This window comes from Mustela erminea, chromosome 1 (assembly GCF_009829155.1).
Source record: "Mustela erminea isolate mMusErm1 chromosome 1, mMusErm1.Pri, whole genome shotgun sequence".
NCBI classification, from domain to species: Eukaryota; Metazoa; Chordata; class Mammalia; order Carnivora; family Mustelidae; genus Mustela; species Mustela erminea.
Window position 1 is genome coordinate 113,655,921 of NC_045614.1, and position 101,620 is coordinate 113,757,540.

Sequence of the window (101,620 nt, forward strand, 5' to 3'; positions counted from 1 at the left end):
CCCTTCTCTCCCAGCTCAGCGCCGGTCCGCACACCCCCAAGGCGACACCGCTCCCAGCTCTCTGCAAGCCTTGTCCGGAACCACAGGGGTTCTAGCACCGGAGATTGCCTTTGTACCTTCGCCCCAGAGCCGCGGGACCCTCAGGAGGTTCCGAGATCAGCCACTAGGGGGCAGCGGCGCGCTTCCCAGAGGGGAGAGTCCCGGGAGTGTCAGGTTGTCACTCAGCGCCGCACAGTCGCACGACCGCTTCGACGGGTTCTGAGCCAGATGCTGGAGATGCAGCGTGGCGGACCCCACTCCGCACGAGGATGAGAGTGGAGTGCAGGCACGCCCCCCGATATCCACACCCCCAGCTGCAGTCCCGAGGGTCTGGGGGAGGCGGGCAGGCGCCGGGCGGGGCCCGAGCCCCGGAAGCTTTGCTGTTAGAGACGCGAGCCAGAGCGTGCTGCGTGATGGGCCCCGGGGATTTCCGGTTCGGTTCGAGACCCAGAACTCCCCCACCCCAGCCTGGAGCAGTTATCTCAACGCTGCCCCCGTGCCTGAATCTCTAGCGTTAGAATCACTCCATTTATTAAGGAAGACATGTCAAGGGCACATGTGTTAACCACATGTTACCCAGGGACAGCTCATTAACCCTTCGGGACGCAGTGACGCGTAAGCACGGAGTAATTTTGCACCAAGGTAGGATTGGGCTGGAGAGACCTTTGGTCGTAGGTCTTGGGGGTGTTGCTATTATTACCTCAAGGACTAAAATAATAATCATTGTTTATTTGTCCCATCATCTCTTTTGATAAAGAAGCATTTTGAGATCACTTTGTTAAGGTGAGGTCTGCTGCTTTTGTTCAGCGTGAGGTTACTATTTTTCTCCTTTGTAATTAATAAATATCCGGTGAAGATACTTTGAGACCGTGACATATTGCTTCCCTTCATGTGTGCCCCCTGCTTCTCAGTGTCCTAGGTCGGCCTCTGGAATCACTCCTTGCTGTCGTTGAGGTCTTGGGCACTTGGTTCATAGCTGCCCTGTCACCCCAAATCCTGCCATCTGCCAGAGTAAGTCAAGGTTTTAGCTTCCCCTTGTCCCTCAACTCCTCTTCTCTGCTTACTGCTTCTCACTCTGTACCTGGCTTGACACTCCCCTGACTCAGCCTACTCCGCTTGCATTTGATTCCTGTCCTTTCCCTACCTCCCCGCAGAGGGCTCTTCTTGGCAGTTACTTCGCTGCTGACTTCCCACACCCTTCAAACTCTGCAAATAATATCCCTTATCCCTTCCCTGGGAACAGCCAAGCCTTAAAGTGAACTGCTTCAGCTCCCTAATCCTTTCTCCATATTCTCCAAACATCTCCACCTCTACAGTCATCCTCCTTCTAGCCAATCTCAGACCAAGGAAAGGCCTTTTTTGAGGCCAGCTGGAGCTCTTCGAGCAGCCTGGTAGAGTAGAAAGGACAAGGACTTTTGGGTAAGTCAAGATCTGGTGTGGATCTTGGTGCCCCAATTTACTAGCCACACTTGACAACCAAGTTGTTTTGTTTTATTTTGTTTTTCCTTTGAATTTCCTGAGCATCAATTAACATGTCAGTGATGTCTGAATAGAAATACTAATTATTAAGGATTTTAAGAATTAATATTAATGTGTGACAACTCCCTGAATCAGATTCTGTCACGTAATGCTCAATAAAGGATAGCTATTGTAGATAATATAATTATTCACAGAATGGGTCTGTTCCTCTGAAAACTGCAGGCATTAAATCTCCTCTCCTGTGTTTTCAGCCTGTCACTCTCAACTAGTTTCCTCTCTCAGCTTATAAACAAGGTCAAATCTCTACCATCTTCAAAAACAAACAACAAGAACACCTCTGTAAAGAAATTCAGGTCACTCAAGTACTCTCACACTTTGTCGTGGAAGGAGAACCTCCCAAGCGGGAATTCTTGGCTTAACCAATGCCTTTGAGATTTCTGTTTCCTGGGCGAATCTCTCCTTTGGCTTTTTGAATCAGAGATTAGCTTATTTCATCAATTCCAGAAAATTCTCAACTTTTATCTTCTCAAATATTGCCTCTCCAATCTCTCTCCCCTCCTTCCAGAACTCCAAAGAAACATGTGTCAGGTTCTGTACCTTCTCTTATTTATTATCTCTTCTGTGTTTTTGATCTTTGTGGCTCAATGGGCTTCATTCTGGATGATTTCTTCTGACTTATCTTTCTCTCCGTTGACTATCTATTATTAACCCTCTTATTGGGCTTTAATTGGATCATTGCACTTTTTAGTTCTACAGCGTCTAATTGCTTTTTAAAGGATTTTATTTATTATTTATTTATTTGTGAGAGAGAGAGAGAAAGAAAGCAGGAGCAGGGAGCAGAGGGAGAAGGACAAGCATCCTCTTCACTGAGAGTGCAGCCACTCATGGGGCTCGATCCCATCACCCTGAGATCGTGATCTGAGCTGAAATCAAGAGTCAGTTGCTTAACGAACAGAGCCACCCAGGTGTCCCTCCAATTTTTTTTTTTAAACCTCTTTTTTTTTTTTAAAGATTTTATTTATTTATTTGTCATAGAGAGAGAAGCGAGAGCAAGCACAGGCAGACAGAGTGGCAGGCAGAGGTAGAGGGAGAAGCAGGCTCCCTGCCAAGCAAGGAGCCGGATGTGGGACTCGATCCCAGGACGCTGGGATCATGACCTGAGCCGAAGGCAGCCGCTTAGCCAACTGAGCCACCCAGGCGTCCCCAATTTTTTTTTTTTAATCTACATTGTTGCTCTCAAAATTTCCATGTCTTTATATGAAACTTTAAATTCTGTTTTTATCTCCTTGACACAGTATGCATTGCTTTATTAAAGGTTGTACTCAGGAACTCTAACATCAGAGATCCTGGCGGGTCTGTTTCTGTGGTTTATGGCTTCTGTTGATTCTGCGATGTATTGTTTTGTCTCATGTATCTTGTGTGCCTGTGTTCTTTCTGGACATGTTTATGAAATGACTATTTTGAAAATTAAGTTAAGACCGAGGATCTTCTTCCAGAGAGGATCCACCCTGATCTGTCAGCACCTGATGACACTCAGTCCAGGAACAGGGCTTGAGAGTATTCTAGAGGATGGGCTTATACTAAGTTTCCACCTTTGTAGACATTGACCAGTGACCGTGGACCACCAACTGTGTCCCTCCAGCTCTACATTCTAGATTCTGAGGAATCTGCATGTCTTTAGGACACTGTGGAATGTAATATCGCCACTCCCAGAATCTTGGCCTATTAGCTGCCTTCTCCCAGACAAGGAGACAAGGAGCAAAGTCTCACCCATTTAGGCTCTTACCCCTTCAAGTTCCCATCTATTAATTCCTTTTTTTTTTTTTTTTTAAGATTTTATTTATTTATTTGACAGAGATCACAGTAGGCAGAGAGGCAGGCAGAGAGAGGGGGGGAGGCAGGCTCCCTGCTGAGCAGAGAGCCCGATGCGGGGCTCAATCCCAGGACCCTGGGATCATGACCTGAGCTGAAGGCAGAGTCTTTAGCCCACTGAGCCACCCAGGTGCCCCCCCCTTTTTTTTTTTGGTTAGGCCTTCAGTGTTACAAAGAAGATGGTTTGAGGTCTCCTCTAACTTCTGTCGTTTCTTTAGAGGGAGAATGGCTTGTCAGGGAAGCCGACCTTAGTCAGGGAAAGCAGTCACCAGGAAATTGCTAATACCCTTCATACCACTTTCTTGGCTGAAATTAGGTCCTTCCTTTTATTCATCCACAGTTGAACTTTATATGGGAAGGCATTATAATATGGACAGCAACTTATTACTAGCCACTGGAGATGGCCTAGCACATGCCCTTAGGTCCTCTAGAGGGCTCTGTGTCCTGCCAGGAGGCCATCTTCCTATCTCCCTGACTAGCCATCACGATATATGAGCATCACTGGACTGAGTACTGGGCTTCTGGTGTGCTAGTCTGATATAGATTTGATCCCAAGTTCCATATAAATTAGTGGACAGGCTCCTCTATGTGAGCAGACCTCTTTGAAAGGAGCCACCTGGGAAAGAGGCCTGTTCTTAAGTAGGTAACATATACTCAGACATGATGCCTTCTCCATGAAGACTGCTCTGACTCCCCTAACATGGACAGAGTCTCTCCCTGTCTTGTCTCAAATGGCCCATTCTCAGTGCCTGCTATGGAGCCCACATCATCCTCTACCTTGTGTAATCAAGATTTTATGTATACATCTTGCTTTCTCTTGCGTGGTGGTGGTTGTTTTTGATGTTTCATTTTGTCTGCCTCATTTGAAGAGGTTTGAATTACTCCTATTGTTCAGTCCATGCCATATACCCAAATTGATTTTGGGTATTTTATTTTATTGATTAATGTGTCTTCTTTTGCTCCTCTTCCCTACTCTTGATTTCCCTCTCTCTACAGGTCATCTTTTTTTTTTTTTCTTTTAGAAGGAAAGATTTATTTTTTTAAAAGATTTTTATTTATTTATTCGACACACAGAGATCACAAGTAGGCAGAGAGGCAGGCAGAGAGAGAGGGGGATGCAGGCTCCCCGCTGAGCAGAGAGCCCGATGTGGGGCTCGATCCCAGGACCCTGGGATTATGACCTGAGCCCAAGGCAGAGGATTAACCCACTGAGCCAACCAGGCGCCCCTCTACAGGTCATTCTTTTACTGTATTTTTTAAAACATTTTATGTATGTATGTGTGTGTGTATTTATATGAGAGACAGAGAGAGAGAGAATGAGCAGGGAGGGGGAAGAGGGAGAGGGACAAGCAGACTCCCTACTGAGGAGGGAGCCCTATGCAGGGTTTGATCCCAGGACTCCAGGATCATGACCTGAACTGAAGACAGATGACCAACCAACTGAGCCACCCAGGTGCCCCCATTCTTTTACTATATTAATGTTCATCTTTGTTTTTCTGGACTTTATTTTTTTTTTTCTTTTGAAAGAGAGAAAGAGAAATAGAAAAAGTGAGCAGGGAAGAGCAGAGGGAGAAAGGGAATCCTAAGCAGGCTCCAAACCTAACATAGAACCCGACATGGGGCTTGTCTCATGAGCCTGAGATCATGATCTGAACTGAAATCAAGAGTTAGACGCTTAACCAGTTGAGTCACCGAAGTGCCCCAATGGTCATCTTTATTTGAATGTGTTCTTGTAAAATGTGCTGTTATACAATATATCTTCTTATGTCTCCTCCTGTCAATGCTTGTACCATTCAGCCCTATTCCCATGTGACACCTAACTCAAGGCATCTAAACTCTCTGTAACTCCCCATTGTGTGCCCTGTCTCCACTCTCCCAGCAGTGGACACTCAGTTTACCTCTAACCACTCTAGGTAACCTCTAGCTACTATAGAAACATGCTATAAGGAATTTCTTTATAAGTGTTCCCTTATGTGTTTGTATGATGATTTCCTTGGGTTGTATATCCAGAAGCAGGATTGCTAGGGCATAGGGTGTGCCAATGTAGGACTTAACTTAACCAAGCAGAACCAGACTCCTTGGTCTGGTTGGCCATACCCATACTTCCATCAGTGATACATGATTGATTTCTTTGTCACCAAATCTCCACCTCAGCATTACCCAGCTTTTGAATTGTTACCAGCCAAACAGATGCCAAACGATAACTCACAAACCTTTGAATTTGTGTTTCTCTGATTATCAGGGATTTTGAGCATCTGGTTGTATCCTTAGTCGCTTCTTGTGTTTCTCTTTTGTTTGCCTGTCCATATCCGTTGTCCATCTTTCTATTGAAGTTGCTGGGATTTTTTCCCTTACTGATGGGCAGATAAGGAGGGGAAAGGAAAGGAGGACGAGAGACAACCAAACACATCTTTATCTGACCCCAGTGGAGCTGGGGTCACGTAAAGAAGAACCCTTCACCTTAGACAGAGTTCTTAGACTGAAATCATAGAAATGATCTCTGGTGGATTTCAGCAGAAAGGAGGGTTATTAAAGCAATGATTTAGAGGACTAAGGACCAGGGCAAAATCTAGGGCAGGTGGTTAGGGTCTGTGCCTACTTCAAGGGAGGCCACTAAGGACCAACCTGGCATTTCCAGCTCCATATGGGGGGAATCTGATACCCTAGGGGTCCCTGACATGAGCCATTGTAGGAAGGAATAATATGACACCACAGATAATGCTTGCCACAAAGGAGGATGTCATCTCTTATGCAAAACCCACTCATCTCCAAACTCTGGGAGCCCAAGGGATTTAGTGGTTTTGGAATAACAGGGAGGCTGGTCCTCAACCTTACCTGAACCCAGACTACTAAAGCCACAGGTATGTACTTTGAGAAGAGAGGGTGGTGGAGGACCTAAGGGAGGGGCCTCACAGAATGTTAGAGACTTGCAGAGCTCAAAGAATCTTCCTGTGAGGCCCCTCTCGCTGGTAGAAAAATAGCTGTTTCTGTCTCACTTCACCGTGGAGAACTGGCAGAGATCTAGACCAGGCAAGACCAGAGCCCTCCCAGCTGTCACGGCCCTTCTCTGTGGAACCCCAGCCTCAGAGATCCAGCAGGGCTAGCAGCAAGAGTGGACCCCCACAGTGCTGGCGACTCCACAGGCCAGCACAGGCCACAGCGACAGCACAGGCCAGAGGGCAGGAAGGCGGTGGTCCAGGGGCTGCAGCTTTTCAGGGGGCTACCTAAGACAGCAGCTGGAGAGTCAGGGCCCAGCAAGCAGCGTGGACAGTTGGTCTGCATGTGGCCAGCAACATGCCGGCAAACTAAGCGGAATTGACTCCTGGGGCAGGGAGACTCCATAACCATCCTTAATGCAGGAGCTGAAGGGAAATTCTGCAAGATTCTAAGACCCTCTGAGAAAAAGTGGAGACTAAAAGCCATTAAAACGTAGATGCTCATGTTAATCGGACTGGACTTAGAGCCCCAGGCTGGCGAGACATGGTGTATTGGTACCTCGGCCATAATAGCGAACATAATGGTCATGCCGTGTACCTTTCTCATGTATTATTAGCTCAATGCCTGGGCAGAACAGTGAAAGCAAACGGAGCAAAGGGGCTCGACGCGCTTTCTTCTGTCTCCTGTGAGCACATGCCTGAGAGGTGAGCCCACCTGATCAGCCATTGTTGGGCCGTCCCCGAGCTCCTGGCAGCCTGGGAGGTGCAGGCATTCTCTGTGAATGCCTGGTCACTGCTGGGACCATGTCCTACCAAGAGACATGAAGACAGAGGTGGTGGCAGCAGGTACCTGTGGAGGAGGTGGAGGAAGCTGCTGCCTTCTTAATAACCTCCTTACTAAATTCTTCTGTCCTCCAAGGATAAGCTGATGGTGACGGTGGGCTGGGAAGAGCCTGAGGAACTTGTCCCCCTCCACATGCTGGGGCAAGCAGATCACTGGGTTTAGCCTTCTTCCTGCTGTAATGAAACATGCATGGCTAGCACAGCAGCACAGTGAAGCCGGGCTGGGCAGCCAAGACCATAGCCTTTAACATAGCCTGTTGATCCACACCTTCGTCACTGCAGCCATGTGTAATGAAGTGTCTTCCAGCCACTGGAGCCCCTGGGCATCTCCCCACCTTCTCCTGACCCCTGACCTTAAAGGAAAGGCGTCCATGCTGGCACTGTCTACAGCCTCTCGCACCATGTTCTCCTCCTAGCAAAGGACAAGTACCGAGTACCACCATGTCCCCTGGGTCCCAGTGGAGAGGTCGAGAAGCTCAAGGCAGAGGTCATGCTGCATGGTGGTGTGCCCGGGTGCAAAGCTGTCCTTTGAGGATGCCCACTGGTGGGCAGACTGACGTGTCTCAAGGGCCAGTTTCACTTCCTATCTGTCCCATGAGCCATGTTCTCATTTACCTGGGGCTTTTAGCTTCTGGATGGCTTCAGGATCTTTCAGTCTATCTGTCTCATTGCACAAAGGGGGTTTCTGGGCCTCTCTGGAAGGGTGGAAGCAAACACAATGTGTCTCTCCTGACAGGTTTGAGGGTTCTAGAGAATGGGCTGATATGGAAGGGAGGACGAAATAAGGGAAAGCCCACGGAGAGTGAGCACCTGGACAAGTCTTTCCAGTTCTCGCTGGCGTGATTTCTCTGAGGAGGGTTAGGAAGACGAGGGTGAGAGTCGCCATATTCGCCCAAGCTCCTCACCGACAATAGGCCCCTGTGTCTACGTGCTTTTTGGTCCTCTTTGAAAATAATGTTAACAGATCAAAATCCAGAATTGCCCTCTGGGGTGGAGAGAATAGATAGGTGAAAGAAGTCTCTATACGGATCTGAAGATAGTCTAGGTGGAGAGAGTCAAGCAACATGCTTGGGCATGAAGTTGTTGGTGGGTTTCTTCACTCTTCTTTTTTTTTTTTTAAAGATTTCATTTATTTATTTGACAGAGAGAGAGATCACAAATAGGCAGAGAGACAGACAGAGAGAGAGATGAGGAGAAGCAGGCTCCCTGCTGAGCAGAGAGCCCCATGCGGGACTCGATCCCAAGCCCCCGGGTTCATGACCCGAGCCGAAGGCAGAGGCCCAACCCACCGAGCCACCCAGGCGCCCCACTCTTCTTTATTTTTAATGTGAATTTTTTTTTTATTGAAACATAATATAAATACAGGACGGTACCCAAATCACAAGTATACAGCTCTGTAGCTTTTCCCCAAGTCACCTTTGTAAACTGCACCTAATCTATAAAGAATTTCCCCAGAATTCCCGAAGTGCCCTCAGGAGTCCTCCTGGTTCCTTCCCGTCATGCTCACCACCATCATGACTTCTAACACCGTGGGTTAGTTTTACCAGTTTGGGAAATTTATATGAATAGAATCATATATCAGTGAAGGGCTTTTAAGAACAAAAATATCTAATAGCCAATATCAAGGATTTTTGCTCTGGGTTGCTGTAATACCCAGTCACCATCCTCACACAGACAATAAAGCCTGCTGTGCAAATAAATGCGTTGTGTAAGCATTTTTGTTTTGTTTTGTTTTGTTTTGTTTTCCAAAGGGTAGAGGTGGAAATCAATGAAAAGGGGCTGAGTCTCCCCTCTGGGTCAGAGCAAAGGGCACTGCTGCAGAGCGTGTCTACAAGTGTGAACACAGCCAGAGCCGAAAGCAGACTCCCAGAGTCCGACAGGAGCAAAACCCCAGCCCTGAAGCCTTGGAGAACCTTGGACAGATCATTGGACTTCCTCCCTGCCCAGAGTGCTGGATGGGGCTTGAGTAAATTCACCTACATTTCAAAAGACAGAGTGGCTTGGCTAACATCTGGCTAACAAAGTAGATACGCATTTCATCAGAGAATATACGAAGAATTCACTTGTCATCCCCATGGACACATGGTCATCCCTATTTGATGTTTATTGGCTGGTTATTCCTGTGTGACATATACCTGCATGAGTCAGATGACAGCGCTGAGTCAAATCTAGCATGCCTAAGTCTGGAAGACAGGACAGGGAAACTCAGGCACAGACATGAGAAGGGACCAAAGAATAACCCCCTGCTGATAGAGGTTGCCATTCAGCAACCTACACAGAAATGTTGCTGCTCGGTACAGAAGGCAGGGAGAGGGTTTCCAGGACCCGTCTTGGGCAGGAGACAGACCAAATCTTAAAGGAAAAGTAAAAAAGGGAAACTTCACTGCCCCTAGTAGCAGCAACAGTTGAACCATGATCAGCTGGGTTGGGGAGACAGGAAGCCCACTCAGCTGAGAGGGCAGGACCCACCTGCCAACAGTAACCCCAGACAGCACAAGGTGGTCCTCAACCTGACTGCAAATTGCAATCACAGGAAAGGAGTTTGTTTTTCGCCTTTTTTTTTACTGTACATAATATAACATAAAATTTATCATTTTAATCACTTCTAGGGTGGCGTTAAGTACATTCACATTGTTGGGCGGTCATCACCACCATCCATCCCCCTCTAGAACTTTTTATCTTCCCAGAGAGAGGCTCTATATCAGTTAAACAGTAACCCCCCCACCCCACCCCTAGCTCCTGGCAACCACCTTTCTATTTTCTGTCTCTAGGAATTTGACCGTTCTAGATACCTCATATGAGTGGAGTCATACAGTATTTGTCCTTTTGTGTCTGCAGGGGAGATTTTAAATCCTGAACCCCAGACTAATTAAATCAGGACTTCCAGGGTAGGGCCCAAGCTCCCTGGTGATTCCAATGGGCAGCCCTGAAAACCACTGCGTTAGAAGGTCTAAATCAAATTTACTTTCAGGAACCGCTTCGAATACCAAACACCTGCTGGTTGATGCCAAAAATTCCTTTAGTCGTGAGCAAAGTTAAGGATTTTTTTTCTTCAGGTGGAGATGAGGGGCTTGAAATGACTGACTGAGATATCACAGTGACTGAAACTCATCCACTAAAGATGAATGTATCTTTAGTGTAAGTATTATCAGACACCGCCTCCTTTTGAAAGCCAGGATGACTCTGAGGGTAGCAGATGATAAATAACTGTCCACTTGGAAGATGGGGAGAGACAAACACACCAGGGACTCATGGTCACTTTGTGTGTGTGTTGGAAGGGGGTGATAAAAGTTAGCCCTGCTTGGGCATCTGGGGTTAGTGAGATCGGGATCGGGTCCCGCGTCAGCGCGGAGGCTGCTTCTCCCTCTTACACTCTCCCCTCTCGTGCTCTCTCTCACTCTCTCTCAAATAAATAAATTAAGTCTTACAAAAGAAAAAAGTTGGGGCACCTGGGTGGTTCAGTGGGTTAAGCTTCTGCCTTTGGCTCAGGTCATGATCTCAGGGTCCTGGGATCGAGCCCGACATCAGGTTCTCTGCTCAGCAGGGAGCCTGCTCCCCCACCCCCCTTGGCTGCCTCTCTGCCTAGGTGTGATCTCTCTCTCTTTCAAATAAATCAATAAATTAAAAAAAAAAAAGTTAGCTTTGCTTACCTTCAGTTACCTTAGCATCAACACTTCAATACTTGCCCAGTTTACTGGAATGGCGCCACTGTGACATATGGTTCCCATCAGCTGTATTTTTGCACGATTTTTGAGTCCCTCCTCCCTTTTTAATTTAACCACACTGACTTCATTACAAAGGAACTCTACTTACATGGATTCTAACTGAGGCGTGAGCAGTGTCTTGTTCAGGGAAGACCTCCTTCTATTGCTTGTTTTCTCAGAATTAGAAATACATAGAAAATGATCAGGTAGATCAAAGAGACAAAGAGACAAGACACAGAAAGATGCAAACATATATAAAATGACAGAATGACAGGGAAGATCCACACCAAAAAGATATGGTTTTCCATTCTGAAGGGAGGGAGCCATGGGATTGAGACAGGAAAGATCTGAATATTTATGTCTCTAAACCCTGGAAGCAAACATGACAAAATGTTAACACTTGTTCATTCTGCATTGGCATTTATTATATTACTTTTCAAACCTGTCTGTGCATTTTTCGGTCTTTAAAATATGTTAGTATACATATTATATCTTTATAAATAATTGTACACGCAAATATACATGTATAAAGAAATGTTTTTAGTGACAGGAGAGCTTTTACAAAATTTTTCAAGTTGGTAATTTTGTCATGAAATTAAATTACTAAAGCCTCATAGAACAATTGAAAGATACAAAAAAAAAATAAAGACACAAATGAATATTCCCCATAAAACTACCATGTAGAAATTGCCACATTTCGATGTCTTCATATTGAAGATTTTTCTCCATGCATTAAACAATCGCGTCATTGATTTCAAATTTTCGGTTAGTTTCTGATGACAAAAACACTCGCTCATTGTAATATGCAGCAAAAGATAGTTCAGGAAAGACAAATTACTTAAGTTCTTACTACCTGGCATGCCCCTAACCAGGCTCTCAATGGCAAAAACCAAGATTTGATGATGCCAGTTAGGAAGAGAAAGACACAGCTGGAAAGACTGGAAACAGCATACAGTGTCACTAAGGAGTGTTATTACCAGGGTCTTCGTCTTCCTTCATCTCCTCCTCTAGGTCTTCATATGATAAAGCTATCCAATCATTCACTCAGATATTGCAGGGCTGGACCCTAATGCTAATTTGATCTTGGCTTAAATGTTATTTCTTTTATGATTTGATCTGAAGGATTCACTCACTATTGCAATTGCCTTAATTTTTTTTTTTTTTTGAGGGAAGAAGGCTTATTATTTAACACCCTCTACCATTTTTTCATTGTTTACTTGTATATTTATTTGTTTCTTGTCTCTCTTCATTGTTGGCTCCTCAGGGCCTAGAAGTATCTGACATTAGTAGTACTATTCTTGAATGGAAAAAGTGAATCAAAGAGCCTTTGGTGGTCCTGCCTACATAGGATCGTGAAAGTATCTTCCTTTAATGACCATTAGATACGCAGCCTAAGAAGGCCACTTGGTGAGGCACCTGTCTTGCATCCACACCTCTTCCTCCCCACCTCCTTATATGGCTGCAATTCTATGTCCCTGTTTTAATCAGAACCACTTGCCTCAGTCAATACCAATATCCTTCTTTTTTGCCTGTTTGCCTCATGACTGAGGAGCCAGAAATATACATGTGATTGCCTCGGCTTCCGGTTCAATGAAATCATCAATGTGTCCTTTGGTGGGCATATCTTCCCTTGGATATTAAAATTTTGAATTCTCAAGATCCAGTGTTCTTAGAATAAGAAAAAAATATTTTAAGGGATGCCTGGGTGGCTCAGTTGGTTAAACGTCTGCTTTCAGCTTGGGTCAGGATCTCAGGGTCCTGGGACCAGGCCCCATGTGGGACTCTCTGCTCAGCAGGGAGTTTCCTTCTCCCTCTGCCTGCCATTCTGCCTGCTTGTGCACTCTTTCTCTCTCTCTTAAATAAATAAATACATGAATAAAATCTTTTTTAAAAAAAGAAAGACAATTTTTAAAAAATTTGGATAACCATTTACTATTGTAGTAGCCTTAACATTTTTAGCTTATCACTTATCACTTTTTAAAAAGATGTTACTCATTTATTTGAGAGTGACAGAGTGAGTGAGTGGGGGAGGGAGAGGGATAAGTAGACTCCACACTGAGGGTGGAGCCCAATATGGGGTTCAGGGCTTGATCTCACAACCCGGAGGTCATGACCTGAGCTGAAACCAAGTGTCAGAAGCTTAACCAATGAGCCACCCGGATGCCCTCATTTCTCATTCTTCACCACTTTTCCCACTTGGCATGGAGGAGTGAAAGAACTACCTTATCCTCCATGAAGAGAAGTCTGTGTTGTTAAGGCTACAGATAGGCTCCCACTTTTGTAGATTTATTGGCTCCTTACAGTTTTCTTTGAATGACTAGCCACTTTATGCCCTCTGCTCATTTTTCTACTGAGGCATTCATTTTTAACTTTTTGATTTGTAAGAGCTATTTATATTGTTAGGAGACCTATACTTTGTCAAATATGGAGTAAAATTTTATAATTTATGTTTCCCTTGAAATTAATTTTTTTAAAGATTCATGAACACTTATTTTTATTTTTTAAGATTTTATTTATTTATTTGAGAGGGAGAAAGCACATGAGCAGGGGCAGAGGGAGAGGAAGAGGGAGAAGCAGATTCCCATCTGAGCAGGGAGCCCAACATGGGGCTTGATCCCAGGACCCCAGGATCACAACCTGAGCTGAAGGCAGGCGCTTAATTGACTGAGCCACCCACGTGCCCCTATTTTATTTTTAAAGATTATATTTATTTATTGGGAGGGGAAGAGAGATAGCACATGTAGAGGGGGGCCAGGGGTAGAGAGAAAGCAGACTTCCTGCTGAACAGGGAGCCTGACATGGGGCTCAATCCCAGGACCCTGAGATCATGACCTGAGCCAAAAGCAACTGTTTAACAAACTGAGCCACCCAGATGCTCCTTGAAATTCATTTTAATTGTAATTTTAATAAATGATAAATTATTCATTGTAATGCTTAGTTTCTGTTAATAAAAAAGTTTTACATTTTTAAATATAATTAGGTTCCTCCCTTTTTTTTAAAATGGTTTCTGCTTTGGTAATATTCATAGGAATACTTGAACAACTTTAACATCATAGGAATTCTGCAAGGAACATTAGTAATAACATAGAAAAATTACTAATAATCACTACATCATTTTTAATGTATCAGACACTCACATACCTTATTCTATTTAGTACAGGAAACCTCTGAAGTAATTATTATCCCCATTCTACTGGTCAGGAGACTGAGGCTCAAGAAGACACAGTAACTTGCCCGTTGTCATGTGACTTACAAGTGTTGGAACTGAAAGTCATTTAGTCACGTACAAACTCTGGACTTTATCAGCAGATGAGTAGATCTGGGTCGCCATCCTGGCTCTGCTGTGCTCCCGGCTAGATGTGACACCTGTTCGTGTGGTTTCACCGCTCAGAGCCTTAATGTCACCTATACCTTTTGTTCCACTCTCTCATAGAGTTGTTGAGGGATTAACTGAGGGAAAAAAGATGTCATACGACTGGCACAAAGAGACAGTCAACAGTAAGAAAATCAGCCACCACCCCTTAATCACCTCTTTCCGTCCCCTCTCTTTGTGGGGGGTGGGGCAAAGGGGATGGAGGAGAAAGGGTCAACCATGTGAGGTGCAGAGGTTGGCATCCCAAGTTTGGCTGACCTAAGGAAGGAACGGAGTGAGGCAAAGTGCCACATGGCTGAAAGATCCCACCCAGGGAGTGGCTCGGATGCTTCCAGCACAGACGTGTGTCCTTTCATGTGTGGGAGGTAGGGGTGGAGCTGGAGCAGGAAGATATCACCACAGCTTAGAAGCCGCCACTCTTGCTTGTGAGGAGAGCCCCGGGAGGTTGCCGCTCACCTGCCGGCTCTCGCTCTGCTGGCTCCAGCACACACAGCGAGACCATGGGTACCTTCCAAGGACACCTGCTGGCAGGAGTATTCTTCCTCGTCTTCTCTCTGTACTATGCAGTGATGATGTCCTTGGCCCTGCTGCGGGGACAGAGGTTACTCAGACCCCCTTTGCCCCCAAGGGAGAAGCGAGGACACAGGTGGTGGCAGCGGGTACCTGTGCAAGGGGTGATGAAGGTGGTCATTGCCCTGGGCGGCATCATTCCCGAGTTCTTCTACCCCCCAGGAGTAAACCGGATGAAGATAGTAGATTGGGAGAACCCTCAGCGGCCGTTCCTATTTTACAACAACTGGGGTCACGTCACCATGTATGGGTTCTTCATGCTCAGTGGCGTGGTGGACATCGTGAGCCAGGCATGTCAAGCATGGCAGAACGTCAAGCTGGAGCGAGCAGCTGAGGCCCTGGCCTTCTGTGTGCTGGTGCTGCTGATGGTCGCCCACCTGGAGAACAAGGGCACCCTGGAGATCCGCGTGCATGTGCTGTTTGTGGTGCCCACCTTCCTGGTGAGCCTGGTGCTCATCATCGAGGTCTGGGTCCCTGACCAGCCCACGCTGTGGGTGCTCAAGAGCTGGCTGGGACTGGTGCTGAGCTGCTGGATGTTACAGCTCTCTGTGCTGATGTACGTTCCCCTCTCGGGGCAGCCCTGGAAGGCAGAGAACCCGGGGGACCTCACCTTCCTCACCATCTTCTTTTGTTGGTACCTGGCCTTGGGTGCCGCCCTACTGGCTGCCGTCTACGGTCTCTGCAGCCTCTGGCACCATCGCTTCTCCTCCTGGAGGGAGACCCCAGGGGCCAAGTACCAGCCGTGTCCCAGAGGCTACAGCAACGAGGAGCTGGAGAAGCTGGGGACAGAGGCCATGCTACAGGATGGGGGCGTCTAGGTACAGAATCTGTCTCTGCGCGGTGCCTGTTGTCCCTAGAGTCTGAAGGGTGCCCATGGTGCGTGCAGCCCGGAAAGGTCCTGGGATCTACCATGTGGCTGCCTGTCCCAGGAGTCATCTTCCTTGTTCCTAAATAAACCTTTCAGCTCCTCGGGTTACTTCAATCTGTCCCTCTGTTTTCTCCAGGTCAGCCTCTTTCCTGCCTCACTACCTCACTGCCCCATAGCGCTCCCGACCGTGGACTTCCGTGACGTGAGAACAAGGAGTAGGGCTTTTCTCTGACAGCTTTTGGGATCCAAGAGGAGACAATGAAATGAGGAAATAGAGGAAACCAGAGAGTCACTGGGACTCTGTGGGAGGGTTCTATCAGCTTGAGGCAGAACTGGCTGAGTATGTGCGGCTCCGATGTTTAAAGGTGTGAAAGAGAGGGTGTCCGTTTTTGCATCGTGGTGAGGACTTCTGTTTTCTTCACTTCTCTCTCTGTCTTATTTACGCTGAGTGTAGCAGGATGAAGAACCGGTTCTAGAACTCTTGCTACAGTTGCTTTTAGTCTAAACTGAATGAGACTACTTCTGCCCTCTGCAGGAGCCAGGGATGAGGGGAAGAGGGTAACAGTCAATTGAGCAGGGGTTCAAGTCTGAGAGAATGGGAGCAAAAGGGAAGGGCGGCCTGAAGGCGGATGCAGGAAATAAGGATGCTGAAATGTGATTTTCAGTTGCTCGGATTTTGCGGTGATACAAAACTCCGTTGTCCCAACTCTTTCAGTAAAGTCTATGTTATAAGTCTGTGTGTGTCTAGGTGTGAGTGATTCTGGGCCCAGATTTCAGTAGGTGGGGGCAGACAGGGAAGAACTGCTCTGAAACTTGGGCTGAACATGAGCCCAGGAGTTCTGAAGAGGCAGGAACTCGGAGCTGAGAGAAAACAGAAAACGCCAGCCGCTGGGATTTGCAGAACTGTTCAGCCGGTCATTGAGCTGCTCCCAGAATGAGGACAGAAGGTGCCAGTATATTCCTATACTCCATGAAATACTGAAAGCCAATTCTATAAAAATACTTATCCCTGGGTAGAGCCAGAAAGCCACTGCTTCTGATAGCATGAGTCTGCATATGTGAGACAGATAAATCCAGCCCTTGGAGATGGGAAGAAGCAGGAAGAAGGGTCATCAGGGTGCTGGCCACGGATGTAGAGAAAGGACCACAGAGCAAGGCTCCTTCTCGCGAGGCAGCCAAAGTGCTGCTGCTTCTCATGCAGTTAGAAATGCTGTCCTCAGAGACCAAAGAGCTGTAGGAAGCACAGAGAGGTGTTTGCATTTGCAAGGTAGGAGACAGGCTGCATGCTGTCATCTGAAATGTCATCAAAACCAGCCCCCACCCCCCCACACAAACACAGGGTACAGGTGCATGGCAAATGGGCTCTGGAAACTCCAGGATGAGAGCTGAAGGCAGAGAAGGGAGCAGGGAAAGGGATGGAGTGGGGCAGGGGTCTGGCAGCTCACACCAGCAGGGCTTGGAGGCGGGGAACAGTGTGGATCTAGAGGAAGAGAAATGTATCTTCCTGCAGCAGCTGGTAATGAGGCCAGCCCAGCTTCCTTCCCAGCAGAACAGGAACCAACCTAAGGAGAGGCCAACACCTTTCTTTCTGTCCCCATCCTAAAAAGCCCAGAAACAGAGCCAGATTTACCCTGAAGCTAATAAAGCTTAAGCTTCAGGGCTCCTCACTTTCCCTCTCCAAATGTAAAGCCCCAGGAGGGCTCATATGATCATATGATTCATACTATCACTTACACTGATAAACTGCCAAAGTAAGATATTTGTGTATTCTTTTTTCTAAAGAGGGACCTCCTACTTTAGGTATAACTTTAGGCTCCACAAAACCTGGCTTTGCCTCCACCCTGAAGGAGTAACACCGGTTTACTTTCAGGATGCCTTGTGATCAATGCATCTCTTAGCCTGTTACTAGAACATTCCTTATTTGAGGATAATGATAAGACACTTTCTCCTTCAACTTGGAAATAAGCAGCTTAAAATTCTAATGACAGCACCAACCTGACTGAAAAACACCTGCTAGAGTATAATCCATCAGTTAACAAGTCCCTCAGTGACCTGTTGTTATCAGATGCTGGGCCTGATTCAATAAAGAGGAATCTGACAGGTTGAGGACTGGTGGCTAGGGGGAAAGGTGGGGAGTGATTTATGGAGGTGGGTCCTGTTTATCTTCCTCTATGCTATGTCGGGGAGTTTCTGTCCTGTATATCTGGCCTTTGCCCAGTGTATTAGTCAGGGCTCTCCAGAGAAACAGAACCAATAGGATGTGGATAGATAGAAATTTTTTAAAGGAATTGGCTTATAAGACTGAGACAGCTAACAAGTCCAAAATAGGCAGGGCAGGCCAGCAGCCCAGAGACCCAGGAAAGAGTTAATGTTGCCATCTTGAGTCTGAAGGTAGCCTAAAGGCAGAATTCCTTCCTGCTTAGAACACCTCAGTCTGGCCTTTTAGTGCCTTCAACTGATTAGATGAGGCCCACGGATATTGTGGAGGGTAATTTGTTTACTCAAAATCTAGGGATTAAATGTTAATCACATCTAAAAAACACTAGCACGGGGCACCTGGGTGGCTCAGTGGGTTAAAGCCTCTGCCTTCGGCTCAGGTCATGATCCCAGGGTCCTGGGATTGAGCCCCAGCTCTGCGGCGAGCCTGCTTCCTCCTCTCTCTCTCTCTCTACCTGCCTCTCTGCCTACTTGTGATCTCTGTCTGTCAAATAAATAAATAAAATCTTAAAAATAAATAAATAAATAAAAATAAAAAACACTGGCACGAGGCAACATCTAAACCAGTGTTTGGCCAAACAGCTGAGTTCCATGGTCTAGCCAAACTGACACATGAAATTAACCATTATACTCAGCATATGGGATCATGGTCACTCAAACATAATTTGTCCACTGTGTTTGTCGTGACTTTTGAGACTTTCCCAAATAAACTTCATTTTAAAAGAACTTCTTTGGGGGGGCACCTGGGTGGCTCAGTCGTTGAGTGCCTGCCTTCAGCTCAGATCATGATCCTGGGGGTCCTGGGATCGAGCCCCGCATTGGGCTCCTGCTTGGTGGGAAGACTGCTTCTCCCTCTCCCATTCCCCCTGCTTGTGCTCCCTCTCTTGCTGTCTCTTTCTCTGTCAAATAAATAAGTAAAATATTTTTTTAAATAAATTTTTAAAAAATAAAAGAACTTCTTCGGGGTGCCTGGGTAGCTCAGTCAGCTGAGCATCTGACTCTTGATTTCAGCTCAGGTCATGATCTCAGGGTTGTAAGATCAGAGCCTCATGTCAGGCTCCACACTGGGCATGGAGCCTGCTTAAGATTCTCTATCTCACCCTCTACCTCTCCCCACTTGCTGTCTCTAAATAAATAAATAAATAAATAAATAGGGGATGGGGGATGGGATAACTGGGTGATGGGTGTTAAGGAGGGCACGGGATGTAATGAGCACTGCGTGTTATATGCAACTGATGAATCACTGAACTCTGCCTCCGAAACTACAATAATACACTATATATTAATTGAATTTAAATAAAATAGATAAATAAAAAACAAGTAAATAAATAAGAGAACTTCATCGTTCTAAGTTCTGATTGCAGTGTGATCGTGACCATATAGGGCTATCTGGCCTTCCTCCCTTCCCTGTTCCCTCAAAGAAAGAAAGTGGTGGGTATACAAGTCAGTGACATTTATTTTAAAAGATTAAAATCATGTTTAGAGAGGTTTTTTTTTTAATTATTCATAGTATATATTTTAGACGTATTACAATATAGCAAAAAATATTTTTAAGTGTTTTGAAATCTACCATTCTGCCCCCACCCAGAATTAATCACTGCCTGGGAGGGCTAAAAGAGGAGGAAGTAATTTCGATCAGAGTGGGTGATAGGGTTTCTATATCAGAGATGAGCCCTTTCTTGGTGATGACGAGGGATGTGCCTGATGACTAAGGTGTGGATGAGTAAAGAGGCTTGGAGGTCAAGGTCACTAGAAGATGAAGAAATCCACAGCTGGGAATCTAGAATTGTGGGAAGGAATGGAGGAAGGATCATGACAGGGCTGGGAAGATAGCAGCATTGGGCTGGAGGGCCCCAGAGCCTAGTCTCCAGTGAATCTGGGGTGTGTGCATGGGGGGAGACCTAAGGCATCAAAGAGGGCAGAAGACAGAAAGTGTGGCTACCATGAGCTTCAAGAAGGAAGTGATTGGGGTTAAGCAGAAATGGTAACACCTACCCCACAAAGGTATTGCGAGAAATAAATGAGGTGTTGCATGTGTAACACTTAATTCAGAGCTTGAGGTATGGTAGATGTTCAATCGATATTAGTTCGAGAGACTCAGTATACAAATGGGCAATTGCCAGACTATATATATGAAAATAAAAATCTGACCTATAATCTGCAGCATCCAGTCCAGGTAACCAACCCCCTATCCACAGTAATCTGGCCAGGAAGCCAGCCTGCTACCTGTAAGTCAGACCATAGAAAGTCAACTAGCTATCACTAGTAGTAGGTCAGGAAGCCCAACAATAATCCCTATAACAACTAACCCCAATGGGCAGGACCGGATGAATAACCAACAGTTTCCCTCATTTTTGCCCTATTTCCAACTTAGGACCAACCAGAGAAAGCCAAAGATGCACACCTAACCAATCATGTGGGTTTCCCACTTCTAGTTAGCCTGCCTGCGGCTACCCGCTACCAACAGCCTCCAATCGGGACATAGCTGAAGCCTCCCTTTTCTCCCACTGTAAAGCTTTCCAACTCTCTGCCTGGCAGAAAGCAACTGACAGAGGCTGATTCCCTTGCTATAGCAAACGGAATAGATAGCCTCTGTTTGGTCTTCATTTCTTTCCACAAGTTCAATTCTTTCATTTATTCATGCAAGCAGTTACTCAATATTTAATGAGCATCTACTATTTACCGACCTCCATGCTAGGTCCTGAGAATAATGAAAAGACCCAGATGCCAGGGTCCCTGATTCTAAGCTGATTATGGCTCAGTGGGAAGAAAAGGGGGAAAAAAAAAAAAAAAGACAAAACAAGTGCAGTCTGAAAGAGGCTGTCCCTGAAAGGCAGGTAAGGCAGACTTGGCAAACAGGGAATGCTTCCAAGAAAAGTGACGTCTCCACAGAAACCTGAAGAATGAGTGTGGTCAGGGGAAGGGGGTTTGGGGAAATATTCAGAAGAGGAGGGAAGGGCCAAGGGGAAGTCCCCAGGTCCAAGCATAAACACTGAAGGAAGGGAGCGCAAGTGGGATGTGTCTGAGCCTGCAGTGGCAAGCCATGAAGGTGGAAATGTAGACAGGGGTCAGATTCCTTCTGGACCCCATGAAGGAATTAGGTGTGTATCCTGAAGCCAGTGGTCGTGATCAAATTTCCATTTTGAAAAACGTCGCTCAGGCTTGACGCAGAGTGAGGCGTGGTGGGGAGCTACGGTTGGGGAGCAGACCCGGAAGCAGGGAGACCAGCCAGGACACTGACAGGCCATGATGCTGGAGGAGAAAAGAGCTCATTTAGATGGTTCCTGACCTGCAGGGCCTGCAGATTGGGAAGGTGAGGGAGAGGGAAACCTAAGCTTGGACCACTGAGGAGGAAGGTAAACTCAGTCACTGAGAAAATGAATATCAGGACCTGGAAATATTCAGGGGCTGGAGCCGAAGAGAGGAATTCTGATCGAAGATATGCAGTTGAAGTGTTGTTCTAGAAGTAGATGTATGAGTCTGGATCTCAAGAGAAGGGGACAGGTGGAGAGATTTGGGAGTCATAAATGGTCGTTAAAGGCATTTCTGATCACCCAGGGATGGAGCTGCTCTTCGGGGAGAAGGTAAAGGGAAGAGGGCTTGGAACACAGCTCTGGGAGGCCCCGTGTGTCACTGGGAAAAAGAAGAGAGATACTTGTAAAGCAGATCGAGAAAGAGCAGAAGGAAAGAGCAGGGAGGCAGGAGGCAAACAATGGGCTTGTTGGAACACAGAAACTAAATACTGATATTGTTCCAAAAAAGGGAGTAGCCAACAAAACCTTGTTTCTTACTCCCAGTTCCTCCTTCCTTTCCTCCCCCTCCCAGAGAAGGATGGCCCGCAGGACACTGGGAGGGAACTCACTCTTCTAAGACTAGTGGAACTGGTCCTGCGTTGCCCCACAGTGTTGCCCAAGCCGCATCCACAAAATGCAGGTGTCGGTAGCCGTCATATAGGAAACCGATGATGAAAGAATAAGCAGTGAACATGCTCAGGACAGAGATTTGCCCCTAAGTTATGCCAGCGAAGGACTGTGCCAGGCTCTTGGTAAGGCAGGCCTGGAAGTTCATTCTAGGACCACGGTGAGCACTGTTCTCCTCTGCTGAGCGTGCATTACCTAGTCAACTATTTGGTTCATTAGCCCTGGTTATTGAGTGCCTACCATACAGTAGGTGGGAACAGAAATCGAATTTCCTCTCTTCTCAGCAGTGTATGCTTGCAAATGGGATCACCAAAAGGATAATCCAGATTTCAAGGACCTCCAACCCTTAAAGTCTCACCCACATATCCCTACAGACCTCTTTCTATCCTTTCCTCTGTGTCCCTCTCAATATCTCTTTTCCTCTCTCATTATCTCCCTGACCCTCTCCCTTTCTCCCCACTGCCCACCTTGTCTCTCTCCCTCTCTCACCCTCCCCACTACCTACACCTCCCAGCAGTCTTCTGGCTGCTGGGCTGAACCAGAGATTACCCCTCCACCTGTCTCACTGCCCATGGTGTCCTTGATGATCAGGAGACTTACTCCTCTACTTCACAATTCTTTGAAAACACAGTACAGAGCCCACACTGAACCTGGAGAACATCTTCTCTCTGCTCTGTGCACCCACTCCCATGGCCCTCCGAAAACAGTTCCTTAACGTCTCTTGGCAGCCTCCCTCTCCCAGCATGCAATTCCCAAGAAATTGTCTCCAAGAGACACAGAGTGCGATCTCCATGTGACAGCATCATCCTGGTCTTGCAAATCAGCTAGACCTGGTGTCCTAGGACAGAATCTAGGATTTTTTTTTTTTTTTTTGTAGTTCTGATTGTGTTACCATGTGCAAAAGAAAAAATATGAGTGATATGCTTGATTTTTTTTATCCTTTTACTATTTTAAAAAAGATTTTATTTATTTATTTCAGAGAGAGAGAGAGAATGAGAGAGAGAGAGAAAGAGCATGAGCTGGGGCAGTCGCAGAGGGAGCGGAAAAGCAGACTCCCCGCAGAGCAGGGAACCCACGCAGGGCTCAGCCCCAGGACCCCGGGATCATGAGCTGAGAAAAACGCAAACGCTTAAAGGAAGAAGCCACTCCCGCGCCCCAACGCTTGATTTTTTAAATGATATAGAAATTTTAAAAGTTTGCCAAGGGCACAGTACTAGCTGGTAAACTGGGACAAATGCAAAGAGCCAGTTTGGCCAGGTGGTCCGCCCCCACCCCCCCCCGACACGCTGCATCGCCACCCTCTCGTTAAACTGCTTCTGGCCTGAGATTAGCCGGGGGGCCTGGGCCACGGAGCCCAGCGCGCGTTGCCCGCCCCCGCCCCCCGCCGCTCCTTAGGGGGCTGAGCCGGACCCCCAGCTCCGCCCAGGCCAAGGGCTGCGGGAGTCCGAACCTGGGGAGCGGATTTCCCAACACGCCCTCCCCAGGGAGGAGCGCGCCGCCCCCGCTCTGTGGCCGCGGCCGCACCTTCTGTTCCGGCCCCAGGCCTGGGAGAGGGCGGGGAGGATGTGATGGAGCCGCCCCTCCCAGGTCATCCGCGGCACCAGACTGGGGACGACGCATAGGCTGTGCCGGGAAGGTGTCCCGCGGTCCGCGTAGGTACGCAGGGTGAGGCCCCAGCGCTCCGCAGTGTCCTTCTCCCACGACCCCCGAAGGCGAGGGCCGACTGGCCCCTGGTCCTCACAGCAACCCCCACCCCGGAAATGAGGGAGATGGATGAATCATCGATTGACTGACTGATTGATTGATTGATTGATTCACCCAGTCTCTCGCGCACGCCAAAAGGGTTTCTCTAGCGCCTTCTATGCACTTGGAAGGAATCAGTGAACAGAACAAAGATTTCTGGGCTGCAAACCCTGGACGAGAAGTGGTTGTTTAGAAAATAAGCAATGACCTTGTAAGAGCGTGTACTGAGATTTAGTCCTAAGTCACCGAAACCACGTCCTCCTACACACTATCAAAAGGAAAATCCCCGTGACAAATTTCTGGTGGAAGGTAACAGCCAGTTCCTTGCAGAGTGGCTGAGATGCCGGATGTGGTGACAGTCAGTCAGAAGGAAAAGCTCATAATAGGCAAATAATAGGGATCCACGAAGGTCCCAGATGGGAACAATAAGGCTTGCTGCCCCCAACAATACCACCCAGTATGTCCAATTAACAGGGAAGCCTCAGACAATGACAGTAGTTTGCCCTGTATTTAGTGAGAGAACAATTTTTTTTTTTTTTTTAGTAATTTGACACTGGGAACACATTTAAGCAGCATTCCACACAAGCCTACGTTTACACATGGGATCTATATGCAGGCAAAACTACACACCATTTCCTGCAGGCAGTCAAGTTCAGAAATTTCTATCAGTGGTCCTACCAAACTCAGTGCTCTCTTTGTATAATGTACTTTGTAAAGCCCCTTTACGATCTTGAAATCCATAGACAATACAATCTACCTACAGACATAACTGCAAAAGCTATGTATAAATATATAGATATAGATCACTAATGTCTGGTGGTGTTTCCCAGCCAAAGACCCTCAGGAACACAGCTGTAGTTGAACATTGCAAGGAGGGAGAATTTGCACCACCTTTCACGTGGTAGAAAGGACCGGTAGGGTTAGGGTTTGTGTCCCGTGTATTCACTTAGGTTTGTGTTCACTTGTATTAGCCAAGACCATGAGATGTTTAGTTACTTCTATGGCTTGGACCCTGTTCACATTCTGTCTGTGCTCAGACACCATTACAGAGTGCTCTTATTTTTATCTAGGTCCATGAAGGTCACAGAGTGGCTTGTCAAATACTGGTTTCTGAGAAATTGCTTATATGCCACTGGAGAATATAGTGAGTGTTCTTCATGAGTGCTAGGCTAGACTGCTTTTCTCCTTCCCATATCCTAACTGAAATAAAAAGAAGGGAGAAAAGTGATCCATAATAAAACAATATACATCTCCATATAGAAACACTGTAGCATAACTATACTAGATACATAATTTTAATTTTCTTAAAGTAAGAATATTAGAAGGTTTCCTTACAGTAAGTACAGAAGAATGAAAGAGATGTTCCAATTAAAATCAGAATTAAAGTTAGAATTAAGATAAATAAGGGGCACCTGGGTGGCTCAGTCAGTTAGTAACCGACTCCTGAGGTCATGATCTCAGGATCGTGAGATTGAGCCCCATGTGGGTCTCTTTGTTGACCGTGAAGCCTGCTTAAAATTCTCTCTCCCTCTCCCTCTGCCCCCAACCCCCACTTGTGTGCACACAGTCTCTCAAAATGAATAAAATCTTTTTTTAAAAAAAGAAGATAAAGAATAACATGCCACATTCATGTGTATGTGATAACAGAAAGAAGGGATTAAACTTAATGGAAACAGGAATAACGTGTTAAGTAAATTATAGGCTGACAAAAATGATAATAGAAGGAAGAACAGTAGTGTCATAATAGTGTTGACTTTATTTATATGAGCAGCGATGAAAAAATTCTTTGTACGTGATGTGGAACAAAGTAGTGATGAACTATCTCAGAGATCATATCTCCTGTCTTGAAATTTCAATATTCATTCAAGGCATGCCTTCTAGTCCTTAAAAAGACCTTGATGAGCATATTCAATTAGCCCTAAGATGATGCCTATTTTAATATAATGGGATTCTTGCTCCGGGCCCCTGACCAGTACTGGTTCCCAAACCTCCATGGCAAACTGAGGCAAACTAAAAAGATAATGACACTTCCCCTACAGGCTGGGTGTTAAGATTAGAGATAATGTTTGAGACGTGCATGGGTCACAGTGCTCTAAAAGATAGCATCATCATCTTTTCAGTCTATGCATGTACGCGTGCGGGCACCCACATACACACTGAGAAACCAGATGGAGAGAGAGGATGTGTACTGGTTTGGGTCTCTGTGACTGCAAGGACTGCCCTTCTGTGTGGTCATGTTTGCGGGAGAGTCCCGGGCAAGGCTGTTGCTGGGCAGTGTGAGCCAGTACTGGGGGGGATGGGGAGCTGGAGAGGACAAGTTGAACATAACTGAACTGGGTCTCACTACGGAGGGATATAGAGAGAGCTGTGCACAACACACTTTCATATATTTACCTCTGTGCCTTTTTTGAGATAGTACAGACCTCCTGGAAAATAGTTTCTTTGTTAACATCACAAAGATGCAACCCTACATTTTACATGAGTGAGTTTTGTACCCCATTTATTTCTTGTGTCCTGGAGTTATTTTGTGTATCAGGTGGTGGGGAATAGAAGCTGGGTTGGAAAAGAATACAAAATGCCCTCAAACATGGACCACTTGGGACCATACCAGCGGAACCAATAAAAAAATACACAGTTTTCACAAAATATTTTCCTTTGCATTGCGCTACGCATCTGGTGCTAATTTTTATTTTTAAAAGCCTACAAACCACTGCCAACAAATTGTAGCCAAGGCTCGATCTGTGGCACATACAATGACAGTGGGAAAGGGAATTGTTTTTCTACAGAATTATTTTTAAGGGTTTCGAACATTGTCAACGCCTTTGTAAGCCATTGTCAGTAACTTCGAAAATAAGCTTCCACTGTGGTCGTTTTCATTCCTTAAGCTTCTCCATGTGAGCAGAGAGCTTCCCTATTCTACTGGGGCTCTCATCCACCAATAACAAAAATGAACTTGCCTGATTTTCTTCCCAGATGATAGTCAACAGCTTTCACCATCCCATTGGTTTTTCTTAGAACAGGATCATCGGAATTAGTGGAATAAAAAAATCATGTCAACTGGAGTTTTTCCTGTTATTATTCTAAGAACCTATCATTTGCTGATAGCTTGAGTTTTTTCTACTATGGGCTGCCTATTCCACTTCACAAACATTTTTATTATTTTGCAAGAAAACGGCAACAACTTTACCTTCTACTCAAAGATGTTTTTTAACATTCGGTGAAAATACTAGTTTTCAAAATTTTTCTTTAAATCTCAGATGAATGATATCCCGCCAGCATAATAAATGTATTTCTTTATAACACCTTCACTGTATCTTGAAAAGTCACTATTGACTTCAAAAGACCTGCAGAGCTGGCACACTGGCAACCGCTTGCATGCAGGTGGATATAAAACCCAGATTTTCAGTATTCGATGGAATGTTGTTGACTGCTTTCCCTTAGAGTTGACATTTTGTCACACAGGTTAAGTCAACATATTACTATGTAAGTGCGGAATCACCATGAAGAAGACAGCTAACACACAGGTTTGGGGGTTCCAGTAATAAAGGAAGTTTGTTGTCAACAACTTTTCAAAATGGTGAGCTCAGTATAGTTTTAAATATAACATAGTACAACAGTCTTTCCTGGACATATTCAGTTCTTGCTTCCTATAGGAAACTTGGTACTTACTAAACCTTGCTTTAAAAAAAAAAAAAAAAGCAAAAACAAAAACAAAAGACAACAACAAACACTTTGTATTCATTTGTAAAAATGGAATTCATTCTGGGCTCAAATAATTATAAGCAAATGTTTCATTTACATAATTCCAGGTTCTATTAGATTCTAGGATTGGATCATTGCAAACCGGTTTTTCACTTACATTTGCAAGTCCTGAGAGAGGCAGGAGAAATCTTTGTCAGGCTAATCTGGCCCCACTAAATGCCAGCGGTAACCCCTATTCATTAAGACCAAAAACAAATAAAATTTTTTCAAAGTACACCTGGGAGCAGTATTGTCCTGCGGAGAACCACTAATTTTTATTAAGATAAAATCACATGTCTGTGGTTTACAATTTAAGTTACACATGATTTATATAAACATATAATCACATAAACATGATCAGGGCTGTTTTAAGAGCTTTAAGAGGCTCAGGCCCTTAGTTTGGAGGGCCCTAGTTTCCTTATATTAAGCCTTTTAAAATGCACACTCATCCAACGATTAATACCAATAGCCAGACCTGCTATGTGCCAGGCATCATTCCAAATATTTACCAACAACCCGCTGAAGTCGGTGTTATTTCCGTTTTACAGATGAGTAACAGAGAGGTTCAGTGACTTGCCCAAAACCACACAACATATTGTGGCCTATATAGCTCTTAAATGTATTCTTTTTTTTTTTTAATATTTTATTTATTTATTTGACAGAGAGAGATCACAGTAGGAGAGAGGAAGGGAAGAGATCACAGAGAGAGAGGAAGGGAAGCAGGCCCCCTGCTGAGCAGAGAGCCCGATGTGGGACTCGATCCCAGGACCCTGAGATCATGACCTGAGCCGAAGGCAGCGGCTTAACCCACTGAGCCACCCAGGCGCCCCTCTTAAATGTATTCTTAAATGTCATCCTGTTCCAGTGCCCCATTAAGTCCTCAGACTCCTGTTGGGGTGGAGCCACCTGCAGAGATTTTTCTGGTTGGGGGACCCCAGAGAAAGATATTCTGAGCACCAGATCTTACCTGCTCTTTTTTTCCTGGACACTAAAATCACCTATCCCTTCTCCTGACCATGCTCTCTTCTCAGAGACCCCAAACCCCACTACCCCAAAGTCCATGACTGTTCCAAGTGGCCCCCCATCCTGGCTGCCTGGACACTCAAAGATCCAAAGCTTGGAGTAGGGAGGGGCAGATGTTACTGAGTGGTTCCCCTCTCTTGAGAAGGACAGTCTCCATGGGCCCGTTACCTGGAGGTCTCAGAGAATGAGGCCGAAAGAGCCACATCTTTCTGGGCCTGTGGTAGAGAAAGCTCAAAGAAGGGAGTGCAAAAGCCAGCAGAGATAAACCGACAGGAGAGAACTTGCAGAGCCAGAGAGAGGGAGCAGGTGACGAGAGAAATTTGGTCCCCACCATTCCAGTCCCCAAAGTTTCCTGAGCTCTCCTACCCTTCCTATCTTCAGACTTCATGGGAGCTGCCCATATCCTTCCAGCAAATGCCTTTCGTGCAACCAAAGTTGCCGGCATCGCCTACCTGAGTCCCACAGCAGCCCTATGGTGCTGCCCCCCCAGGAGGAGCACAGAGGACCCGCTCCTTGGTCCAGGTGCCACCCCCACCTCCGCCTCCTTCTGGTAGGTTGTGCCCCTAAAGTCACTTTTCTGAGAGTCTATCACCTATTGACCTCTGAGTCACAAGCATTTACCCCCAGGGCCTTACCTAGAGTGCTAGGCTCTGCCTCATAGCCCCCACCCCCACCCCCACCCTGGGATGCCCCAAGTCTAGCCCACTGTAGACCCACTTCACTTTCCTCTAAGGAAGTTCTGGCCATTAAATGGTTAGACGTGCTCCCTGAGCCCCTTCTTCACATGCTAACTTCGCCAATTCCAGACTCTGAAGACTCAGGGGCGACACCAATGACTCAAGGCCTGCCTGGCCCACCCACTGGCTGGTCCCTCTCAGTAAGTTCTTTACCGGAGCTTGCTGGGCCCACACGATGGAGCATCACACAGCTGGTTAGTGATGGTTGCCTGATGATCTGGAAATAATTCACAGATCTACATCACAGAGAGAAGTTATGTAGATAACTGCTGTAGATATGCTTATAGCCACGTATGTCTTCACAGGAAACAGCCTAGTAAGTATCATGACTGATTGGTCGGTCTTTCTTTCCTTCTTTCTTTCTTTCTTTTTTAAAGAGGAGAGTTTCTAGAAGCAGAAGGAGAGGAAGAGAGAATCTTAAGCAGGCCCCACGGTCAGCACAGAGGCCCATGAGGCGCTCAGTCTCACGACCCTGAGATCCTGACCTGAGCCAGAATCGAGAGTCAGACACAACTGACTAGGCCACCCAAGTGTCCCTGATTTTTGTTTGCTTGTTTCTTTCTTTCTTTTCTTTTTTTTTTTTTTTTGTTTTAACATTGTTTTGCTTTCACTATTCACCACAACATGGGCAAATCTCCTAGACAATGGTAAAAGGAAGCAGACACCACCAGAGAGCAGATACTATATAACTCTATGCACATGAAGTTCAAAATCGCAGAACCAATCTATAAGGACAGGAGTCAGAATAGTGGAAATTTCTGTGTTGACCTGTTGGGGGCGGGGAGGGGATCCTCTGGGGTACCAGCCACGTTCTCTTGATCTGCGGCATGGCCACATGGGTCTACTATACAGATGTAAAAATCTGTCAAGCAGTACCCTTATAGTACACTCAGTTGCATGTAAATTATACCTCAATTAAAATACAAAAACATTTATCACGGGTTCCTCTCTTCCCCAAGAGTATTCCCTGGTTGGGTATCCTCCTCATCCTGCTGATATGTATTCCTGGATTCTCAGGTTCCTTTTCTTTCTTTCAGTGCCTGGCAATTTCCCTTTCCAGAAGTATGGTTTGGAGCTGAGAGCTACCAAATGGAATTAAGATACTCTGAATTGAGGGACCCCAGGTTCTATGTTCCATGCACCAGTCATCAAGTTATTCCCTCTCAGCTTCAAGTCGATTGCTCTGTGATAATGGAGCTGGACCCTAAAATATTCTCTGCCAGCTGCCAGGTGCTAAGCTCTCACAGTAGTAGGCACTGGAAGGAGGCTGGAGGTGGAAGGGGCCAGCCTTCCAGGTTCCAGCGTTCTCCCCTGGGCAGCCCCTCGCACACCTGCACGCATGGCCACGGCAGCAGCCAGCAGCCAGCACCTCTGCATGGCGAACTCCACGCCTCCCTAGCCCCACACCCCAGGGAACCATTTCCCAGTGAGTCCTGCTAGCCCAGCACCTCAGCGGACCTGACCTCCAGCGAATCCTGGCTGCGCCCATCCTTCTGAGGTCTGGGTCTCAGTCCTGCAGAGGAAGGTCCTCTTGCTGATCTGCTCTGCCCCAGCTCGGGGATTGAGGCTGCTCAAGAGAAAACTGGTGGTTTTCCCCACCAGTTAAGAGCCAGTCTTCCTTTATCCCAATCCCATTATAGCCAATCATTCCTCATAGTGAGCTTCCCCATTCAAGTCTCGGTGCAGTTACCATCTTCTGCTTGGACCCTGACTGAGTCATTTCCCTTGTGGGGCTTGGAGTTGGCAAACAGAAGTTGCAATTGTCTGAGTAGCAACGCATGGAGGTAAAGGGTTCTGCTGTCAAGTTGCTGTGTGATTTCGGTGTCTCAGTCTATTTGGCTGCTGCAACAAAATACCTTAGACCAGGTAGCTTGAGCAGCAAACAACTATTTCTCGCAGTCCCCGGGGCGGAGGGGCTGCAAGTTTGTGATTGGGGTACCAGCAGGGTCAGGTTCTTGGTGAACACCTTCTTCCTGGTTTGCAGACGGCCTCCCGCATTGTGTCCTCACATGGCAGAGAAAGAGATCGTCTCTCTGTGTCCCCTCCTACAAGGACACTAATCCCATTCATGAGGTCCATCCTCTTCACTCATCACCTCCCAAAGGCTCTATCTCCAAATACCTTCATCCTGGGAGTTAGAATTTCCACACGTGAATCTTAGAGGGGGACACATTTAGTCCATAACACCGAGAAGTCATTTTTTCCTCTCTGACCTCAGTTTCTCCTCGGGTAAAATGGGGAATGCGTCCACTAACCTCTCCTAACTTTGCAGAGATATTATGAGAAAAAAAGTGAAAGTGCTGGGATGTCCTCAGTGGAAAGGTGCTGCTCAAAGTTCTGGAGCTGTTTGCAGTCACCATAACCATAAAAACAGCTTTATTTTAAACACCCACCAGCCTGGTATCACTACCTACCGAAGTGGCTTTTAAAACCAACTGTCCCGTCAACCAAGGTCTCTGCATTCATGCCACCTGTCCCACTAGAGAGGGAGGAAATGGGTGGAGGAATGCAAGAGGCCTACAGGTTTGCGGAGGCAGCAGGACCTCTGGGAGATTCAAGGCAAGGACAGATTTTAAGACCCACTCTCCAGGGGTGCCTGGGTGGCTCAGGTGGTTAAGCATCTGCCTTCGGCTCAGGTCATGATCTCTGGGTCCTGGGATCGAGCCCCATGTTGGGCTCCCAGTTCAGTGGGGAGTCTATTGCTCCCTCTGCTTGTGCTCTCTCTCTCTCTCTCTCTCAAATGAATAAATAAAATCTTAAAAAAAAAAAAAAAAGACCCACACTCTATCAACATCCTCAGACTCAGCTGATCGTAGGGGTTCACTTGGCATCAGATTTGTGACCCTGTTCCCCAGTGCTGAAATATGGTGCTTGTTTGTAGGAGGTGTGCTCTGTACAACTGCAGGTGGCGTCATGCAGCTCATAGTCCCCGGTGTTGTGCAGTGTGCAGCCTGTGCAGCCAGATACAGTAGCCCTGTTCAGCTGAATGAACCTGAGGCCCAAGACATAAGTCCCTGGTGAGCCATCTTCTCCAAGGTGCTGAAGGGAAGGCCTTTCACACTAATTTATGACAACTTGTGAGAATTCAGGCCCAGACTCTAGGGGCCACTTAACAGTCATACTGACTTCTACTTGACTCTCCACGGCCACCTAAAGAGCAGCATACCTTCCCTGTTTCTTTTTCCTACATGTAATTCTTCCACTAGGCCCACCATCTTCATGCTCACAAAATTCCTTATCTGTTAGTGCAATATATCACACACCCTGACTGCAGAACAGGAACCCAACTTATGCCAAAGGAAGCATGAAATGGACATACGGTCAGAGGGTCTACTGATCAAGCAGCCCCAGAGGACATGGGAATGGCCTGTGAAACCTTGCTTCTGGCACCAGCTTAAAGACAACACCCTGTAGGGTTGAGGTGAAGCCTCCGAGGTGATGGAGAGGCCCTGGCCAATGGGTGTTAGCTAGTGTTGTTCCATTAGCTGTTCGACATGGGTCCGGGAACCGAGAGGTAGAAGGAAGATTGGCCCTTCCACTGCCTGTCCCAGACTTTGTGTTTCCTGCACCTACAGCCTTATGTCTGTTGTGTTAGAAGCCTGGCTCCTATGTGGGGAAGGGGGAGAAAACTCCTGATGGGTCTCCTGAACTTGAAGCCACACCTACTTCCTGGACCATCTAAAATCCTATGCCCGAGGACCAGTAAGCAGGGGTGGCACGGGTGACCATTGACTCTGACTGCCACGAAGAGATAGCGTTGCTATCTGATGGGAGCAGGAAGGACTGCGACTGAAACTCAGAGCTTCTATGTCCCGTGATGGTAAGCAGGCAAGGATTGCAAGGGCAGCCCAACAAGGGCAAGGTTGCTAAGGCTCAGATCCCTTGGGGTGAAGGACTAAGTCTCCCCCATCAGGCAGTCAACCCACACCTATCAAAGTGCTAGCTAATGAACAGGGGATTCTGTGATGGTGACGGGAGAAGGAGACAATAAATGAATGGTACATTGGTGGGGACCATAGCTTGTTCTACTGACATTCTTGTGGTACGCTCTTGGCAGAGTGCAGCTGACCTTCTTCTTCCTGGGGACACTGCACTGGACTGGACTTCATGGAGGGCGAAAGCAGATCTGAGTGATACAAGGAGCTCTCCTGTGCACCACTTCAAATCCTCTTGGTCATGCCTCTCACTCCAGCCACAGCTGTGCAACCAGTTTTGCACAGACTTCAACCAGTTCTTTGTGCAAACTGACAGTGCCTTGCCTTGGGCCCAGTGCCACATACAACAAGTTCTGTGCTCAATGCTATTGGCACTATATATGTGCAGCCCAAAATGCAGAAGAATTTAAGGCTTATGGGTCTATTCTTAGAGCCTAGGACTTAGATCAATGGAGGATGGAAGCCAAGGATAAATTCTTCCCCTTTCAACCCCCAAGCAGACAGCCCTGCGTTGCATTTATGAGGCTTATCAGAAAGTGTTCTAGTTTGAGCACCAGTCACGCATAGCAACCGGCAACTCACAAACACATCTTCCTTCCTGCTTTACTTCCTTACTCTTCCCTCTTGTTCCCTGAGATCTCTGAGATCGCACTCCAGGTAAACGGCCCACGTGAAAGCCTTTATCTCAATATTGGCTGTGCGGGGGAAACCAAGATAAGCGCATGGCCACACCCCATAACTGCAAAGGAGGTTGCACCAATGGCGCAGCCTCACTGGGCAGCCGTGTGTTCATCTCTGTCACCCTGGAAGGAGGGAGCAGGGTTTGGTGACCGGCTAGCAGACTCAGCAGGGAAGCATGGACACATCTGACAGGTACTCCCTCCAAAGAAATAAAAAATAGTAAGAGTACTGACACTTAAAGGAATAGGTAGTAAAACCTCCCTCATCCTAAGACAAGAGGACATTCCCTTGGCCAGCGCAGTGGAGAGAGAAGAGGGACATTCCAAGAGTCAGATGGCTGGAATGTGACCACACCTTGTGGACAGGAAGGAAAGGAGGAGCCATTAAAGAGGGAAAACAGGAGAAGCTTGGGTAAGGGGGAGGGAGGGTGAGCAAACCGGGGGAGGGGGAGTGGGGAGTGGGGGGCGGTGAGGGGGTGGGGGGGTGGGGGGGGGAAGGCTGCTACTCACAAAGCATTCGTGGCCACAGGTAAACTATGCATTTGGTCATAAACACCATCAATATGAGAGTCCTAACTTGTTTCACCATCTTTGCTTTCTTTTTTGTCTCCGAAGGAGCGGATTCTTCTTGCTTACGTTCCCCGCCCCCCACCCCCAGCCCCCACTCCGTAGCCTCCCCTTCTCCCCAGGGGTCTCAGACTCTCACTTTTCCGGAACCTGCTTCAAATATCCCTGCCCTCCTTCCTCTCTTCATTTTCAGACGTTCTTCCTCCTTGTCAGGATTTCCCTCATTCCCCTTCTTTTTCCCTTTCCCCCAAACTGCCAGACAACAGGCCGTTAGCCTTGTCTCCACCTTCCCAGCATTCATCCTTGGCTCCTTCCAGCCCAGCTCCAGTCCCTGTCCCTCAGTGGAGACTGTTCCAAGGTCAGCAATGACTCCCAGTCTGTCTTACTTCTACTGGGCTGTCCGCACTACGTGTCAGTCTTAACCATTCCTGTACTCTGAAAACTTCTCTCTTCCTGACCCTTCTCCTACTTTTCTGCCCTCTCCTTCTCATTAGCCCTCTGGTTCCTCCTGCCTTGTAAATATGTGTTCTCTCAAAGTCCAACCTTCTTGCTGTATATACTCTCTCAAGACAATCTTGTCTACTCACATTGCTTCAACTTTTCTTTTTTATTAAGATATTCCCCCAGGGGTGCCTTGGTGGCTCAGTTGGTTAAGCATCTGCCTTTGGCACAGGTCACAATCACAGGGTCCTGGGATCAAGCCCCACATCAGGCTCCTTGCTCCATGAGGAGCCTTCTTCTCCCTCTCCCTTTGCTCACCACTCCCCTGCTTGTGCTAACTCATTCTCTCTCTCTCTCTCTCTGTCAAATAAATAAATAAAATCTTTAAAAACGGAAAAAAGAAGCATTGAAAAAGATTCACCAGATATCCCTCTCTACTACCGTATTTCAGACCCACATTCTCAACAGCTGTTGAGGCACTTGCACCCAGAAAACCAACCAATATTTCAAACTCAAGGAGTTCTTGCAAAAGAATGACTTTTTTTTTAATGCTATATGAGATTTGTAAATTATACATATTTATTTTATATTTTTACTATAGTGATAAGAAAAGGAAGGTTCAACACACACATACAAGCGCACGCACATTGGCATCCTGAACAAGAGTTTTCAAGCAACACTCTGGATTCCCAGGACCTGGCTTTGTTCCCCACCCTTCTTCCACCACATATTTCTTGACCTTTCTATAGATTTGCACTCACCAATAACTCAAGCCACAAGGCCAGTCATGCATCCCACTTTCTGCCTTCATCTTCTATCTTTCTAGCTCACTCCCTCATTACCCAAACTGCTGCAGTGCCTTGCCCCACAAAGACCTCAGATCCACTGATCCTACCCCATTTTCCAGTCCCTTGACTCCCAGATGTCCCCCTTCCCTCCTTGCCAAATTTCAATTCCTCATCCAATTATTCATTGTTCCACTTATCATGATCTTAGTTCCTTTGCCCCTCTTTCACTTCACTTTCTTGGAAAAACTACAAACCAGGTTAAATCTAGCCCTCAACCTATGCCACATGTGCCCTCATACATCTCTGAATATGGCTGGAGAAAAAGACACAAAACTTCCTTCTGTTTTCACTCTAAACCCCAATCACATGTCTACGGTAACCAGGCAATCATTCTGTATATCCTAACTCTTTCTTTCACCCTCCTGTAGTCCTAAATGCTGATTTGCCACCTATTTTCCCCTCAGATCCTCAACACCTTGCCTTCACGCTCACCTGTGGTCTTGCTTCCTACTTCCCTGAGGGAATTAAATCTGTCAGGAGAGACACGCCATCCCATTACTCCATCTGTGCCAGCATATCCTGTATTACCACTTTTGATGATGAATAAACCATCTGTGGACCTATCAAAAGCCAACCTCTTCCCAAATCAAGGACCTCTCTCCAGTCATCTGCCTTCTCTCTCTCACATGATCAGATTTTCTCTCTCTGCTGAGTCCTTCCCCTAAGCATGTAACCATATATTATTTCTCCCATCTTCAAAGGAAAACTCTTTCTTGACCCTCCAACTACCATCTCACTGCTCTGCTCCCCTTCACAGAAAAGCCATTTGAAGCATCACTTGTGCTTATGGTCTCCAACCTTCTCCAGTCCTCTGTTGAATCCACGGCCATCAGGCACACTACCAGCACATGACTAAAATGTCTCTGAACAAGGTCACCAGAGACTTCCATGTTACAAAATCCAATGATCAGTCCTCAGTCCTCATTTTACTTGACGTATCAATAGCATCTGGCACAGGTGATCACCCTTCCTCCCAAAAATACTCTCTACTGAGACACCACACTCAGGGGTTTCCCCTTCCTCATTACTGTCCCTTCTCAGCCTCCTTTCTAGTTCTTCAACTTCCTCTTCATGTTGTGGCATTCCAGGGGACTTCTCTATTTCTTTGTCTATACTAACTCCTTTAGCAGTTTCATCCAGTGTCAAGATCGTGTTATGATTTTAAATATGCTAAAATTTCCCAAAATCACTTCTAGTCTTAAACTCTTCCTTGAATTCCAAATATGTATATTCAACTGTCCAAAAGAGGATTCCTGATTTTACCCCTCCCCCAAATCTGTGCAACCTGCAGTCTTCATGTTACAGTAATTCTATTTTTCCATTGCTTATGCCCAAAACCTTGGCCCTTGAAGCTTCTTTTTCTTTTACATCCAAATCCAATCCATGCTTTTGCTCTACAGTCAGAATATGTTTAGAATCTTATCACCAAAACTAGTACCACCCTGATACAAACCACTATCATTTCTCACCTAGATTAATACATCAACCTCCTAACTGGTCTTTCTGCTTTCAGGAAGCAGTCCCTTGTCCCTCCACCCCCATCAACCAAAACACAAGTCAAATAAAATTACTCCTCTGCTCCAAATCTTCCAGTGGTTCCTCAAATCACTCAGAGTGAAAACCAAAGTCAGGTGTTGAGGAGAATAGCAACCGTGGCTCCCATGGTGAAACCTCATACGTGGGGTCTTTTAGCCAGGTGTCTGTGACTTTGTATCGTTGGAGCATTTGTTTTATCCCAAAGGTTATCGCACTCTTCAAGTTTGCTGTCACTGAACCAAGAAAGAAGGCAGACATACATTTCTACAGAAATTATAATTCATTGAAAGGTTTTGAGGAGATGAGAAAGGCTGATATCCTTCAGAGCATGAAGGGATTAGAAATAGAAAGACTTTCTTTGGATTGAGTTCTATGGACATTTGTCACTGACCTATGTTCCTGAATTGCATCACATGAATATGGAGGCTAAGGAATAGTGGATCTTGACAAACACACAATAAACAACCATAATAACAACAACAAAAACCAAAGTGCTGTTGGTGGCTTACCAGGCTTTCCATCCTCCGGCCTATCTCCTGCTACTCCCCACTCCTGCTCACTTTGTTTCAGCCACTTGACCTCTTTCCTGTTTCTCAAACACTCCAGACTTGCTCATGACCTCATGGCTTTTGCATAGCAGTATCTTCTCCAGATGACCTCATGGATCACCCTCTCGGGCCCTTCTAGCCTTGGGTCTAAAGCCACCATCCCAGTGAGGCCTCTCCTGCTCACTGACTGGGATGACCACCCTCGTTAAAGTGGCAAACCCTCTCCTAACGATCCCAGTCTTCATACTTAACAGCTTCTAAAGTACTATGTGATTTATTTATTATGTTCATAGTCTGTCACTCTCACTAGACTATAATCTCCCTGAGAGTATGTTTTCTTTGTTGATGCATTATTCATCCCTAAAACAAGGGCCTGAAACACAGTAGACCTAAGTTAATATTTACCCAATGGAGGAATAAAGTGGATGGGTCTCAAAGATTTATCTGTCTCAGATGTCTCAGTCATTTGGGTGTTACCATTGGGTGTTACCTCAGAAAACAGAACCACCCAGAAACCCACCAGCGAGGACGTATTTTTTGGTAACAACCAGTGCCAATGCAGGACCACTAATAAAATATCACCTATGTTGATTTTATCCTCCTAACCTTGTGAAGCATGTATTATGCTTATCATCATATTTTATAGATGGGAAACTAAGGTGCAGAAATGTCAAGTAACTTCTGAAAGGTGACATAGCTAATAAATGGCAGAATTGGGATTCAAACCTGGGGTTTTTTTTTTTTATTGCATATCATTTCCTTACACTGACCAAATTTTAGCAATGGAGGAAATGATTTTCCATTATTTGGATGAAGGGGAAGGAAGGCTGAAGTCAACAAAAATGGAGAAGGCCCAGGAATATGGTATATGCCCAGGAACCCACATGGACCCTTGGGAGATGAGAACCAGGTACTCTATGGTAAGACAAGTAGGCAAGAATTTTGGCTTCGTATAAAGAAGATGCGTCCTTGCAGTCAGCTAAAGAGCATGCTTCAGATGTGCCCCCCAAAAGCCAAACAGAGATAGGCCAGGGGCAAGGTAGGCCAGAGCCAAGGAGACCACTAGCATGACTGAACACAAGTCCATCTGCCCCGCGTACAGCAAGCCGGTCCCTGAAACATCAAGTTTGCTGCCAGGAAAGGGTTTATTCGAGAGGCAGCCAAATGAAGAGACAGGAAGATGAGCCTCAAATCCACCTCCCCAAAGGGGGAGAGAACAAGTTTTTTATAATCATAGGGGTTGAGATTACATACATATTGATGAAAAAGGCAGGGAAACTTATGACTATTCATCAGGAAAAACGGAGCACGCGTACTGAGCAGACATATATGTAACATACACTCTGTATTCACTTTGGGGCAGAGACTTAACACCAGAACAAGGCAAGATTCAGCCCCTGATGACAGGAGGTCATTTTAGGTCAAGGGAAAGGGACTATGAGCATGCTCTGAGAGCCAGGATAAACTGAATGGGGTTCTGGGCTTACCTTGGGTGGGAAATGTAGGGCCTTGCTTGTTCCTGGGCTGGAAACACATCAGTTAACCTTGAGTCCAGGCATCTGCAGAAACAGCCAGTGTGTTTGTTAGTGAGGGTCTAAAAAGACACAATAGTGGATTAGGGGGAAACAGTTCTTTGAAGACCAAGCTTTAAACATTCTGCTAGTTTCAACCTCATTAGCCCTATGGAGCACAGTTTCACTAGCTCAGTGGGGAAAGGGATGTTCAAGTCTTATGATGTACCAAGAACCTCATGTTTATTATTACATTGAAGTCCCACAGCCAGTGAGGCACAGTAGGAACATGTTACCCCATCTGGGTTCAGAGAGAGAGAAGATGACCTGCCAAGGTCACACAGTGGGCTCCGCCAGTCATGTACCATCTGTGAGATTAGTGCACATTGGCCTAGCACCCAAAGGAAGGATTTGTGGGACCATGTCAAGTATGTTTTCCTCAGTCAAAAGTCCAGATTCCAGGGTGACTCCAGACCAGCGTGCATCATCTGTGCCGAGCAGGGTCACCGGAGAGCTTTGACCTTGGTTTTTGAGAAAGGCCCACGACACAGATTCTTTCAGCTCAAAAGAGGGATCCAGGAGGTCTCACTTCCCTGGCCTAACATCCAAGCCAAACCCTGTGAAGAAAGGGATCGATCGGCTCAGCCAAGACTATAACTGCGGGTAGAGGGAGCTCTGTTCTGGGATCCCAGCCATGCCTCTGCCTTGGTGTTTTCTCAGTTTGCTTGGGCCTCCTTTTCTCAATAATTCTGCAAGCTCATGAGCAAAGCATGCTGGGACTTAAGCAGGTAGTCCCCAAGGAAAGGGAAGAAGCTAGAACCACCCACATGGGGCGGGGGTGGAGGGGGCGGGTACGTGCTTCTGAGGAAGATAAGGGTGCATGTACCATCTGTGAGGTTTGGTTTGCTATCGGAGCAAGTCCAGTCTCGAGGGCAGCTCCAACGGAAGGGACTGGTTAAGTGAAGTAGTTTTCAGGATGGGGTAGAAGTAACTTTAAACACCAGATAGCACACAATTATCTAATGACAGGGGAAATATACTTGATATAACACATAAGTACATTTTTTGTTAAGTTAAAGCCATTTTTCAGCCATGCCTAGACTGTGAAACGTCTAATCCAAGGGCAAGGGCAAGGGCTTTGGCACCAGCCACCACCATGGGTTCTGCTGTGAGCCATGGGCTCTTTCTGTTCTCAGGCACAACCACATGGAGTGCCTTCTGTCCTGGGAGCAGTGGTCAGGACCACATCTGGCTTCTGGAGGCTCACAGAACCACAGAACTACCATCTTCTTCACCTTTCTAATGGGCCCACTTTTCTTTTAAACTCTCAAAACTCTAATGGAAGGTGGCAGATTAAATATCTCTGTTTATTTCCATTCCCTCCCACATCCTCAATAAAACTAAAAGTGAAGGTTTAAAAAGCTAATAAACCCAGAGCCAGCCACAAGAGAATGAGACAGCCCGTCAACAGATGGGAGATTTTGACAAAATTCTGGAAGATGGGAAGCAGAAGGAGTTGACAATTCAAGCAGCTGGGTGAAGGAAGCTACAGTCTAGAATGCTGGCACAGCGGAAAAATACCGAAAAGAGCTAGTTAGCCTTGTAGAATGTCAGAGAAGCACGGCTGCCTCAGAAATCAGGTACGGGGCACCGGGGAGGACATGGATGATATGGGGCTAAGTGAACGTCTGTGTAGAATATAAACGATCCCCCACTCCATTCTCCCCTTCCTCCAGTTCCCTTGTGATCAAAAACAGACATCCGCCCTTCAGGGAAGAGAAGAGAAGAGAAGAGAAGAGAAGTTCCTTCCCGAGAGGTGAGTAGGTTCTCAGGAAATGACCGCACATTGTACATTAGAGGACCCCACCCCCAGCAGCCTGGCCAGCTCCCACCCAATCACAATACACACAGGGCCCTCAGAAGCTTTACTGGACCACCCTCTGAAGCACGAGCAGTCAATCAAGCATCACTAGAAATCTGAGGAACTCTTCCAAAATGAATAAAACCAGTATTTTTTTTTTAAGTGACTGTGAGTTCCCATGGGATAATGACAGTTTCCTACATCCAAATCTCTTCACACCCTCCAAAATCCCTACAAATTAACAGGAGAGCAACACAAATCACATAGAAGTCATACCTATGCCATAACTACAAGGCAGAGATATCACAGACTTTAATTTACATGGAAGAGAAAACAAAACCCCTGAGGGCCACAAAGCTGGCTCCAGAGCCCACTCCAGAGTGGCAAGCCAGGAGAAGGTTGTATGGCAGGAGGAATTGGGCAGGGGGGCCCTGGACGTGGACAGACATGAAGAAAAGCCACTGCTTCCAAAAGGAGAGGGTCTCATCTTGAGTGGAGAAATACTGAGGACAGGTCTGCATGGTGGCTGCTCAGAGCACAGGCTACTGAGGAATCTTACAGAGGCTCAGAGATGCACAGGACTGGAAGTAGGAGTCTTGGAAAAGCCCTACTTCCACGGAGAGGAAGGCAGCTTGGGAGGGGGCTTTGGGGCACCTGGGTGGCTCTGTTGGTGAAGCATCCAGCTCTTGGTTTTTGTGTGTTTTTTTTATTTTTTAAATTTTTTTATAAACATATAATGAATTATTAGCCCCAGGGGTACAGGTCTGTGAATCGCCAGGTTTACACACTTCACAGCACTCACCATAGCACAGACCCTCCCCAATATCCATAACCCAACCACCCTCTCCCTACCCCCCTCCCCCAGCAACCCTCAGTTTGTTTTGTGAGATTAAGACTCTCTTATGGTTTGTCTCCCTCCCGATCCCATCTTGTTTCATTTATTCTTTTCCTACCCCCCCAAACCCCCCACGGCGCACCTCCACTTCCTCATGTCAGGGAGATCATATGATAATTGTCTTTCTCCGATTGACTTATTTCGCTAAGCATAATACCCTCTAGTTCCATCCATGTCGTTGCAAATGGCAAGATTTCATTTCTTTTGATGGCTGCATAGTATTCCATTGTGTATATATACCACATCTTCTTTATCCACTCATCTGTTGATGGACATCTAGGTTCTTTCCATAGTTTGGCTATTGTGAACATTGCTGCTATAAACATTCGGGTGTACATGCCCCTTCGGATCACTACGTTTGTATCTTTAGGGTAAATACCCAGTAGTGCAATTGCTGGGTCGTAGGGTCCAGCTCTTGGTTTTGGTTCAGGTGGTAATCTCAGGGTCCTGAGATCCAGCCTGTATCCATTGGGTTCGCACTTGTCAGGGAGTCTGTTTCTTGTTTCTTTCTCCCTCTGCCCCTTCCCCTCACCCCACCAACCCCCCCTCATGCATTCTCTCTCTCTCATAAATAAATAAATCTCATTTTAAAAAAAATGAAGGGGAAACATTACTTGGACAGTGGGAGGTGAAGAAAGGAAAGGAGGAACATGGTGGAAAGTAAGAGTCCTGCAGAATCGGAATCAGGAGACACACCAGCCCCTCCCTCACAAATCACCATCTGTTAAGGAAATCGCATTTCACTTATCAATACAACAGGGGACTCTGGAACTAAGAATCTCAGGAAGCCACCCTTTACCTGTTTTTGACAGGCCAAACAAACTGACACACTTTAAAATAGACAAATGAGGGGTTCTTGGGTGGCTCAGTGGGTTAAGCCTCTGCCTTCAACTGAGATCATGATCTCAGGGTCCTGGGATCGAGCCCTGCATCTGGCTCTCTGCTCAGCAGGGAGCCTGCTTCCCCCTCTCTCTCTGTCGGCCTCTCTTCTTGTGATCTCTGTCAAATAAATAAATAAAATCTTTTTTTAAAAAAGTGTTAGTGGGGCACCTGGGTGGCTCAGTGGGTTAAAAAAAAAGTGCTAGTTTCATTGCATGGTTTTGTTTTGCTTTTCTCAGCAATTCCAATTATATGTTATATGGATCTTTTTTTGCCTATTTTCTACAGCTATCACCCCCGTCCAGTCATTTTTACCACTTTGTTTTTGTTCTCTTGGCTGTATCCCTTATCATATGTCCCACTGACATTGAACTCATTCTTTGTTGGGCATTCTGCGATTTAATCTTTACTTCCGAAATGATTCTTTTTTTAAAGATTTAAAAAAATTGGGACACCTGCGTGACTCAGTGGGTTAAAGCCTCTGCCTTCGGCTCAGGTTGTGATCCCAGGGTCCTGGGATCGAGCCCCACATGGGGCTCACTGCTCGTCGGGGAGCCTGCTTCCTCCTCTCTCTGCCTGCCTCTCTGCCTACTTGTGATCTCTCTCTGTCAAATAAATAAATAAAATCTTTTTAAAAAGATTAAAATAAATTATCTTAGAGAGACAGCATGAGCAGGGCAAGGGGCAGAGGGAGAAGGAGAGGGAGAAAGAATCTCAAGCAGACTCCAGGCTGAGCGCGGAGCTGGAGGCCAGGCTGGATCCCACAACCGTGAGATCATGATCTGAGCCCAAATCGAGAGTTGGATGCTTAACCTACTGTGCCACCCAGGCACTCTTGTTTCTGAAATGATTTAATTAAAAATTTTTAAAAATTTGTTGAGGCACTGCCTTCAGCTCGAGCCCCGCATCAGACTCTGCTCCACGGGGAGCCTGCTTCCTCCTCTCTCTATGCCTGCCTCTCTGCCTACTTGTGATCTCTGTGTGTCAAATAAATAAATAAAATCTTTAAAAAATATTAAAAAAATTTGTTGAGGCATAATTGACATATTAGTTCCAGGTGTAGAATAACTTAAGATATAATAGTTAATAAATTATAGTAACTTAAGAATAATAGTTATAGAAAAGCTATAATCTAATAATGTTTGTAGAAATGATTATTATAGGGTGCCTGGGTGGCTCAGAGGGTTAAAGCCTCTGTCTTCGGCTCAGGTCATGATCCTAGGGTTCTGGGATCAAGCCCTGCATTAGGCTCTCTGCCCAGTGGGGAGCCTGCTTCCTCCTCTCTCTCTCTGCCTGCCTCTCTGCCTACTGGTGATCTCTGTCTGTCAAATAAATAAATAAAAACTTAAAAAAAAAAAAAAAGATTGGTGAGCTTTATTCTATGACCACCATAAAGTCAATTTAAAAATCAAACAAATATAAAGTGTTTAATCCAAAAATTATGATCTCAGCAAATTTTCTGAAAATAAATATGGTCTAAATGTACATGCTGAATGCACCTATATACCCTGGAAAATTGACCAGAATGGTCAACTCAGACATGTGAGAGTGAGACCATTGTAAAGGTAAAGAAGAAAAAATCCTCTAGGCAAAATTTTCAAATCACCTACGTTATAAAGAAAATCAAGCTGTCATCATATAGAATAATCAATCTCTAAGGCAAAACTAAAAAAAAAAAAAAGAAAAGAACATATAACTATGAATTTAATAAAAGGAAAAGGAATTGTAGAAAATATTTTATTAGGGGTGCCTGGGTGGCTCAGTGGGTTAAAGCCTCGGCCTTCAGCTCAGGTCATGATCCCAGGGTCCTGGGATCAAGCCCCGCATCGGGCTCTCTGCTCAGCGGGGAGCCTGCTTCCTCCTCTCTCTCTCTCTGCCTGCCTCTCCACCTATGTGATCTCTCTCTCTCAAATAAATAAATAAAATATTTTTTTAAAAATCTTTAACAAAAAAAAGAAATTATTTTATTAATCTAAAAGAACTAAGAAAGGAAGAAAAAAGGGTAGATAAACAGGTGGGTCAAATAAAATAAAAATAGAAGGTAGTTATAAACCCAGTTCATTTGTAATAGCATTAAATTTAAATGGATTAAATAGTAAAAGATTGTCAAACTGTTTAAAAAATGCTGCTTATATTGGGGTGCCTGGGTGGCTCAGCAGGTTAAAGCCTCTGCCTTTGGCTCAGGTCATGGTCCCAGGGTTCTAGGATCAAGCCCTGCATTGGGCTCTCTGCTCGGCAGGGAGCCTGCTTCCCCTTCTCTCTCTGCCTGCCTGTCTGCCTGCTTGTGATCTCTCGCTGTCAAATAAATAAGTAAGATCTTTTTAAAAATACTTCTTATAAGAGGGACACCTAGGTGGCTCAGTCGGTTAAGCATCTGCCTTGTTATCAGGTCATGATCTCAGGGTCCTGGGATCCAGGACCCAGCATCCAGCTTCTTGTTCAGCAGGGAAGCCTGCTTCTCCCTCTGCCTGCTGTGCCTCCTGCTTGTGCTCTCTCTTTATCTCTCTCTCTGACAAATAAATAAAATCTTTTTCTTAAAGATTTTATTTATTTATTTATTTGACAGACAGAGATCACAAGTAGGCAAAGAGGCAGGCAGAGAGAGAGGGGGAAGCAGGCTCCCTGCTGAGCAGAGAGCCCGATGCGGGGCTTGATCCCAGGACCCTGGGACCATGACCTGAGCCAAAGGCAGAGGCTTTAACCCACTGAGCCACCCAGGCACCCCTAAATAAAATCTTTTTTTTTTTTAAATGCACAGGTACTTATTTTTTAAAAAGACATAGAAAAAAATTTTTAAGACATTTATTTTAAAAAAAATTTTTTTTAAGACATTTATTAAAAAAAAAAAAAAAGACACTTCCATCCATCATCATGGAACTACAAGATGCTGGGGATGCGGAGATTGCTAAAAGATTCCAGAGTAATAAACAAACTAACATGTCACCTACAAGAGACCAAGGGTCAAGTCAGGTTGTGCACGTCTTTCACCAGGCAGCTTGCTGTTGGGCACCCCTGGGGAACACACCTCCCAGCTGGGAGGCCTCCACAGACAGAGGCTGGGCTTCCCCAGGAAAAGCCTTTCTACTTGGCCCCATACCATAGTTACTGGCCACGTCTCTCTTTTTCACAAGAAAGTGAGTTAGAGAGCAGGAATACCAACTTATCTACCTTTATATCCCATCTCGGCTTTATTTCTCAAGCCCAGCAGAGAGCAAAGTTCTGTTGAATAAGCCGCAGTCTCCAGCTCATGATTTCCATCCCCCCCATTTTCTGTCCCCTTCTTTCTCTGCTCGCTTGTGCATGCCAGGAAGGGTGTGTGAGGTCAGGGCTTATCAGATGAACAAAACCCAGTCCTGGGCTCCAGGAGCTCACAGCTGTGAGGAGAGAGACTACTGGCAGGGCCAAGACGCTCCTGGGAGCCTGACCGTTTTCCTCTCCAAATCATAGCATAGAATCCAGATGTACCTACACAATTATTTGATGCTCTCTATTCTTAAAATTGAGTTAAACGTGAATTTAATTTTCTAGTTTAAACATTTAGCTCGTTTTTACTACTGGAATGTTCTAAAGAATCAGTGGCTCCTGAAGGAAGACAAATGTCCTCAGTATAATCCAGGTAAAATCTACAGGTTCCCTCCAACTGCTGTATCCCCACCCCTGTGGGTGATTCCTTGAAAGCCAGGATGCAGGCAAGGCCTCATCCGCGGAACTGAGCGGGAGGATAACAGAAGGGAGTGGTCCAGGGACAGTGGGTGCCACGGAGGGAGCCTGGGAGCACGGGCTCGTCACAGTTGCCGGAGGAGCAGCCCCCCCTTGTGGCCATAAGTGGAAACCGCAGGGCTCGCTGCCAAGGAAATGCCGACAAGGGAGTGTAAGGTTTTCCACATAAGCACACCCTCCGCCCCCACACACCCTGGACACTCCTCAGAGCCTGGCCTCTGGAAGAGGCACAGGCCACCTGGAGCCTGTGTGTTTACAATCTCCCTGGGTCTCGGGTGGAACTTGCTAGCGTGCTGGACTCTGGTTTGCTGTGCCAGGTCGGAGCACCCTGCTGAGCCTGCTCTGTGAAGGCAGCTGCTTCCTGCCCAGCCCCTGGGGCATCAGAACCCGGATAATGAAGCTTAAGCTTCAGCACCCGTCCCTTGCACAAGTCCCTTCTGAAGCCAGGGCAGAGGCCTTAGCAAATGCTCCTATGGACTACGCTGTTTTTACAAAATCTGTAAAAGGGTTCCCACCCTAAAAAGGGCCATAAGCTGTATCAACTTTAGACCATACAAACTCTATATCTGACCTTGATGATCGCATAGGGGCCACTCGGTCCAGAGCTCTCTGAAGTCCTTTAACTCAAATGTCCAGTCCCCTGGACTGGTGTGGGGGTGGGGGCAGGACATTAGTGTAGAAGTCAGTTAGGGGTGCCTGGGTGGCTCAGTCAGCTAATCGCCTGCCTTTGGCTCAGGTCATGATCTCAGGGTCCTAGAATCGAGCCCCACATCAGGCTCTCTGCTCAGTGGGGCGTCTGCTTTCCCTCTACTCTCCCTCTGTGCCCTCTCTTTCTCAAATAAATAAAATATTTAAAATTTTAAAAAAGAACATGGGTTTGTAGGTCAGACTGACTTAAGTCTGTCCCTAGACATGATACTTGATTTTGGCTCTCTTTCTTCATCTGAAAAAGAGAGAGAATAATTTTACTTTCCCTTTGGGACACCGTGAGAATAGAATCAGAGAAAGCATGGTAGGACTTCTGTTCGAGGATTGGTCTGTAGGGGGCGCTCGGGGAATACTGGCTGTGGGAAGGTCCCTAAATAGCTACCCTTGCCTGGGAATACATATACCCCTAACCTAAACTCAGCTCTCTATATTAAGTCGATCTAAATAAAATTACCAGTATTTCACTGTTTCCTGACCTACAAAAATGGCAGTTTCACATGATTCCCTCTAACAGAACAAATGACAATAATTATAAAGAGCAGCTGGGGACAGTTATCCACAGGGCCCCTCATAGGGCCCCCTCTCCCATTGCATCTATGCCTTGCCTAGAGAGGCAGAGGGAGGTCGTTTAATTCCTTGATCTCTCCTCCCTCTGGAGTCCTGCTGTGTGACCATAAAGACATCTGATACAAAATAAATAAGTCCGGAGATGTAATCCAAAGCAGGGCACCTATAGTTAATAATAGTGAATTTGCACACTTGGAAGTGGCTAAGAGAGTAGATCCTAAAGATTCCCCACACAAGCTAAAAAACCTGTAACTATGTGTGGTGACAGAGGTTAACTAGACTTACTGTGGTGATTGTTTCACACTATATATAAATACTGAATCACTGTTGTGCACCTGAAACTAATACCTTGTATGTCAGTTGTTTTTTTTTAAGTCCTCTGATAAAATGACCCCTCCCTGCCCTGATGCTTTTAGTTTTAATGGCCAAGTCAGTGCACAGAGATGGTTTCAGCAACTGGCTGTTCTTAACAGCCAGACCACAGAGTGTCCCTCTGCCCTGACACTCTGAAATGCTGTCCCCTGCTTCCTGTCTCTCAACGGCACCAGCTGCTCTCTGGAAGGCAGCTGCTGTCCGGGAGGTGCTGGGGATCTTGTGGCCTCGTCCCACCCCAGTCCTTGGCACCTAATCCGAAAGTCTCTCCTTCATCCAGCCCTCAGGGAGGCAGGGGAGGGTCTGCCAGGAAAGGAGCCAGGCCCGGATGGAGTCCACATGACAGAGGCCCCACCTGGCAGCCCAAGTCCTCCATCCTGAAGCTGTCCTTGAGAACCGCAAATTCATCAACATAACCGCGGGCTGCTGCTGCCTGAGCTTCTCCTGTTGAACTCCTTCCCCCTCCTCCCTCCCAGCTGAGCATCCCGCTGATGCTGATCTGTCAGTGAGACCGCAATCGAGTACAAAGCCCCTGCTGGAAAAAACCGTGCTCTTAGAGATCAGAGGGGACATACCCAGCCAACTGCACCAGTGGAGGTCTCTGAGAGTTGGAAGAGCACAAGGTTCATCTGCAAGTAATGTCATGAAAGAAAGGAGATGAAAATGGTTTGGGGGTCCACAGCCAGCACAATGCTGACATGACAACGTTTCTGCCTCCCTAGGGGACCACTGGAAAAAAATGTTCACAGTTTCCTATTAGAAGAGTCCCTCACTGGGTGGAAACAACCAGGTTCTATCCTATCATTATGTTCAGTCATTGGCCGAGCCCCTGCCCCCTCCCCTGCAAGAGCATGACCTCAGTTCAAAAGCCGAAGCTGACCTTGACAGGGAGCCCAGTGCTGAGGCTGTCTGCTCACTTGGCTGCTCTCGGTTTGTTGAAGGAGAAGCAAGCAGTGTGGCTCCGAGTCTGTCTCAGAGCCCAGCTCCTGCACAGACCCACCTCTCCACACGCAAGAGGGGAGCAGCTCCCCTGGGGCCCTGCAGGCCCTCTTCTTTAGGGAAACCTACAAGAGGGAAGTCAGGCGGATGCCACAGAGACCCCATTCACCACAGTGGATCTTGGGGCCACAGCGGGTACCCATTGTCTCCCTCCCCTGCTATTCGTTCTAAAGCCCCTCACCCTCAGCCACCGCCTGTGCTGTCCCAGTGGTTCCCCTTGGTGAGACCCACGTCCTGGGCGTTGAGGAGTCTGAGCCCCCTGGTCACCAGGAAGATGCACTGTTCTGATCCTCCTTCAAGAAAAGATGTGCTGCTAAGTGCAAGGAGGCGGGTGATCTGACAGCCCCCAGCTGTCTGCAGCATGGGGGCTCTGTAGCACCCCAAGCACTATTTTCTGCTGCAGACGGCCTGGCCTTGCTCCAGAATCCTAGAGCCCCAACTTGCTATATTCTCCCACTGGGGCTGGCAAAAACTTCCTTTGGCAGCTCTTCCCACCACCCATACCTCCAACACCATTGGATCTGCCCGGTCATGTGGCCCAAGCGGCAGGGCACACGCGCTGCAGCCCGCACCTGCTACAGACTTGTTGACCACTCTGGGGTCCATTCGAAACTGGCATCCTTTCGTGTTGCCCAGTATATGGGCTAGAATAGTATATGCCAGGAATGGAGTCTGTTGCCTCCAGAACCCAAAGAAACCCACCCACTAGGTGCTGTGTTTTTTTCTCCGTGGTATGCGGGACAAGATATAATCATTTGTCTTTACTTCGGAGGAACTCTCTCGGCGCACCACTGATCACTGGCCCTCTAGCATTTTTAGTGATGAGGCAGGTTCTTAAATCTCTGGGGAGTTTATTCTCCCCCACCCAGTAGGTCACAAGAATCTCACCAAGAGCCCTAGTTATCTCCTGCTCATCTGGCTTGATCAGTATAATATCATGCACACTGGGGATCAATGTGATGTTTTGTTAAATATCTAGACAGTCCAGATCTCTTCAGACTACGTGAAGACAAAAAGTGAAGGGATGAACAGACGGACCAACTGTAAATGAACATTATTGCCCATTCTGCACGCATGCACATTACTGCTGACCTTTTCCGACAGCAATAGCTAAAAATCGATTTGCTAAATTGGCGGCTGCATCCGTTGTGCCCGAGACCTTAGTAATCTGCTCCAGCAAATACACCAGCTCTGACAGGAGAGCTGTGACTGGGGTTACCATTTGCCTGAGTTTGCAGTAGGCTGTATACGCTGCATACCTTCTCCAGAATCCATCTCATTTCCATAGAGACCAGACTGCCGATTTAAGGAGAACTAAGACAAGGACCACCTTCTCTGACTCCTTCCGATTTTTAAGCATGGCACTAATTTCTGCCTTTTCCTTCAGGATGTGATAGACGTTGCTTTTGACTTACTATTCTGGCTGAAGGATAGGGAGCAGTTTCAGAGACTTGCATTTGACCTTCACCATTCTCTTATGCCACAGGGCAGGGCTCCAGTGCCAAGCTTACTCCAGCTGCCAAGAATGCCAATCTCAATTACATAGATCACCAGATGGGTCTGTGGACACAATAAAGCCACTGTAAGTTGGGTCTTTGGCAAGGATTCCATGTGCCCTTATGCTAACATGGGACCATGATAACATTTCAGGTCTCTGAATCAGCATTAATTCAGACCCTATATCCAACAGTCCTTGAAATGTCTGAATATTATCCTTTCCCCAGGGGGTAATTACCATAATAAATGTAGATTCCTTTGGGGAAGGACCAGGCATGGTTAAAGTTCACACTTGCCATGATACTGTGGGACTCTCCCAGGTGTTCCAGCCACCTCTTTGGTCAAGAGGTTCTCAGTCTGAAAACTGGCTTAGGTCCAGTAACCCAGCAAGACATCATGACTTTTTATTGGGGTAACCACTGTTAGTCTCCCACTCATTCATTTTAAGTCTCCTTTGATGACACACGCATATATATGTACAAAACACTTTTGGGTGCCCACCTATTTTCTACTAAGGACACGGTGTTCTTTTGACCCTCGTATAACTCTCCAAAGATCAGACCTCCATGACTGTCACACTAAACTTTCCATCGTTACAGCCATAACTTCAGTGATCCAGGTTCTCTGCCTGCCTCTTTTGGCATCAGTCCTGGCCCCAGTGAGTAACTGAGTCATGGCCTTGGTGAATGGTGTGCTCTTCAGTCTCCCTTGAGAATACAATCCTCTTGCCTAACATACTACATCCATTCTTTTTTTTTTTTTTTAAAGATTTATTTATTTATTTATTTGACAGAGAGAGAGTAGGCAGAGAGGCAGGCAGAGAGAGAGAGGAAGGGAAGCGGGCTCTCAGCAGAGAGCCCGACGTGGGACTCGATTCCAGGACCCTGAGATCATGACCTGAGCCGAAGGCAGCGGTTTAACCCACTGAGCCACCCAGGCGCCCCTACTACATCCATTCCTGAGTGCCTGCTCATTTCTCTGAGCCTTTCGGCCCCTTCCTCTACTATCTTTCCTGGCAATTCAAACATTTCAACCTCCCTCAGCCTGAGCTACGGCCTTTACCTGACCTCGAGAAGTCATCCTAGCAATGAACTTACACCTTCTCCTGGGGTCTGCCAGGGGGTGAAGTCCTGTGTCTCGTAGCTCCCTCACCCAGTCCAGCAACTCTCCACAAATTCAGGCCCACAAGCACTCCCAGCCCCGCCGGTATATGTGAACCACATCTCCCGACTCCTTTGGGCTCTAGTCCCCTTCCTCCTCCATCAGGCCAGCATGTCCCCAGTCAAATTATGCCATGACTTAATGCCGGCTGGCAGTCAGGAAAGGAGTTAGAGGTGGAAAAAAATTGGGGATCCCTGTTGCCTTATGTGAGGGGGAAGACCTTGGTATTGTCTACCCACATAGGGCTGGGGACTCACAGTTCTGATGTAACCGGTGAGCCACCTCTCTAGGCTCTGAGGGCCAGAGAATTTCAGGGATTCAGAATCTTCCAGAATATCCACCTGGAAGTCCCCATCCCATATGTCAGGGTCCTACAGATCTTCATTGGCTGAGCATTCAAGCATCTTTGGTGCTCAGCCACTCTGCCTTTTAACTCCTGGGCTTCGTTTTCAGCTTTTTCCTTTACCAACCATGTGAGATGAAGGATTCTTTGTAAGATGTCAAAGACACCTTCTGGCTCTTCCACTTGGTTTTCAATTGTTAACTGTTCTCAGATTTTCATTATGTACCTGTAAGTCACCAATGCAACTATCTCTTTCCACTTATCCACATGTGTGTATACGCTTATAAATATTTTACCTATAACCTATATCTATCAGTTACATATATATGATTTTCCTCTGCATACCCTCCAAGTGCCTGGATCACCCCAATAAAGGGATCATTCTTCCCATCCACGCATCTCACCTGTGAAATGTTAAACACGGACCACCAGCTCGTGCTGGCCTGTCCATACTCACCTAACATCTGGGATGTGGTCCTCACTGCCAGCTGGGTGTTGGGGTGATTGGTCCCCAAACTCCATCTTATTTACTCATCTCTCAGCCCCTCCCTGGAAACAGATGCTGAGTTGGAACTAGGAGTGCCAGCGTCTCACTGGGGCAGAGGACTTATGAGAAGAAGGCAGCAGATGCCAGAGAGGGTGGGGAGAACTCCCAGCTACAGCGCAGACCTGCTCGGGCCTCAGCCTGCCTGGCAGGAAGCTCTGGAGCCCAGGCTTGCCCATTCGAGAAGGCTAGCCTTAGCGCCCAAACGGCCGGCCTTATAACACCACCGGAAAAGAATGTGGTCTCAGCTGAAGCCCGAGCTTGATTCTGAAGGAGGCTACAGCTGAAGCTGTCAGCTCACTACCAGCTCACCACCAGCTCTTGGCAGCGGGGCAGTGAGTGTTTTCTCGAAGAGCTGACAGGAACATCTCCAGGCAGCCACACAGACGGTGGTGAGACCATCTGAGAGCTGTTTCTGTGCAAGCCTGTGCAGGGTGCCATCAAAGCATGGAGCCATCTCTCCTGTTCATAAAGTGGTGTTGGGTGGGAGTTTACCAAGATGGTAAGGTGGGAGAGGATTTTGCGGATGGAAGGAACCAAGTGTTCACAGACCGGTACAATGCAAAGCATGGGAATGTTCTCAAAAACTACAGAGAATCCAGTGGAGCTGAAGCTGCACTATCTTGTTGGCAAGAGGTAGAAATGACTGGAAGAATGACTGACAGATTGGGGGATGAAAGAAGGGAGTAGCTTAGGGCGATGCCCTGCTTTCCAGGATGGTCATCCCTTTTAGGTGCTCACCTTCTCCCAAAAGATACTGGCCCATGTGCTTTGTCTTGCTCCACCAATTCCCTCTTCCCCACAACCTAAGGTCTCTTCTCCCGCTCCGGCCCAGGTCCCTCACACCGTTAGACATCCCTCGTCCTCCTCTGACCACCTAATGCATAAATTCAAGAGACAACACAGGAAATAGGCCCTAACAGAGACTGCTGGGCATTGCCTGGGGTGGGGTGAGGGGGCCAGCTCAGTTGTTTAGCCCCTGTCCAGACCATCTCTTAGCCCTGGGCTGTGGGGCTCTTGGCCCTATAGAAATGGGTAGTCCAACAGGTAAGGCCTCCTCAGGCTGCCCAGACATGCCTGTCTAGCCTCTTCCTCTGCCCACTGTTCTTTCTTCAGCCTTACTGAGCCCACACTCCTGTGATTTCCCACCCCGGGGCCCTCCCTCTGCTTGCCACGTCTAAACTTCAAGACCCAATTCAAATGGTGCCTCTCCGCTGATTTTCCCCACTTCGAGTATTTCTGTCCCCAATCTGTACTGGCTTCCCACATTGTCCTCTCCACTCCCAGCTCTAGGGTTGTGGGTATGCCCTTACTGGTATCCTTTGCCAGATGTCAAGAACCCAAAGACAGTGTCCATTCCAGGCAGGGCCTTGCTCAGAGTTGGGGAAAGGGAGTGTACAGCCAGGGGCCCATGCAGAAGGACAGGTCCTGGCCTTTCAGGGCAAAAGAAACCAAGCATCAGTGGCTCCACCACCACTAGTGCTGACCCAGAGATATGCCCAGCCTCTCACCAGCCCCATGGTTCTTAATATCTACAGGGATCCGTGCTCTCCTTTCATGATTAATCACTGCAACCAAGAGCCCAACATGCAAACAGGTCACACCTTTCCCATTTGGGAATCCTCCTGGCTGCCTTCCCAGTGGCCCCCAACTGTGCCCTCTTCCAGACGGAGGGTCCCCAAGGATGTGCCTCTGTGTCATCCCAAGGAGCTCACTCACCAAGGTTTGGTTCCCAGCCTCAGGGAGTGACAAGGCCTCAGGACATCCTTGCACCAGAGGACACCAAGTGACAAAGCGTTATATGGGGTCACTCCTAAAGTGGGCTCAGGAGTTTCTCAGAAGGAAAACTTGAAAGAGAAAGACAGATTGTGACTGAAAAACAAGTACCAGTTTATGTAGCATATTTGCAGCTATGTTCTTTCTTTTTCTGTTCTTGCAGAGGGGAAAAGATGCAGAAGTAAACAGATGCTAGGTATGGGAAGCCCTCCCTTAGAATTAGCAGACAGTAGCCAAGGTGAAGTCCATATTAACCAGTAACCTGGGGCGAGTTACTACTCTGGGCTTTGCTTCCTCACCCATGAAATGGGCATCAGATGGGTTGTTGTAAAGATTAAGTGAGTTGATATATATGCCAAGTGCTTAGAACAGTGCCTTGGCATGTAATAATTGCCATTATTATTTGTATTACTTTTCCTAGGATGATTAGAATTGAGGCAACATGTGTGTGTGTTGACATATTTAATTAAAGGCCCAGAAAGGTATTGAGAGCATTCGCTTTCTGATGGAAGGGATGATTTAATCCACTCTAGCTTTGTGCAAACCATGAACAATTAAGCAGTAATTGAGAAGATTAGCAAGAAAGATAATTGAACACTGGATGTCTGTGTTCCTTATAGTCCTGTGTGTAATGACAGGTTTTTATATTTAGAGTGGAAAGTTATATGCTTTCTAATTTTAATGAAAAGTAATTTGTAATTTAAATGAAAATCATATTTGGTGAGGTCATGAGTTGTGAGAAATAAATTAAATGACTTCAGAAAGAAAAAAAAGATGAAAAAAATTGAATGGATAGCATGATCCCAACTCCCTAATGTTAAAGCCCCTACATTTACGTCTGGAAAGTACAGCACAGTTGCTGACTGGTCCAGAGCTAGAACGCATACATAGATCAAGAGTCATCTGACATCTCTCCTACAAAAAGATCTATTTAACATGAAGGATGAGAGGCTTGTAATGGTTAATTTTTATGTGTCAACCTGACTGGGCTACCAGCACTCAGAAATTTGGTTAAACATTAGTCTGGGTATGTCCAGGAGGGTGAGATTAGCATTTCAGCCAGCAGGCTGCGTAAAGCTGATTGCCCTCCCCAGTGTGGCTGGCCCTCATCCCATCCGCGAAGGGCCTAAATAGAACAAAAAGAAGGAAGAATTCACACTCAGTCTGTTGAGCTGGGGCATCTGTCTTCTCCTGTCCGAGACTGGGACTTACACCATTGATGCTCCTGGTTCTCAAGCCTTCAGACATGGACTGAAACTACACCACCTGCTGTCTCTCCAATTTGCATGGGATTTCTCAGCATCCATAATCAAAGGAGCCAATTTTTTATAATAAATCTCTCTCTATATATATACACACACACACATACATATACACATATACAGTATGTATAGTATACATATGCCATAATACAGTATAGAATAGTATATAGTGTACATGTATGGTACACAGTATGCTGTATATGGGGAGGGTGTGTATGTACCATACGTGTATATGTAACACCACTGGTTCTATTTTTCTGGAGAATCCTGACTCACACATCTGTGTATCTGTGTGTGCATGTGTGTATGTGTGTATGTACAGCCATATATGTAAAAGCACATACAAAAATATGTGTTTTTATATTATCATTGTTTACTAAGGTGGAGGTTTAAACATCTGCAGACAATTTCAGACAGGGCACATCCACTGACAAACGCTAAAATGTGCCGAGGAAATAGGCCGCCTCAGAGAGAATTTCCCATGATGGTGAAAAAGACTGGAAGAGCAAACCAGGCTGGAAATGACCCCCAAAGGTTGGTAGTGGCTCAGGGTGCAATATTCATGACCCCAGATACTTGAATACACCCCAGCTCAGTCCTCCTGGCCTCAGGAAGCTACATCAAGACAAAAAAAGAAAAAGTCGTCTTTTTGGACAGTGGACTTCTTGGACAGTGGACAATGCACAATCTACAAAACTTCGTTTGGAGCCCCAGCAAGCACTCACCCACAGCAAGACAGCAGCCGCGGGAGAGGCTCTTCCCATCAGCGGTCAGAGTAATGCACGGCCCGGAGCAGACGCGGGTGCCCAGCGGGCTGCCCTGGGGGGCAGGGACAGCTGTGGCCTGAAGCCGGCCCTTGGACTGCAGCAGAGGCGTGTGCTGCGGGCATGGGCGTGGGCAGCCTGGCCAGAGGCGTAAGGGCCCACCCAGCCACAGAATGAAGGCTCAGAAGGAAGCAGCACCCCTGCGGAGCACACCGTGGCCTGGCACTTAGCCACACCCCTGCCCTTGGGAACACCGAAAGACCTGAGGAAAGGCGGCTGCCCAAGGGCTCTGGCAGGGTCGGGACCTTGGCTGTGAAAGGTGGTGAGCCTGGGTTTGGGTCCGTGCAACCTGGCGCTCCAGTTGGAGCAGTGAGAAGTGATAGTCGAGTCCCGTCCATGGAGTCCTGCCAAGTCCACCCCCGGCATCCTTCCGCTGCCAAGGCTGGAGGAAAGCTCGGGGCTGAGGAAGGGGGTGAAGTCGGGGTGTGAAAGTATCGCCCTGTCCTGGGGCTCCGCCTGCCGAGTCAGAGAAGAGCTGGGCGGGTCCTCAAGTCCCTGGGAGCAGGCCTGGTGCTCCAGAGAGGGCCTGCACCCTCCTGCTGCTGCGTGGGCTGCAGAGCTGGGGTCAGGGGCCCATGCTGACAGCTGACGGGGGCACGTGCCTCCGAGGCAGAATACTCACGTTGCCAGCCTCCCCCCAAGCCAACGGGTGGCTGAGGCATGGACAGTCTCATGGGACACCTGACTCCCAGACTGATCATCCATTACCCTGGGCTCTACTGTGCTGGGAAAGTGTCCCAGGCCCCGGAAGCTCCTCCTCTTCCCAATACCACTAAAGGAGCAGGGCCAGAGGTGGTAGCAGCAGGTGTGCCTGGAGGGAACCGCTTAGGTGCAAGCTGGCTCTCTGGGAGGAAGAAGGCGCACTGTGCTCTACAGCTCACCCCTCAGACCTGCTGGGGTGATTTCAGCTGCTGGTGCCAAGGCTCAACCCATACTGCCTCAAACAGGAGACAGGATTTAGTGACTTGAATTGCCGAAAGCTCTAGGGCAGACAGAAGGTCCATAGGACTTTGATCCCCAGACCCCTACTCTGTTTTCCAGCATTTCTTTCCACCACCAGTGGCAATCCTTGCCACTCACATTTTGAATAGGATAACTGAAAGGGAAAACCCCTCCCTGTCTTCCAGCATTGCACGTATCCATCCAACAGCATTAGCTAGAGCTGGATCCAGGCATCTCTCCTTACTTTCTCATCTCCTGACTTTCTCTCTGGTGCTCAAAAGAAGCCAAAACCCTTGGGTGCTTGGGTGGCTCAGTGGGTTAAAACCTCTGCCTTTGGCTCAGGTCATGATCTCAGGATCCTGGGATCCAGGCCAGCATGGGGCTCTCTCTGCTCAGCAGGGAGCCTGCTTCCTCCTCTCTCTCTGCCTGCCTCTCTGCCTACCTGTAATCTCTGTCTGTCAAATAAATAAATAAAATCTTTAATAAAAAACAAAAAAGAAAGAAAGAAAAAAAAAAGCCAAGACCCAAATGAAGTTATGAGCTATTGCCTAAAGTAAAAAAAAAAAGTTGGTTCGTGATAATTGTCCTTAATCCTAAACATTGAGCAAAATGCTCAAATTCTATTTGTAATTATAAAAACCTGGGTGTGGCAGAAGGTTCCTTCTGACTCCTTCGGAAGCTGGAGAAATTCTCAGAGCACAGAAAAGCAGAGCAGAGCTCCTGGAGCAGAGGGAAGACAGAGTTTCACATGACCAAGTAGATTTATTCCTCTTAGGCCTCAGCTAGCTTCCTATGGGAGCCAGTGCTTAAAGAGGAAAGATTCAGAATAGTTATTAGAGCTCATTCATTATTTATGCTTCTTAAGCATTTCTGTTTATTCTTAGAGCAACTGGGCAGAATAATTCTCAACTTAGCTTTCTTGTTATGTTTGTGAAACCCTAAATTGAAAGAACTCCACCTGAAATGCAAATTAAAATGCCAATGTGATACCCCAATAGAAAGATAGCTAGATCTATCTGAATATCTAAAATTAGAAGGCCGCCTTCTACCAAACGCTGTACCAAGTGTCTGAATTCTCCCCAACCCTGCTCAGGACTGCCTTGGATCCCCGCCTGCCCACGCTCCTTGGCCCACGTCCCCTGCCTCCTCCGGGCTGCCCTCCCTCCCTTCTCCACCAAGTGTCCCAGTGCAAGAGGCTGGCCTGATCTGTGACCCACCGTGATGCAGTAGTAAAACTAGATGATGGGCATTTAAACAACTCCTTGGGCTCTCCAGTAAGAGATTGTGGTACTTCCCATGACTGTTAGTTCCATTTTGTGGGCACATTAAAGGGGCATGAGACCAGCCAAGAGGGTGTTGGTGGTGGGCATTGTAGACCTCAAGCCAGAGAGCTTTGCCATCAGACTGACCTCTGGTGACTCGGAAGACCCTCCTGCCAATGTGGCAATTGGACGCAAAGCTGTGTTCAAAATACAAAAATTCTTGTGTATCTGAGGAACCGTCAGCCATCCCTTACTTTCCATTCATCCCGGACCAGTCATTCAGGGTGGAAATTCTTTGTGAGCACTTATATTTCAGAGTGTCTGTAAATGGACCCAACTTTTTTATTTTTACCACAGCCTTTAAGCGTCATCAGCAGTTGATACCATGAAGATAAGCAGGGACCTCCAGATCACTAAGCTTGGCTGATATCATTTTAACCATGTCTGTTTCAAATTGGATCAGCTGCTATGGCTCCCCGTTAGTCTGGAGAAAGTGGCTTTGCAAGATCTGGAGACTCGAAAATAAAAACAAAAAGCAAGTTTCACTGTCTCTTCTTTCAGGGCAGTTTAAACCCAAAATGACAACATCAGACTGTGGTTTGCCTTTAGGAAGCTGTCAGAACAAAAACACTGAGCCATTATTAACAGAACAAAGTAATAAATTTATGCTGGATTTTATTCAGACTAAACTGAAAAGAAAAAAAAACCTTATCAAATTGTACACTTTAAATATGAAGTTTATTGATTATCTGTTACACCTCAATAAAGCTGTTTGTTTAAAAAAAGAACCCCAAGGGCGCCTGGGTGGCTCAGTGGGTTAAGCCGCTGCCTTCGGCTCAGGTCATGATCTCAGGGTCCTGGGATCGAGTCCCACATCGGGCTCTCTGCTCAGCAGGGAGCCTGCTTCCTCCTCTCTCTCTCTGCCTGCCTCTCTGCCTACTTGTAATCTCTCTCTGTCAAATAAATAAATAAATCTTAATTTAAAAAAAAGAACCCCAAGAGTGGGAAAAAGAGGTGAGGAGTTAAAAAGTACAAACTTCCAACTATAAAATAAATGAATCATGGGGATGACATGTACAGCATGGTGACAATAGGGAATAACATTGTCTTGAATACTTGAAAGTTGCTAAGAGTAGTTCTTGAAAGCTCCCATCACATACACGAACACACACAATTGTGTGTGTAGTTATGGATGTTAACTAGACTGGTTGTGGTGATCATTTCACAGTATATACAAATATTGAATCATGTTGTACACTTGAAACTAATATAATGTTACATGTCAACTATATCTGAATTTTTCAAAAGTTAAAAAAGAACCCCTAATGTCCACTCACTATACCTGCCCCACTTTCCCTCTTGGAACCTTGTGTTTAGGATCTTGTTTTATTCTCTTTTTAAAGATTTTATTTATTTATTTGACAGACAGAGATCACAAGTAGGCAGAGAGGCAGGTAGAGAGAGAGGGAGAAGCAGGCTCCCTGCTGAGCAGAGAGGCCATTGTGGGGCTGGATCTCAGGACCCTGGGATCATGACCTGAGCTGAAGGCAGAAGCTTTAAACCACGAGTCACCCAGATGCCCCTAGGATCTTGTTTTAAATTTCCCCTTTTCTGCCCCATCGTTCCTTCAGTTTCAATAATCTGCCCAAATCAGACAGGACTCTCCTCTCTGGGCTGGGCAGTAATGTCCTTCCGTAGCAATGAGGAGACAGTTTCAAGACTCAGTGTCCAGTCACAGGATTCATACACCCTATATGTCCTCTCACGGTACCAAGCAGTACCCAGATACTAACCCCACCAATCTGGCCCTGTGCCAAATCAGTTGTGCATCTCAGAGTTTGGATGGTTCTTCTGGTGACAGTAAACAGAAAGGAGTCTTTTCTGGAGAACATGATCAAGCTCTGAACAGCAGCCATATACCTGCTCCAAGAACAGAAAGTATTACTACACCTGATACTACTTTCCCCAGGGCAAAAATTGTGACACCTGATTGTGTATTTCTTGCATCATTCAAAGTCAAATGGAAACATGTCCCCTACTCATGAAAACTAAAAAAGTAAAGACTCCTCCTAAACAAAGATGGATTTATAATGGGGAAGTACAATATTTCCAGTATACTTCTTGCTATACACATTACAAATAGAAACAATTATCCACTCTGCTAATTCCATCCGCTTCCTATAAAAAGGACAGATTCCGAACATGTGGGTATCAGGAGCCCTCAGGTCAATGGAGGACGTTTCCCAAGGTCCACCAGAGCCCCCTCCGGGCTGGTTTTCACCTTGGCAAGTCCCCCTCCACTCAACCCGTCGCCCTCCACCGCGGGGACCTAAGCTTAGCCCTCACCCAGCCCCGCCCCGCCCCGCCCCGGCTCCTGCTAGCTTTGGCCCCGCGCCTCTGGGAAGGCAGTTTACGGAGGCCACCGGCAACCACAGGGCTGCTCTCGGACCTTTTCTCAGTGCGGATCCTGCGACCCCCCTGTAGTCTTCATCCTTCACCCACCTCTGCCCTTCTCCCAGTCTCCTTCCCCTCGATTCCTTATTTTATCCTAACTTGGTAAGTAGGGATAACTTCCTAAATTCTCTCCCTGGCTGGCTTTTCCTCTCTGGGTGCACAGGTTCTGAGTATCTTTTTCCCTCCTCTGCTTCAAGCTTTCTGTCATTCAAATGACTCCCAAATCTACAAGGCTAACCCTAAGCTCTCTTTCTCAGCTTGAGAGTCACAGATGGTGGACCATAAATAAGATACATTCCTAAGAAATTAAAGACAAGATATTCTTTTTAATCTGCAACTCACAGCCATGAAAGGGTCCCTTGAGGGATCAGAAGCTGGAGAATGCCTGATGGTGTCATTTGGAAGAAGGAAAACACAGAACAAAACGTGGAAAGGAGAGCACCATGCCAGAGAAAGGGAACCAGGTCAACTCAAAAGGGGAACTTCGGAGAAGAGCAGTGTTTGGTCTCTATAAACCAACCCCTGCCCACATAAATACAATCACAGCCAGTCAGACACTCACGCATCTCCCTCCAGGCAACTTGATGTATCCGGGCTTGGGTCAGAGAGACTAGGCATTGTGCCACGCCTGCCAGAAACCAGAGTGCCCACACCCACCAGACCAGCCTCTGCCACACCCTGTTCCCAGGTCCCACCCTCCCCTTCGCCTTCCTGCCCCTCCAGCACTCCCACCCCAGGCAGGGAGCCCCACACAGAGCCCAATATGGCCTCTCAACCCCAAAGGCCACCAGCTACCTAGGGCAACAGTCAGCAAACATTTGAGTAAGGCCAGCACCGTGAAAGAAGAAAAGACGATAAAAAAGAACTTACAGGAGCAAAGTGTCATCTTAGCAAGACTTACATATGATTCAGATCCTCAGAAGAATAAGTGAGGGTCTGGCATCCAAGAAATAAGAGTAGACAAGCTGTGACGGAAAGGAACCAATGAGAATTCTTAATAAGAAAAAAAGGCAGCAAAAGAAATAAAAAATTAAGCCAGTGAGCTGATAACAAAATAATTACCGTTTACAAGAACGACTGTACTGGAAAATTTGGGCTGAGGGATTCTTCTGGAAGAAGAGAAAAAGAAAAATGCAAATTAATCTATTTCAGAGATGGGGACAATAGAATTTGAAACTCTAGTATCCCTCTCATAGATGTTCCAAAGGAAGAAAACAGAAGAGAGGGGAGTTTTTATTTATTTTTATTTTTTATTTTTTTAAATTGTATCTATTTATTTGACAGAGAGGACATGGGGAGAAAGCGAACACAAGCAGGGGGAGTGGGAGTGGGAGAAGCAGGCTCCCCACCGAGCAGGGCTCCATCTCAGGACCTGAGCGGAAGGTAGACACTTAAGGACTGAGCCACCCAGGCACCCCAAGAGAGGAATTTTTAAAGAAATGTTAAAACTGCAAAATGGAGCAGAAAATACTGTGATACTGTGTTCCCATCAGTCAATATTGACAACTCCCACTTTTTTTTTTTTTACCAAATGTGCTTCAAGTAATTCCTTCAAAGAAATAAAACCAAAGGTAAAGCTGATGGTCCTTCTGACACCAATTCCCCGCCCCCTCTTTGCTCCAGAGGGCAGCCATCACCATCATGAATTTGTCTGTTTCTTTCCAGCCCATTATATATATACAAAATATATGAAGTTCTTGTCCATGGCTTTAATTTTATTTAAATGATAGTATATGTACCTGAGTTTCTGCAGTACGCTGTTTTTCACTCAACAGTATGTTTTAGCCCTCTCCAGTTAATTCTCTTGGATGGCTATAGAATATTTCCTTGTATTACTGACTATACCACATTTTTAAAAAGAGTACTTTATTTATAAATGGACTTATGGGGTAGCTCCAAATTTTTACTATCATGCAACAATGAAACAATGCAATGATACATGCTTTACACATGGGTGAGAATTTTCCAAGCCTACATCTAGAAGTAGAATTGTAGGGTCATAGGATATACACAAGCCCAATTCTTCTAGATTCTGTCAAATAGCTCCTCAATTTATACTCCAACAAGCAGCATATGGCCGTCCCCATTTTCTGTCAATCTCACCAAGACTTAATATTTTCAGGCTTTAATTTTACTGGTCTAATGGTTGAGAAATCACACCTCATCAAAGTTTGTATTTGCATGGCCCTGATTTCTAGTAAGTTTGACCATCCTTTCATAGCCTATTGGCCATTCGGGATTCCTCTTCCATTATTTGTCTCTTTGAATCTTTTTTTTTTTTTTTTTTTGAGCCATTACTGTCATATAACATTATATTAGATTCAGGTATACAATTAGTGATTTGGTATTTATATATTATAAACTGATCACCACCCTAGGTCTAGTTAATATCTGTCATCACACAGTTACAAATATTTTTTTCTTGTGTTGGGAACTTCCAAGATCTACTCTCTTAGCAGCTTTCAAATAGGCAGTTCAGTATTAATTATGGTGGCTCTGCCATACGTGACATCCCAGCGACTTATTTATAGCTGGAAGTCAGTACGTTTTGACCACCTTCACCCATCCTCTCCACCCACCCTTCACCCCCCTGAATCATTTTTCTATTCTATTTATAGTGGGGGGGTTTTGATACAAAAGTTTCTAATTTTAATCTAGTCAGATTTTTTCAATCTGATGCGAGATACTTTAAAAAAAAAATGGAGGCGTATTCGTCAGACCTGAAAAGCTCAAGTCCTCCGACCTGAGAGGCTACCCAGAGCCCTAAGCAGGGTGATAACAATAAATGTCCATGTAGTTGGACACAAGGCAGTGAATCTTCTAAATATGATCATAGGAGGGTGTTGTGTTTGGGGTGGGAAGGGCCTGTGGTCTGTACCAGTGTTTGCGCTGAGACCAAGGAGCAAGAGGGAGCTCTCTGGGTACCAGGAGATCTTGCGCAGTGGCTAGTTTCGAGCTGTCTGTGGGCCGGCTGGCCTTTGAGCCAGTCCTGCAAACAGAATTCTAGAGATTCATTAGGGAACATGCATGGAAGGCTTCTGTTTTGTTTAACACAATAACTAACAATTTAGAGTTCACAAAATATTGTTTACATATTAGGGCGAACCATCTGAAATTGCCATTTTTGGACAGTAAGAAACGATCGAATGTTAGGTATTTCCTAGGATTCCATCAAATGCACGATTTCCTTTCATACTCTCAACTCTGTGAGAGGCACACCATTATTAACTTGTTTTACACATGAGCAACCAGTGGGGCAGGGACCTTAAGTCTGCCTGTGAGGACCTTGTAAGACCTAATGGCCCAGGTTAGTTAGTCAGCCTGGCTGCATGCCAGTCCTGCATGCAGGACTCTGAGCAGCACTGCCCCCATCTGGGCAATAGGAAAAACACTTCATGTGCTCGCCCCCAGGAAGATGGCCATCTTTCTTCTAGGGAGGTAGGCTCAAGATAATGGGTGGCAAGAACTGGCTTTCGCCAAGAGAAGTTGGCCCTGACATTCTGACAGCCTGCTTCAGGCATAACATACGAGCTGGAGAGGTGTGTCCAGGCCAGAGAGCCCGGTGCCCCAGAGACCATCCCATGAGTGAGTGGGGAAGAGGGGGGATGGCTGTGTGTGTCCCACGGCCAACCACTGTGCTCAGAGCCCTAAGTGACTGGTGTACTGTTTCCTTGCACCAAGAGCCTTCCGGGAGGGACCCTTCCGCCTGGATGACAACTCCAGCAGGCCCGATGTTTTCCTTCTTAGGAGAGGGTCCGTGGTCACTTTGGGTTGCAAACACGGACTCAGTTCAGAAACGAGAATGCTAATGCCAGGTATTCATCAAAACCCTGGACTTATTTTTACCTTCTGTGCTCTCCTCCCCCAGCCCGGGCCTGTCCAGCTGGGAGCCTAACGTGGGGACAACGTAGAGAACTTGGCTTCTTCTCTCTTTTTCCAGCGGCCTCCCTAGCTAGTTGCCATGGCTACGACTGCTGGCGGGCTCTGGGAGCAGTCGGGGAAGGGGCAGCAACAGCTGTATATTGACTTCAGGCTTTTTTGCCAGACAGATGTTAAGCTCTGCCTCTCTCTCACCGAGTGCTTGAATGCCCTCCCCTGAGCCTCTCCACTTGGCTCTTTCTCCAGGAGCTCTCTCAAACCCGGGGATGTGTCTGAAGTTCAGTCTCATTTCCGGGGGTCATCTGAGACCCTTTCCTCAGCCCCCAGCATGCAGCTCCAGCCTTTAGCTAGTTCCTGTACCCCATACTTGTTGCATCCCCCAGAACTCTGGGTAGTAGGCTGGTCCCCACGTGATAACAGCCGCCCTACCAAAGCAGCTAGTGAGAGCACCTTCCAGATCTCCCAGATGGGACCAGAGCCGGGGCAACCCCACCTCAGCTGCAGGGGTCACACATTCGGCTCTTGGAATAGCACCGCTGTCGACACTCACCCTCCCTAGATCTGAGGTGTGGGACCAGGAACTCGCGGTGTCCAAGATGGCAGCCCGACCAGCTTTCTTCAAGGAAATGCTCCTGCCTCCTCTATCTCTACCTTCTCAGAGTCTCAATGTGAACAGGGGGTTTCAAAAGTCTTGGGACAGAGTCTTGCTATTTCCTTAGAAAAATCTCTCCATGGGGTGACTTGGCATCCCACTTTGGATTTTCACCACCATAATACATATTAGTGCCTTATGAAAATTTTAGTTTTAAGGCCCCGTTACATTTCTATACATTGATTCTTTATGTTCATAAGTACAGATAGCATTTTCCATTTTAAAGATGAGGGAAAACTCATCTCTAGGGCTTAAAGATGGAATGCCAAGGTCACCCCAGCGGTCAGTGATGGACAACCAGGTCTGACCGGTGTCATCTAGGAGGTGTGTGCTCACTGGCCCCAAGCCCAAGCCCAGATGAAGGATTTGGAGACACAGAGGGAGTGTTTCCTTCATTTAGGCCCCAGGCCCCAAGTCACAAGAGGCTCCTATCTACTATAGAGCTGGTGGAGGTCAGCTCCTGTGGCCTGGCCGTGCGCCCATCCCCACAGGACACATTCTGGGACCTAGTTTCAGAGAGAGGGCTAGGAGGACTTGGGTTGTGGGAGAGACCGGTAATTGTACTGATCTGGCAACTACCCCATCTCAATGTGACTTTGACTCGAAGTAGGGAGCCGGGAGAGCTGACTCACCTAGTCTAGCATCCAAGCCAAACACTGTGAGGAAAGGGCCCAGCTCAGCCAAGACTGTAACTGCGGGAGGACGGGGCTCTGTGCTGGGATTCCAGCCATGCCTCTGCCTCAGTGTTTTCTCAGTTTGCTTGGGCCTCCTTTTCTCAGTGATTCTCTGAGACTCAGAGCCAGGCATGCTGGGACTTCAACAGGTGGTCCGGAACCACACAGAAGGTGTTGAGAGGCGAGCGCTGGCGGGACTGACTTAGCTGGTCCTTATAGGAGCAGGAGGAGGCAGCCCGGGCCACCTCCCAGGATGGGCTTCATTTGGTCTCCAAGGAGGTTCAGTCTGTTGGGAGTTTCCAGGGCAGGAGGTTAGTTCCTAAGCCACTGTCCACCCACAATGAAGTGGTGACTGAACACCATGACATAGAGCACTGAATAATATGGAAAGATATTTACAGTATATTATTCAGTGAGGACTATGTAGAGCAGGATACTACCTATATCAAAGCAGACTTCTTGGGCACCTGGGAGGCTCAGCCAGTTAAGGGTCCACCTTTGGCTCAGGTCATGATCCCAGGGTCCTGGGCTCGAGCCCCGCATCAGGCTCCCTGCTCAGCGGAGAGCCTGCTTCTCTCTCTGCCCCTCCTCCCACTCATTCTTTCATTGTCTCTCTCTCAAATAAATAAATAAAATCTTATCAGAAAGAAAGAGAGAGAGAAAAGAAAGAAAGATGGATGGATGGATGGATGGATGGACATAAAAGAGGCCTTCTTGCTTGAACAAGGACTTCTGAAGGACCAGCCGGAAATGTGCAGTTTGGGTGCTGGGCTCCATTGATCACTCTCCTTACTTATCCTCAGGCTGACCCAAAGTGTAGGATCGAGACATGGTCCAGCCCCTTCCACTTCCTAGATTCAGAGCCACTCACCTTCATTGCCCCTCGGTCCTCTGCCAGGGATCTATTGGCCAGTCTTCTACACCCTCCAGATACAAAGGGGATTGTCATACCCGGCGCCATTGCCCCAGACAACTGGGCCACTCAGTGGACGTCCATCAGTTGGATGCTCCCTTTGGTGATTCCAGGAAGCCCCATTCAATCTCACCCTCACATCTGCTGGGGACTACATCCCTGAAGCCAGAATCTGTTTTGAATACTTCCTCAATGAAGTAAAGTCACACACACGCACGCACACACACACACACACACGCGCGCGCGCGCTTGCGCTTAAACTAGGGCAATCCACCTTGAAACAAAACAAAACAAAACAAAACAAAACAAAACCACGCGTATAAATATTGTTTTGTCTTTGTTTCTACATGCAATTGGCTCGTAATAGGTATGTTACTCTGCCACTAAGATTAAGCTTAATTCATACTTAGGTCTGAAACATTTCTCCAAGGAAACGATCCACAGATCTGCATTTCTGCTGCCTTCCTGCAGAGGTGACCTTCCAATACTCAGTGCAAGTCAGCCTGGCTTCTTCTAGCTACAACCTGGGCATGCCAGAAGAGGGGCGAGGTGGGGCTCACATCACTAAAAACCTGTAGGGAGATTTCCCAGGCGAGGGGAGAGAGGTCAAACCGCTATCTACTCTTTACAGAACTGTTCTGATTGTAACTCCAAAATTACAGGGTTTGGATTCTGTTGGGTGTGTTTATTTTGACTCTTATTCTCCTCATCAGAAGGAAGGACTGACTTCCCCCAGATATGTATTTAAGCCTGTATACATATGCTTAGAAAACATTTTGGAAGGAAACACAACGAAATGCCTAAAGTAGTTACAGCAAGGCCTTAGGATTCTTATTTTATTGTTACCTGTGTTTTCCACAACGAATGTGTTCCTCCTCTACTTTGCCAAAGAAATCGAGCCCATTGGCCTGAACTGCCTTGAACTCCTGTTGACTTCTCTCCTCGATATCCACAACCATCCCTGTGTCCACATCCCCCTCCCCCCACTTCTCCCCAAAATCAGAGACCAAGGGGAACTCTCCTGCTGTGTCCTTACTGTCTCTGTGTTCTTACTAAACCTACTATGTAGAACTGACCTATTAATATATTACAGAATTGTGGTCAACAGCAATACTCCTGATAAATAAAAATAGCTCAAGAAATGGTAATGAAATGGTTTGGCCTTCTAGTGCCTCAGTTCCCTCATCTGTGAAATGGGGTCATGATCGTACCTCCCTCACAGAATTGCGGTAAGCATTAAATGAGTTAGAGTTATGTTAAGCACTTAGAAGAGCATCTTGCATGTATTAGGTACTCTATAAATGTTTGCTAGTATCAGTATTCCTAGTACCAATTAGTATTATTGGTATTAGTATTAGTACATTCTTACATTTCTTTTTTTTTTTTTTAAGATTTTATTTATTTATTTGACAGAGATCACAAGTAGACAGAGAGGCAGGCAGAGAGAGAGGGGGAAGCAGGCTCCCCGCTGAGCAGAGAGCCGATATGGGGCTCGATCCCAGGACCCTGAGATCATGACCTGAACCGAAGGCAGAGGCCTTAACCCACTGAGCCACCCAGGTGCCCCTCATTCCTACATTTCTACAGAATCCTTGATTCATTAATTATGACCCCCTCTCTCCTACACGTTAAACCTCTCCCTCTTCAGATTCCCTCCCTGAGTTTATTCAGAGGCAACTCTGTCCAAACCCCAACCCAGCCTGTGATTTCAGTGACCTGTCTCTCCCCACCCTTCAAGTCCAGGCACCTGGGAAAAGCGGGCTTCGAGATTGTCTCCGTATTTGCTCACTACCAGCTCACCGTGGCTAGGATACAGTGCAATCTGTGTGTCCCCCCCCCCACCTCCCCAATGACCACAATTATCCTTCTTTCACCAAATTCAAAGGACCCTCTTCAGTTTCTATCTTCCCAGACCCTTCTTCCTTATCTGACCCACTCTCTTTCCTAAACTTACTGCCTCGCCTCTCCTGTTCACTCCCTTCTCTGAACTCGTCTCAGCCTCCCTGCCTGGATTCTTTCTCTCTACTCAGTCCTTCCATGTTTGGTCCCTCCCAAAGGTCTGTCTGCAGCCACCAGACCTCCTCCTTCTTCAGGTCTTCCCCAGGGAAGCCTATACACTGTCACACTATGCACTGTCTTTCTCCTACACAACTAAATCCACGCTGTGGCCCTCTTGGCCTCACTTCTAAGCCATAGACCCAGATATCCTAGTACAAATTGGATAATTATGCCTGGAGGTCTCACAACACTGTCTAACATTAAACGCAACACCTTCTCAAGTCGATGTGTCCTTCAGGGAGCCCTTTCTAGACACATCAAATGTCAGGTGGTGACTCACCAGCCCCATCCCCCAGGGGGAGCGACTTGGGAAACATCCTTGGCTTTTCCCTCCAGGCATGCCTCAAGTCCGGCTGGGTTCCTTCCTATTCCTGGCTTTTCTGAGCTACTTCTCTCCACAGGAGACCACATCAGATGCAAGAAGTCCAAGCATTGTCTTGGTCTCTCCATCCATCCTCCTCCCAACCTTCCTCCTTTCGCACTCCCCTCTTTCTCCTTTTACACATTCAGTCCATCAGTCAGTCAGTCAGTCAACAAACAGTTGAACATCGACTCTATGCTAGGCCTGAGGAATATAAAAAAGGAAAAAGACAATACCCCTGAGGGAGCTCGGGATTTAGGGGGGAGCCGCAGCATCATGAAATGCGCACACACAAGGAACTCTGGAGTCCTCCTATCTGAACCGACAGTCACGTAGATCTGTATTATTGTGATTTTTTACTGTAACAGTTCCAACAAAGAAGTAAAGACACTAACATATCTTACTTTCAAGACCCCAACCCCCAGTTCTAAGGAATTCTGATATTTATCTTTCCCTTGTATGTTTATACTCTATAATATATATGTGTAACTATATATAATATCCATGTTTTCAATCTCATGTAAAATTTATCACACTCTGTATGTCATTTGACAAAGCGGGATTTTTTTCCTCAGCGTTACATTTTTGAGATTTTTCCATGTTGATACGTGTAGCATTTTCGCTACTCTGTAGTATCCCCTTTATTTATTTATTCGTTCTCCCGTTGATGGATACACAGACGATTTCCATTTTTTCCCTAATATGAGCAATGTTGTAATGAATTCTCACCCATGTATTACGCATTCCTCCCTGTGCGCACGTGAGGATTTCTCCAGAAATTGAACAGCTGAGGGACAAGCCCATCTGAAGTTTCTTAGACATTGCCAAATTGTTCTTCAAAGTGATCACACCAGTTTACTCTCCCTCCAGCAGCCTGTGAGAATTTCTGTTTATGTCCTCTACATCCTTGTAAATACATGTAGTATCCCTTTTTTATTGTTGTCAATTACTGGGTGTGTAATGGCATCTCAGGTAGTTTAAATTTGTATTTCCTCACTTATTAGTGAAGATGTCCATTCAGACCTCCTCTTCTCTTCATTGCCTCTTCATATTCTAGGCATATTTTTCTGTTGTATTGTTGATCTCTTTCCTATATGATTTGTAGGCTGTCTTTACAAATTCTAGATACTAATTTTTTGTCAGTTCTTTGTGTGGCAAATACCTTCCCCGCCCACCCCACCCACCTCCCACACCCCCAACCTCAGGCTTATCTTTGAGTTTATTTAAGATGTCTTTTTTGAAAAGACAATGTTTGTTTGTTTGTTTGTTTGTTTTAGCGAGAGGGAGAAAGGGGGAGGGGCAGAGGGAGAGGGAGAAATAGAATCTCAAGCAGGCTCCACTCCCAGCACCGAGCCTGAGGTGGGGCTGGATCCCACAACCCTGAGCTCTTGAACTGAGCCGAAGTCAAAGAGTCGGACACTTAAGTCTCCGAGCCACCCAGGGGCCCCCAAAAGACGTTGTTTATTTAAAACAGGTAAAATGTGATTCATTCCTTTTATGATTTATGTTTGTCTCCTATTTAAGAAATCATTACCTGCCCAACGGTCGTAAAGAACTCTCCATATTTCTTCTAAAAGTTTTAAAGATGCGCTTTCTGGTTATTTATTTTGACTAGGAATCTAGTTTGATGTTTTTCTGTATGGATAATCAATTTTCCAAGCATTACTTATTTTTAAAAGTAATTTCTTTCTCCTGTGGATTTGAAATGCCAGCTAGTATTTCCATATGTGCGTGGGTCTCTTCCTGGGCTCTCTGTTCTGATCACCACCCCACTCTCTAATTACTATTCCCTTGTAACACCAAGTCTAGGTTAAGCCTTCCTTCCATCCCACCTCCTTGTGTTCTTTTCCAAAATTATCTACTTCTTGTTCTTCATATGAATTTTAAGATGGGTTTGTCAAGTACATAAAAAAAAAAACTTCATTGGGATTTTAATGGAAATTTGGTTGAATTTATAGATTATTTGGGAGACATTGGAATACTTAGGCCACTGAGTCTTCAGATCCATGAACATAAGTCTCTTCGTTTATTTTCAGGTCTTCTTTTGTATTCTTCCCACAATGCTTTATAATTTCCTCCATAAAAATTCTCCTGTCTTCCGTTGGATTAATCACTGGGTACTTCATACTTTATCTCCATTATGAATGAGATCTTTTTCCCATTACGTTTTCTAACTGGTCATGATTGATGACCAGGAAGACCACTGATTTTTCTCTGTTGACCCCGTGTTCAACAATATTGCTGAATTCATTTAATACTTCTAATAGTTTACCTGTAAATTATTTTTGAATTATCTATGTAGACAACTGCAGTCTGTAAAAGAGAATACTTGGCATTTCTTCTTTTCAATTCTTACACCTCTTCTTTTTTTTCTTTGACTGCTGCATAAGCTAGGTTCTCCCATGTGGAGAAGGAGTGAGGAGAGCAAGCACCTTTGTTTTATTCCTGAGTTGACAAGAAATGCTTCTGAAATTTTGCCATGTGAGTATGTATACTTGCTGTGGATTATTGGTGGATAACTTTTATCGTGTTCAAATAGCATCCTTCTATTCCCAATTTGGTAAGTTTGATCATGAATGGGTATAAAATTTTATCAAATTTATCAAATTTTCTCTGCCTCTGTTAAGACAGTTGTATATTATCTCCTTTAATTTTTTGATACAGCAAATCACATTACTAAACTCTCCTAGGTTAAACATTCTTACGTTCTGGGATAAACTCTAACTATACTTAATTCATCTTCCTAGTATTTTATTTTATTTTATTTTTTAATTTATTTATTTATTTGACAGAGAGAGATCACAAGTAGGCAGGGAGGCAGGCCGAATGAGAAGGGGAAGCAGGCTCCCCACTGAGCCCGATGCGGGGCTTGATCCCAGGACCTCGAGACCATGACCTGAGCTGAAGGCAGAGACTTAATCCACTGAGCCACCCAGGCACCCCACATCTTCCTAGTATTTTATTTATGACTTTTGCATCCAGGTTCTCTTTTTTTTTTTTTTTTTTTTAAGATTTTATTTATTTATTTGACAGCGAGAGATCACAAGTAGGCAGAGAGGCAGGCAGAGAGAGAGGAAGGGAAGCAGGCTCCCTGCTGAGCAGAGAGCCGGATGTGGGGCTCGATCCCAGACCCTGAGATCATGACCCGAGCCGAAGGCAGCAGCTTAACCCACTGAGCCACCCAGGCGCCCTGCATCCAGGTTCTTAAGTGATGATATCAGTTCTGTGTCATTGCATAGCTGTTATTTCAAATTAACTTATTAAAACTATAAGCACTTATTATCTCTCAGTTTCTGTGGCTCAGGAATATGGGAACAACTTAGCCAGTGGTTCTGTCTTGGGGGTCTCTCATGAGGTTGCAGTTAAGATGGTTGGCCAGTGCTGCCATCATCTGAAGCTTTGACTATGGCTGGAGGATCCACTTCTAAGATGACCCACGCACATGAACAGCAAATTGGTGCTGGCTGTTGGCAAAAGTCTCAGTTCCTCACTGTGTGGCTCTCTCTATAGGGATATTTGAATATGTTCATGACACGAACTTTCGCAAGGCAGAGAGACTGGAATGTTTTTTTTTTTTTTTCATGAATTAGCCTCCAAAGTTACACACTATCACTTCCATCATGTCCTGTGGACACACAGACAAACCATGATTCAGGGTAGTGGAGTACTACAGAAGGATATGACGACTAGGAGTGAAGGTCATTGGGAACCATCTTGGAGGTTGGCTACCAGTGAGATTGGTTTATCATTTTCTTTTCTTGACCCGACCTTGTTCAGTTAGTATCAAGAATATAATCAACTTAAAAATTAAAATCCCTGGTTTAATTCTCTGAAGCAGTTCTTTGCAGCTTCAGGGAAGGAAACCTTCCTGTATAATTCATGTCTTTTGAAGGGGGAGATGTTTGATTAATATATAATTATTATTGGTTATTTCAAACTTTCTATTTCTTCTTGGGTAAAGTTTGATATTCACCTTTTTTTATTATGTTCAGTTAACCAGCATGTAATACATCATATGTTTTTGATGTGGTGTTGAAGATTATTCACATTTTTTTCAAAAAGTATCCATTTCCTCCATGTTTTCACTTCCATTGACATAAAGTTGTTCCACCCTTCTCCCACTACTTTTTAAAATTTCTATTTTTGGTTATGCCAATTTTTGTTTCTCACGTTGTCTATTTGTGACTGTTTCCTCTTCTTCCTTGACAAGTCTTGCTGAAAGTTTATCTTTTTATTTTTTTTCTTTTCTAATGACCCACAATTTGGGTTTTGTTTCTTTGTTTTCTATTTCATTAACTTCCGTTATTTTTTACTATTCTCCTCACTCTCCGTAGGTTAACTCTGTTATACTCTTCTAGCTCATTATACCAATTGCTTAATTAATTCTAAATCTGTCATTTATATAAATGCCTTAAAATTTAGAAATACTTCTGTTTTATCCTACAAGGTTTGACATGTAGTACTTTTGTTATCATTTACTTCTGAATATTTGGTTATTTCCATTGTGGTATCTTAACTCATTTATTTAGGAGTGACTTTTTACAGTTCTAAACATGTGGGAGATCTCATACTATTTTTTATCATTAATCTCTGATTTACTTTAATTTACAAGGAACACAATTTGCATGATGTTGACTGACATCCTCTCTCGTGTGGGTATGCAGTTATTAGTTCATGATTTTTCCATGAGTACCTTAAGAATATATATGCTTTGGGACGCCTGGGTGGCTCAGTTGGTTGGGCAGCTGCCTTCGGCTCAGGTCATGATCCCAGCGTCCTGGGATCGAGTCCCACATCGGACTCCTTGCTCGGCAGGGAGCCTGCTTCTCCCTCTGCCTCTGCCTGCCATTCTGTCTGCCTGTGCTCGCTCTCTCCCCCTCTCTCTCTCTGATAAATAAATAAAATCTTTAAAAAAAAAAAAGAATATATATGCTTTAAGTTTGTTGCACATATTAAGTTAAGCTTAATAATTTTGTGGGGAAAATCATCCATACACTTATTAGATTTTTGCCTAACAGATAAAGCAAATGTATTCAAATCTCCTGTTATGAATAAAAAAGAAAGAGGAAAAAAAAATTATATTTAGAAAAAGACGGGGCGCCTGGGTGGCTCAGTGGGTTAAGCCTCTGCCTTCAGCTCAGGTCATGATCCCAGGGTCCTGGGATCAAGCCCCGCATCGGGCTCTCTGATCAGCAGGGAGCCTGCTTCTTCCTCTGTCTCTGCCTGTCTCTCTGCCTACTTGTGATGTCTGTCTGTCAAATAAATAAATAAAATCTTTTTAAAAAAAATTTAGAAAAAGAAAAGCAAAAACAAAACCAAAATAAAATAAAATAAGATACCTGTTATGAAATGTGTTCATTTCTCTTCATAATTCCATCAATCTTTGCTGTACTGTTAAGAGCATAAAGGTTCATGATTGTCATTTCTGCCTGGTTAATTGTTTCTTTCCATATTGTATAATAGGGAAAAAATAATGTCCTTTTATTCCTTCACTATTTGTGCTCTTTGCCTTTATTTTGTCTGATATTAGCATGGCTACACCATGCTAATAATATTTAGAATAATATTTGCACAGTACATGTTTGTTCATCATATTATTTTTAACCTTTCTATTTGGTTCTGTTTTGACAGGAGTCTTATAGAATATTCTTTTTTTTTTTTTTTAAGATTTATTTATTTATTTATTTGACAGAGAGAGAGAGAGAGAGATCACAAGTAGGCAGAGAGAGAGAGAAGAGGAAGCAGGCTCCCTGCTGAGCAGAGAGCCCCATGCGGGACTCCATCCCAGGACCCTGAGATCATGACCTGAGCCGAAGGCAACGGCTTAACCCACTGAGCCACCCAGGCGCCCTTGACATGAGTCTTATAAACAGCATATGTTTGTTTCATCAGCTTTTACCCATTCTGATCATCTCTGAATTTAATTGGTCAAATTAATCTGTTTATATAAAAAGTGGTTACCTAAGTATTTTCATGTATTAATATATTTTATTTTGTTTCTGTTTAATAACTTTTTCTCCTTTTCCACTTCAAAAATTTTTGTTGTTTTCTGCTAGACTGATGAAGTTTTTTATATTCTCTTATTTTTCTTCTTTTGTTTGGAAGATATATATTGTATTTTAATTCTTTCAGGTCATCTTTAATTCTTAATTTTTATATCTAATCATAATTTATTCTAACAAATCTAAAGTTGTTCCATTTTCTTCTTCCTGTACATCAAGAACATTTTCACACTTTACCTGATTATTACACACATCCTTAATATTTTGTCATCTAGAACAGAGTTTTCATATAGAAATAAAAAACAATCCATATATGTAATTTTATATTTTATAGAAGCCACATTTTATTTTATTTTAAATATTTTATTTATTTATTTGACAGAAAGCAAGAGAGCACAAGCAGAGGAAGCAGCAGAGGGAGAGGGAGAAGCAGGCTCCCCACTGAGCAGGGAGCCCAATGTGGGCTCAATCCCAGGACCCTGGAATCGTGACCTGAGCCAAAGACAGATGCTTAACCAACTGAGCCACTCTGGTGCCCATAGAAGCCACATTTTAAATAGTTTAAAAAAAAAAAAAGTTACTGGGGCGCCTGGGTGGCTCAGTGGGTTAAGCCACTGCCTTCAGCTCAGGTCATGATCCCAGGGTGCTGGGATCGAGTCCCACGTTGGGCTCTCTGCTCAGCAGGGAGCCTGCTTCCTCCTCTCTCTCTCTGCCTGCCTCTCTGCCTACTTGTGATCTCTCTCTGTCAAATAAATAAATAAATTCTTTTAAAAAAAAGTTACTAATATATTTTACTTAACTCAATATATCTGAAATACTTTAATTTCAATATGCAATCGATATTATAACATACTGATGATATATTTTATATTCTTTTATTCATACTAAGTCTCAGAAATCCAATGCTTATTGCACTGTAAGTGTAATACATCTCATTTTTGACTAGCTACATTTCAGTTGCCCAGTAACCATATGTGGCTAGTAGCTACCATACTGAATAGTGAAGGCTTAGGTTTTAGTTTACCTATTATTTATAGAAAAAAGTTGCAGATTTCCAGTTACCCCAGCTCCTTTCCAAATCTCTATTTTAAAACCTTCTAAAATTATTTTTTAAGGGCATAGAATCACAAAAGTATGGAGACAAAAGGACATCAATATTTTGGAATCTGTTGGGGTGCCTGGGTGGCTCAGTGGGTTAAGCCTCTGCCTTCAGCTCAGGTCATGATCTCAGGGCCCTGGGATGGAGCCCCGCATGGGGCTCTCTGCTCAGCAGGGAGCCTACTTCCTCCTGTCTCTCTGCCTGCCTCTCTGCCTACTTGTGATCTCTCTCTCTGTGTCAAATAAATAAATAAAATCTTTAAAAAAAAAATTGGAATCTGAAAATCTGAGTAGCAAACCCAATACGCTAGAAGAAGCTGACACCAAAGCCAACCATATAGGAAATGCGGGAGCAAACTGAAACAGTGTGCGTGATCCTGAAAAGTCCTAGGAACTGTGGACAGTAGGTGTCCCTGAGAGTAGGGATGTGGGTGCAACTAAATATAGGATGACTAGTTTAAAAATCTGTATGAGAGGGATTATCCCAGTGGGCTCCCAGAACGTGGCAAGCAGGCTGACATCTAGAAGACTTCCTCTCTGGGGAATCTGCCCAACCACAGAGAAAAGATTTACATATTGACATTTGGGGGCCCATTGGAAAATGGCCCATCCAGACATTCTAGAATGAAACCCACCCAGATAAGCCCCATCCATGTACACATTGCCTCCATTCAGCTGTTCAGTGCTTTATCCTAGATATTGACAAGCAAGGATTACCAGACATTTGAGCTTCCTCTGTGAAGACATATACATACATACATACATAAATGGAATTTGGGGAAATAAGGGCAATTGGGAACGGGGGGGGGGTGGGGAACTGCTTTAAAAATCCATAATTAGGGGCGCTAGGTGGCTCAGTGGGTTAAAGCCTCTGCCTTCAGCTCAGGTCATGATCCCAGGCTCCTGGGATCAAGCCCCAAATTGAGCTCTCTACTCAGTGGGGAGCCTGCTTCCTCCTTTCTCTCTCTCTGCCTGCCTCTTCACCTATTTGAGATCTCTGACAAATAAATTAAAAAATCCATAATTAAAATCTTTTTAAAAAATAAATAAATAAAATTAAAAAATCCATAATTCGGGGTGCCTGGGTGGCTCAGTGGGTTAACGCCTCTGCCTTCAGCTCAGGTCATGATCCCAGAGTCCTGGGATTGAGCCCCGCATCGGGCTCTCTGCTCAGTGGAAAGCCTGCTTCCCCACCCCCCACTCTCTCTGCCTGTCTCTCTATCTACTTGTGATCTCTGTTTGTGAAATAAATAAATAAAATATTTTTTTAAAAAAATAAATAAATAATTTTAAAAGCCTTAATTAATATCCTTAGGAAGATAAGCAGAGATAAGTAAGTAATAAAAATATAAGAGAAAAAAATGAAAAATTCAGGAGTTTTGAAAATAAAGCCAAGGAATCTCCATGGAAGTAGAACAGAGAGAGCAAGAGAGAAAGATTAAAAATAGGAGAGGAAAAGGGGCGCCTGGGTGGCTCAGTGGGTTAAGCCGCTGCCTTTGGCTCAGGTCATGATCTCAGGGTCCTGGGATCGAGTCCCGCATCGGGTTCTCTGCTCCGTGGGGAGCCTGCTTCCTCCTCTCTCTCTGCCTGCCTCTCTGCCTACTTGTGATCTCTCTGTGTCAAATGAATAAATAAAATCTTTAAAAAAAAAAAATAGGAGAGGAAAAAATAAAATCTTTGAATGATCAATCCAGAACATCCAATATCCAGATTATAAGAAATTTACAAGGAGAAAATGTAAGGAGAAAAGTATCAAAGAATTAATTCAACTTCTAAGAAGAAAGAATATGTATATTTAGAGTAAAAGTCTCCATGCTCTCAGGACAATTAATTTTAAAAAAGACCTCACCAAAGTTTATAATCATTAAATATCAAAACAACAGGAATAAAAGAAAAAGCCTAGAATTTTTCCAGGAGGGAAAAAAGTACACAGAAAATCTGGAATCAGGGTGCCTGGGTGGCTCAGTCCATTAAGCATCTGCCTTTGGCTCAGGTCATGGTCCCAGGGTGCTGGGCAGGGAGTCTGCCTCTCCCTCTCCCTCTGCCTGCCACTCCACCTGCTTGTGCTCTCTCTCTCTCCCTCAAACAAATTAATAAAATCTTTTTTTTTTAAATCTGGAATCAAAATAGCAATGAATTTCTTAACAGTAACACCAGAAGCTAAAAGATAAAGGAGCAGTGTCTTCAAATTCTGAGAAAATTATTTCTGACCCAGAATTACATTTACAGCTGAACTGTCACTCAAGTGTGACCATGGACTAGACATTTTAGAGATGAAAGCTCTCAAAAAAATATGCTTAGGTCTTATGCACCCTTGGTCAGAAGGCCACCAGAGAATGTGCTCCATCAAAATGAGGGACTAAACCCAACAAACAGGAAGACACAAGACACAGGATGTAGGCTAAGGGATTCCCCAAGGTGATAGGGAACGGATGTTCCAGTAAGACAGCTGTACAGCAGACCTAGAGTGTAGCCAGCCCGGACAGAAGCAGAAGAACATACTGTTCTAGGAGATGTCCCCAAGTAAAAGAGGAAGTTCATACATTACCTGACATGTTCAGGCATATTGAGAGGAAATGAGTCACTCGTGAAATCTAAACAAATGAAAAGATAGACCATTATTATCACCAGAGAAAACAAAAAGTTATACAAGAAAAGAATTGCTACCGTAACAGAATATAAGGTTTACAGATAGTATTGATACGGTTATACCAGTATGAGCACTGAAAAACTAAAAAGTATGAAGGAATTACCTTGCACAGCAAGGTGTAGGGGACTTAGGAGGGAGAAAAATAATGTCATCTTCCATAATAGGAAATCAATATATAGTATCTAAAATGGAAAAATAGGATGCCTGGGTGGCTCAGTCAGTTAAGCATCTGCCTTCAGCTCAGGTTCAGAGTCCTAGGGTCAAGCGCTGCTTTGGGCTTCCCGCTCAGCAAGGAGTCTGCTTCTCCCTCTCCCTCAGCTTCTGCCCGCCTCCATTCTGCTCATGCTCTCTCTCTCCTCTCTCAAATAAATAATATCTTTTAAAAATACAATACAATACAATGAAAAATGGCTCAGTCCATTGAGTTTTGGCTCTTGGTTTCAGCTTGAGTGGTGAACTTGGGGTCATGGGATCAAACCCCATGTCAGGCTCTATGCTCAGCACTGAGCCTGCTTGAGATTCTCTCTCTCCCTCTCCCTCAGACCCTCCCCAACTCTCTCTCTCTCAATAAATACATAAATTCTTCTTAAAATTTCATTAAAAACCAAAATGAAAAATAAGAAAAATATAAATAAGATACATAGAAATAAATAGAGGCAAATAACAACAAAATACTAGTTAAAGAGTTAAAACTGTTTGCCTTTAGGGGTTGGGAACTGGGGTAGGGTAAGATGGGATGGGGGCTGCATTTTTTCACTCTAAGCTGTTTTAATCATCTATTGTTGTACAACAAAACCCCCAAAGCTAATCAGCTTAAAATAACAACAAACATTTGTTATCTCACTCAGTTTTTGTGAGTCAGAAATTCAAGAGCTCAGCTAGGTGGTTCTGGCTCAGAATGTCTCCTAGGATGGCCAAGGCTGTAATCATCTGAAAGCCTGACAGAGGCTGAAGAGCCCCTTTCAGAAATGGTCCACTAACATACCTGGCAATTAGTGCTGATTGTTAGCATAAGGCCTCAGGCCCTTGCCATACAGACCTCTCCTTGGAGTTTCCTGGAGGCCCTTACCACATGGCAGCTGCCTTCCATCAGAGAAACTGAGACTAGAGGAAACCAGGTGGACGCAGCAATGCCTTTCATCATTTAACCTCAGATGTCACACACCTGTGATATCCAATAAGCAATATGTTCTGGGAAAGCCTATGGATCACACAGGTCAGCCTCACTCCGTGTGAGAGGTACAACACAAGGGCATGACTACCAGGAGAAAAGGATCACTGGGGGCCATTCTTAGAGAGTGAAGCAACTTTTTAAAATGTGTTTATCTTTAATAAAAATGAGAATGTTTTTTGTTTACAATCTATGCTCATTTAGATTTATCAACATATTTTTATCAAGTTCTGTACTTAACATTGTTCTTGTATTCTTTCTTTTCTCTCTGAGTTTATTTTTCTTCTTGAAGAACATCCTATAATAATTCCTTCAATGAAGGTCTATACTTTTATGAATGGAATGTCTCTTTCTACTTTTCATTTTAGCTATAAATTAGCTGGGTATAAAAGTCTGGTTGGCACTTCGAAGTTAACGACTCCAACAGCTCTGGCCTTGGATTTGGCTGAGGCCAGGAGTTCCTCTGTAAGTAATCTGTCTTTTCTCTCAGGTCTATCACAAGGTCTTTTTCTCTTTGCCTTTGATTTTCTGGAATTTTCCAAAGAAAATTTCTCTTCTACTTCTTCCTCATATACTGCTTCACTGAGATTCCTTTCATTTTCTTCTTCTGAAACTCCTGTTGGACATACGCTGTCTTGCCTACAAGCTGTCCTCATGTTTCATAACTGCTCTTAAATATTTTTAAGCCTTATTTCTGTGTACAGCATTAGTGTAAGCTCTTAAAGTCTTCTAAGCCACTATATCTCTCTTTGTGTTTAGTCTGCAGTTTATTCTGTCTACTGTGTTGTTTATTTTATTAATTAATTAATTTTTTGGTGATCAAAATTTTGATTTCCAAGATTCTAATCAATTCTTTTATATCTGCTTATTCTCATTTCATTTCTATCTGCTTCCTTCATATCCTGGTAATTTCCAAAAGATGCTGAGCCTTAATTTGCCTTTTTAAGCATCCTAAACATTATTTTCAATTCTTCATAAGACTTCCACAAAAATCATTTAATGTAGAATGTTGATTCTGTTGACTGTTTTTCTCACCAAAAGAATTTTTTCATGCATTTTGGTTTACAACCTCAGTGAACTGGAGAATTTTGTTAATTTTCTTTTTACTTCAAATTTTTGCTCTGTTTCTGTCCTGAGCTGAGACCCCAGGCCCATTTGAAAACCAGGTCCTATAATAGCATTTCAGGATCCCACTCTGTTGTGGTATGAGATCACAGATCCAGGCATATAGCCAAAGGGTGGCTTGGCTCAGCTCCTAGTCAAAAGTCTGTCTTAGTCTTCCCACATTTCAAGCCCCAGGCTATACATGGACAGCTGGCTTTTTTTTTTTTTTTTAACTTGCTTCTTTTCACAAGCAGAGGGAGCTTTACCCCACCCCTGGCTTCAAGGAACCTGGCTGTTCTCTGTCTTGCATGGAGCATTTGAGCTCATTACCGGGAGCTACGCCTCTGGCAGCTATGGCTGCTTCTAGACCCCAGGTCCACCAGGCCCTCAAACCCCACTCACCACTTTGCATTTCTGATCTACTTCTGATATACAGAGATATCCAACTTAGTTTGGACTCAAGTATATCCTTTTGTTTATCTTTTTTTTTTTCTATTTTGTTTATTATTGCTATGTATTTAGAACAGAGGGAGTAGGCCAGAACATGAACTCACCATGCCATCATGGCTAGAAACTGAGAACTGAGCTGCATTGTCGCCCTACCTACAGAGAAGTCCCATGTCTCCCTCTTTTAAATGGAAGAAAAGAGATCATCTCATAAAAATGCAGTAGGCTTTTACACATGAACTTTGCTAGGGATACTGTCTGAAAACTAGTGGTCCTGAAGGAACACATTTCTTCCTCAGGATGAAGGAGGTTCCATCCTCAGAGCAGAACCGGGCCTGGAGATAACAATAGGGAGTGGCCCTGGGACCAGTGGGCCACTGAAGGGGAACCTTTTCCTGGTGGCCACATGAGGAAGCTGCAGTATCTGCAGCTAGGGAAATACCCACAGGAGTTAAGGTTTTCCACCCACATCCCATCCAAGCTGGCCTGGGACCTGTGGAGACTGCAGAGGCAGCCCAAGTATCTCAGGTAGGCCCCAGAGTGGAATTCTTTCTGCTGTCTCCCGTGCTGTGCCAGAACAGAGCCCATCCTATTCAGGGCTGTTCTGTGAAGGTGGCTACTTCCTGCCTGACCCTTTGGAGTATCAGAACTTTGACTCTAGGGGATACTGGGTCTAGAGAGCTCTTTGAATGGGTTCCTTCACTCAAATGTCCAGAACCCCCACATCAAGGCCACACAGAGGACTCTGGGAATACACTCTGTGCAGTGGTCCAAAACATGAGTTTGGGAATTGGATGGACCTGACTCTGAATACCCCCTCTGTCACTTACTAGCTGTGTGTCTCCAGGCAACTTATTTAACCTTTCTGTGTCTCTATGTATGCATCTATAAAATAAGGGTAAGGGGTTCCTGCGTGGCTCAGTGGGTTAAAGCCTCTGCCTTCGGCTCAGGTCATGATCCCTATACATGGATCCTTGGCTTTTTTTTTTTTTTTTTTTTTTTAAACTGAGTCCTGGGATCTAGCCCTGCATCAGGCTCTCTGCTCAGCGGGGATCCTGCTTCCTTTCCTCTCTCTCTGCCTGCCTGCCTCTGTGTCTACTTGTGATCTCTGTCTGTCAAATAAATAAATAAAATCTTTTTTTAAAAAAAGGGGGGGTAATACTGTATGCACTTTAATGGGCTGCCGTGAGAATAGAACCAGATAATCGGACAACTCTCTGTCTCCCCTTTTGAGGCCCCTGTTTTGGAGGTGCCGGGCTCTTATGGCTCTTTCCTATCCCATTCCCGAGACCTGCTGGCTTGGATCAGGTTCCTCTGGGTCTTGGGTAGCAGGAAAGGGGGGGATTTTTGAGCAGGAGCCAGGCCCAGATGGAGTCCACGCTGCAGAGGCCTCACACAAGGGCCAAAGTCCTCCAGCCTAAAGCTGTCCCTGAGAACCGCAAACTCACAAATATACCCCTGGCTGCTGGTGCCTAGGTGGCTCCTGGTTAACTATTTCCCACTCAGGGGACGGCAGACATGCTCTCAGAGAACACACATGGAATGCTGGAGCCTCGGCCAGATGCACAACTCCAGCACAGCCAAGATGGGCGAACAGCAGGTCAGTCTGTAAATTATTAGGCACCTGCCCTGTGCTGGGCACCAAGGCTCTAACGGGAAGGAGATGACTCCTGCCTTCAGAACATTCACAGCTGGGTGGGAACAAGGACCTGCCCACTCTCCCTGAACGACTCTTTGAGAACCGCTTTAAAGAGACTCACGGAGTACAACAGGAGCAGAGATCGGGGCCAGCCTGGGACAGTCAGGGATGGCTTCCCCGAAAAGGGACTTCCCACTAGGCACTTGACTAGGGAATAAGAACTTGCCAAAAACAAACTTCAGCCATTCACGCAACGTGTTTTTATTCCACACCTGCCGTCCTCTTCTCCGGTTTCCGTTCCATGTGCTGGGATTCGGGGATGATGAAGAGAAAAGCAGCTCCTGGATCTTGGCCTGGCTCTCACAGCCAGGCTGTGGTGTTCTCCTGTTGAATATAAACAATTTCACAGAACATCAACATCAGACAAGGCCACTCTGTGACCGTGATGAATCTAGACAAAATCAAGCCCAAGCTCTATGGGCCCTTTCTGACATCCCAATCCTAAGCAACCCACATGCCCCATGGTCTGTGTTCTCCTTCACCGCCACCAGCCATAAATCCAGTGTGCTCCACTGCAGATGGGTTCCTGATGGTCTCTGGGTGGAGGACATAGACAGTGATGACCCAGAGGTAGGATCTGAGGGAAGACAATGGAAGGAGGGGCAAGCCAGGTGGAGACATGGGGGAGGAACATTCCAGGCAGAGAGAAGAGCGAATGCAAAGGCTCTGAGGTGAGAATATGACCAGCGTGTTTGGAAAAGAGCAAGAAGGCCAATCCAACCAGAGTAGAAAAGTCAGGGTAGGCATTCCAGACACAGGTAATAAACTGGGCCAAACTTCATGTTCAGTAGGCCATTTCCTGGCAAGTATAGGCCCTTCCGTGTGGTTGAACTAGAAAGCCAATGTGTTTGGCTTTGGGAAAGAGGGACAAGTCCAAAGGAAACACAGAATGAAGAGCTTTCATTGTCTTTTTGGAGAGTCTTAGTAAGATAACCATGGGTCCTAATGCTCTGCTGGACCCAGTCATGATGGCACTTTTTCTTCAGTATGGTAATAAGACACGCAGAGCCACATACATTGTCTTTCTGAACACAGGCTACCAAAGGGAATGCCCCTTGTTCATCGTGACCTACTCCTGTCATCACTAAGGGAGAGAAGAAAACAGACGCCAGTTTCCGGGCCTTTTGTAGGATACCGCCAGGTCATCCCCGCATGTATGTCCCCCGATCCACCCGTCCCTCTGGCATAGGTCTACCAGGATTACCCAGGCCAAGCATTTGTGTGGTCCAATGTGATTTAGTAGTGAGAAACATTGAACAAATTTTATCACCAGCTGCAATTTATGCCCCAGAAAGAATACCAGAAAAAAAGAGTCTGCCTTCTTGTTGCTGGCAACGTAAACTGGAAATTCTCTACATCAGCTCAGGGCTGCAGTCTGCAGGTGTGAACACACACACACACACATACACACACACACACACACACACACACCATCCCTGAGCCCCAACCCTAGTCAGCCCAGGGCTCAGGACCACTCAACAATGAGAGTTTCCCAGAGAAAGGGGGCTGAATGTGATGAGGTTGTAGCCAGTAATATCCTAGTATTGACATTGAACGGAGAACAAGAATATTGACCACCTGCCTTCCTCACCAATCTCATCCTCCTGACTTGTGACCTTTACATCCTTCACTCCAGGTCTCTTATGCCATCATGCATCTCTTCCCCCCAGTCCACCCAGTGCATGGGGCCAGGCAGGCACACAGGCACGGCACAGGCCTTGGATCCCGGGGGCGGGCAATGACCATTCAAGGCCAAGATGAATGCAGCAGCCCACGGGGGTGAGAGGTAGGGCCTGCAGTCTCTCAGGTACTCCCCAAGGCAGGACCACCCCTACAGTATGCAGATCCTAGGCAAATAATTTTTAAGGATCCCCTGTTGATGTAAGCAGTTTGATGGTATAATGAATTACCAAAGTTCATGGGCCCACGTGAGCTATACTGATTATTGTCGGGTCAGAGTACATGAAGATTCCCCATAATATCCATGCACCAGTTCCTCCCGTCCAGCCCAGGAACCTTCTCTTGATGTTGTTCATGGTCGAAGTTGTCATTCATGGCTAACTTCACGAATCTTACTGGGAGGAAAAGATAGCAAAGCTGGTATTGCCCTCAACGCCTTGGCTCTTCAGAAGCCATTTATATTGAAACAGTATAAACCTTCCTGCCTCTGCCATTCCCTAATCCCACGTATTTAATCCCCCCTCCGTCACCACTCGTGACGCTGCATCACCCACAGCATGGCCCCGAGAGCTGGCTTCCAGTGACTCTCTCAAAGGCTGGAATGTGCTTCCTGGAACGTGGTCACAAATACGATTGTCACCCAGGATATGCAAAGAAAAAATAGGAGCAACTATGAATTTTTAGATTATGTTACATTTACCAGTGGGAACTTTATAGCATAACCAAGAAAAGCACATCTTGCGACCATAACTTCTCTAGAATTCTTTAGGCCATATTCACTGAATTCCCAGAATCCTGTCTTTTCTCTGATTGCCCACACCCCTGCCTTTTGTAGACCATGGGAAGGCAAGGTGAGGGGCCCCATGGCCAGAGTGAAAAGAAGAGTCTCATTCACACTCACCATAACTGTCACAGCAGGTGAAGACTTGCATGGGAAAGACCCCTTGTGGTGACCTGGTACCGGAAGTCCCTGGAGGAGAGGAGTAACACCCAGAAGACTGCGTGACATGGGATGTAGAGGCCACGGAGGGAGGGCTGGGGTGATGCCCTGATGCCACTGGAAGAGAGCCCAGGGGACATTTGCTGTGACACCCACCACTTGTGGGTGCTGCAGTCCTGAGGAGGGCCTGTGACTGGGGAGCCGCTGGACAGGTGAGCCCGAGGGCAGGCAGTTCACCATCGGTAGCCCAGAGCCTTGAATTTGTCCCGTTTCCCAATGACTCAAACTCATGTAATCCCACAAAAAGATACTGTGCTGGCTAGCAGGGGCCATCCGCTCAGCAGGCTGCCCTCCTAGAAGAGGGGCCCGTAGGACAACACCATTAGTATGAGTTCTGGAGCTCTTCAGGGCCTCTGGTTCCCCCACACCTGGAGCAGAGGGTCAGAAACACCACAAAGGAGAGCAATAGGGTCCAGGGATCCTTTGCATCCTGGTCCTGGCATGGAGTCTTCCAGGATGGAAGCTCTGGCTACTCATGGTCTTCAGAGGGGAACAGGCTTCTGGATACCATGATCTATACAAGTCTAGTCCCAGCTCGGGCACCACTCCCATCCCAGATACCCAAGGAGGGGTTAAACATTCTGAGGAAGGTATTCAAAATCACTGGGCCCTCTGAGGCCCCACTAGGGGCAGGGACCTGCTTCCCCACACCTAAGGGCAGTACTGGCCAAGAAGACAGTTTACCTCCAAGCCAGGCAGCCGTGGCCTGTCTGTCCAACCTCATATGCCCAACTCATAGCCATTCTCCAACCCCACTCTCCCCCCTTGCAGCTTTCCATGCCAGGGTGCTGGGTTCCTCCCTTCACTTGCAGTGTCTACAACTTAGAGATTCCCCCAGGCTCTGCTCAAATGCTACCTCCTCCCAGGTGTGCTCTGTTGCCCCAGCTGGGAGCCTTTCTCCAGACCTCCACTGACCTCACATGCTGTCCTCATGGCTCCCTGCTCTGGGTAATAGGGACTTTAGGCACACCTCTAGTCTCTCCCGCTAGATGATAAGAACCCAGAAGGCAGGGTCTCTACTGGGCAGGGCCTGGGTTAGAACGGCGGGTGGGGAAGAGCCCAGGAAAGGGGCAGAAGGGCCCAGAGGAGGGGGACAGGAGGAAGGGGCCACAGTGAAAGACAGGCCCAGGCATCTGCAGGACAAGAGAAACCAAGGCATCAGTGATACTGCTGCCCACACAAAAATGTGCCCATCACATAAGGACACTTTGTCCCCCACCAAATACCTCTAGTGTTCCTGCCTGGCTCACAATGACCCTCTTTGCCTGCGAATTCCTCTGCCCACCTACTTCTCCACACCCCACAGAGGTGGCTCCCCCACAGCACAGCTTCCCTGTGTGACTCCATTCTCAAGCCAAACTCCCCCGGAGTGAGTTGGGGCTCCCACACAGCCAGGGAGTCTCTGAGCATGGCTGGGACTGAGTATTTATAACCGCCCCCTACCCTCCCCACCCCTCCCGCAATGGTACACCACCCCGTGCTTGGAAAGGCAGCAAAGACCACTATCCAAAAGAGGGAACTAAAGCAGATGGACCCAGATTAGGGGCCTTGGTCAAGTCTCATGCAGAAACAAGTGACAGAAACCCAGTTCAAACCAACTGGAGGAAAAGGGACACTCTGGCTTATCTGCTGGGAAGCCAAAGAAGGCTTTGCTTCAGGTGAGGCTGTGTCCATGTGACAGGGCTTTGTCTCTCTCTTCACCTTTTGACTCTGTTTGGCTCTAGTTCTTCCCCATCGGAGGTGCAAAGGCCCTGGGAAGGGCCAGGGAAAGGAGGATTCCTCCCCTCATGGCCCCAGATCCACCCACAGGAGACCCGCTGATGTAGCTGGGACCTCACACCTGCTGGGCAAAGAGGTGTGGGCCAAAGAAGGCTGGCGGACGCCCTATCCCACATGTCCGCGAGCAACTGGGGAATGAGCGGGCTGACAGAGGTGCCCCCACGGTCACGAAAAGGGGTCAGGTCTGGGCAAGCAAGGTGAGCTGAGCCTAGCCCTGTCCAGAGCTATATGTGGCCCCTCACAGCCTCAGGAGGCCCAGCAATCCCCTTCCCCCAAGCACATCTATTCCTTTGGGTCCTTCTTACTGAGAATGGTCTCTGCTCCTTGTGACCAGAAAAGCAAGACCACCCCAATTATATACACCTACAGCACGTAAGAAAGAGTCCAGACAGTTATACCAAAATCTCAACGGTAGTTATTGATGGATTCTGAGATTACAAGTAAATATTTTAGCTTCCTTCTTTATATGCCTTTAAATTTTTTCCCAGATCACATTTATTTATTTGGTATAGCAAAAAGTGTAAAGAAAAACAACAGATGTTTCTCAGCAAGAATCCCAACACTCAGAGATCACAATTATGAACATTTTGGCTTCTTACCTTATACACACACTCACACACACACATACATGCATGCTGTGGCCTGTGGAGTTAAGAGACAGCACCCAGTAGGTACCCTCGTGCCAATTAAATTGTCACAAAAATGCTCAGAGATATTGAAAGAGGTGTTTGACACCCCATGGGAAATAACTTGAACTCTAATCGCATTTAGGGTGTACATGGGGGGGTAACACACAGGTGGTTGGGTGGTAAAGAGATCCCATAACAACAGAGGCACGTAAGTGGAACCCCAGGAAAGAAGTCACCAGGAGGGTGGAAGTGGGCCAGACCCCCCAGCATAGTGAGAAGGTCAGGGGCAAGGTCAAGGTGCCTGGGAGACTGCTCCTGAACGTTCTGTTTTCCCCTCCTCCTGCTGGCTGGCAAGGATCTGAGATAACCACAGAGGGCGGGTATATCAGGAGGAACTACTCAGCTGTGTTACTTCAGAAAGTCACTTCTATGTACCCGGTTTTCCTCATCTGCCCAAGGGGGATGGGATGATTAATACTAACGACCTCATGGGGTTGTTTAGAGGACCTCATGTGCCTTAAGCTCTTAAAGTGCCCCTCCGTCCATGGTAAACATTCAGGAAATGGTCATGATGGTGAGTTTGAAAGAGGAGAAGGCATGCCTCATCCCAGGGACTGCAAAGTAAAACCAGGGCCAGGGGTCAGGGAGAAGAAGCCGCCAGTAGGAACTCAACCATGGGACACATACATATACTTCCCCTTCCGAATGCTAAGCTGAAGTAGGAGGATGGGAACCCCAGAGACCTGGGGATAGGTGACAAGGCGCTCTTAGGTCTGGATGGGAGAGCAAGCATTGCCCCGTGACCCAAAGACAGAGGGTGAGGGTGTGTCTTCTGCACATGGGTACCCGGCACCAAAGGCCAGGTGCAGCGAGCCAGAGACCAGAGGTCAGAGGTGACTGGCAGCCAGCAGGGAAAGGAGCCATGGCGGGGAGGTGGGAAGAGCAGAGAGGCTGGGGAAGCAGCAACCGAGGAGCAGGAGCCTGAGGGGCAGGGGGCTGCTCGAGCCTAACTGGGACAGACGCACTGCCCTCCTGGACTCTAGGACACCTAGAGAAACATGATAAGGAGAAGGCTCTGGCCCTACCTTTGGCAGGGGATAGCAACTGACCCAGCACACTGAGCGAACGACCCAGCAGCCTTGCCCAGAAGCCCCAGGGTGTGTAGGAGACTTCTGCGGGAGCTCCCTGAGTCCTCCAGTACCACGCTAGGACGGTCTTCTCACGGGCAAGACAACAGACTGGGACTGTTGCTTATGACCACAGCATACCCGGGTTACTGCACGCGTCCCCGACGGGCTGCTGGAGGACGGCTCTGCACTGAGGAAGTGCCAGCACAGCTCCTGGCCAAGCCGCCAAGTCCTGCTGTTCTCCCTGTCCTTGGCCTGCAGCCCAGGCCCCTGGGGAGCTTTTGAAAACCGTTGTTGCCGGGACCCTCTCCCCCTACCCAGAGACTCTGATCTCGGGGCCAGGCATAGGTGTTTCAGAAAAGCTCCCAGGTCCGAATTCCTCCTCCACATGATCCGTACCTTGCAGACATCTTGAAGACCTATAGTGAAACAGATACAACGTGCTAGAGAATGCCAGGAACCGGATTAGACCCCGTGAAGCTCTCCTCGGGGGAGGCCTGGACCCTGGGCACTGAAATCCCTTAAAACTGAACTGATCCTTGAACCCACGTTCCACGGAATTCTCGCTCGGCCACTCAAGAACAGTGTATCTTTGTATGCCTTATCTAATCTCTCCACGCCTCAGTTTCCTCTTCTGTAAGGTGGGAATGACAGTACCCACCCCAGGGCATTGTGGGTGGAATGCAGAAAGCATGGCACCGGGCAGGCACCTAATAAATGACAGCCGTTGTTATTCGTTGTATCTTTACAGCATGCCAGGAAGGACAGAATGAGCATGTAACAAAGCTCCAAGCCTACCAGCAGCTCAAGAAACACAATGGCTGGGGAGTCCAATACCACTGCCTGCAATGTAGCAGTATCTCGGCCACATTGCCCCTTGGGGGCTCCCCTTTGCAGTGGTGAGCAGGGAGGCCATGCCCTGGGCCAGGAGCCGCAGCAGCTCAGACTCCAGATCCTTCACCACGCCCTGGGCCTGCGAGAGACAGGAGAGGGGGCGGGAACAAGGCGCTCTGGAGCTATGCCTCCCCTTCTCAGTTCACAGATGAGAAACTGAGACAAGGGGAGGTGAAATAAGGTCTTCCGGGAAGTGCAGCCCATTAGCGGTGGTGTGGAGCTCAGAAGCCAGGTCCCTGACTAGGTCCCCCTCAATGGGGGTGGGCTGTAGGGTCTCTGACTCCAAGTCCCCGCAGCCCACCCCCATTCAGGGAGGACCCGCTCCCCTGGAGGTTCAAGAGATCCTGCCAGAGAGGGACGTAGGAAGGAGAATGGATACTAAAAGGCTGAGTCAAACTCATAGCCAGGGCTTTCTGACTTCCCAGCCCAGGTCAGCACTGACGGGCTTGCCCTGGGTTCCTTACTCGACTCTGCCACCTCCACTAACCTTTCTCTTCTTGTTTCTCTCTCCCACCTTTACCTCTACTTTCTTCCTTCTCCTCATTTCTACCTGCTCTTGCCCGCTTTGTATCATCAAGTTTCTTGAGTTGTGTATAAACACAACAGACTAACTCTTGTCATTGTAAGCAAAACAGGAATTGCTAGGATAAGGAGGAAGAAGAAGGGACGCTCTGGGGAGCAGTAAGAAGAGTGTCAAGGTCTTGGCACCAACGTCCGTCCACATGCCACTGCTGCTGACACAATGAAACTCACCTGCCACTAGCCTCAAACCTTTGGTCACATATTCTCATGAGTCAAAACCCCAGGAGAGGGGATCCAGCTGATTGAGCCCAACTCTCCTGCCCAGTCACAGCTGTTCCAAAGAGAGGGACAAGTGGTCCCTTCAGATGGCACAGCGGAGGACTGAGCAGAGAACTCAGAGATAGTGGGTGATCTCTGAGCTGGATGATCACCCAGGCGATCTTCCCAGGAGTGAAGAGAGCTGGGGGATTTGATTGTTACATCAATCTCTACACCACCAATTTTTTCCTCCCATTCGTATTAGAGTATGATTTACCTAAACTATAGGTAAATAAAGTTCATCCTTCCTAGTCTTCAACTCTGAGAGGTTTTGACAAATGTATACATTCAAGTCGACATTCCCACAATCAAGATATAGAATTGTTCTATCACTCCCCAAAGAATTCTGCTGCATTTCTGTGTGGTCAACCTCTCCCCTAGCCCTAGGCCCTGAGAACCACTGATCTCTTTTCTGTCTGTATAATTTGCCTCTTCTAGAATGTCATACATGTAGAAGCATACAGTATGTAGACTTTTGAGTCTGGTTCCTTTCACGAAGCATAATGAATTTGCCGTGTACAAAGCCCAGAGGTGAGTGTGCCCACCCCCTCCCCGCTCTCCCCTTCTATCCGGGGTGCAGAGCCCTGGGCCAGGCCAGGTCCTGAGGATGCTTGGGTGGGAGAGGGTACACTCTCCCCAGGGACCCTGAAGGAGGACCACTGCAGCCACTGACAGTGACTTGCTGGCCATACTCCTTTCCCATGAAGTGCAGCTTCAAAAACTCGAAATCCTAACAAGCCCAGATACCTGGTAGGTTCATGCTCAGAGATTTATGTTTAAAAAAATACAACTTATGGGGCGCCTGGGTGGCTCAGTGGATTAAGCCGCTGCCTTCGGCTCAGGTCATGATCTCAGTGTCCTGGGATCGAGCCCCGCATCGGGCTCTTTGCTCAGCGGGAGCCTGCTTCTCTCTCTCTCTCTGCCTGACTCTCCACCTACTTGTGATTTCTCTCTCTGTCAAATAAATAAATAAAATCTTAAAAAAAAAAAAAATACAACTTATGCCTCTGGATACGACCCAAAAGGGAAATAAAGAGCTCCCCTATGAAATAGTCCTGTGGAAAACCTGAACCATAATCCAATCAAGGATCTGTACTTAGCTTTTAGTTTACGAGAAATATAGGGGATGGAGGAACAAACTAAAAGGCACTACGAGGGGCGCCTGGGTGGCTCAGTGGTTAAGCCGCTGCCTTCGGCTCAGGTCATGATCTCAGGGTCCTGGGATCGAGCCCCGCATCAGGCTCTCTGCTCAGCAGGGAGCCTGCTTCCTCCTCTCTCTCTCTCTCTGCCTGCCTCTCTGCCTACTTGTGATTTCTCTCTGTCAAATAAATAAATAAAATCTTTAAAAAAAAAAAAAAGGCACTACGAGGAGGCAATAAAGAAATCTAGATTGCGGATCATTCTGTAGAGACAAATAACCCAGTGTCTCAGACAAATCAGTGGCATGAGATAAAGAAAGGGAGGGACTGAAATAAAATGAAAGGATTTGAGAAACAGAATAAAGACAAAAGATACCCAACCAGAGGCCCTTAAAGAGGAATTCCAAAGTTAAACAGAAATTATCATATGACCCCGCAATTCCACTGCTAGCTAGCTATCCAAAGAATCGAAATCAGGGACTCAGACTGATACCTGTACGTCAAAAGCTCATAGCAGCATTATTCATAATAGCCAAAAGGTGGAAACAACCCAAATATCCATCAACAGGGGAACAGATAAACAAAATGTGGAATACACCTGCAGTGGAAATCTTTCAAATTTTACGCTAAGTGAGATAAGCCCCACCCAGAAGGCAGATATTGTACAATTCCGCTTCTACGAGGTGCCCAGAATAGGCAAAGCCAGAGACAGAAGTATAATTAAGGTCATCAGGAACTAGGAGGTTAAATGGGGAGTTATTTTTTAACAGGTACAAAACTTCTGTTTGGGATGTTGAAAAAGTTCTGGAAGTGAATAGTGGTGACGGTTGTACAACACTGTGAGTGTACTTAATACCACTGAATTGTACACTTAAAAGTGGCTAAAATTATCAATTTTATGTTAAATATTTTCTACCACAAAAGAGGAATTCCATTTCTTATTCGCACCTTGAAAACTATGAAAGGCCACCCGTAAGCACAGCTGACGGTGACATGTCAGAGTCTCTGCTCTGCTGTACTCACACACTTCTCAACCCTTCCCACCTCCAGCCCTGCAGCCTTCACCCCAGCACCAGGCAGATGGGCTTAGCCTCACTCCCAGCGAGAAGGAATGCCGCCTCTCTGGGCTGGGAGGGGGAATGAGGAATAGGCCGGCTGTGAAGGACTCTCTTTGACAGAGGAAAGGCTGTGATCACACCCACAGTAGTAAGTTTTGTCCCTTCACTTAATGGACACCTGAGCACTCAGTTTCCTCCACCCCAGAATAAGCTCACCCTTTCTCGGGCACACGGAACCCTTGACACCTCCCTGATGATTCTCATACCCATCAGATCCAGCCACAGTGTTGTCACTCAGCGTCAATTCTGTGCCAAACCCATTACATACCTTTCCACAGTCCTTTTAACGATCAGGGAGCTAGCCATTATTATCACCATTTTGCAGGACTGAGGCTCAGTCCAATATCAAATGACTTGCCCAAGGTTCACACAGCCAGAAAATGGCAGGCCTCAGATTCAACCCACTATACCTAGCTGCTGCTAGTTCAAGACTCACCGCGTATTCCTGATAAGTTTTCACAAACAAGTACGCTGAGGTGAATGAGATCAAGTGACCAAAAGGGTCATCAACAGAGCGGACTTCCTTACACTGCAGGTCCCTCCTCCCTGTGCCATCTCCCCACAAGTGCCTCCCTTCTCCTCACGAAATGTCATCTACTGAGCCCAAATCCACTCAGCTGAGTCTTCTTGGCAACCAAAATGAATACACATGTTGCAAACTATTAAGGTAACCACAGCTATGTGGAGAGAGCTGGTCTGGCTTTGGAGCAGCTTCTGACTGACCTCAGGGGGAGCGGCCCCTCCTCCCCTGGCTTCACATCCCGACTCCCTCTCACTGCCGCTCTCCAGCAACTCACAGCTCCCAGCCTCCCGTCCCCCACTGTGGTTCATTGTAGGTGTCCCAACTCATTCCTTCTTCAAGTAGCTGCCCATCCTTACCCTGAAAGGCAAAAGAGAGCCAACTTGGTCCCACCAAGATGTCACTCAGGCCTCAGCCACCAGCTCCGGCTTCACACAGATGGGGAAAAACCGGCATTGTCTCAAAAGCCTGACAATCCGAGTCAAAGCTCATGAGATGTGTGATAACAGGGCCAACCGAAGAAAAGAGGGATATAAAAATATAAACACAGGGCAAACTCAACAAAACAGATACAAGGAAGAAAAGACCAAAAAACTCTGTAGACTCTACAAAGGATTTTTCCCAGGCTTTTCTTTAACCGAATTTTCTACTTCAAGCAACCTTATTTTTATAATTAAAAAAGATGGTTCACTAGAAATACCATCTGCAGCACTCAAATAAATCATGGTTTACTAAGTTCAGAAAAAAAAAATTAAGGAAAAAAAATCAAAGGTAAATGAGGATTATTTCTGAGTTGGCATTTTAATTTTATTAAGCAACTGACATTAAATTTCCTTCATTTTATGCTGTTCAGTTTGCCAAAACTTTTCCAGAGAAGAATCATTACATTTATAAGCAGACAAAAATAAAACACTACTTTTGTTTGTTTGTTTTATCCTGTCAGGAATTCCCCTCATTCATCTATCTCTGGAGGAAGGAGGGAAAATAAAAAAAGCCACTTCTGAAGGTCTCCGATGGTGCCACTTTCATTGGTACCTCGGTTGGAATCTATGAGAAAAAAGTTCCTTCGTAATGACCTCAGCCTTGCTTTAAAAAAAAAAAAAAAAAGCCTCTAAAACTCAGGAAAAACATAGTTGATGTGAATCATATGTCTGAGTGGCGAAGTTCCCGCTAAGCGGGGAGAGTGCACAGATGTGCAAGACAGAAATCCGCCCCCCCCCCAGCAACTGTTCCTCTGCAGAGCACCTAAAGGTAAATAGCCCTCACCCTTGTCACTGTCCCCACCCCACCCAGGGCTGCCTATCAAGTCCCTGTTGCCCTCCCTCCCCACCCTCCAGTCATCCATCCTCTACCTTTTTTCTAACCCTCTCCTTGCTAAAAAGGAACAGGATCTGACCACAATCATTTGTATTTGTTGACTGGTAGATTAGACTCTAGCAGATGACCTAATACCTTAACCAGTCGTTTGCATTTTAAAATTCCCATCTTCCAGTCGTGGAAAGAAAAACATCGACTAAAGGATTTCAAGCATCAGCCAGCAGGTGCAGTAATGTTTGTGTCAAGGGGAGAGGAGGACGATAAGTCCTGAGAGTAGCTCTGGGTTAGACCTCCTGGGACCTGGTGGGGGTGGTCGGAAGGAAAGGTGCTAGCCCTCTCCCCAGGTGGGCTCCTCATTCCCCTGGGAGGACAAGCTGGCTTTGGTCTCATTCCAGCTGCTGGAGCTGCTGGAGGAGAACGAGGCATTTTTTTTTTGTCCTCCAGCATCTGGAGTCTGCCCTGCTACCTGGTACCTCCCTCACCCTCCCCCAACCCCACCATCTTTCTTTTGCTCTCTTCTTTCACATTAGCCCCTTTCCTCGGGGTTTCCGGGAGCCCATTTCTGTTTTCTGGCATGGAACTTCTTTAGGTGGCATTCAGTGAGACTTTCGAACTCCAGCCTGCCTTGTCTGCCAACCTGGAAACCTCTCTATGTTTCATGTGACATTTTGGCCTCTAACATTTCCAACCACAAAATATGTGCTTAAATCACAACCTCTGGCTTGGTACAGATTTTACTGTGAGGTTCCTTTCTTGAGTAGAACCTCCTCCCTTCTTCCTTCTTTTCCAGATTCGCCACTGCCTGGGTGGGTGGTATCTTGTCAGCAAACTCATGCAGGCATAATTGACCCACGAATGTAAGTGACCTAATGGTACCTGTTGATAGATATTTCTTTAACTCTTACTCAACTCATATCTCGTCTTTACATAGTATATAATTCAAGCCTTAGAAGAGATTTAATACAATTGTATAAAGAACCTATCCTCCATTCTTGTAGTGGTCCAGTTCTCTCCGTAATATTCCAAGGACTTTTTTTTTCCCCCAGCATCCCCCTTTGCTTGGAGTTTAAAGATCAACAGACACATAGATTTCACATGTATTGCACAATTATGGCTGGTCTCTTCCCTTCTCCTCTCCTGATAAGGAACTTAGCTCCATTCATAATTTTATAAAAATCTTTACATAGCCTCATGGTTCATTCCTTCCCTTCTTTCAAGTTTTTATTCAAATGTCAACCTCACCAGAGCATTCTGCCTCCGTCCTTATCCAAATAACCCTCAGAGCTTCCTCCCACACTTTCCCTTCACCTACTCTATTTTTTTCCCATAGCACAAATTTCCCATTTCCTTCTGGCGCACTGTATATTTGACCCATTTATTGCACTTATTGACTGCCTTCCCCAACTGGATTATAAACTCCACCCGGGCAGGGCTTTTTGTCAGTGTAATTCCCTGCTGAGTCCCCAGTGCCTAGAACAGTGACCAGCACAAGAAAGATGCTGAGTGAATAAAGTGCTCTGAGACAGTGGCAGCAAGGCAGACTGCTGAAAATGCGGCATGATGGACCCGTCTACATCCAAGTCTACATCCTTGCGACTTACAGAGTGCTCTGGACCAACAGCAGAAACAGAAGTGCGGCCTGGGAGCTTGTCAGCAATGCTGAATCCCAGGCCCCACCGCAGACCTCCAGAATCAGAACCTGCATTTAAACAAGGTCCCCAGGCGATCCATATGCACATTAAAGTTTGAAAAGTACTGGTCGGTATCACAACAATGCAAACAACTGAAACTTGGATCTTACGCAGCTGTGTTCTTAGAAGACTTTCTCATATGCAAGAAATAGGCAACAGTAGGGCTCTGGGGAGGGGACCAGTTGGTTGCCTGGGGAATGAGGATGGTAGGAAGAAACTATCCCCTAGGAATCAGTTTGTGCCTTTTGCATGCAATTAGTAGCTACTTAAGAGTGAGTAAATTGATTATTTGTAAGATAGAATACATAATTAACGACCTTCTGCTACTTCTCCATGGGATGCTTCTCCCTGGCCTCCTTTCTCTGTGGACTCTTGTGTTGCTGCTCACCGTCCCCCGACTCCCTGTCCAGATCGTTACAAAGAAGAGACCTCTACTGCTACCAGTTAGCAGGCAGAAGGGACTAAGAAGGTCTGGGTTTTAAAGAATGAGCTCCTCGCTTTTTTAGATCCATGGAAGGCAGAATGGAAGAGAAACAAAAGGCAACTGAAGATTCAGTGTTCAAACAAACACAGACATAAATGGCAAATGCAGCATGGATGCTTCACTCTCCCTCATAACACGCTTCAGTCATGTGTGTGTGTGTGTGTGTGTGCGTGTGTGTGTGCGCCCACACACTTACATACACATCCCTCCACTTCCCAGAAGTACCCAAAAAGATCCAGCTCGCCCCTGCTTCCCTCATCACCCCTTATCATAGAGGCTGGTCAGGAGGTCCTGAAAATGGACCAGGACCTCCATGGTCAGCACCCAGGCCACCAAGAGCTACCAGGAAGAGCAACAGCGGCAGCAGGCAGTGAACATGGCTCCCCAGGGTGCCCTCGCCATGAGTATAGAAAGTCACAGCCATGGCCACCGGTGCCGGTCTCTAGTGCTGCTTCACCGGCCATGCCAGGCTCAGCTGGTCCACTAGCTACAGAGCTGGAAGAACCTGACTGTGGCAGAGCCATCTTCCTAGCACCCAAGCTGAACACAGATGCAGATCCGCCCCCATCCTCCCCCTCTGTGGAGAGTGACTCAGTGGGGTGCTCATTGGCAGCTCCCCTTCCACTATTACCTGTTACCTTCCCCCTTCCCCTACCGCCCCGGTCCCACCACACAAAGGAAGAGTGAGGAGTCTCTGTCCCTGCAGGAGGACCAAGGAGTCAGCCAGGCACAGGGCACTCCAAAAGAGGAGGAGGCTATGTCTCAGCCAAGAAGCCAGCCCAGCCAAGGCAAGAGAACAAGAAAACATGGGGAATGACTCCTCCCCAGGGACAGCTGGGGCCCTGGCCAGCCAGGAGACAGGTCCACTGGCCAAACTCCGTTGCCCACATGAGGATGGGATAGCCTTCAGATCCACTCAATACCCATCTGCTGAGGAGCTGGGATCCCACTGGTGGGCTCTAATCAATTTGCTGAAGATCAAATCACCCAATGCCAATTTGCCAAGTTCTCTGAGTTGGTGAGGATTTTTTTCAGAATTTCTGGGGTTTTTTTGCCTCCCCTGGCATTTTAAATGCAAAGGGTCATATTTCCCTTGAATACAATTTCCTTCTTTCCCTATTTGTGCAAATTTAGTTGTGCTCCAGCTCCAGAGGTCATCATACAAATACCCTCCACTGGGTTAAGGACAGTCATCAGTCACTTCACAAATGGGGACCGACGTGCTGCAGGGATGGGACCCAGGGAGGGCGCAGGGCAAACTAAAACTTAAAAAACACCCGGGGGGATTTTTAAAGAGAAGTTACCCAGGGGTTGAAATTCTTTCTAACAGGCGACTTTTTCTTTCTTCCTTGCATATATGTGTTACCATGATTGTTCCCAATGATTTACTTTTGTGATGAATAAAAGTAATTCTGGCAGCTCCTTTTGTTCATGGAAACACATATCAAAGACCAACAGGGTCATAAGGGCGCGGTTCCACCCTCAGAGCATAATCATTACACAGTCCCTTCAGAATTCCTGCCCCGTGTGCTGTTTTCTTTTTAATTGAATTATAACTGGTACATGACATTCTATCCGCTTCAGGTGTACGATCCTTTCGACATCTTTAACAATCCATTTCTGATAGTCCATGTGTACTCCTGTGCTTTTTTCCTGCGCACACTGCCTCTGACTACCTAGAATATGATGAGCTAAACTGGGTCCCTTCTGACCCACCCGCTGAGCTCCCTCCTCATCCCAACTTTATGACTTATGAACCCTCCCCCTCTGCCACTTTCAGTGTGTCAGAAGAGTCACATTTTTTCTGTTTCCCATTATCTTTATAAAAAGAGGTGGAACGCATTAAAACGGTTGTTCTGAAACTTTTTTGAAGGCAACCAGTTCTTCTCTGGAATGAGGGCTTTCACAGAAATGGTGCCCAAATGGAAGGAGAGTAGGTCCCAGACGCCCCATGCCCAGGAGGTGCTGCTCCGCCTCCGGGGAACCAAGACACCTTCAAGCGTCCACTGGCAGGGCTGGGAAACTGGGTTCCGAAGTCATCACCATTAATTATTCAAATACCTGCATAGACACTCCTCAGAGACTTGGCCCCAAAGAGGAGCGGCAGCTGCCGGCAGTCCCACCATGCGCTAGTTCCAAGGGGCTTTCCTCACCTGACCCCAAAATCTGGATGTGACACAAAAAGATGCCAGATGGTGTCACCACAGCCGGCAAAAGCCACCATTCAAGTCCAGTTGAAAGCGGAAGTCAGAAGTGGAAAAGTAGAGGGCTGTCCATTTTCTCCTCACAAAACAGATGTGTCCAAACCACGTCCATCCCTCCCCTGGCCACGCAGAGCACCCCCCACCCCACAACCATGTACGACCTTCAACTCTTGTTAGCCCCGGGGCCCTATCAAACCCTCAGCAAAGCAGAAGGCCTGACTGACCCATGGTGAGAGATCAAACTGTAAATCCTACCAGCAGCTGTTCTGAAACACAGACACAGGCTAACCAGAAAAATGGGCCTCTCCCCAGGTGTTATAGTTTGAAAGACAAAGGGCTCTGAGTTTGTGCGGTTGCCTAAAGGGGAATGGCTGGGGTGCCCTCTTGAGGTCTCTGCAGGTCAGGGCTTCCCGTCTGCCTGGGGCGTTCCTCAGACACAGGGCTGGCCTTCCGTGGTCACCACACCACCTTCCTGGGTCAGGAAGGCCTGGGGACTAGCCAGGCTTGGGGAGAACAAAGGCTATGATAGAAGGGGTGCCTCAGGAACTGCTGCCTGAGGAGAACACTGCTCTGCCTGGGCCCCCGGCTGCCAACCCGTGACACGGCTCTGAAGCCCTGATGGGTCCTGCGGGTCAGGGTCCCTGGGGCAAGCCCATGGAGCCACCCTATGGATGTTCACTGCCTCTGCCCTCCCTCGGGTCTTGTGAGCATCCGTAGCAAACTCATGTCAAATCAAAAGATCAAAATTTCCTTTCAACCTTTCTTTCCTCAAGACTCCCTTTCCACGGAGAACAATACCGTCAGCACACCCGTTTCCGGGCCAAATGCCTCTGTCCCACCACGCCTGGCCCCATGCTTTGTTCCCTGTGTTCAGCCCCATGCCAACCCTGCTGCTTTGTCTTCCCGATCTGACCCTCACAATCCCCCTGTGAGGGGGATCTGGGACAGCCTGGGATAGCCAGGGCTCTTGCCTGAGACCAGTTTTCCCCCATCCTTATCGTCCCTTCGTCTCCCACCAGCCTCCCCCACCCCCTGGGCATTCAGCAGAATATCTCATAATTGAAACCCTTAACCACACTCTTCCCCAGATTTCTCCCTGCCTTCCAGGCCAGCTCCAGGAACCCTACCTCAGACACAGTGCCTTTCCTGCTAATGTTCGCCGGGCACAGAGCTGCGGGAGTCACAGGCTCTGATCGAATCCTACGAGGGAGAGAGCACTTTTACAGAAAGGAAACAAGGACTCCTGAAGGTTCGGTAACTCAGCTAGTTAACAGAACTGGAGCTTCCCTGGGT

At 46.4% G+C, this 101,620-nt stretch overlaps 1 protein-coding gene, 1 long non-coding RNA gene and 1 pseudogene across 3 annotated transcripts; 2 read left to right on the forward strand and 1 right to left on the reverse strand.

Annotated features, from left to right (window-relative positions):
* The first annotated feature begins 588 nt into the window (after positions 1-588).
* On the forward strand, positions 589-15,649 carry LOC116588022 (transmembrane epididymal protein 1A-like). Of its 2 annotated transcripts, XM_032338640.1 has the most exons (4): positions 589-681; positions 951-1,050; positions 1,356-1,458; positions 14,029-15,649. In XM_032338640.1, exon 4 carries the CDS (start codon positions 14,747-14,749, stop codon positions 15,632-15,634), a length of 888 nt encoding a protein of 295 aa, XP_032194531.1. In that variant the 5' UTR covers positions 589-681; positions 951-1,050; positions 1,356-1,458; positions 14,029-14,746; the 3' UTR covers positions 15,635-15,649. The 2 variants fall into 2 exon arrangements, with proteins under 2 accessions (XP_032194531.1, XP_032194534.1); XM_032338643.1 differs by lacking the exons at positions 589-681; positions 951-1,050 and having other exon boundaries at positions 1,311-1,458.
* Positions 15,650-16,464: 815 nt separating this feature from the next.
* On the reverse strand, positions 16,465-56,541 carry LOC116588031. Its single transcript, XR_004284752.1, has 3 exons — positions 56,441-56,541; positions 39,108-39,179; positions 16,465-16,545 (listed from the first exon to the last, which is right to left on the reverse strand). It is a non-coding gene; the product is annotated as an uncharacterized LOC116588031 (long non-coding RNA).
* Positions 56,542-57,199: 658 nt separating this feature from the next.
* LOC116590451 lies at positions 57,200-59,170 on the forward strand (annotated as a pseudogene).
* Positions 59,171-101,620: the final 42,450 nt, after the last annotated feature.

Excerpts from the sequence above, each read along its gene's own strand:
- LOC116588022 (XM_032338640.1), top strand. The coding sequence starts at position 14,747 with ATGGGTACCTTCCAAGGACACCTGCTGGCAGGAGTATTCTTCCTCGTC.